General features: G+C 36.9%; 7 protein-coding genes across 11 annotated transcripts in view; 6 read left to right on the top strand and 1 right to left on the bottom strand.

Moving 5' to 3' along the window:
* The window catches only part of RB195_020479 (uncharacterized protein), a gene marked incomplete at both ends in the record, with an annotated part of 8,633 nt that extends 734 nt beyond the window's left edge, over nucleotides 1-7,899 (top strand). The window contains 22 exons of one of the 2 annotated variants that reach the window (XM_064188791.1): nucleotides 676-798; nucleotides 949-1,122; nucleotides 1,205-1,300; nucleotides 1,359-1,379; nucleotides 2,860-3,014; nucleotides 3,096-3,207; nucleotides 3,440-3,552; nucleotides 3,648-3,799; nucleotides 3,863-3,951; nucleotides 4,048-4,129; nucleotides 4,187-4,281; nucleotides 4,403-4,484; nucleotides 4,632-4,747; nucleotides 5,037-5,148; nucleotides 5,218-5,331; nucleotides 5,467-5,673; nucleotides 6,315-6,488; nucleotides 6,542-6,699; nucleotides 7,002-7,161; nucleotides 7,272-7,357; nucleotides 7,449-7,698; nucleotides 7,763-7,899. In XM_064188791.1, the coding sequence (XP_064044672.1) occupies nucleotides 676-798; nucleotides 949-1,122; nucleotides 1,205-1,300; nucleotides 1,359-1,379; nucleotides 2,860-3,014; nucleotides 3,096-3,207; nucleotides 3,440-3,552; nucleotides 3,648-3,799; nucleotides 3,863-3,951; nucleotides 4,048-4,129; nucleotides 4,187-4,281; nucleotides 4,403-4,484; nucleotides 4,632-4,747; nucleotides 5,037-5,148; nucleotides 5,218-5,331; nucleotides 5,467-5,673; nucleotides 6,315-6,488; nucleotides 6,542-6,699; nucleotides 7,002-7,161; nucleotides 7,272-7,357; nucleotides 7,449-7,698; nucleotides 7,763-7,899 (2,808 nt within the window). The remainder of the gene's footprint in view (nucleotides 1-675; nucleotides 799-948; nucleotides 1,123-1,204; nucleotides 1,301-1,358; nucleotides 1,380-2,859; nucleotides 3,015-3,095; nucleotides 3,208-3,439; nucleotides 3,553-3,647; nucleotides 3,800-3,862; nucleotides 3,952-4,047; nucleotides 4,130-4,186; nucleotides 4,282-4,402; nucleotides 4,485-4,631; nucleotides 4,748-5,036; nucleotides 5,149-5,217; nucleotides 5,332-5,466; nucleotides 5,674-6,314; nucleotides 6,489-6,541; nucleotides 6,700-7,001; nucleotides 7,162-7,271; nucleotides 7,358-7,448; nucleotides 7,699-7,762) is intronic. The other variant, XM_064188790.1, reaches the window with a different exon arrangement.
* A 2,531-nt stretch (nucleotides 7,900-10,430) lies between these two features.
* RB195_020478 (uncharacterized protein) lies at nucleotides 10,431-14,600 on the bottom strand (the record flags this gene model as incomplete). 2 transcript variants are annotated; one of them, XM_064188789.1, is made up of 7 exons in its annotated part: nucleotides 10,431-10,547; nucleotides 10,635-10,712; nucleotides 10,774-10,917; nucleotides 11,923-12,033; nucleotides 12,343-12,464; nucleotides 14,366-14,445; nucleotides 14,518-14,600. In XM_064188789.1, 7 exons carry the CDS (start codon nucleotides 14,598-14,600, stop codon nucleotides 10,431-10,433), a joined length of 735 nt encoding a protein of 244 aa, XP_064044669.1. The 2 variants fall into 2 exon arrangements, with proteins under 2 accessions (XP_064044669.1, XP_064044670.1); XM_064188788.1 differs by having other exon boundaries at nucleotides 14,308-14,366.
* Nucleotides 14,601-15,326: 726 nt separating this feature from the next.
* Nucleotides 15,327-22,095, top strand: RB195_020477 (uncharacterized protein; the record flags this gene model as incomplete). Of its 3 annotated transcripts, none has more annotated exons than XM_064188785.1 (10): nucleotides 15,327-15,424; nucleotides 15,868-15,949; nucleotides 16,045-16,109; nucleotides 16,279-16,369; nucleotides 16,449-16,511; nucleotides 20,645-20,696; nucleotides 20,802-21,020; nucleotides 21,076-21,293; nucleotides 21,366-21,629; nucleotides 22,003-22,095. In XM_064188785.1, 10 exons carry the CDS (start codon nucleotides 15,327-15,329, stop codon nucleotides 22,093-22,095), a joined length of 1,245 nt encoding a protein of 414 aa, XP_064044666.1. The 3 variants fall into 3 exon arrangements, with proteins under 3 accessions (XP_064044666.1, XP_064044667.1, XP_064044668.1); XM_064188787.1 differs by having other exon boundaries at nucleotides 15,366-15,424; XM_064188786.1 differs by having other exon boundaries at nucleotides 15,366-15,424; nucleotides 21,988-22,095.
* Nucleotides 22,096-24,463: 2,368 nt separating this feature from the next.
* On the top strand, nucleotides 24,464-36,608 carry RB195_020476 (uncharacterized protein; the record flags this gene model as incomplete). Its single annotated transcript, XM_064188784.1, has 20 exons — nucleotides 24,464-24,526; nucleotides 24,580-24,653; nucleotides 24,827-24,997; nucleotides 25,075-25,156; nucleotides 25,365-25,499; nucleotides 25,581-25,703; nucleotides 25,805-25,927; nucleotides 26,588-26,722; nucleotides 26,848-26,944; nucleotides 27,401-27,496; nucleotides 27,717-27,864; nucleotides 28,231-28,344; nucleotides 28,426-28,505; nucleotides 28,601-28,806; nucleotides 32,471-32,641; nucleotides 35,057-35,176; nucleotides 35,396-35,495; nucleotides 35,627-35,733; nucleotides 36,168-36,244; nucleotides 36,359-36,608. The coding sequence occupies 20 exons, from the start codon at nucleotides 24,464-24,466 to the stop codon at nucleotides 36,606-36,608; spliced, it is 2,472 nt and encodes an 823-aa protein (XP_064044665.1).
* A 432-nt stretch (nucleotides 36,609-37,040) lies between these two features.
* RB195_020475 (uncharacterized protein) lies at nucleotides 37,041-43,923 on the top strand (the record flags this gene model as incomplete). The annotated part of the gene is made up of 24 exons (XM_013451408.2): nucleotides 37,041-37,079; nucleotides 37,995-38,135; nucleotides 38,210-38,366; nucleotides 38,432-38,532; nucleotides 38,711-38,835; nucleotides 38,959-39,073; nucleotides 39,177-39,287; nucleotides 39,413-39,574; nucleotides 39,671-39,772; nucleotides 39,853-39,901; nucleotides 39,967-40,076; nucleotides 40,281-40,408; nucleotides 40,471-40,558; nucleotides 40,612-40,761; nucleotides 40,845-40,985; nucleotides 41,433-41,521; nucleotides 41,688-41,769; nucleotides 41,875-41,991; nucleotides 42,052-42,139; nucleotides 42,209-42,291; nucleotides 42,390-42,501; nucleotides 42,618-42,793; nucleotides 42,889-42,963; nucleotides 43,816-43,923. 24 exons carry the CDS (start codon nucleotides 37,041-37,043, stop codon nucleotides 43,921-43,923), a joined length of 2,649 nt encoding a protein of 882 aa, XP_013306862.2.
* Nucleotides 43,924-64,034: 20,111 nt separating this feature from the next.
* Nucleotides 64,035-137,743, top strand: RB195_020474 (uncharacterized protein; the record flags this gene model as incomplete). Its single annotated transcript, XM_064188783.1, has 16 exons — nucleotides 64,035-64,117; nucleotides 77,631-77,682; nucleotides 128,818-128,921; nucleotides 129,090-129,190; nucleotides 130,573-130,652; nucleotides 130,735-130,772; nucleotides 130,843-130,912; nucleotides 131,729-131,848; nucleotides 132,392-132,485; nucleotides 133,097-133,239; nucleotides 133,663-133,789; nucleotides 134,622-134,725; nucleotides 134,885-135,024; nucleotides 135,095-135,134; nucleotides 137,182-137,346; nucleotides 137,579-137,743. 16 exons carry the CDS (start codon nucleotides 64,035-64,037, stop codon nucleotides 137,741-137,743), a joined length of 1,626 nt encoding a protein of 541 aa, XP_064044664.1.
* Nucleotides 137,744-138,796: 1,053 nt separating this feature from the next.
* On the top strand, nucleotides 138,797-143,709 carry RB195_020473 (uncharacterized protein; the record flags this gene model as incomplete). Its single annotated transcript, XM_064188782.1, has 8 exons — nucleotides 138,797-138,883; nucleotides 139,249-139,400; nucleotides 139,471-139,662; nucleotides 140,123-140,231; nucleotides 140,287-140,454; nucleotides 140,518-140,645; nucleotides 143,343-143,479; nucleotides 143,618-143,709. The coding sequence occupies 8 exons, from the start codon at nucleotides 138,797-138,799 to the stop codon at nucleotides 143,707-143,709; spliced, it is 1,065 nt and encodes a 354-aa protein (XP_064044663.1).
* Between the last annotated feature and the right edge of the window lie 470 nt (nucleotides 143,710-144,179).

Here is a 144,179-nt window from a genome sequence, read left to right as displayed (position 1 = left end):
GTATTTTCATTTAGCGCAAAGAATTTTTAAGTGTGGTAGAGTTCACAGGTTTGATCCCGTAACAATAATCGACAGGAACTTCCTTCTCTTTTACTCCTTTTTAATTTGAGAACGCTAGATTTTCAAATTCTCTTAATACAATTTGCCTTAACTAATCTTCTTTGTGGCTCTGCAAAAGAATGAAACTGTTAGCTCCCTAATATTACTTTTAAGCGACTACTAAAATCAAATTAATATCAAATTGATGCATATACTCATCAACAGAGTTGGTTGCGAAAATTCGCATGTTGTATCTGCAGGGGTGGGGTAGGGTGTGGCACAATCGGTTAGGCATCCGCTGTGGCCCCACGGTCGACGGTTCGAAACCGTCGCAGTACCACCCAAGCCCTTCATCCATTCGGGGTCAATAAATTGGTACCAGACTTGTCTGGGAGAATAAAAATACTAACTCGATCATCGGCTGATCTCCGTAATTCATTCTAAACGCCAACACGCTTTCCAAAAACCTCAACGATTCCGAGTTGCAGTAAATCTACTGGGGTCAGGGTTGTAATAGTTGTTTGTCCTTCTAAGTTGAATTGACACTTTAATGGTAGATCAGTCTAGAAATAGAATCGTTAAGTTATTGGAATACGTAGTAGTTTTGTGGTTTTCTCTACTGTCACATCACTTAAGGTACAAATCCAACAAATGGATATGATGATGATGGGTGATGGACCTGGTCGTCGACTGAGAAAGAATGTGGCTAACGTTCGGAGGCATGTCGATTACGTCGCCACTGTACTTAATCATGCGGAGGTGTGAACATGAGCTTATTTTTGCATTCTATTGTTTGTAATTGTTTTCTTGATGTTAACGAGTTCGTCATAATCTTACTTAATTACTATGGTACTTACTCTGGTCATGCCTTTGAGCGTAATAAAAAAATAAATAATTGTTGCTTTTTAGTCTCGACTTTGGCAATACAAACGGTGGCAACGACCGGTGCAACAGCCCGACGAATTGTACCAGAACACAGCATTACCTGCCAGGTGTACGCCAGAGACACCAGTCGACTGTATTCTTACAAAATTTGTTAGAGCAGCTATGAACAAAGTCAAATGTCCAGTCTACAGTTTATGTGTAAGTGGAGAAATTGGCTTCGAGTGTTTATTCGATGGTATACATTTGTTTTTGTTGATGAGTATTTACTTATCTTGTACAGTGGACTCCGGAGGGCAAACGTCTGATAACGGGTGCATCAACAGGCGAATTCACTCTTTGGAATGGCACAGCATTTAATTTCGAAACTATCCTGCAGGTACTGGAAGCGGTATTGTTTTGTCCGTATGTATTACTATTACTATATGCGTAATTAGACTGGCGCACCTTTAAAAACGGTGGCAGTTTTGCTGAGTTCGCTTCTCACTGATTGATGTCTGTTCATAAAGGACGTAGTGTTCATGTCGGAAGAGCGGTGAATAAAGTTTCACAAACATACCGCTGGTGAACATTCTACCCATTTCAATCGTTTAATTGTAAACGTAAAGTGGGTGAATAAAGGGATTCTTTTATGTCGTGTGTTTTTACATACGCAGAATAAAGTATCCCAAGGGAAAAGTTGGAAATATAACCTATAGCGGTAACTGGACAATATCTAACCTGTGGAATAGCTACGTCAATATATTTCGTGAAAAAGGAGTGCTCTTTCTAAGCAACTGTTCACCTAGCAGCACAGCTCACATGTTAGTAGGAGTAAATAATAATTGGGGATTTGCCGAACACTTCTTTCAAAGCGCCGACGTCCTCACTACATCGTCATAGGAATTTAATTCTCCTAAAAACGGATGGGTCTGGAGAAAACAAGTTGAAGTATCAACTACAGCCGCTAAAGATGAAAATGAATCTCACAAAGTCCTTAGCATCTCCAAAGAAATCATAATCCGCAGCAATGAGTCAAATTATCATCCTTGCTAGAATAGAAAAATCAGATGAGGAGAGAAGGAATCCAAACGTTCATTGATGTATAAACAAGGCTTCGAACAATTCCAGATATTTTTTGCACCGTACATCATCGTCGTCCAGAAGTCTTTGGTGTAGGAGATCATGGTTTTTGTTTTTCCCCCTTTCTTTGATAAGAAAAAACAACCGTGGTGTTATTGACTTCAAGCCATCAAATTTCTTTCTATTTTATACTTCTTGAGTAGTTGAGGAACGTATTGTTATTGATTGGTTATGATTTTGCTAGTTTCGTTTCCATCGAAAACCATTTGGTTTTTTTTTTCATGTATTCCATTCATCTTACTTTTTTTTTCCTTTTTAACATTTTCTTTTCACTATTTGTTTCATGCGCTTTCCAAGATAGCGAAGTTACAGGTATTTTTCTTCAAACTCCAGAGAGCCCTCAAAGCCGTTTACACGAGAACTACTCTCAATTTCTCATACTTAATTTTATCTATAAGCAATAAATGGCGTCAAGTGTGGCGTTTCGATAAGTTAGTGCTCAGAAATTGAACCTTTCTATTTTCTCGGTGTTTGTTCTGGTACAAAAAAAAAGAATCAAAGTGAAACAGAGTAGTTAGCATTTTTGAGGGATTTCTCACACACAATGCAATGAAACCACGAGAAGGATGCGCTGAAATAATGATGTAGATTACACTCTTCAAAATATGATTTTATGAAAACCGATGGTTGGCTCGGGAAAGGGTAGTTTTTATCAAATTTTAAATTTTAAAATTTCGGTGAGACTTTGTATGACATATCAGTGTTACGATGCTAAAGTGAAGCCAGTCTATTGTTGTTGCAGAACTGCCACTGTCACTCTGGGACCCTATTTCATTTGTCCTTTCGGCCTCGTAGGACTTAGCTGATTTGCTTCAGGCACATGATTCGGCAATTCGTGCAATGACATGGTCACATAATGAACAATGGCTGGTATCTGCAGATCATGAAGGATTCATAAAATATTGGCAACCAAATATGAATAATGTGCACATGTACCAAGCACACAAGGATGAACCTGTCCGCGGATTATCGTTCGTTTTATCCTATTTATGTGAAACAATTTCAGAATATTTGCGTAAATTAGTTCCACGTCCTCCATAACTTTGATTTAGTTTTGCACCAACGGATGTCAAATTAGCTTCTGCATCTGATGATGGGACAGTACGCATTTGGGATTTTGCTCGATGTATCGAAGAAAGAGCGATGCGAGGTCATGGATCCGAGGTAAGGGCACAGTTTAATCTACAAATATGTTCCGCACAAAGTACAAATCCTAAGAATTTCACAGCGTATTCAGTTGAAAATTCTGAAACCAAAAATCCCAGGTTTTGCACTGGAGGTTTCAAGTTAATCCAGAGAATGCCAGCTGAAACACCGCAATATACCGCCGGTTCAGATGAAGAAAAGAATTATTGAGCCTTTTTGTATGGCTGCATTACTTTACGTGTTATTTTAGGTGAGATGTGTGGGCTGGCATCCATCCAAAGGAATGATTGCCACTGGTTCAAGAGATTCACAACAACCTGTAAAGTTATGGGATCCAAGAACAGGCGATTGTCTGACAACACTGTAAGTTCGGGTTTTTTCTTTGAAACTGTAAAACTTGTTAATGGTTACTGACTGACACTGTATTATATCCTTTGAGATTTATGCTGCATATTCAGGCAAGATCACAAGAGTTCCGTTATGGCTGTGGACTGGAATCGCAATGGTAACTGGTTGTTAACAGCTGGTCGTGATCATCTTGTAAAACTCTACGACATCCGTTGTATGAAAGAAATGTTTTCATATAAGGGGCACAAGAAAGAAGTAACGGGTGAGTTAGCAGTTACGACGAGGTTGCGGTCCTGCATAAATTAATGCAATTTTTCGCTTCCAGCAATTGCTTGGCATCCAGTACACGAAGGATTATTTGTGTCTGGTGGAGGTGATGGTTCAATCGCGTACTGGCTAGTAGAAAATGAGAAGGTATGTGTTGGTCAGCTCCGCACATTTAAGAATTTCTTCTTTCATAAACCATTCCGCTTTTACATTCATATCTATCTAGCGAACTTTTACTTCTAGGAAGTGGCTTTCCTCGAACACGCTCATGACCAAGCTGTCTGGGCGATGAAATTCCACCCGATGGGGCATATTCTAGCTACAGGTAGACTTGAATATATATTTTTTTATATCTACTATTTATTTTAAAAATCATTCCCAGGATCAAACGACAACAACACCAAGTTCTGGGCGCGTAATCGACCAGGAGATACGCAAGAAGATATTTTTGGCTTGGCGTCCTTTACCACTAATATGGTAAGTCTTTCCTCTCTCAGAAATGTCAAAATTATACTATAACTCACTAACCTACATGGAAATATCTAGTAGGTCTTCTTTAACAACCATTATTCTTAAAATTCATTATGGGATTGCTTAGGTCGGTGCTTTGGATAAGGAACGCGAACCAAAGAGTGCTGCAATTCGCCTAGAAGATGAATATATGGCTCCAGTAATTCCAGGTTTGGTCTTTTTTCTGTGTAAGCATTCGATGTACCATAAATATAGAGGAGAAATTTGTGGATTCAAAGAAAATCCTAAAAGTTGAAGGGAACCATTCTTTGTAAGTCCCGAACAATTACAATGGTGTTTAGCCTATTCATTTTAAGGAATGGGTTTGGATGATGAAGTTGTCGAAAAAATGAACCGAGACATTACATCAAACCCAGCCACTGCTCATCATACTATGTTGCTTATGCCGGAGGATTTGAATGCACGACATCAGGTTTCTTCTTGTTATATGTTTTAGTTAAGACAACGAAATTCGAGTTAGGAATTACATATTGTCTTCGCTGACTGTATTCGATAAGGTAAGCGCGGCTCGACTGCTGCTGTGCAGGCGTTTTCGATGCTTGGCACACAGTACTTTTTCGCCCTATCCAGCCCTAATCGAATGCGCATTGCGCTCATCCGATTGAATACGTTCGGCACAGTAACCGATATTTTTTTTAAATTGCCGTTGCAATGGCCAAAAACTTTGTACATTTTCTGTTCATGATGTACTGTTTTCCTAGCATAATGCAAATATTGGAGCAAAGAAAACATTGATTAAACAACCACCACCGAAGAAAGCTCAACGTCAGTTCGAACGCATGTGGAATGTATCCAAACCTGGTGGCCCCGGATGTAAGTGGCTTCAACCAATATTTCTGAGAAAAAAAAAGCAGTACGAACCTAGTGATCAACTTATTTCAGTCGACGACTACGATGAGGAAGTTGAAGATGAGTTTTTCCAACAGCCACAACAGAAACCACGACAAGGACTTCTTGGACAAGCTCCACCTCCGATGACAATGCTTGCACAAACTGGTGAGTTTTGAAGAAAAAACTGACTAGTAGAGGTGTATAAGCCATCGTGTATGCAAAATCAATTATTATATTCGAAAATACATAGATGTGTTTGTGTTTCACGAAGTACTCTCTGTAATTCTTTGATATTTTCAGTCAAAGCCCAGTCTGCAGCGGCAATAGCTGCCGGATTTGCCGGAGGATTTGCAGGTGCCCAAAAACTCGGTCTATTACCTCCAGGAATGCCACCTGGATGGAAACCAGGGTCGACGCAGTCAAATGCGAATAGTGCAAGCTCCGACGATAAGTCAACACCTACAAAACCACCTTTGTCTAGTCAGCAACATCCACCGTCAGAACAAGGTTTGTGGGAAAACATCACTTTTTTGATTTGATCTGGAAATCTTACTACAGTATGCACGATTCTTACTGATTTTAACCTCGTCTTTTCTTTTTTTTTTAATTTATCATCAACACAAGCGCAGTTGTAGCTACAAACATTACCACATGTGTGCTATTAGTACTTGCAGTTACTAACGAGTCTGAATTTAAGGACGAGATTATGAACGTAAGCATATGTAACTCAGTTTTCGTTTTTTTTTCTCCCTAACAATTCATAGAATCATTTCCGAGCTTAGCTGAGACGGAATTTTAAATGGATCCCTAGCATAATGCAAAACATTAAAAAACACAAGAAACAGTTTTTTTAAATTGTAAATAAAAAGTTTTTAAATAGGTAAAAGGTAAGGAAATGGTGTGATTTCTCCGCTTTTCTCGCCAAACCTTGCTTTTCTAAGATTTTTACATTCTGTTATAAGATGGCAGAGACGGGACAGGACTACTTATGAACATATCCCTACTCATAAGTGCATCGGTGGGACACAACCGGTACCATTTATGTAGCATCTACAACTGCATAGAATGGTCTTGTAATTTTAGACTCGAATTCATGAGTTCCTAAAAATCTACTTCTTTCTGAGTCTAGTGAATATGTATATTTTTAGGACGACCTCCAATGCCTTCTCACCGACCTCCATTACTTCCAAATGCTCCGGGTCAACCCAATGCGGGACCACCGTCAACCCCACCCGGTGGCCAGAATCATTCCGGGGGACCTCCATCTAGAACTGCGTTACCGATGCCTCCGCAACGTCCTTCATTTCCTGGATTGCCTCCAAGTAAGTGTTGTCGACTTCCATTTTTACGCATTGTCTAAACAGCTGCTTTCCAGATATTCCTCCCGGTATGACTCCTCAGATGTTGGCGGCTGCTGGAGTTTGGCCTCCTGGAATACCTATGCCTCCTTCAATAGCTCAAAAGCAACAACAACAGCAGCAGCAACAACAACAATCAGTTACGCAAAACGTTGACTCGGAAGACATGGAAGAGGTGAATATATTCCTGATGTCATTGGAAGAAATGTAACAGACTTTTGCTCAATCCCACTTCTGAAACTCTGTTGAAATAGACCGACTTCTACGCATTTTACAATATTTCTGGCTTCAGAACCTTAGCTTTTGTAATGATTGAGTTACACTAAGTTATTCTAAGTCTATTCTATCAAATCCATTACAGTCTATCACATATTTACCTGATCTTGTTTAGATCTTATTTGGAAAAGGTGAAGAACATGCATGCACCACGAACACAGCATTGTTCCTATATTAATAAGTTCTCTCCGCTAATTCCAGGACCATGACTACCGAATGGCACCTAGTTCTCATTCATCTGGAGATGTTGATCTTAGAGCAAATCAGTCACGACCACAACCGAGAGGTCCACCTCCAGGTCATCGTCCAGCGGATAACAGAATGGGACCACCGTTAGACATGAGAAGACCACACAACGACAGTAAGTTGCCGAAAACAATTTGATGTCGTGTTTTGATCTGAAGATCTTGAAGGCTCATAAGCACAATAGTTGTAAAAAGAGTAATTTCTTTGTATGACTACTCATTTCAGTGAATCATTCTGCTGTTGATCAGGATCAAAGGATACGAAGCCAAGATGATGACATTCGCGATCCTCGACGAAGACCTTTACCTCAGGCGAGTAATTAACCTCCTTGTATAGTTAGAATTGGAGTCTTTTTTTTCCAAACATCGTCTGTTTTTACTCCAAATCTTGAACCATTTTCAGGAACCGCTCCCGCTGCCACCGCAGCACAGTGCCTCGATGCCAGCCCCACATGGCATGCCTATGCAGTCACATCCGCCCAATCTCCATAACCAACAAGGTCCAGCTCCACAGATGAGTGGTAGACCGTGGAATGCTCAACCACAAATACCACCATCTAACTCGCAGTACGATTCACAGTACGATTCGCAATACGAGGAGCCTCACGAGAAATACGACAACTGGAGGCATCCTTCGGGGTCTAGGCATCAAGGTCATCCAGCTTTGGATAAATTCTGCATAAGCTCTCTGCCATATTCACTGTTTCTTTATTTTAGGGAATGGATACTATGGTGGGAACAAACAAGAGTACGATCGTGACCGAGAATACGACCGAGATCGAGGTAGGGACGGCGGTGGACCGATGAGAGGCGGATCGAGGGGACGGGGAAGGGGTCGAGGAAGACCGTACTAGTCTATCTATTATGCACCTTTCAAGCGAAATTATCGGTTGTAAAATATTGCTTCAGTACACATTGATTTTTCGTGTTCGTCCTTTCATGTTCCGATGTGATTGATTTCGAAGAGCTGACGCAGAGTGGATGAACCTAATGTAAATTCGAATACGTATTACAGAATATAAGAGTGATGAGTGATTGTGTAAGACTGTTGTTGGATGGTTAACTCGTTAGTTGTAAAGTTTAACATTCCATTATTGGATCGATTTTTATAAAATCCATATCAATTGGCGTACATCTTGAAAGACAGGAAAATTCTCGTATTCTGCATGATATTTGTGGCGAAAAGATCAAAACTCTACTCTGACACAACTCGCCCCCATAAATATTATTATTTCAGATCCTAGGAAATAATTTAAACAAAATTCACACGTTTTTGAGAACGCATATGATTATGTAAACAAGTTTAGCTATATATGTTTCAGCTAGCAAATTGATACGTTGATGACGTGTCACTTTTCCAGTTCTTATTACAAAACCATATCACAATCGCGAATCACGTTGTATAACATTCGAATTTACTTAATTTACGGCAAAGTGCTTCCTTACAGAGATATTACCACTTTTATGTAGCTCAAACTACTTTTCGTTCAGCTGTGCTCCCGTTGTTCGTTGATTTGGGTTCCACAAATACTTCCAAATGTCTCGGTCGCGCGCAAAGGGTGTCCTATGGCATCTTTTCTTGCGAGAAATTTAAAGAACATCGTATTTTCCTTCAAATAACTTTGTAAAGAAGTTTTTGTTATAAAGGAACGGCATTAGTCAATCTCTCTTGGGGAATGCGCGTACTCGTTCAACATCAGTTAGAATCGTTTGGAGTTTACGAATGCGTGTCTAGCCTATACAGTGAGTTGCGGAGGCTATCCGGTATGTCATTGTTTTTATCCTCCCAGACAAGTCCAGCACCAATTTGTCGTCTTCGGAGGGATGAAAGACTAGATTGGAACTAGGGCTATTTCGAACCATCGATCGATCGTTCAGTCCCAGGCCGGTTTTCGTTATACCCAAGAAAAAGAAGTCACTCAAATTCCTATATAGTCGGATCAAAACGACATGAAGCATGGTGCAGTTGCGTAAACGGCACTATGGTGGAGAAAGTGATTGCTATGTCGAGTTGGAATCATCGCGAACTGCAGCAAAAATGCTGCTAGCGAGGGATCAAGCGTCCTTCATGTCATTTTCACTCTACTATAATTCAAGGCTACTGACGGATGATCATCATAAGTATGAGAGAAAAATCAAAGACCCAGAAGAGATGCTGAAAAAGACCCATCACTCTTATTCTGGAAGCTGACATAGAATCGAACGGTTAAATAGGAGGCCAAATGTGCAGCTCCGAAATTTCATGCGACGATTGGCACAGATATAAACATTGGACGAAAGGTCAAGTAGGACCAATTTAGTATTATCTTGGGAAGTTCAATGAAAAAAATGAGAAGGGTAGGTGGATCGTAGAGGAATTTCCCTGTATGTTCTGATCGCGTGGCGGCACGACTGTCAATAAAGCACTTTCTGGTCTAATTCTATCTGATCTGTTGTGATCTGGGAGTCAATCAATAAAATATGTCTTATTCCTGTCTAGGCATAGTAACGATTGTTCCCCTATCTTCTTCCTCTGCTATACTGCTCAGATTTTTCACTTACTCGATGTGTAGAGTAGAGTCAATGATATCATATTTTACATAACATACATTGTTCTAAGTAAAGAGGACGGTTTGGAACTTTCTTGGCCCTTTCTTCTTACCGTAGAGAAGCTCACACCAGGAAAGGATGATTGAGACGTGGGTGGAATCATAATCCTTAAGCTTCTTTTGGAAGTGATTTTTGCAGAAAAATGCACACTTTACCAATGTATAGCCAAGGAAACGTCTATTGAAGTAATATCGCGCCAATTACTCAAAAGATGTTTCCAAGGACCTAGAAATGTTTGTGCTCTATTTTTATGGAATTCTAACTACGAAACTAAAACTGCTAAAATGAGCTGACCTAGACTTTCCTCAATAGAATGTCAAGATTAAAGCAAAGTCTAAATACAACAGAATTTGACCAAGTCTTACTACGGTTTCATTAAATATAGTCGTAGCCTACTAACAGCGAAAGCAAGCCATGCCATTTCATATTCCCACACAACTCCCACTGAGTGCTGTATATTTTGAGCGAGTGTCAAACAAAGTGAAAATGTCACCGCAATTTCGCTCCTGATAACAAAACTGCTGAAAATACAGCAAACATAAGCAATCATTTGCTGGTCTGAAGGCGAATTTATTTGATAAGAGGAAATAAGCTCAACGAGCACGTAAAGAGTGCAAGCTTTCAGTACTGTCGAAGTCGTGTGTTTCCATCGGCTAATTATTTTGCCCTTCAATTGACAATGAGACTTGGACAATATTATTTGTCTCTTCAATATGTACAAAAAGAACTGTCAACAACAAAGTCACCGCTTAACAAAACATAAACCTATAAAAGTCAAATAAAATATAGAGATATCTTAGTACTCTGACGGATCCAATTTCCTCGGCTTATTTGTGTGATTCTCGGCTGGCCCCTTCGGGTACTGGGCGGGTTTTGGAAACGGTTCACCAAAGAGAGAGTCATCAAGATGGACCTGAGATGGGAAAACATAAAAAAGGAAAACATGAACATGACAAGACTGAGGCTTTGTTGAAATAAGTAATGCTGTTTCTGAATCAACCTCAAATTTGAATTCATCATCCGGTATTACAGGTCGGCCATCCTTAATTGCCATTTCTTTTGCTAGAGCGACAAGGCTCTGAAAACAAGAACAAATGTTTCGTTGTGATTAAAAAAGCATAATCAGATTTTAAATAAACCTGAAATGTTCTTGGTTCATAGATGGCCAACTGAGAAAGAACAACATTGTCGAGGAGAATATGTGCTTTATCCAGCATGTTGCGGAAGTGTTTGTATTCAAAGTGATGTTCAGCGAGTGCTGCATTCAGACGTTCCTCAGCATACTAAATGAAAAAAATAGAACATTTCACAAATAAATAATAAGCGAAGACTGCTGCGCTTACGGCAACTTCGACGGACTCTTGTTTAAGTCATCAAGATCCGAACGAGATCAATAATTTTTATCTGGTCAATTGGACGACTGGTTTTGGTCGCTATGTAAATTCGCAAAAAAAAAAACATCACTTTTAGCCAAAACACTCACCTCTGAAATAAGAAACTAACTGTACTTTTGGAAACTTTTTTCAATTGGAACCATTCTGTTTGGTAGTGTATTTGTGTATTTTAGGTGGGCTTTTTAGTGCATTCAGGTGATTTTATCGAACATTCAAAGTTGCAGTGGATTACAGTTCGATCAAAACGGCATGTAGCTCAGCGCAGTTGCGTAAGCGGCTGCGCTCGAAGCGGCACGCTGAAAGGCAGCGGTTGAGATCGAACAAGGAGCGTTTGCTAGCACCAATTATCGTCGCAGTTTCCCTCTCCTCGATCCACTGCGCCGGTTCGAGCGCAGCAGCTTTCGCGATTGCACCGAGCTCCTTATAGTTTTGATCCAACTACACAGCCAAATGGGGGAACCAGAATCTGGTGGTGCAAAAATGTCCAGAACAGAGAAGAAAGCTAATTAATACTAGCTGGAGTTAGTAACCCAAGTATATCCAACAACTAAATTGGATATTTTGCATCCATTAGAAGTCATATTCCTAAAAAAAAAAACTGCATAATGGTTTTGTCCTGCAGCTAAGGATGCATTTGTTGAAAATGATTTAAATTATCATGAAAAGGCCCAGTGGACGTATGAAAACCGGTGTTCTAGTGGCTGTACCTTCCACTGTCCTTCTCAACCCATTTGAAAGAGGGTATGACAAAAAGACATTGTGATGAAACACGAAAAAAAAACAAGATGAAACAGTAAGCACTAGTTATCCGAAAAGCATAATCACTTAAAACAAAACGAAATGTAAGCAGCATAACCAACCTAAAAACCATATATTTAATCACAAAGCACTTACGAATTTCTCGAGCTTGCTCTCGTCTCGACGTTTCATGTCGAGATAACAGAAAATCTTGTTCAATTTTATATTCCCATACTTGTACGTATCTCGACAAGCACCGTATTGCCACTGAAAAAAATAACATGAAAGGAAGCGAATGTTGTGGTATTTGCTAGTAAAGTCATCTACGGTTTAGAAAAACTGTAAATTTTTAGCAGCGATAACTTAGGTTAAGTTTTATAGAATCGATTTGAAACCAAAGGAACAAGAACTAATACTCCAGAAAACAAAAGTTCCTATCTCCAGTTTTTCAACTTTAGTAGTGAGGAGTAGGGATAGTGAAACTTTATCCTTTTGCTCGTTGCTTCGGGAATTCTTAGAACTTTAGTGAACAAAAAGGCTAGAATGATTGAAAGAGAAAAGATGTGCAAAACGAACCGCAGTGAAACGATCTTGTCGCTCTCGAACTTGCCATCTGTCAGGCTTAGGAATTACCTGAAAAGGATGATAATTGCTGTTGATGATCCTCCGTAGTCGAAGAGGAATGGATAACCGCATATCTGAAAAGAGAATATTTCAGGGCTGACACTGATGAACATGATGGGAAAACACGAAGGACGGAATACCCATACTCTAGTTAGAACAATCGCTTAGTGAGAAAAAAAGGGATTTCAAGAACGAAACGGCAGCTACAGTCTGAACGTTAAGAATGGTTTTTTTTCGAAATGTAGCTCATAAACACCGTTTTATAGACGTATTACCTCTCAAATATAAAAAAAGTAAAAATCTAAATTATATAATTGTCGATAGATCCAAAAAGTGCTAAAATCAACGTCATCGACAGATTCCAAAAAACAAAACATAAAATCGTGAGCATAAGAAATATTAACGTAATCAATAGCTTTTCAAAAGCAATACTTTTGAAATCCATTATTTATGCTACATCTGGTATTCTACCACAAATAATTTGCTAGAACATAAGATTATGGAAGAGAAATACATGTAAACAAATTCGAACCCTTTTTTTTTTATTAATTTCACTACTAATTTCTCACGGACGCCAAAACCAGCGACTTCTAGCGAAATCTGTTTAGCAACTAGAATACGTTTGCTAAGAGGTACTCGAGTTCGATTTTCTGGACAAATATTTACGAGGAATATGATAGACTAGGGATTCCGCTACCAATGTGTTCAAGTTAGAACTGAATAATTACAAAAAAAAAATCAACGAACAATTATGCAAAATCCCATTGAAATATATAAAAGTGCACAATTATATAGAAATTCCCTTCATGTACATTAAAATGGAGCACAACAAAACGGTTTGAAGTAGACGGAGGTATGGGGTCGTCCTCTCAATGATAATCTTCGTGCGATTCACAGGTGCACTTTTTTCTAATACGAACGCATAACAGATATGTGAACAGGTGAAAAAATGGCAAAATTCCTCCGTACATATGGGTTCGTCCCTCGAAGTCAGGGGAGTCGAGCTATGCGAATTTCAGGAAAGTTTGGTAATGACGTTGAAATGAAGCTTGTGAAATCGTTGAGACGGAAAGTGCAGAATCTATGCGCTTAGGAAATAGAAGCGGTGTCGCTTTTCCTGAGAATTTCATCGAAAGAAAAAAACCACAACTTTCCAATGGAAATACTTCTCAAAGAAAGCGAGCAAGCGATGAACTCAACAAACCGCAGAAACAACAATTTAGGAGCAAGTGCTGCAATGGAAAGTGGGAACGTAAATCCCTATCAATAAACGAAATACTGTTCGATATTTTAAAAACCATCAATTATTCAATCATTTCAAAATGAAGCAGATATATATATATATATATGTTATATAACTCGACTGAATATATGCCCGAATTTCCAAGCAGACAAAGGAACTTTCGCCTGCAACATCACCCTCCTGGATTGAAACTGAAATGGCTCTCACTTTAGATACGTTCTTTCCGAACAAATGTGGCGTCTAGCCCGATAAAACATGACCAAAAACACAAAAAAAAACATAGTAAATAAGTAAAAATAAAAGGATTCTGGAATACATTACAAAGTCATATTCCATTGTTGTTTGTTTCATTGTTGTGTATTGTGTATCATTGTGTGATTAAAAAACTACTCTTTTCACATATGTCATGGATACTATCCCAAGTTTTGAAGAATAAATGATAATCCTGCTAAGGATTCAGCGATGGAAATGTTGAATGGTATTGAAATCATTTTTGTTTTATGAAATTACACCCAAGGAGATCCCAGTAGACTTCTACATGACCTATCAACAATAGGAACCGAAAACTGCGATCTTTTTTTTCTAGGAATAACGATGTTTTGTCTGCAAAGAAATGAAAATCTCACGAAATTCGTCGGCGAAATGGAACAAATAATATGCTCAAATCGCAATACCTATTGGCGTAGGTCCAAATCTCGCCACCGTACCCGGGTTCGCTTTTCTGCGAGGGACCCTTTAATCCCAAGATGAGCATCGCAACGAATCGATACTCATTTGGACGACCGCCAACGATAATAAAATCGGGTTTTTTCCTGCAATGTGCCTAGACAATTCGCTCGTCGTGATGCCGATTCGTCGTCGTGGTTCGCGTTCCTATCGATTACCACGCATTACGATCGATTCCTCTCGTCATCGATTCTGGTGCTGTTGTTTTGTCTCCGAGCTGGACGCCGAACGGTGTTTCCATGCGTTCCCGATAAATACAATATGAATTTCACATTTTTGTTTTCTTTGCTTTTGCGCCTATGATTTTGACTTTTTAATCGTAAACATTACCGCCGATATGGGCCGTCATCAATAATTGCGTCGGTCTTGATGGCCGACTTTATGCAGTGCCTTTGTTTTCGGCTTTGTTGTTTTGTTTGTTTTTATGCATGAGATTCAAAGTACGCTCATTTTCACTACAACATTGTACGCGAAATGAGTGATGGTGGTCATTTCCTATTCTCATATCGACTCAATTGACTTTTGACTGAGTTCTAATTGAATGTGCAAATTCAACGCTGGATTATTTCTAATTTTCTCTAATTTTTGACCAATATTTTCTCATCTACTTATCTTCTCTACTTCAATACCTTATCTTTTGTTTTCTCTCACTTTCGCTGTTTTCGCCCTATTCCTTACATTAAAAATCGTCGTTTTTCTTTATCACGTCATTTAACAAACAAAGTTCACTTTGTTCCTGAATTGACAGTCTACGATATTCTGGTAACTGCAACATTTTGGATTATTCAGTCATGAATTTCAAGCTTTTCTTCCGGTCATATTACTTCGTTTGGTTGAATTTTGTTTGCTGAGTGGCACTGCTTTATTGTGATCCCATTACTGAATCGTTTTCCTGAAAAATTCCTAAATTTTCCTTAAAATCTTTAGCTCTGTTCTGCAATGGTCGTAATACAACTACAATAATCGAATGTTCAATCCGCAAGCTGCTCGCAGGCCGCCTGGCAGCATGCAGCCTAACCCCGTCGCTCCTGTTCAGAGCCAGAGTGACATTAATGCCAAAGAAAAGTAAGTTGTCTGTGTTTATACAGTAATTTACACGTTTCTCTTCTCATTTCAATATTAGATGTTTTTAAGTCGATATTTCTCCGACGCGGAGATCCGTGAATTCTTCACTTATTTTTTTTCTACCTTTGACGTTCCCGGTTGTACTATCAAAATTTCCGGATTTGGTTCTTTCAGAGCTTCCATATTTCTTATGTTCAGTTTTGTGATAATTTCTGAAAGTTACTATTTCTGATTATTTCGCTGACAATTAAATGACTTGCTATTATATTGCCAGATTTGAACTGCAGATCTCAAATCTACGTTGTATCGACATAGAAGAAAACATTCCACCTTTCTTCTCTTAGATAATTACCTTTGTTTTTGTCTGAGCTCTTTTTCCAAACATTTTTAGCTACTTACTATAGCAACAGTCATTTTTCAACATTTATGAATATAATATACAGACTTGCTGCATACGTGTACGAGTATCTGGTCATTTCTGGGGCAACGAAAACTGCCGAAGTGTTCAAGGAAGAAGTTTTAAGTGTAAGCGATAAGTTGCAGATATCTTTATTATTGTCTTAACTATTTTTCATTTCGTCTTCTATACGTGCATTCATTTATAACAATCCGTCATTTAGAATGTTCCGAACGGAGCTATCAAGCCCAGTGAAATCGGCCCAGGTTTCTTGCAGAATTGGTGGATGTTAGTCCATTTCAATTTCTTTTTTCTTTAGTTTCTAGGAACATTTATTTCGTCATTGTTTATTTCTTCTCTATTTTATTTTAAAGCACTATTTGACTGTCATGATATCTAATAAGTCTTCTCTCTGCCATTTTTGCATAATTTAAGTGCGAGTTGTTTCCTTCCTTAGGCTGTTCTGGGATTTGTATTGCGCAGCTCCTGAAAGAAGAGACGGTCCCGATGGCCAGTCAACGCAAGAAGCTAAGGCTTTCCACGATTTTGTAAGTGTTTCTCACTTTAGTGATATTAAATACCTTTTAGTTCATGAATGAAATGAATTAAATTTGTTTTGCTGTTTAGGGTTTTGTTCCTGGTGGCTTTGGTCCACCTGGTCCTATGATGAATGGCATGCATGCTCCAGGGGTGAGTTTTTTCTAGTTGAATATCGAATTGAATACAAACAAAATATTTTTGTTTGTGTTTAATCATTGCTTCCATGTTTTTCAAAACTTGCAAAATGGATTACGATTAACCCGGAAGCGATTTTATAGACAGAGAACCAAACGAGCTACGAATTTCTTTTATTGTTTTTGTTGAAGTAAAGTAATTCAGAACGTATTCCCGCTTTATTCGTATGACACAGTGTGAAAAATAATGAATGCGGATAATCCTCCTATGTTTTCCTAATTGCCTTATACTGTGGTTTTTTTTCTCTCGAAAGAAAACTCCCATAACATCTTTTTGTGTTTTGATCTCTGGGTTATCGTTTTCTTATTGCCATTTAAATCTTATGGAGCTTTGCGCGTTTTTCTGAACTTCTCACCAATGATTCCGCCATTTGTCCCAACATTTCACTCTGAATAACTTCTAGAAAGTCGAGTACTATTGTATTGTACATATTTTAGTCGTATTCCAAGCTTTCCCACGATCTCTGATATCTCTGCCGAAGATTGCCACTCTTTTTCTGCTCATTTAGCTGCCCGTTCACAAGTTTTCAGCGTTTTCTCTCCTCACTGTTTTTGTGGGCGTCTCGGCGCGGATTTGAGGAGCCGATAGGTTGCATCTCGGGGTAATAGACGCGCAATGCGACAATGGGCATGGTGAATAGCGGTGAGAGCGCCCGACGACAGAGTGGGACATCGCACAAGCGATGAGACGACGAGGAGGCGTGAGACGCAGCGCATGGTCAGTTGTGGTGGGTGCGAACGTTTCGAGTTCATTGTGGAAAACATAATACGAAGGAGGGGTGAAACGGATGGTATTGTGGCAGCGTTCTATCGCGCTGTGGCAGATGTTTGCGATAGACGCTATAAGTGCAAGGAACGAACACGATCTAACTGCACTTTTTCATTGAAGTAGCATACCGAAAGGCGCGCGTGAGAAGTACAGTTTTTACTTCTTGACAGGGCGCCAGAGGCGGAATCTTGTTATTAAGGACAGGTTGTTAAAGTGGGTGTGGAGCGCGTTTGCTTTTTTGAAGATGTTGTTATGAGAGGCTGAGGATACCAGATTCCGAGGTTTCTGATCGTAGCATGCGTAGGGATCTGACGGTTGATGAAAGATAGTGGCATTCCGCTGAAAAATTTAGTGTCTTACTTTGAGATGTAAGATTTTGTGGTTCACAAAATTGAGTTGGGTTAGTGTTAAAGGAAGAAGTAATCTTTTAATTGACGTGTTTACTCGCAGTCATCAGGCGTTTGTATATGTAAAATGAAGAACTGTGATAACCTAAGCGGATTCTTTGCTCGTCTCTTCGGTAGATGTCACATCTCTTCTTTCTAAGTTTAAAGTTGTGGCATTTTTTTAACTGAATGACTTCTCTTTAATTCTTCTTGCTTCTATTTAATTGGAAAGGAAAGGAACCACAGAAAACCATTTTTCCCGTCGTATGCGTATACTTTACTTTTTTTTTCTTCATAACATTTTTACACTTCCTCTCCTATTTGTTTTTACGAATTATGTAGTTAGTTCTAGTTCTCCTTCGAATAATATTTCCTAAAAAGTTCCTACTAATTCTGAAAATTGCTCTTTTCCGTTCCAAGATCGGCTATACACGAACAACTACATCTTTCAATCTGTCTCTGTGCGCTAGCGGGTGGATAGTCTGCGCCTTCGCCTTTTTTACCAACACGTAATATAGGTCGCAATTTCAATACTGGCGAATAAGGTCGTGACGGCGAGGACAGCGTTCAGACGATAAGTGAGCGAGAAAGAATTCGGGGCTTGAATATATCTGTGCTAATGTCAAAACTATGTGCAGCTGTCCTCAGATATTGAACACATATACTGTGTTTTTGCCTCATTTGTGCGCTATGACGTCATAAAACACGAACAGATGGTTCTCTGAAAGTGCATCGCCTGGTGACGTATTGCTTGGCATGTATGATGACAGGGACTTGTTCCCTGTGCTTATGAAATGCTAAAATTTTGATTTTTGTTTCCAGAGAGATCTATTCGGCGTGTTTATGAGATACGAGACGACAGTGAGAGCAGCTTTGTTATATAAGTAGATTGATAAGATCTATCGCGTGAATCTGAGCTTGCTAATAATAAAAAACTGCGAACAAAATGTCCTTTTTATAATATTAGCACAATACAATGTTTACATTTGCATTTTTTTTTTGGCGTTTCAAGAGAAGGGAACATGAAAATTGATTAACATCTATGATTTATGATATTTGAAACAATCTTCGCTTTGCGTCTTTTGACCATATTTGTTGTCCATACGATGCGGACACAACTGCAGTATGTTTTTCGCGAGAAGAAAAAAAACTTCTGTCTATTTACTTCATAGAATTTTTGTTGAGTAGTTCTTCTCTGTCAGATTTTCTTTTTGATGCGCTGGACTGATCTGTTTAGGTCCAATCATGAGAAATCATTGTGCCCGTATGTCAGTCTTAGGGACGAAAATGGGCTCGACTTCATGAATTACTGCTGAAAATGAGCACTTTCGATAAGTAAGCTAATAAGCTGTGCAAATAGGTTGTTGCGGAAATTGCTGCATTTCTCCGTTTAACCGATCAGCATATGTATCATTAGAGCTTTGTATGCCTACGCATACAGTTCTGGTGAATTGATTTGTTATTTTACAACTTTGCTGTAGCATACGTTTGTTTTCTGTTCTTTAAAGACTTACTGGTTCTCTCGCTCCATCTCTAGAGATGCTTGCCGGGCTTTTTTTTGCTGTGTCGAGCATATGAAAGAATAATAGTACCTCAAACTATGTAAGGCGCTATGCTTGATACAGCTGGCTGGAGTTTTTAACCAGGATATTTGACTAGTTGCTCATTTCTTCTTTATTCTTTTTTTTTTCTATTTATTAAGGGGATATTAAAACTACGCTAATATTGCAAATGATTCTATGCGAGATTCTTGATCTCTTGTTGAACCACTGTTTTCGGGGTTTGTATGGTGGTAGTTTTTTCGTGCATATGCGTCATTGTTGTGATTCTCGCAGTACGGAGGCGGCAATGGCGGCACGTAGCGTGGTAATCCATAGAGAGACTATTGAAGTGACGTATGGTTATTGATGAGAGCGTAGACGGCGAACGCGACGACTGGTGTGGGCGGCGCGAGTGCTGTGGACAGAGACACAGAGGAGATTGCAAGGGGTCCGCCCTAGGAGGCACGGAACAAACACTAGCATGTTTTCGAGACTTGCGCACTCCGAAGGCAAAGCCGGATTCGGAGAAAACAGGAACGCTTAGATGAGGCTATGTAAGGGGTCGAATTGATGAAGCGGAAAGGTACTGGTGTAGCAGGTGATGCAGATCAATTGAGTTATTGCACACTAGGCGTGCTAACGATTTGGAAGGAGATAGGAAATCGTACCTGATTGCATCAGAAAAGCGGTTCATGAGCTCGCTTCCCTACTTTTTCTTCCCTTATCCACTGTTTATTCTTGGATTCGCACCCATATTAAATGATAGGTTTTGAATTAACATCACAGAGTATATAATTAAAGGTGTAGTACATTGTAGTTTGAAGCGAAGCACCTCCATAAAATTTTGACCTACTCAACGGCTTTGGAATGCAAACTAATCCTCGGTCTTCAGCTGAAACTCACTCAAAAACGTCTTTGATGCGATTATTTCTTGGATATCGTTGCAAACTTAATGGAAGAGTACTTTTTCGGATGTTATAGAATCGCTCCCACGAGAATGGGTAGAGGAAAATGCTAGATATATTCTGTAGATTGTAAGGAACCAAGTCTTCTATCGTGTAGCAGTCGTATTTCTTGTTGCTAGAGATGCTATGGCTAGCCCTTAACCTGTTAAGTAGTGCACGGATTTTATGGATTTACATTTCTCTCACATGTTAGCGTGCTTTGCATGATCGTACGCAAACATCACGCGATATCTAAATCCTTCACTCATCCGTTCAGTTTTGAGAACCCAGTAAATTTTCATTTATTTTTTATATGATTTTAAACTAGTATCACTTTTTATATCAAACATAAGTGAAACTTCTGTCTCAGTATAAAACTCTTTACTATTTGTATTTATGTTCTGTTTACATTGTTCTATACTTTATATATAAAGTGTTCATATTTTCAGTTCCCTGGAGCTCCTGGAATGGGTATGCCTGGTCCGGAAGGGATGATGCCTGGTTAGAATTTTACAAATTCCTATTTTTTTTTGTTTTGTAATGAAGAATGTAGTGAAGGGATCTTTGCCAAACTGATCTTGAGAAGCTACAGAGTTTTTTTTACAGGTCACCCTGGAGCACCAGGATTTCCAGGTCGGTTCCCAGGTCGAGCCGGTTGTCCACCTGGTGCTATGCCACCAGCCGGCTTTGGTATGTTCCCTGGCGATCCACGTGCAATGCCTGGGCAACGGATGCCACCAAATGCTGCAATGCGTATGCCTCCTGCCTCGTTTGCGCCAGCAGGCATGAGACCTGGTGGTCCCGGAGCTCCTCCTGCCCCTCAAGGTAAGATGTACAATGCCCACTGCATCGAAATCACTTCTAAAATCTCTTGTCACAGGGATGAGATATGGCGCGCCACCTGGAGGTGCGTTTATGGACTCACCCGGTCAGGCTTTCCCTCCTGGTGCTGGTATGATGCCGAACGGAGGCGGTGTGATGTGTTCACAAGCTCCGGTCGCCATGTCCATGTCTTCTCCTGGAATGCCGCCAGCTGGAGCTGGTGATCCACATGGATTCATGATGACTGGCATGCCATCCAGCTCAACAGCTATGCCTGTAAGCACTAGTGTCTAACTATTTCCTCACTAGTACGTAATCTGGTGTGAAATACATTCGCTTCTGATTCAGTTCGGGATGGGAGACACATCAGTAACCATGGGCAATGGTATGGGGCCTGGACCTATGGGTGGAGCGAGTGCTCCAGTTCCTGAAGGAGGTCCGCTCACTGGATTACTGAACGGCGAGGAACTGAAGCAGTCACCGGCGTCGACTCCACGAGGTGGCGTGAATGGAGGTACACCAGCCCCGCCAGGATCGGCGCACAGCATGCAACCTGCCTCAGTGCCTGGAGTGCACGGAGGAGCGGATCTCATGGATCAGCAGAGCAGTAAGGTTAGTTTTTATGCGATGTTCCAACTGCTTTTCCGTTCGTAACGTTCTTGAAGTGCAAGGTTATGTTGCTGAAGTTGCTCTGTATTTCCACTGAGCTTCCATACGTAGCAGGATTTTGAAAGGATAGCTATTCTATTTGTTCTGTAGATGTCATGCCTGTTCCTTTCGTTGCGATGTATTCGCTGCTTACTTCGCCGGATGCTAGCATCTTCTGGTGTGTTTGTAGGAAACTGAGTGACATGCATACATAAACCTGTGCAGTACATCATGCAACGGATACACTTTCTTTTCATTGTTGCTGCTTTTATTCTTGATTTCGTTGTTGGTATTCCGATCAGCACAAATTATTCTCCTTTAGTGTCGGCATTTGCAGGACGATATTGAAGTGAGTAAGATCAAGCAAGGGTTACTGGATGACTTTGCGCCAAAAGAAGAGATATCATCTGGTGATCAGCCATATTTCTAAGTCCAAGCATGCATTGCTCGTCGTCGACTATCTCGTCAATGCACAATATTCGATATTTGTGAGTTGTGTAATCTCGCGGTGTTCAACTACATAATCGCGTTGTCGTCAGAGTTGAAGCAACGTGAATCTTCTCTTCTTTCTTTTTTTCTTTTGGCTATATTATTAACCATATATCTGATGTGATACTCTTTTTATTCTGTGCACGACAAACATTTGATGTCATCTGAACAATTGATCCAAAGTTACTTCGTTCAGTCTTGTGCATCCATAGCTAATGGCACACAGTACTAACCTTTTTTTCCACTCACCCTCACGCACAAACTCAAAATACCTTCCTAGGTTCCCCTCATATCACTTTTTGTCAAGTCCAGATCTTACATTGGTTTTTAGATCTTTTATTCTGGCGATCAGTGTCTAATTTTATGCTATTGTTGAGGCTATGTAACTGCGACGCAGCGCGTTCCATCTATTGTTCTTTTCTCCGCCTTCCAAAGTTTTCCTAACCACGTTTCAAAGCAGTCGTAGTCTTGGTTTTGGTTGAACTTTCTGATTTACAGTCAAGATAATTTTTTTGTGACAATGTTAGGGTTTCTAGCTATCTTTTTTTTTTGCTCGACAGAAAAAGAGTGCAACTCTTCTCAAAAAATGTCCTAGTGAAGCGTTTACCGGAAAGTTTTCTTTTCTTTACTATATTACTCAATCTTCAAAGTACTTTTGAAGCAGAATGTAGGTCAGAAGGCACAAAAAATCAAGACTGCCATGAATTTCTTGGGAAAAATTTAACACAGATCAAATTCATATACTAGTTTTTGATGCGCAATGCATTACATGGAGTCACTTGATTTTATTTTTTCGTCATGATGTCTGAGAGTATTTCTTCATCCTTTTTTTTCAAATCTTTGCATTCCTCCTTTCACAAATTCTCCTCATTGTGTAAATACGACCAGCTTTTGTATCAGCTAGCGACGACCTGCGTTCTCTTGATGATTTGTGCGATCCTCCTTGTTTGTTGATTCGTTGTAACGCTGGTCATAGTTGGAAACCATAAAAGTAAGAAATATGTTAAGAATGTATAAGTCATTATGGATGAAAATGGCGCGTTTCTGACATTTGATGGAATGAGATGAAATGGGAACAGCAGGCCGTTGTCGTGCTATTTGTTGTCGCGCTCCGATCCCTCAGCTCGTAGCATATTGCCAATGATTTATCCTATTTCCTGGATTTTCTCTTTGTTGAGTTGTTCCTACTCATTATCTATGATTGTGTGGTGATGTTTCGTCTACTTTCACACTTGAAAATCCCTCTAAGTTTGAAGTCTTTATTGACAGTTGAATGGCGGACGGGAGCAATATTTGCGAAGTTCTCCTTTCTGTTCTCGCCGTCTAGATTATCTCATTTGTAACTGCGATAACACTAACACTCTGTAGAGTAGAAATCTTGGAAATTTCATCTCTTCTGCTATTACATGAAACTATTCGAGTCTATGATTGGAGTTCCCTTCCGCATAGGTGGCTGCCCATATCTCCATTCAACTGTCATTTTTTTTTCTGAAGAATTTATATCCACTATCGATCGCAGTCGTATTCTGTATTTTTGCAACTGCGCCTCGAGGCCTTCCGAGAAGAAATCGAATAACGTTGATCGTATGTGAATTACTTGGTGCATTTATGTCTCTTAGAATTCTCAAGCATTGATAGCGCATCCCCGTCCTCTCCGTATTTCTGCTAAAGCATATTTCTAATTGATTGCTATATATTTGTCCATGTGTATTTCTGTCCTCTTTTGTCTTTTTTCCTTCTTTATTTATATATTGCTATAATTTAACATTATAAATCTGTGACCGTAAACTTACAGTAATCACGTTTATATTGCCCATCGCATGTCGAAGTTCTCTATCTCTGTTTCTCATCTTCTCATTCTCTCTTTTCTCACCGTGCACTGTCCCCTTTCGTTTTTCTTAGTTATTCTGTAAATCGGCGATCTACTATGAGACACGTAACTATTAAAGAAGTTCGTTCGATTCGAGCTGTGCTAAACATGGTTGTTCTTGTGGTCCTCACTAGTTACCGCTGATCTATGTGAAAATCGATGTCTACTCTTACAACTACTGCTGATGATGATTTTGCGTTGATTGTTTGATTATTAATTGATTGAGACTTGTAGATCAGACCACATCATTTTTACTTGTGCTGCGACACTTTATTCTCGTCGTAATGTTTCGGATTGTTCTTGTAAGGAGAATAAATGATATTTACCTCTTCTTGAGTGTTTTTGTGGCAACGTTGCTACACGATACCCCGTTGCAATTTCCTTATCAATGAGTATTCTAAACGAGAAGCCTGGTTATTGTTGATTCATCGATTGAAGGATGAAAAACAAGCCCACTGAAGGTTTTGTCAGTGATCCGTTGTTACTGCCTAGGATCAAAGAGGTTTGAAGTCTCTACTCGCCTGCCTTCCTTCTCTTCATGATATGATTTTTCAGCATTGTAGCAATTTTCCTGATCAAGCGTATTTTCGACCCGAGGAAGTGGCATTTGATCTGCAGAGAAAATTTCAGTAAGTGGATACATCTATTTTTTTCATTCTACGAAACTAGCTTACAATTGCACCATCCTTAATCAAATACGTCTCAGTTAATCTTTTTCGTTGTTTGATTTTTTTCTTAAAATATAAATATTAAAGATATTAAAAATATAAATATTAAAATATTAAAGTATTGTCTGTTCTAGTGAATATAGCCGGAAAAAGTTCAAACCGTTTGTATCGATAGTGAGAGAAGGACTCAACCGTCTAAATATCAAGGATAGGCCAGATCCTGAAGATGAAATAAGTGTTGTGAAAGAAGTGGTGGCAAAGTCAAGTGAATCATCTAAATGTGACAGGAAGAGGAAAGCCCAGAGGTATCTGTCCTCTCCATTGCTGCTTGCTTTCATTTTTTTTTGTTATGTCTTATAAGTTCCTATGATGTTTGTTCTAGCTCGGTTTCTTCGGCCCCGAAGGTTGAAGATGTTTGTATATCTAGCGATGAAGAAAACGATAGGAAGTTCGAGGAGATTAAGGTACTTTTGATTTCTTCGTTTGGCTTAGAATTATCACTTATCACTTCCTTTTGTGTTCTTAGTAATTATGTTTAGAATGATAATAAATGATAGAACAGAATATGATATACGATGATATAACAAATGATGTAATGATATTTATAACATATGATAAATTCCATAATTGATGTTTAATACCACTTCACTAGTTAATATTTTCAATTTCAAGTCAACAAATCGTGCTAATAAGGCCGTATTGAATCTCTACAGTAGCGGGAAGAAGCCGGAAGTGGGTTCTAGCGTAAATACTCCTACAACGGCCCCATTGAAAAAGAAACGATCTTCTGCCATTGCAAAAAGCGAGGTATTTTGAAATAAAACAACGTATTTCTTAAACCCTTATTCATTAAAAGTTATCCTTGTCCAACATAAACTCCATTTTCAGCCAACTGCTACCAATCTCTCCGGCGTTCCAAGAGGAATTGGTAGCGTACCCATATTTGCAGCAACACCTCGTCCCTCTACAGTCAAATTTGAGGATTTAGGCGGATGCGATAGGCAATTTCTGGTTAGCACTATACGGAAACTTGTTCACATTTGTCTTTAATGCTTGTGAACTATCTTAAGTGCTACTGTTCTTTTTCACTGCCATTTATTTTAGAATTTTAGGAGGTGTGCCGTCTTGCAATGCATATGAAACGACCTCATACGTACAGTATGTTGGGAGTGGAACCACCAAAAGGTTTCCTTGTGCATGGACCCCCTGGTTGCGGAAAAACGTTATTTGCACAGGTATTTTGGAAGTCTTTATAATAATTTACCAATTATGTTTCTGATATATACTTTTTGCTTCTTCTCCTTCTCTTACTTTTCTATAAAAGTTAAAAAGAGCAGTTTGTTTTATTCCTTATAACAATAAAACTCAGCTGTTTTGACTTCAGCATTGGAAATATCTTTCAATAAGACACCTTTGGCGTACTTTTGTTATGTGACATTTGTTTGGTGAATGCAGATTCGAAATCGCCTGTTACATCGATCATATCGTTTTCAACAAATGCGAATGTGTCATGCTGTTCTCCGCTGTTTGTACCTAACTTACGTCGCCAAAGTCACATTCAAAAGCGATTAAGAGAATCGGAACTTGGGCCTCTTTTGGAGGAACCCTTGAGCGATTGATACGACTGATGCTTTGACTTTGTTCCGAATTTTTTGCAAGATTTCGTTAGTATTTGACTATTCGAACCAGAAATCGGGAACCTTTGTTCAGAACTGCTTCGAATTAATGCGGACTCTTCACTACTTTCATAACTGCATCTTTAATCAAGGTCGAATGCTCGTGATGTATGGAGCAAAACTAAAAAAAGAAAATACTTGTAACTGTACTTTTATCTATTCATAACCAAGTCTGCTATTCACTTCATGAATCGTTTGCCTTTTTTTATTGAATTTCAGGCAGTAGCAGGGGAGTTTGATATACCAATGATACAACTAGCCGCCACTGAACTTGTTTCGGGAGTTTCTGGGGATACTGAGGAGAAAATTCGTCAGCTGTTCACCACAGCAAAACAAAGCGCTCCGTGCGTATTGGTGAGTTATCAATGAGGTGTGCAGTATTTACATTGGTATGCTCGTGCTAACTTGTCGTGCATTAAGAATGATTTCTTCCTCAATGTATTGTAGTTGGCATTTGACTGCAACCCAACAGAGTTTAGATTTTGGATGATATCGATGCGATTGCACCAAGGCGTGAAACAGCCACGAGAGAAATGGAAAGAAGGATTGTCAGTCAGCTGAGCAATTCTCTGGATGGTGAGTTTTTCGATCATGTTGATTTTTACTTCCTATGAGATTTCTAATTTGTTAGGCTAAGCATCATTTCTACGAATACACTTTTATGGCTCAAAACTAAATTCTCTATCAGCGGATTCCGATTCCTCGGAGGGTGACATGTTTTCGTGCGTATATATTCTTTATTGAATCACAAAATGTTTCCGAATACGTATTCGAATTTTTCGGACATAGAATATATTTATGATTCGTAGTTCTGTTTACTAATCAACAGTTCATTACTTAAGTGACTTCTGTTCTAGTCACACGTAGTTTCGCAGTCAAATTTAGAAAAATGTTTTTTCTTTGCAGACTCTCATATTGTTGAAAGTTTATTAACATTTTGAACTTCAATTAAAGCAGTCGTTTATTTCTTAAAACTATGAAATCATCACAGTCCTTGGGAAGTTATTTACCTTACAATTTTTCCCTTTACAGAACTTTTTGGGCCAACAAAACACCTATCTGTACGCGAACAGCTTCATATAAGCAATGATGGCGAAGTGACTCTCAACGATGACGAGTCAAAAAATGGTAGAGCTTATTCGCTTTTTTTTAAAAGTGTGAATATGAATTAAATCACATTACGCCTGTTAACCTCCGGTTGAAAAGTTTGTTTGTGTTTTTAATGTTCTTTTTTACTTTATTTATTAATATGATTCTAGTGACCTTTTCCATGTAAAGTTTATATGAACGCCGAATGGTGTTTTTTCCTACCGAAAATCCATTTGTCTACATCAACGAATTGTTCCAGAAACTGCTCATGTGCTGGTGATTGGCACCACCAGTCGACCGGACGCAGTCGATGGTGGTCTGAGACGTGCAGGACGATTCGACTGTGAAATTTCGCTGGGTATTCCTGATGAACAAGCTCGACAGAAAATTTTACAAACAGTATGCAAGTACGTTAATACTGTTGTTTTTTTAAATCATTCCTAACGAATACAGTTGACTCAAGAGTTATTCGAAACAGCATTATTTCAACGTTATATCACTAAAATAAGTTCTAATTTTTTCTCTTTTCTTGCTTTCCATTAAAACCTCCTTTCTTCCTTCTTTATCTATTTAGTGGACATTTTTTTTAAAAGCAAAATTGCCAACCGTACTATGCTGATCATGGGTCGTTCTTCACAAGAACATTTTTGAAGCAAAATTCTTGTATTTGTTTATTCTTACCTGATTTGACCAAAATTTAAGTTCCTAACCCGTCATACATGTTGGATATTGTGTTTAATGCTTGTAAGTCTTTGCTAAAAACATTTATTTAGACTGCCACTCGATGAAGATGTAAATATGAAAATGATTGCAAGGTTAACTCCAGGATACGTTGGAGCAGATCTCAACGCTTTGGTCAGAGAAGCAGCAAAATGTGCTGTTAGTAGGTCGGATATAGCTTATCACCCCCCTCTACTACTTTTTTCCAGTGTAAAACTGTTAATTTGATCGTACTCTATTTTTTTCAGGATATTTGACACGATTGTCAGCCGTAACTCTTCCAAGAGACAAATGACTAATGAGGAGGTGAAAGAGGAATTGAATAAAGGTATTTTTTGCTGTTATTTTTGGGTTCACCTGATTTACTGCCATATTTTTAAACATTTTTGATGTATCTATGTGTGGTAGTAATTTACTTCGTAGTACTCGCCTGGCTGCAATCTGATGACGATCCTGCTGTGCTGGAGAAGCTAGGTGGCTTCCATGTCAACATGTCTGATTTTGTGCGAGCCCTCGAAAATGTACAGCCGTCAGCAAAGCGAGAAGGTTTTGCTACGGTACCGGATGTGTCTTGGCAGGATATTGGTGCTCTCAGCGATATACGGCAAGAGTTGGAGTGGAATATATTGGTTCGTCTTTTTTTTTTCGATTTGTTGCTAATCTATAACTATATGCAACGAAATAAGACACTTTCCCACATTATCTGTTTGGAATTCCGGGCATAATTTCTGTCATGTTTAAGTTTTGAAACTATAAAAGCAACATTATTGCTTTCTTTTGAATCAATATGCGAAGGGGACTCCACATATTGAAGGAAGAGTACTGTAGAAACCAATTCTCAGGCCTCTTCATCAAAAAGAATTAGATATCATGTGTCGTGTGATATTCTACTCAGTACAGATTTCCGAGTGCACCAAAAGATTTTGTAGGTGTTTAAAGTTGGCGAGATAATCAGCACTAAAGTTTTTTTTTTCCTTTTTATTAAATGAGAAGCTTAATTTATCCAAATTCTAACAATCATTTCTTAGTGTTTTTGAATGTTGGTAATAAGTGTCCTTGACATCATGTGGTCATTACGCGGACGCCACCTACCACATTCAATTCCTATGACAGATGACAACTGATTGAGAGGAAAGACAGAAAAAGAAGACGAAAATGGTTTATTAGACTACCGTAGCAACGATCTATCCATCAGCGAAAGATTAGAGACATACAAAGATAGAAATTTCTCTTTCGAAGGACAAAAAGAATTATCTCAGAGAGCAGTTGTAGTTGAACATCGGAAAATTGAAATTCTACTAGTAAGCATAATTTTACATTCTTTTTCCTTTCCAAACCAAATTTTCATATGTTTAGATGGGTCATGCTTGGTTTACATTTCTTTTTTTTTGTATACCATTCTAGAATTTGAATTAAAACTCTCTCCATTCGAATGTAGTTTGCACTTTGCTTATTTATGACAAGAAAATGACGCTTCGCCTCTTTTTATGTGTCCGTTTGTTGGGATTAACTGTTGACAGGAGTTTCTTTTTTGAACATATTGGGGGTGGTTTGATGAGCTCTTAGAACCATAATAGTGTGCACATCTGTCGCTACTCATCGACGCAACGCGCGTACGCCCTGATTGGATTAGCCGTGGTGGTGGTAGACTTTCGACCCGTCCGATGGCTGGCTGAAACTCATGCTTAGCTGCTGTGTGGCGCTACGAAAGCGGGTCGCCGTCGTTCTCCACGGAACTCGTCCCCACCCCCCTCCACCACACCTCCCCCTACGTCTCTAACCAACACTACCGGCATGTTTGCCTCGATGTCTAACGTCTAATGTATTCGTCAACGTGCATTTATGAGGCTTGCCTAGTAAAGGGCAGATGCACTAGGGTCAAATGGCTGTGTGTCGCCGAATGTGCTGTGTTCGTTCGCGAACCGCTTCAGAACAATGAGAAGGGATCACCTCAAAGATTCGTTGGTAACGAGAGGAGGATTTAATGTGACAACTGCTAACAAAGTACAGAAACTAATAAGGTCAAGTGCAATAGGTGTCCTAGTTACTCCACTGGGAATTATTTTACGTATTGAGCAATGATTAAATGGTATATAGATGCAAACAGTTGTTATTTCTTATTATTCATAAGAGAATAAAGGCTGCGAAGGCTCCATCAATTGCAATCTATTTGGCGCGATTCACTTTTTGTGTGCATAGGCCGTGACGTAGATATTAAATTAAACATACGACCACGATAAGACACTCAAGGTCAATGGATTGATTTTGTTAATAATTTTTGTTATAACCACAGAGATTCTTTGTACAAAACTTGCTGCAGGTGGAAACGAAACAGGGGGAAAAGGATGAATGGATGAAAAAGATACACGGAAATATTAAAAAGAAAGTAGCAATTATTTCCTGCTCTTGCTAAAAACCAATATTTTCTATAATTCTTTCTTGGTGTTTTGATGGTGAAAACCCCATAAAAGTGATCAGGATCAAATACTGAGATATTTCGTATGTAATACTCGATTTGATAAGGAAGAAGTACTATAGTCGAAGAATTGGAATAAGTTTGAATTTGAATTCGAAATTGTAAAAGGTCATATTCACAGTAACAAAAGGGAATCAAACACAGAACACCGAACATGAAATGGAAGCTTTTGTTCATCGCGCTACGATCAAATGCGTAGTTAGCACATGTTTATGGACCTGCAGCAAAGCAATCCAAAACCATCCATTGTTGCGGTTTTGACGGTACATTGTTTATTTTATCGGTTATTTTCATCTAAAGCAGCGGTGAAAGATAATTGTAGAGGCCCTTAAAGCGTTCGAGCGTTCCGGCGCACCATTTTCTACAAGGAGTTCGATTGGAGTGCGCCAGAACGTTCGAAACCGTATCTTCCGAGCCGTTTTCACGGCAATTACTAAGAAATGGACGGAATCTCCCATAATCTACGATCCCGTATTTCCTAACCTAACATAACCTACGACCCCGTATAGGTATTACCAACCTGAAATTCGTACCACCTCAAATTCGTGGGGTGATGCCTTTAAGTCTTTTATGCCCTGCCTGGAAATGTTATTGCTCAAAAATTGACATATTTGAACTTGGTTAGTTTCGCAAGCAATAGCAGGAACTACATTTTCATCTTTTTTTTAGAATTTTGACTTTCACTTTCCCAAAAGTTCTTTTTTTATATTGATCCAGTTCTGTGTTTGATAAACAAGCTCCGACATGTTGTATTAATGGGAAATTATGGGATTATGGGAATTGTAGCAGTAACATTGTCGTTATGGTGTTGTTGAATTAGCGTTCATAGCATTGTTTTGCGTTGTTATGATGGTTTCTGTGTGAGGTTTGATTGAAAATAGAGCATTAGCTAGACAGAAAAGGGACTAAAGTTGACTACTGTTAAGTCACATTTCTGAATCGAGAAATACACTTGTTCGAGAAAAATTTGTATTACTAGATGTTTTGAAAATGTAAGCCTTTGGGTTTTGAAGATCCGTGGAGTGGAAGTGTGTTGTAAAAGGAAAAACTTGTCAACAATCAAAATATGATTCATTTTGAGGAAGATTGGTGTCATCTGTCTGCAATCGCTGTCTAAATGACTGTCACTGACTGTTTTAATGGAAGGCCCAGTATCAGACTCTCTCACCGCGGTGTTTTTATGGTTTTTTTCCCCTCAAATTTTGAAGAACTCCATGCGCTCCGTAATGGACATTTCTGTGAGAGAGTGATGAGTGATTTGTAAATTAAAAAGTTAGTATAAACAGAGCAAATACGTTCTTTTTTTCCCTGATTTGGAAGTTTAGCATGAGCTTGTAACTGAATTAACTTTAAACTGAATTCAGAATTAAATGTGGTCATTCCAGATACTTTTTTCTTCTTTGATTTTGCACTGGTAGTCACTAAGTTTTTCTGGTTTGCGGAACGATACAGTTCAATAGACCTCTTTTTTAAACAATTCATTCTATGGAAATTGCTAGTTTTATATACTGAAATTACAGCTCTCGTTTTCTTTCGTTCAAATTTTTAGGCCCTCATATTTTGTTCATACAAATTTTTCGAAGTCTGACAGTAGTCGCTTGGAAAATATCGTCTACAGATGGGAGAGACGTCTACAGACGTCTACAGAGCAAGATTATTTTGCTAGCTTTGTGTTGCACGTAGTGCCATATTTTTGGAACATATCATTTATGGGGCTCCCGCTAATTTACGATCATCCAGCAGATTTCCTGCCCAGATCTATAATTTAATAGCATGTACTCTTTAGGCAATTCATTAATTTTAATTTTACATTTCAGTTTCCTGTAAAGCGACCGGAGGACTTTGCTATGTTGGGTATCAGCGCAAAACCGCAGGGTATACTGTTGTGTGGACCACCCGGATGTGGAAAAACATTGCTGGCAAAAGCAGTAGCTAACGAGACTGGCATGAATTTCATTAGTGTGAAGGGTCCCGAACTCCTGAATATGGTTAGTTGCCTAATACTGTTTACTTTGATGAAGCATTAATGGATTCCTTCCATTTCATTCCTTCCCTTATCTATTATTTCATTCTTATTTTGCATCATTAATCTTTGGAATACTATGTCGGTATTCTTTCAATGGAAGATTATTGTTTTAATTTGACAGAAGTACCGAACTTTGTTTTTCAATGTTTTATTTTTCATATCGTCTGTTTGTTGTCTTTGTAGATGCACTTTTACGCGAAGCTGTGATTTGCCGTAGATTTTTCGTGTCTCTGGTTTGGAATTAGATTTTTATCGTCTTCATCCCGCATAAGAAGCCTAGAAGGCGGGGTGAGGGATTGAGGGGGGAGGCCCAGGCCGGCTATAATAGGGAAGAAGACAAGACTCGTAAACGCCAAGATATTGCGCATAAAAGGGATCGATATCAGCTGGCTGCTGCTCGGATTTTGCCGGAGTAAAGGTGCGTGGAGGGGCCATTGTGAGTGAAAAGCGGTACATACTAACATTTGAATGTTATTATACTCTGCATCTTAAAAATTGCCATCAGAAACGGTCGCTTTTTTTAATTTTTGAATAATGCATCTCGTATTTGACCAAGAGAAATTATTTGTCGCTTCGCCTCTTTTTGAAGTTTGAAGTAACAGTTGGAAATGTTTGGACCAGGGGAACATAGTTGTTTTTACCACTTTCTATTGATCTACTCAGGAACTCACAATGTTGCCTGAGGTTTGAAACAATTGAATGTTATGAGGAGGGTTGCTATAAATGAGTGTACTAAACATGAAACTCGAGGAGGAGGGTGTAACTTTAAAGTTACTTCGAATTTCAGTGATTCGTTCTCTTTTATAGCCAAATCTTAAAATTGTTTTTTGTTCAATGAGGACACAGTATCAGGTTTCGACAATGCGTGGCAAATTTCGACAATTGCAAGTATACTTTGATATATTGGTTGAAGTGCAACTTGTACTAGTAAATTACTTCCCCAAGATTGGATGAAAAGTAAAAGAACTTCTTTCGTTTCCATTTTCGTGCTTCACTCAAAGTGGTTTCAAGTTTTTGTTCAAATTGGTTCGTGGTGAAGCAATCGAAGGATGAGTGGTGCTCAAATCTGACCAATGTATGTGTGTGTTTTCAAGCTCATCTCTGTCTGTATTTAGATTTCGAGAAGGGTTATTTGTTTGTATTGACTCCCGTGTTCGAAACTCTGCAATGCGATTAAAAACTAGTCACTAAGTTCTCATCAACGACTTTTAGATGAAATTACATTATTAGTTACGTCTAATTTATTCGGGAATTCTTTACGAAGTGGAAGTTAGTGCAGGTCGTAGGCGTGTGCTTGTGAAACGGCTAGATTTACACAGCCTCCTAAAACAGTATTGTTAGGGTATACTTATTTGCACTGTTTACGCTTATTTCTTTTGGCTAGTTCATTTAATAGCCGACTTTTAATTCTCTTCAAAAGAACATTTTATAATTCTTCTATGACAGGGATTTGTCTTTTCTTCTCTTCTCTTGCTTAAATCTATGATGGATTTCCATCATGTATTCTTCGATTCAAGGTTCGAATCCGCCTCGGTGCCAACCTTTCAAGTCTTTCATCCTTCCGGGGTCAATAAATTAGTACCAGACTTGTCTGGGAGGATAAAAACACTGACTTGGCACCGGCTAGCCTCCGCAAGTCATCGTATAGGCCAGTTACATGTTCGTAAACCTCAAACGATTCTGAATTGAAGTGAACGTGGTGGCGCATCCCAAACGGATTGATTCGCCAGACACTTTATCCTTTTTATCCTTTTATGGACAATTTTACGCTTTTGGTTTTCTTTCCGTTATCGGTTATCATCGATGATCACGGTTAACATATGATTTGTCTCAAAGAATTGACAAAAACAAGAACTGAATGTAGTTCTTGTTTTTTCTGCATTCGAAACGTACTGATATAAAACATATACCGTATACATACCCTTGCAGTTACAATGGGACTAGTTTTTTGCACAACATATTGCGTTTTTGTTCTTGTATTCGTTCAACTCCAAGGCAAGTCGAGTGAATGACGTCAAGCAAAACACACTTTCCAAAAGTTATGTGGAGATGGTGATGCTTCAAAAAAACCTTCTCGATGCAATTTGAAGAATGCATGTCAATTCGAGATCTGCATCACTATACATTCAGTTTCATAACATAATTTATCGCATGGCAGGGACTAATGCACATTGTTAGTGTTTTGGCTCATGCAGCTATGTGGCTTCTGTTTTAGATTCGATTTCACCTCAAAACTGCAAAAATGATTCTTTTCTTTTTCCATCCTCTTATTGTTAATAATATAACTTTGGTTGACCGGTTTGGGATGAACGTTCTGTCAATGGTGGATAATATTTATGTCACGGTTCCATAACTGCGCAATCATTTTTAATTTCAGTATGTTGGAGAGAGCGAACGTGCTGTGCGCACTGTGTTTCAAAGAGCGCGAGACTCATCACCATGTGTCATATTCTTCGATGAAATAGACGCGTTGTGTCCGAAAAGATCACAGAATGAGGTGTGTTCTTTTTTTTCGAACGTAAATGAAATGGGCTTAAAAGAGAATTTGAAATTTTGACGTTGATGATGCTGGATGTTTTCGATTATGATGTTCTCAATTCAAAATTTAAATTGAATTGTAGAATGATTCAATGATAATTATTGACATATGTAGTGTGACGAGTATGCCATCACTTCAATTATGCTTGTGCATGTTGCCTACGCCGATTTATTGCAGTCATCCGGTGGCGCTCGACTTGTGAATCAACTACTCACAGAAATGGATGGTGTTGAGGTACGAAAGCAGGTTTTCCTCATCGGCGCCACGAACAGACCAGGTGAGCGCGCTTATTTTCTGGAACTTCTTTGAATTGAATTCGCTCGACTGTTCTAATACCTCGTGCAAATATTTCTGTTAGCGGGTGATATTTGACTAAAGTATGTGGTTATTTAAATGTATGTTTTTTAGACATTGTCGATCCAGCAATTTTACGCCCAGGACGTTTGGACAAGATATTATTTGTCGACTTCCCATCTCCGAATGATCGTGCGGATATTCTGAGGAAGACTACCAAGGTGATTCCGTCCTGCTCCTTAATTTTTTCTTCCTTAACCTTTTTTCCTGTAACAGTTTGGGAGTAGTAAGGTTCTCTATAGTGAGTAAATAGCTAATAAAGATCCTTGAACAGTCTTAGAGGAGGTTTATCCTCACTTTACATGTTGGGAAACGAAATTAGAATGACATCTTTTATTCGTATCTGGTTTTGACGTCGTGTTGTATTCTAACGAAACGAACTAATAGGTACAATTCAATTTTTTTTTTCTTTAAGAATTATACAGAAAACGAAGAGTAGGACGAGAGTGCACAGTTTTTAATCTGCTCTACGCGCATGTAAGCAAGCTTCAGTTTTGTGTATAGCCTACCCTTGAACTGTGCACTGTCTCTGTCCCACAGTAACAAAGGATATTTTGAATATGTTGTTTTATATACGGAATAAAATACTTTATAGAATGGGACGCATCCGAAGCTTAAAGACGATGTAGACTTCGACAAACTGGCTCATCTTCCAGAACTTGATGGATTTACGTAAGTTCCATACTTTCATTCTTTATTGTACTTAGCTTTTCGAACCTATGGCTGGGAATCTTTATTAGAAATTTGTAGAAATTTTCATTTTAGTGAAAATTTTACTTTTTTTAGCGGAGCCGATCTTGCTGCTCTAGTGCACGAGGCGTCGATTATTGCCCTGAAGGCGCGATTATTCGCCAATGATGTCAGCATTGACGCAGTTGGCATGGAACACTTCCTGAAAGCTATCCAGAATATCCGCCCTTCTGTCACAGACACCGATAGAAAAAAGTACATGAGAATGAAGGCCGTGTATGGAGTGAAAGGGCGCACGCATGAGCAGGTCAGCGCAACCAGCGACTCACAAAATATGGAGTGTTAAGAATTTGAGTTTGTACATTTACTGAATGAAAGATTGTTTTTAATTTTAAAGAATGCACATTTGGAGAAAATTCTCCTCTGTTTTATTTTCATGAAGATCATTTCGTGTATTTGTTATAAGAAACTTCATAGAAGTTACTATTTACCGGTGATTTTTTTCTTATGTTGTATTGTTGAAATTCTTTATTCTCGTTGTTTTAGTTGGAGTTACTTGTTGATTTGTTAATGTTTTATTTTTGAAATAAATAATAAAGCCAAGAAATCAATGTAATATCAAGATGCAGTGGGTGCGATATGCCGTATTAATGTATCTGTGTTCTGTTCGTGAGATGTGTGCGTTGAGTGGCTGACGAACGTTTTGTGGCTTTTCCGACTTTGATTGTTTTGTGGTTTGTTTCAGGACGATCAGCGTCCACCATATGCATACTGAGTCATGACATCATGGCAGCCAAATCAGGAAGAACTAACGCAGGTAGAGTGGCTAGGTTTTTATGTAAAAATGTTGAGGAATGGAGGGTGTATTTTTTTGTCCGTTTGCATGCCGTGTTGATGGGGCTTTTAGGGGGTGGGGGATCCTAAAGTAGTATCGTAACTAGAATATAAGAGAAGAAGTTATTCTCTGCGTAATAGGGATTGATGCGTATCTAGTGATGTCAAAGTGTCGATGTCTTGGATCTAGAATCCCTCTAGTATGAGATAATGGATTTTTGGGCGAATGCGATTGTGACGAATGCTCCACGTTTAATGTTAGTTTCGCCTTAGCGGTCCTTAGTAAGCTAATGTTTTTAACAAAAGTGCATCAATTGATGCAGGTGGGACATGAAAATGTGTTTTATACGCCCGAAAACCAGTAAAGTGATATCTGTAACTCACCCATATAGTATGAACGATTCATCAACTCTTCCTTTTCATATTGACGTGAACGAATGCGATGCCCCTTCTCGTCCGTTTCATGTTCTGTTTTTCGTGTTTTCTGCATGTTTGGAAGGACAATGGAAAGAAAGCAGTTTAGGCCTTTATGGTCATAAATTGGCATGCTTTTTTCCCTCCGTCGCGATGGGGAAATGGTCACCGTTGTAAAATATTGACGGTAGTGCACTGCAAACTTTACAAAAAAAAGCACTGGAGTTGTCACCATTGGTATCGCCACTCTGATGTTACCATTTCAATGTCAGGATACTGGAAAACTAACAACAACGCTCATACATGAAATTTTTCACGAATTACATTTCATGAATTACCTATTACAACATAGTATATAATCCTATAATAGTGAGAAGTAAAATCTTACAGTTGCAAACGATTGCTGATTGGATTTAGATTAAGGAATAAATAGAAGAATCACTCCACTCTGTAATTTGAGGTTTTTCTAATAGCTGAAGTTGAGGTTCTCCATCTGCTCCATCACTCGCAGTCTACAGACACCGTAGTCCAACGCAATGTTCAGCAGCAACTCGATATGCTCAATGGCCATCAATCGTTCTGCTGTTATCTTGTACATATCCTCAGTGGGATGAAAGAAGAGCAAGTATGTAATGGATTTCAAGTGTTTTAGAACATCCTGATTCAACGAGTGTTGTAATAAAATGTTTTCGGCTTCAGGAAGCAAGTCGTTCACTAGCTGGATTGATATTAAAGAATAATGTACGGTCACAATGGGCGAAATATCCGAATGATGTGCGAGAATTTGTAAAAACAAACACATTAGCCAGCATTGCAGATCCAAGTCCATTGATTCGTGCTACTGTTGGAATTATTAGTATGTTTGAGCAGTTGTTGACATTTTGTATCGACATGTATCACATTTGATTATGATCATTTTAGTTACCACAATAGTTGTTGAAGAAAATGGTGTTGGACATTGGCCTACGCTCTTACCATATTTGGGTCACCTCTTAGATCAGCCGGATCCAAATATGCAGGAGGTAATTGATTGATTTATTCCCTAATTTCGGGGGTATAGTCATTCTTTCCCGTTTGTTGTTTGTTTTTCTATCAGTAAGAAGAAGTGGTCAACGGAACTGCTGAAAAGAAGGTCGTTGTTTTCTTTGAATAGAAAACTTTTTGATTTTTTTAATGACGAAGTAGAAGCCCTGTCTCCAGGGTTCGATGGGTGCTATCCAGAAGATTTTCGAAGACTCCGGAGATCGTCTGGATACCGAACAACATGTGCATCCGCTAATGCCAAAAATTTTGTCATTCTTCAGCTCGGAAAGTGCAAAGATGAGGTTGGAAAAGGATTAACTTTTTTTTGCAAAATACTAATCTCTCAATAATCGTGTGACCTTTAAAAATGTTTTTGTCCATGCATTGTTGCACAACGCAGAGTCATTATAATAGCTGTTTTACAGAGGACTATCCATGAATTCCGTGAACAGCATTTTGATGATCAATAATGATCCGATAAGTGCGGTGATTGACGATTTTCTACAGCAACTATTTGGCCGTGCGCACGATCAGGACCCGGTAAGTCAATTTTGTCTCGTTTAGTAACAGAGGTATTGGAAACTTTTTTATTACGAGATTGCCAGATTCATCTAATCAGCTTTCACCACTACCACCTTTTCAGGAAGTTCAAAAACAGCTGTGCCGGTCATTGACGCTTTTGCTTGATAGTCATTTTGAAAAATTGGCTCCTCATCTGCCGAATGTCATCGACTATATCATTATGAAAACTCAGGTGCAGTCAGATAATTATTATTTATGTCTAGAAGACGTTAAAGAAAATCTTTTGTTAATAGAATTTCACTTTTTTCACACAAGTTTGAGGTACTATTAATATATTAGCAGCTAGTGTTGTTTTAGGATCCTAATGAGAGCATTGCGGTAGAAGCTTGTGAGTTCTGGCTATCTCTTGCTGAAAACTCGGATGTTTGCAAAGAATTACTATCTCCATTCCTTGGAAAGTTAGTACCAGTTCTTGTTAAATGTATGCGATACTCAGAGAGTGATATAATCGCATTAAAGGTAAATTGAATGGGATCCTTGTCTTTTCTTTTTCTTTTTTTTTTTTCGCAAAAGTGTGAAGGAAGCTATGATTCCCTCATGTGCCTTTGCTTTCAGGGGAACTGTGACGAAGAGGATGCTATGATTCCCGACCGTGATGAGGATATCAAACCACGTTTTCATAAGTCGAAAGTTGCCGCAGGACAGGTTAATGGCGAAGTGAGTTCCGACGATTTTGCCAATTTTCGATCTTAGATTCTTTTTTTGATTTACTTACCTTTACTACTTTATTCTTCCAGGACCCTGATGACGACGGAAGCGACGAAACTTATGCAGAATGGAATATCCGTAAGTTTTTCTTCGTACTGCACAATTTTTTCTCTCACTTTTTTTTCGAATTGATTATTATTTAGGACGGTGCTCTGCGGCTTCTTTGGATGTTCTAGCATCAATATTTAAACAAGAGTTACTCCCGATATTACTACCCATTCTTAAAGAGGCGCTGTGTCATCCAGAGTGGGAGGTAATTTTAGAGGCATCCGTTTTTTTTTGTTTTGAAATTTTAGTAAAAGTTTAACATGAGATGAGTCTTCGCGTAAATTTGTCTTAGATTCGCGGAAAGGTTATCAAAACAGCTATGATGGCTTTTTCTACAGTTGTTTGTTCAGTTTTTTCTGTCCCAACTATGCAGATTGCCTAGTTTGGGCATACATACGTTCTTTTTTAGGTGAAAGAATCAGGAATCCTTGCCCTTGGTGCAGTAGCGGAAGGTTGCATGAATGGAATAACTCCTCACCTTCATGAGCTTATTCCTTTCCTTCTGAACATGCTAGATGACAAGAAACCTCTTGTGCGGTGAGGTTTTGCGATGGAATTATGATATTCTGACTATTCTATAGAATAAGTATAGTCTTCAGTTCGATTACATGTTGGACCCTTTCACGATACTGTTCTTGGGTTGTGGATGAAGCACGGGAGCAATATTTCGAGCTCACATTGAAAGGGGTAACTGATAAATATTGCGAAATATATTGGAACTTCAAAAATTGAAATTGCAGTTACTTGTTCGAGTTTTGGATGGAAATAAGCGAGTACAGGAGGCTGCATGCAGTGCCTTCGCTACTGTTGAAGAAGAGGGAGGAGATTTCATAGCTCCATATCTATCTGATATTTTGCAGACGCTTGTACAGGCATTTGGTATATATCAGGTAATTCCGAATTCGTCCATATTATCATTAGGTCTTTTTTTCGCATTGAATTGTATTTCTTCCTTCGAATCGGTGGTTTTTAGGCGAAAAACCTTCTAATCTTATACGATGCCGTGGGAACTCTCGCAAATTCGGTGGGAAACGCATTGAGTCAGCCAATGTATGTTCAAGTGCTTATGCCACCTCTTATGGAGAAGTGGCAAAGACTTGGCAATGATGATAAGGTGAGATTCAGCTCTGACATATATGTTATTCATTTCTCACGTCATATTTGAATAGTTAGGTAAACTTCTTGAATATTCTATATCCGTGTATTCTCGTAAGGCAAAGGAATGTTGTTGTCGGGAAATTTCTTGCTGTTTTACTAGTTTCTTAATGGAATTTAAGTTGCGTTTTTAATTGACAGCGCTGAGGGGCGTGGGCGAAGACACTGCTACTTAATCTTTGGGGTTTTCTGTATAAGATTCTGATTTTATTGGTAAACTAGATTCCGTCTATTCAAATTATGCGTCTTGAACATAATTGAAAAAAACCAACTTATTGTGTTTTTTTTCCCAGAATATAGTGTCATCTGTTATTTTCCAGACTAAAATTTCCGAGTTCATTTTCATCTTGAAATTTATGCCAGAAATTTGGTTCTGGAACCAAAAGTTCGGTAGATTTTGTTTTAGGAACTGTTCCCTCTACTCGAATGCGTCTCATCAGTCGCATCAGCAATGGGGATTGCATTTTTGCCTTACTGTGAGCCTGTTTACACTAGGTTTGTCAGTTTATCATTTGTATTTATCATTCGTTACCTTGTTTTGCCTTCTTAATATAGCATTCTCCCCTTATTTAGTTAGAATATAGTCGAGTCGTCGTATTAACACGTATAGAGCTTGAAGAATATTCCCAATAAGAATTCTTTTCAATCATTTAACGTTCAGATGCATCACGCTTATAACTCAATCACTCCATCAGTCAGTGGAAGCACAACAACGGCCTAATGAAGTAGAAATGCCAGACAAGGTTAGTGAAACTGCAAGGTCATGATATATTTTTTCTAAGAATATTACCGTTGAGCAATCTTAGACGTCCTCAGAAATAGTTACTGGTGGTATACGTTTTTTTAAGGACTATCTCATCGTTGCCTTGGATTTGTTGTCTGGTCTCGCCGAAAGCTTGGGAGCTCATATTGAACCGTTAGTTGGTCGCAACGAAGTGTTGCAGCTATTGTCCTTATGTGCAGTGGTCTGTTTAGAATCTTTTTTTTAATCGTATAAGTTTTGGATTAGCAATACATCCGCCTAGGATCCCACACCGGAGGTGCGACAAAGCAGCTTTGCCTTGCTTGGAGATCTCACCAAAGCTTGCTGGCACCATATAAAGCCATATACTCGTGAGTTCGAATTTAGTTTCTGGATATATTGTTTATAGTTGCTCGAAATTTCTATGAAATCACCTTCAGAAACGTTTATTCCAATCTTGGCCATGAACTTTGATCCATCCCATATTTCTGTTTGCAACAACGCTATTTGGGCTTTCGGTGAAGTGAGACATTCGCGTTATTTGTTTTTCTTTTTTGTCAATTTGTTTGTCATCAAATTTGTTCATCTCCTCTCAGAAAAATATACGATATTTTGTTCTAGATGTCATTAAAAATGGGAGCAGAGATGAAACAGTATGTGCTATCAATTTTGCCTCACCTCATACGGGTTATGAATCAGAAAGATGGTCAGCGAACGTTGCTGGAAAATACCGGTGAGTTCGATTAGCTTTACTTTCAATTCCTTGTGGCTGAAAGTAATTTTGATAATTTCGTCGTCATGGTGCAACATGATTACTACTAATTTTTCACTAGTGATCGTATATTACAGCTATCACGATCGGACGGCTTGGAACGTACTGCGCTGAAGAGGTGGCGCCGCATTTGGTAACATTCATTCGACCGGCCTGCTTCAGCCTTCGCAATATCAGAGACAATGCAGAAAAGGAGAGCGCTTTTCGCGGAATATGCTATATGATCAATTTGAATCCATCAGGAGTTGTTAATGTTAGTAATGTTGTCCGGTGTTATCCTTCGGTTTTTTTTTTAATTTATTTGAAACACTGAAGCATTCATGGTTGTGTAATTTTTCTTTGGTTTAGGATTTTGTTTTTCTCTGTGACGCTATTGCTTCATGGTCAACACCGAAACCTGAGCTGAAGGAGATGTTTTCTCGAGTAAGCCACCCTATTTTTTAGTTTTTACGATCCTTTTTAAGGCGGTGGTAAGGCTCTGTGTCCAGATTTAATTAGAATTTTTTGTTATGAAACTGAGAAGGGAGGAACCAATCATATATTGGATTGGTTAATGAATAGCTTCGGTTCTGTTTTTCATATATTTATCGTGGTTGTGACATGTTGAGCTTCATTACTAACTCTCTCGTTGTTTAACGAGGATTTTGTTCCCATACTTCACAATATCCTCATCGAGCTCTGAAGGATGGCAAATCAATTTCTAACTGCCCGATCGGTTCCTTTCACCGTACACACTGCGCATTTTTTGAGCCATAGTCACCTTATCATTACCTTGTTTAAATTCCCAAAGCATCACTTGTCGTAAGCGTATTTTTTGATCTCCGTTTTTAAGGTGAACAAAAAAATTAAACGTATCGTGCACAGCACCGAACTCCTGTCTAAAGGCGAGCCGAAGTTTTGCCTATGTAGCAGTAACAGGAAACCCTTGTTTGGGTAACTTATTGTAAGCATAAACAATAACAGTAACGTCGTGTACTTGAGCGGAAGTAACTCATGACTCATCCTGAAAAATATTCGCTATTTTTCACTTTCCAGTGCAGCAAAATGCTGCTTGAATTTCTCTAGTTTTTTTCTTTAAATCTTAAACAACAACATCTATCGGGGAAAGAATTTTGTATATTTTAACTGTTGAGATGCAGTTTACTTTCGCATATCTCACCAAACGCATCCAGACTTACAAAGTCTTTCTTCTCCTTTTTGAATTTTTTTTTTACCTGCAAATAGATTTGTAATGGATGTCTCTACCTTTGTAGATGCAAAAACAAAATCTTCCAGATCCTCAACGGTTTCCGTAATCAAGTAGGGATCGAGAATTGGACAGCATTCACAGCTCAGTTTCCACCACCACTTCGGGAACGCCTTGCTGCCCAATACAACGTCTGATGCGTATTTAAACGAGTTCACATCGTAATATATCGCGTAATTTTTGCTTCTTACGTTTAATTTGTTTATATAGTGTGCCTTCTTAGTGTTTATATGTATGCTTTCTATTCTTCGTATATGTCCCCGTCCACACTTACTTACCTATTATTGCATGTTTTAGAAATAGATAAGGGGTTTCTGGCATGCTGCCATATACATTTTCAATAGGGGTAATTACAGCCAGTGGTTTTCGTTCACCTTTGATTATATCCTATTTGAGCTACTTTTTTTTTGTCTAGAGTCAAAGATTGACGTCCCGAACGTGGTATCCGGTATACTAAACAAGTTTTATGTCTATGTTTCTGTACATCTGTGTTGTTTGTTGCCAGTCCCTTGTTCGGTGTGGATACGCGCTTAGGTGACTGGTATGCACTTTTCCTTCTTTTTTTTTTTTTTTGCCCAAATATACCAAATTTCTCTTTTACTCATGTTGGTTTGCCCTTTAAATGACATAATTTTCGTCTCCGATCTAGTCATACCCGATCCTCGCGGCGTATCCATCGTGGTGTTGTTATCATTGTCCTTGTTGCATGTTTGTAGTTTATAATATATAGTTTACAAATTTGGTTCGGATCCACCTGGATGTGGATTCTGGTTGTTGTCTCTGTCCAGTCTGTAGGGTTGTGATCCTGTTCGCTCCTCGTACGAGTTACTGGTCGCTAACGCGCATGTGAACGGGTGCGTTTCAAGGGGAAGCGAATGGAACCTCACTTAGGATTTTTGATAATGGATAATCGTTGAGTTCTCTCGTGTGTGTGTGTGTGTGTGTACAGTAATGTTTCACTACCGTTCGCTTACCCACGTGCGCGTAACACCACCACTGCTTGGTGTTTTTCTTCTTAGCATACTATAGTTGTAGCTTTTTTCATGTTGTTAGTGTGTCCTTCGTCCCTTGTCTTCGTGTATTGCCTTTAACGTACGTCCCTCGAATGTCCTTCGTCCCAGTCTGATGTGTGCATGTGCGTCCGTCCGTACGTCCGATCTCTGGTGCTCTCTCCCTCTTGATCCATCATCTTTCACTTGTTCTCGTCTCGCTATATTCTTCAAATAGTGTGCTCTTCTCATCATCTGTATTCGTCTCATCATTGATTCATACTGTATTTTTTTAAAAGATGACGTCTAAGAAGGAAATCTAACGATATAGTTTCCGTGATTGACGTGAACTCGTTTCTATTTCGGGTAGAGTACCTGTGTTTCTGTCCTCGAGAAATCTGTGATTAGCGCTCTGTGCCCGAGATGATCGGCGAGGTGATTAGACGATGTGCCTGTAGCCGACCGATCATTAAGGGTGTTTCTACGTAAATAACTTGTTTATATGTCTGGGTTTCGCGAGGCTATAATTGCCTGTGGGTCGATTTGTTGCTCTGAATGAAAAATAAATGTTTATAGTGTCTAAATACATATTTTATTCCAACACAAGATGTCTAATCTTCACCACCTTCTAGAAAGTGCTAGAAGTCCATAATTTAGTCGATAATTACACCGTCTGTGGCCATTTGTTCCCTATAAGTCCCCTTTTGTGGCAGTCATACAAAATACGACACTGGTACCAAGCATTAGAACATTACGGAAAGAGAAGATCAGTGAAATCGCATGAATCATCGTGAAAAATGCGAAGGGAACTGATACGGTGAAGAAGAAGCAAGTCTTCAACTATTTTCGCTACTGATTTCTGCAAAGAAAGAAATGAAAAGAAATGTTGTCCTGAAGTAAGCATTTTCCGAGGATATTTATATTTGCTTGGGAAACTGTCGAGCGAACGTGTGAAGTAGGGGAGTTCGTGAATTGCTGCGGAAGCGCTGCGGTCTCCACGGTGCACATGTGTACTGACTACTATAGATTGTGCACTAAACGCTTCGATAATAAAAAAAAGTTTTTTTTTATCTGGATTCTCCAGATAAAAAGAGTTAAGCTGGGGTCACTGTGACGGTTTGCGTTTGGGAACCTCAGAGATCCAAAAAAAATCCTAAGGACAGAACTATCAAAAGAAAATACTTCTATTCTACAACCTCCCCTCTCCAAAAAAAAAAGTTAATTTGATAAAAACCGTTTCTACTACGGGGAACATCTGAAGATTTTTTTTAGCTAATTAGCATTTAAAAAAAAGACAAGAAATTTACTACGTGTCCAAAAAAGCGAGACACGCTTCATCAGTAGATAAGTTAAAAAGGATAAGGTCTGGTGTGCCTGGCCTGCAATCCGCTCGGGATCTACATTCGACTGGTATAGAGAATCGTTGGGATTTTATAAACGACAGTTTGTCTTTACGGATTCAATCGATGTGCCAAGTGGGCACTCCTTGGGAAAAAAAGGGTTGGTTGGCACCGGTGCAGTTTCGAACCATTGAGCGTTCGTGCAGTCAGAACCGAACGCCTCATATCGGCTACGCCGCACCCGCTCGTAGATAAATTAATTTTATAACGTAGAATGAAAATAAGAGTAAAAATAAAAGAAAAATATAGAGCTCATAGTTAATGGAATTGTAAATGTTTGAAAAGGAGGGATGTTGTATTTATAGTGTTTCTAAACATAGTATTGTGTAAACATGCGTCACATTCATTCTCATATTGGCTTTAATGACGCTAATGACGTTTCAAATGAGAATCAAACAAACACTTCGTTACGTCCACATGATTTTCGCGGCATCTTCATCAACCAAAATGAGGTCGTATGTATGCGATGTGGGGAGGTCGGTCCTCTCTCGATTCCTCCGTCTCTCCCTCCTCTCGTTTCACATTAAATTAAACATTCCTGTTGTTGGTGTTTCGTTGCCAACAACGTGCGCTCCATCGGTCACCGTGACGTCCTTCAACACTCGTCGTAGCGCACGCTCGCCGGGTTGTACCGCAGCGGACTCGGCCGAGTTCCTTCCACTGCGGAGGTCAAGAACAACGGTAAGCGTTCATACAAACTTACACAGTACTTCTCTAATCTTTTCCGCAGAGCATACTGTAGCAGCTATAATAGGATGAAAAAAGTTTGATAAGGAAGGAAATGAGGAATAAAGTAGGATTCGAAGGAAACTTTTACCACTCTGCTTTGGCGTATAAAAATAATAAATAACAAATGAAATATAGATGAGTAATAAAGATAAAATAAATACATGTAAAATAAATATAAACGATCAAATATAAAAAAAAAACATAACCAGAAACAAACATATAGTACAAAAATGTGTTTAAAAAACGCAAAAAAAAAAAACGAAATGGAAATAAAATGGTGACTCTCAATCAATTCAATCAATTTTATCAATTAATGGTGACGTCATCTGACCTCATCCGTGATTAATCGTGAATTTTTTTATAGTAAAGACTGAGAATATAGAACCGAATACACATTTCAGATGGTCCGTATCCGTAGAAGCTGAAACTAACCCCATAGTCCAAGTGAAATGACAGTAGAATTCTTGGATGATTTTTTCCTTACTTTTTTCCTTTATTCTCCAGAATTCAAACCGTTGAGACTCGCTTAGAACTTTCTACAGTTTGCTTCGTCAATTCGATTGTGGACGAATGTGTTCCTGCACTTTTTTTTCTAGAAAAAAAACAACTTCTAATTTTTCTGCATGGGCATACTTTGAAACGTGTCTGTGAAATAAATGTGTTTCTGTGCAGCTCGCGATTTTCTTTTCATATTCCCAAGTTAAAGCAATCAATTGATTCTTCTGTTCCTTCTCCTGCTTTTTCTGTTCATCTTTTCATTCTCCTTAGATAGAGGATCATAGCAGATGTTTTGGAACACATCACAATCTAGCTTTACAAATCCGCTCTTCTACAAATAACTGACTTTTTTTTTCTGGGTTTTGCTTAGATGTTTCGTGGGAAAATGTGATGGTCGATCACTGCAGAGCAGTGCTCTGGAGACCTCATCCGTTCGGTTCACTTATAATTACACACATTTTTCTTGAGCCAAAAAATTCTTATCGTATCCAACACTTACGGTACGATGAAATGCTCAGACTAACTATTCCCAATCGATCAATCAATTAGTATCAAGAAGATTACGTTGGATCAATGCGATTAGGATTAAGAAGATCAGATCAAGTTGGAAGATCACATTTTGTATATAGTTCTCATTTACGGTAAGAAAGATACGCTGAGAAAAACTATGACAGGTGTTATTTTGAAGAGCTATGGAAAACGCAATGAATAATGTAAATGCTTTTTTTTGGAAAAAGAAAAAAAAAAGAAACCATTTACAAGTTAAATAGTCCCACTGTCACCATTGTTGTCACCATAGTGACAATAATAATTGTTATTACTTCAAGGAGTTATTTTCTACATAGAGTGGAAGTGTATTAAGTTGTTTGCTTTGTTTGAAACACATTTTATATATATATATTTCATAAATTTTTCAACAAATGTTATTGTATCTCATCCTTTCTCTTCACAAAAGATCTGCAAAAGAAAACTCTTACTCGAATTAGGACTACATTCAAATAAAAATTATTCGTAAATTTATCTCTTTTTTCAAAAATTCCACTTCAAAGTCTGTTGAGCTTATTCAACCATAAATTAAAATTGAAATTGTTGGGAATTCTAAAAGTTTTTTTTCTTAAAGTTTATAAATTTAAATTTAGACTGGAAGTTAGCATTTTTCTACCAGATTCCTGTTGTTTTCAGTAGAGACAGCAGAAAAAATGGTAAATTTTCGTAGTACAGTTTATAAAGTTTGAAAATTACATCGTACTACTAAGCGATTTCTCGTAAATGGAAATCAACGACTGCGCGATAACTTCAATTCCTTATTATTAGCATAATACATTGATTTCACTTAAATTTTATTATATTTAATATTATTTATAATTAATTTTGTAAATTCATATATTCACATATTAATATAATTTATAATTAATTTTGTAAATTCATAACGTGTGAAATTAAAAGTGTTGTATGAACCGAAATGCAGAGATGATGAATGCTTTGCTTTTATTTTTTGAATTTATTTTTTAAATTTAAACTTTTTCCTGGCTTTTATTCGTGTTATTGAATACGTATTTGCTAAAGCTACATAGGTTAGTTTGAAAAAATTCAACGAAATTAGACATTTTTCTTTTTCACGATTTATAAATAAGATTAGGAATAATGTTTTGTATTGTAAGGGTAAATTGCTATAATTGAGATCTAGTTATTACTTTCAACAAGCTTTGGGGAAAAAAAAACATGGTAATGCCTTTAAGAAATTTTGGTGATCTTCTAGAAATAAAAGAAATGTATGCTAATCCTTTTGTTCTATTTTTTCAGTTTTTTGACTTTTTTTTGAGGGGGGGGGGGGGGGTAGGTAGAAGTTTCTCCTCTCACTCCACTAATTTCTTACTTATCATTAATGAATTGTTCGGTTTTTTTTTCTCACAATGTTCGCAATTCCCCCCCCCCCCTCCCTCCCCTCATTAATTCAATTCGAGTTTAGGAAGTCCTTAAATCAATCACTTAGCGAAATTTCTTCTTCTCTACATTTTTTATCGCTCAGCTTTGAGGAAATTTTAAACCCTCATTCTTTTTCTACAAACCTCTCATGTTTTTTAACTGCTGTAATCCATAACGTAGTGAAACATATGACAAGCTCATTAGTATTTATTTCTTCAATATTTATTTCTATTAATTAATTGATATTTTATTTATATTGTAACGCTGATGTTCCTTAATTAACATTTTATTTATATTATAACACTGATAATTTTTAAGGATTCATCGGAAATCATTTATTTCATTTCATTTTGTTCGATTCTTCCGCACTTTTTATTGGTTGAAGAACTTCTACACTTTGAACTCTTGTCTGTACGTGGATCGCTGCGTCCTCCAATGTTTACTCTGGCATCTTTCATCAGATCCAAATGAGAGCAATTTCCTCTGCTCGTCTTAGATCGAATCTAAGAAAAAGAATCATCGAGAGTGTGTATACATATATGATGGTTCTTCTTCCGGGGTTCGCTTTCAAGCACAAAAATTGAATTCTTGGTGGATTTCTCTAGTTCTCCGCACAATTTTTTTTCTCACATACATGCAATTTTTCCCTGTTTATACCTCTCAATTAGGAAGAAGACACTACGAACAACACCATAAGGAATGAAGAAGAGGAAACGATTTTCGTGACGAATAGCACTCAAAATCCATTTAAGAATTAATTTATATTATTCAGAATTAGAATTATTTCAATTTTTTCTAAGAATCGAACAAAGAATAAAATAATTTTCTTCCAAGTCTTGGAGATCCAATAACTTCAATTAGTGCTCGTTTTTAAATTGAATTGAATTTTTTTTTGCTGTTGAGAAAAGCAGAGGGGGAAAAACTTAGTTTCCTTTTCCTAGTTTTCGAATTCCTTCTTAGCCGTTTCATTTCTTCCATGTAACCATATCAATACGAGCGATTGACGTCAACAGTAACCTACTTGTAAAAATAATTAAATAAAGTTATAAACAAGGTTTGGTGCCTTTTTTTTCCCGGGCAACGATAACTTGTTTTATCCTCGAAACGTCTTTATAGATTTTTGCAACGACGCCAAAGATGGAAAGTGCATTTGTTTGAAGTAGTTAGGCAGAAACGTTTGAACGTCAAAAAGAGTTTTTTGTAGTTGGCGAATTGATGTGCGCACGAATCGTCAATACATACATAGTTGTGCATTTTGTTGTTGGCTTTACATGTCTGATTTTATCTCCACGAGTTCCACCAACACACATCGAATGCTCAATTGGTTCGAGTTCCGAATACTCGAGTTCCAAATGACTCTAACATTCGGACAGGATTTGCTGAAATCTAACTTGATCAAGGACTATGTACGTTCCGTAAGTTACAAAACAGGATTAAGCGATCGGTTTCACTCGAAATTCGAATTCGAATTATTTCGGGTAGATCTACAGTCTTAATTTTGATTTGTACTCTGAGAATTTCAATCAGAAATTTTTCCGTAAATTAATTTTGCATCTTGCAGGCAACTACAGTAATTAGTACTGTCCAGATGGCGCACGGAATAATTTTGTTCGTAATTTTGTTTTTTTTCAGCCATAATATTTTGCTTTGTACTCGTAGAAGTTATTTCTGAGGAATACTATCTTAATTTTTTTTTTACAGAGTTTTTGCAGTTGAACACATTCAAAAAATTATCGATAATGAATAGTTGCACAAACTATTTTATTATTATTATTGGATTAATAGTTAATGAATCCTTTGAAAAAAATAAGAAGGAAAAAGATTAAAATAAAACAAAAAAAATAAGAAAAATAGTTTGGTCACATAGAACAGCACAGTTCTTAAGCTGAGATTTCTCCATACTATATCAATACTTATAAAACACTTGTAAGATCAATATAATATAGATATAGATTTCTTATAAGATCAATACCTATATTCAATGCTCCAGAAAAACTCAATTGAATTTTTCGTTTTGTGGAAAATGATTATTCTTGAGAGATTGGAAAATTGGAAACTGATAATTCTTGAGATAATGAGCTTTCTCCACACTATAACAGTACTTGTAAGACACTTATAAGACTAAAACAATAATATTGATTACTTATAAGATCAATACTTATGTTTACCGCTCTGAGAAAAAAAAGATTAGATTTTTGGTTTTGTGGAAACATTGATAAACGATCAATACATGTTCTTGGTTACAGCTGAAGCAAATCAATTCAAGAAAATAATAGCGTTCTCCAAAAATCTCGTGGTTTTCCCTAAACGCGGAAGAAAAAAAAGAGGAAAAGAATTCGAAAAGATGCAAAGTTTCAGGATGCATCAGAAAGCTTATTAGTCGTTCATTCGCTGGCAATTATTCGCTTGGGAGCTTGCGCCCCAAATCTCATTGAAGCGGTGGTTCACGTAACGAGATTACACTACAAAGCATCTAGACGAAGGAGAGACAGATAGATTAATTGCGCTAGCGATTTCTACGCAACCACCGCTCCAAACGTCGTTTATCCGTGGAATACGCTTTCCAGACGGTTACTTCCAAATGTACTTTCCAAAAGTTTCCCGGGGAAATGTTTTTTTTTCTTGGAAAAATATCGCAGAAAATGTGATCAGCCGATGAAAATACCGTAAATCCTACAGATAACTGTCCTTATTTTTCTAATACCGTGCCGTATTATAAATCTATATTATATAGTAAGCTCAACGTACACAATCAGCTGATCGAAATACCGTAATCACTTCAGACAATTGTCCTCAATTCTATACTCACTTTGACAAAATGGAGTCTTTCATTTTCAATAATTTCATATTTAATTTACTAATGTATTTAATATTATATTATTATTATTATTTGTTATTATTATTTTATTATTATGTATTTAATATTTTTAAAAATAATGCTTAGCTTAGACTTAGGTTTTTTGACGAGTTATCTCGATTGGAAACGTATTTCATGCATGAAATAGGTTTGACTATTTCAGATTACTGCAATTAATTGAACTGTCCATGTAAATTCACAAACAGGATTACCGTTTCCTACCGTAACTCCAATAGGAAATGAATCAAAATGAATCGAAGTTATGAAATGAAATGAGCTCGCGTAAGAATAATCAAGTCTTGTGATTATTGGTTTCACCTACGCATAGTTCATGTTGTTCAAATGTTTATGTTGTTGTTTACACCGCTTTCGTTAGTGATGTAAACACGTTTCAGTCTTATTTTTGCTTACAAAACACAAATACAATCCTGTTTATAATCCCTGAGATACTTTAAGGATGATTTCAAGGTTAAAGGGATTCCTCTTGCCACGAGATATTTTCGGATATTTCTTGCGATCCAGAAACTAATTTTCCATGGGCCATCGCTTCCTCTTTTTTCCACTTATTCTGTGATATATTATCGTTCCTGTCATAGTCAGAAAGAATTAATTCTTCTTCGGTTGTCAGTTGATACATAATGGAATTCAAATTAAATTATATTTGCGGAAAATTTCATTCTGACGAATGATTGTGGCCGTGGAGGAAATTTTCTGGAAGAATTCATTCTGTCCGTTGGTCGTCGCAGGCCACCGCCGCATGTAGATCAAAATCTGCGGTCGGTGATCTGTGGGGATTCACGCAAGTGTTCCCGACTTTTCTTGGCATCCGTCGGTGTTTTCGAACGATTCGCTGCAAACCTCATTTGAAGCGCCGTTATTGAAAATTGTGGATATTTCTTTAGGATTTGAATTTGGCTGATAAAGTGGCTTGTCGTTTAAAGACATTAATTTTTCGTTTCTCTTTCTTTTTCGTTTTTTTCTTTCTCATATAGGGATTCGGAGGAAATTCCGAAGAGAAACTACTATTAGGTCTTTGATCACAGCTCACACCGATTCCTCATGTGATCTATTTTCTTTCTCGAGTCCTATTCAATCATTCGGCCCCTAATCACAACAGCCGCTCCTGTTTATGTCCTTTTCATGTGGTCTTCATGTCGTTGTTGATCGTACGTATACGTATCCTCGTACGTATATACGTAACCTTGCTTTTTGTCCACTGAATTAAAGATAATCAACGACCGGACAAAATAATAGCCATAGATACAGGCCTAGGAGCTCGCTAAACCTCCTAGGTCCGTATCTATCACAAATAAATTCTCTTTCGCAGATAAATTCACCTGGATCAGATAAATTGTTAATGTTAATTGACTTAAGATTAATTAATTAATTGTTAATTGTTAATGTAAATGTTACTGTTAATTTATTTGTCAAATTTTTTTTCTATTTTGGAAAATTTGAATAAATGCATCATACAACCAGAATTTAGCAAAAAACTTTACGCTAGCGTTTTCGAATAGAATTTATTTTTTAAAAGTAATTTTATCTAGTTTTTAATAATTTTATTTTATTAATGGATTTTGTTTTTGATGATTACCTTAACTTTTAAATTCAACTTTAAATTATTTCACTATAAACACTTATCTAAAAATTGAATCTTGGACGTTATTTGTACCATTGGATTTTTTTTCTGAAAATGGTTTTGTCACTTTTTTCCGTTACTTGATCATTCCTTATTCCCAACCGATCCCATCTAGGTACCATGGATTCTGGGAATTCCCTAAGAGCACACTGAAATTGTCGTCTATAATTAGTGACCAATTAATGTGGAGCAATTATAACACGCGCTCTATCAAGCAACTTGCAAACGTAGATCATTAAGAACGCGTACTCCCATCATTCCACAGTACGTTGAGGTCGTGTAGAATCGAGGAAGATGGTGAAATTTGCGAACTTATGTCTAATAAGCAACATTCTACCTCTTAAATAAATTTCAGAAGATTTTCGTTCTACTAAAATTTTCATGAAATTATTGGAGGATTGAATCGATTCGCTATTTGCGTTCGTTTTTTAGTAGGTTTATTCTCGCCAATATCTCTTAATTTTTCGCTGTAATTCTTTGCTTGTCTAATTTTTAATTCTAATTTTTTCACTGTTAAGTTTTCGAGTGTTAGGACCTTTTCCCTGCCCTCTGCTTCGATTTCCAATTTTTCTTCGTTCTCTCCTGACGTATATAAAAATTCTATAGCCGTCGATGGTACGTATTTATGTTTAGTTCTTTGCCTGCAATTCGTTTGCAACTGATAGCTTTCCCTAACCTCTTTAGCGCTCCATGACGTGAATACGTCATTGAGTGCACTTTTTGTACAGTCATTCGCTGCTTACGATGTATGAAATTGATTACATTATAAAATTAACGACGTTGGGATTTTTCCGTGGATAAATAGAGGTAGGTAGTCCTGGACAATGAGTGTGATTTACGTTGAATTCCCTCTCCCTCATTGGTACAGAAATAGGCGTGAGAAACAGCGCAGTGTGATCCCGTCTCACTAACGATGCAACTGATTACGCGCTAGAATACGAACAATCCTGTCGTCGTTCAACGTTCCGAATCCAACTAGTATAACTCAAATTTATAGCAGTAGCTGTCACAGCTGTGCAGTCGCTTACGCATTGCGGTTGGCTTTCCTTTTATTAGCCGTAATAAGTTGCATCGTTGGGCGTAAGAGATCACCAATGTTGTTTTTCACACGTTTTTCTCTGAATGACTAAGGGAATTTGATCGTTATCACTTTCATACTCGTAAATTACACTCAATTCTTCTATCCATTTCTGGGAAGATCAGGAAGTTACGTGATGCCGCTAACTTTAATGTTACGATATGAGCACCACTATTCTGATTGTGCCAGAAAATGGAGTTGATCCAGAGTGAGCGGCACAAAGGAACATTCATTGTTCCAGAAGGCTTCCCCAACACCTGTTCCTCGTGAAGTATTCAAATTTTTGCGGCTTGCCTTCGACGCCCATTTCGTCGCCCTTTCTTCTAATCTTTGACTTTTCCGAAACTCACATAAAACCTTTGTAATAGTCTTAGGTTGAAACAAAAATCCTTTCAGTACTGTATTTTCTCTTTTTTATTTTTCTTATTCGGCATACAATGGAAACCGATCAACAATACAATCGCCATTGTCAGCCACTACATTGATCTACCCAATGGGCAGATCAGCTATCCCTTTCTCCCAGAATTGCGGAAGTTGGAAGTTGTAGAATTTTGCGACCGAATGGTTAATGTCATCAAAGTTGATGGAATTTTACTTAGCCAAGAAAGCCTCAACGGGTTGGAATAAGTGATGATCAGAGGAGGCTATGTCAGGAAGGAGTAAGGGGAATGGACTACTGTGTCCCAGTCTAGCTCTTCAGTTTTTTTTGATGGGTTTCCTTAGCTATGTGGGTTCACGCGTCATCATGAATAAGATGCACCAAAGCTCGTCTCAGCCGCTTTTTTCTCGAACAGCTTCCGCCAGCTTCTGGAGCTGAGTTGCGTGGGTGACAGCGGTGACCGTGCGTTCTCGCGGAAGCACCTCATAGCAGAGCACCACCTTTCAGTCACGGAAGCAGCAAAGGATTGGATACCTTCTCGAGCTTTCTAATGTGGATGTCTTATTTTGCTTTCCTGGACGGTTCTTTCCCTCAAGAGAACCACACATCACGCTCTGGATTAGAATCGTAGAGTACCCAACACTAATCTCTAGTATTTAGGAACTCTAGAAACTCCTTTCGATGCGGGCGGAGAAGGAGAGACATCCTGATGGGCACCCGGGCGTATCGCGTGCCATCCGTCAAGGTGTGAAGGATCCATCGAGTCAGCGCTTTTCTGTAGTTGAAGGTCTGAATGCAGTTAAGGACGTTTGGTTGGCTAGTTTGGCTACCCACCAATAGTCCTCCACCGAGTCTCGCAATACTGCGGGGGCTAACTCCGGATCCTCTTTGACAGCAACGAGAATAGCGGAACTTTCAACAATGTGGGGACGTACCGTTTGGGACATATCTTCGAAGATCGTGTTCTCTCTTGCGGAACGAGCGAAAAAGCGCTGCGCAGTCCTGATGGTTGTGGTTCCACCACACCCTTCCGGGATGATCTTTGGACTGTTTCATCGTTCCCTTATTGCCGCGCCTTTCACATAAGTTGATGGCTCCACACTCCTATCGTGAAGTTGACATCGCTTTTAAATTTAAGGGTACCCTGCTATAGGGGGTATTAAAAAAGTCTCGTCAGGGTGTAGTGTAGCGGTTAGAGGTTCCGCTGCCTGCACGATCGATCGATCGGAGGTTCGAATCTGCCCCACTGCCCACCAAGCCTTTCATCCCTTCGCAGTCGATAAATTGGTACCAGACTTGTCCGAGAGAACGAAAACACTGACTTGACACATTGGCTGGCCCCCGCAAGTCACTGTATAGACCAGTCACACGTTCGCACAAACCTCTAACGATTCTGAATTGAAGTGAACGTGGTGGCGCATCCCAAGCGGATCGACTAACGCCAGGCACTTTATCCTTTATTTTATCCCTTTACCCTTCTATATAAACCTTCTGCGAAGAAACTTCGAGAATGTTCCACAACTGTCCCATGATACATCACGAGTATCGATCTAGAATCGAAATTTCTGCACTTTTCAAGAAAAAAAAACCATGACAAGACTTTTTTCTATCAACCTTATAGTAATTTGTACTCTACACCCTAACTACACAACCACTTAAAGAATCCCCTATATTCTATGTAATAGAATCTGCTGTCCTCTTGTTATTTACCGACGAGGGTTTCTCAACGCGAGGCCAGTGACGCTTTCTTTCTTTCTTTCTTTCGCCTCTGTGTTCGTCTTTGCAAACTTTTAGAATTTTAAAACGAATTTCCTTGGAATCGTGAATTATGTAAACTGGAGCTTTCCTCTCTATATAAGCGCAGCGTTCATCAAGAATAAAGAATTTTTATGTTCAAAAAAAAAAAGATTATGAAAGGTTCAAGCATGTAAAATGAGATGTGAATTTTAATGTAGAATATTTCTGAGTTTCTAAAGTCTCATATAATTGGGGATTGTACAATTTTCACAACGTACTGACCTTCTTAAAGCGAAGTGTGAATGTAAATAAAAAGATATAGTGGTAAAATTCCTACGTTTTGCTCTGTTCCTACGTTTTTATGTTCTAAAAAAAAGATTATGAAATATCCAAGGATTCGTATGTGCTTTATCCTAGAACTTTGTTTACTCCTTAGTGAATCGTAATTTTAAACATTGAAAACTTCACATGGATGATGGGGAGTTTTACGCGTTAATATCTTCTCTTCGTCGCTCTGTCCTCACTACAATCAATAGTTAGGAAAGTTCATGAAGACTTTTGTAACCATTTGGCGTTGCGAATTTGAAGAGATTAATGTCTATGTTTTCTTTTCTTTTCTTAATTAAATTAACTAATTAATTAATTAGAAAGGTAATATTATATTTTAATTAATATCATTAATTTATTTTACTATACTAATTAATTAATTCAATTACTACAAGCATAAATTATTACTATATAAATTATACAAATTAATTTAATTAAAGAGAATGTGTCAGCTGTATTCGAAAAGTATACCTATTCACTTACTTTGCTTCTTATTCAGTTTCATCACATTAATGTAATTTTTTTTTATTTCCTTCAACGTGATTTTTTTTCATTTCCCTCAGAAATGGAGGAATATGTCAGAGAGATTTGATTCATATATTAGTGGTTCTAGGTGCTTTTATCCTATCCAGAAATTCATGTGGAAAAATATGCACCAATTCTGCATGAATTTCCCGTAACAACAACTTCACATTTTCATCTTTTTTTTTCTAAAATTTATTATTTCGCACTTAATATATTCGTTTTTCTCGCTCAAAAACCACCCGGTTAGCCGTTAAATAAACAAACGGGTTTCAAATTTCCAAATAGCATAATGAATAGGGGAAAGACGAGCGTGAGGACATCGGGTGGTCTTTTCCCGTTGGCACACACATAGTAAATTCACTAAAAATGGTTTTTTGTGGGATTTTTTAAATTGAGCTTATTTGTTAATTTTTTGGGCGATCGCGAGGATGGAGATTTTGAATTTATCTGAAATCTCGTTCGCTAACAGTTTTTCTTTCGTGGAACTTTTTTATTTATCCACTCGTCATGGAATTTTCTTTCATAATTTTTCCATTCACTTTTTTCTGGCTTATCCGCTGCTGATTTGGAAGAGAAACGTTGGATAGCGGTTAGCACGGACCCCTTTCGAGAATTGCATAATTTTGAAGATTCTATGGTGATTTTTGTTTTCAGTGCGTGATTTTTTGTCGTTCTGAAGAAATATTCGCGCTCTTTGTAGTTTTTTGTAAGGACTCTGGTGTTTTTTTCTCCAACTGTTGTCATCCCAGGATTCTAGCATCCGCCATGGAATCGCAACCCTAATTGCTCTTTGTGTGTGTGTGTGTGTGGAAGTTGAGTTCAGTGGAGGCCTGATTTACTTAACAATCCTTTGCTTCGGTGCTATTTTTGTCTGCTGCTTATTGCTTTTAGTCCTCCAGGAATATTTTTGCGAATACCATTTTCTTTGGAAATTCTCCCACATATTTTTGCATTAAAAATAGCATACAGCGAGCGATTTGACGTGGTTAGGGAACCCTAGGGAAATGCCTACAGATGATGTTGTAGATAACGGAATCCAGGATGGTTCTGGTAAAACCAATGAGAGTGCTAGTAATAGGACATAGAGGTGCGTTCTAACGCATTTCGTAGGGAGTAAAATGGTTCCCACGCCATGTTTTTTTTACGACGATTATGGAAAGATGAGCGGAACCACCCCAGATAACCCGTAATCTACAACCTCATCTCTAGTTTCTGCCGTGGATTCTCTCACCACGCCAGACTCGCCCTCACGCTGCCTTTAATGTCCAGTCAAAAATTTGAAACTAAAATTTTTGAAGTGTTTGTGATACCCCATTCCGTAGGTTTTTTTCAAGGAAGAAAAAAAACCGACTTTTGTTCTGAACATATTTAAAAAAAAGTCGATTGCTAGAGGAAAAGAATAAGCTCTTTGATATTAATTTGAATTGATCAGATCCAAATTTGCTCAGATTTATTTACTGTAACTATTATGGAGGGGTGAACGGAACCGCCCCCAAGCTAACGTACGTTAATTGACTTACTTGACTTAAATGACGGACGGATGTTATGGCCTAACGCTGCTTATCCGCATCTTCGCCGGGCTGAGTCGTCCTTGGACACACATCCGAACTCATCCTCGCCGGTCTTCCGTTACGGCTCGCATAGAGTCTGTCCATCCGTTGCTCTGTTTGTGTATTCTGCGAAACGTACGCGTCTCGCCTGAATTTCTTGTCAATGCCTTCATTTTCTTCAGATATTCCTCCATGTGACTTTTTTTCTTTGTTCTGCGTCCGGAACTTTCTTTCACATCCACGGAGCCTGTGTTAGTTTAAGTCAGCGCAGTTTAAGTCTGGGAGCATCCCCAACGCGAACTTGGACAAGGCGATCTAATTGTATCCTTGAAATGTGACCAAGAAATTTTGTGCGACTATTTTCGAGGCGGAGGAGGGGAGGATGCTGGTGTTTTCCTGGTGTAAAATAAATTAATGTTAGTAATACTCAATAGCAAATTGACAATTAAAAAATATTAACTTCAACTACTTTCGCTGATCCTCAATTCAAAAAAAAAAGCCCTAGCCTGGCTCCAAATCAAATAGAAGTGCTTCGCTCGGCTGCAGCTATGTTGTAGGAATTTTTTTTTCATTTTTTTCACTAACTTTTCTCAGAACAGCAAAATGGAAGGAAAAATATGAATGGAATCAGTTTTAAATTTTTTTCTCTGACGGAAATTCCTATTTTCTACTAGATTTCCTCAAATTATTAATAAATAATGTTGACTTTTTCTTTTTCTTTATCCTCCATCTTTCAATCCTTAATATTCTTTGGTTCCACATATTCGGACTGAGGAATTGAGCGCAGAAATGGCCGGGATTAGCCAGCCTACCAAATGCTCTCTAATCCATGCGGTTCTACGGGATGTCCTACGCGTCGAGGTCAAAGATCTCACCAACAGCAGAAGCACTTTTGTATTTTGGCTAAAAAAAACCTTTTTTTTTACCTTTTCCCTTTTTCTAATTTCTCTCTTCTTCAATTCGCTAAAAAATTCCCAATTAATTTTTTTTCTTTTCTTTTTTCAGATTTTCTATGCTATAGGTGAAAAATTCTTTTCTTTCAAGGATTTTCCTTTTTTCCGTTATTCGATTCCACTTCTCACAGATATACATGAATTTCTATCCATTTTATTCCTTCTGTCTTTTCTTGTTTTTTTTTTTCAAATGATGGTGTTGATCTTGTTCTCCTATAGTATAGATAATTTAGGAAAGGAAGAAAAATAATTTGTTTTTTTTTGTTGAAAAGAAGATCTCCCTGATAAATGGGAGATCTTCTGGGAAACGGAACATGCTTGAGCATGCCGTGCTAATACTAATGCCGTGAATTTTATGTAGCTCTTTTTTATATGTTTAAAGTTTGGAAAAATATTTTTGATGGTATTCTTCTTTGGAGAAAAAAGTCATATTCATAAAATCATCATTGAAAAATCATGAAATATCAAAATCAGGTCTTTTTTGCAAGGATAAGTCCTTGTTTTTGGCTCCTTGAGTGGTTTTTTCCTCTGCTTTCATTCAAAATTCTTCTTATAACAATCAATATTCAAAGGTTAATCAATATTCAAAGGTTTAGCAATTAATATCCAAACTATTCCGCGATAAAAGGATGATAATAAAAAGATAAATAAAAAGATAAATAAATATGTGAAAAAGATAATAAAAAGCGCATTTTTTTGGTTGTGGCATCTCTTCTTTTCTTTCATCTTTTATTTCTTACTTCATTACTTTTTATTTTACTTTATTTTTTATTTTTTACCTGTTCACGACGTGAGCTAAGGGTGACGTGAGGGTGTGAGCTTAGCACCGCGTAAATTTTCCAGTAATACCACGAATAAATCCAAGATTTAATCTACAATTTACAGCTACGTGTGTGCCTTTTTCAGTCATCCCTCAGGCCATTCATGGCACGCATCTCGTGTCGGCGGTTTTCACTGTACACGTTTCTTACTGTATATTACCGTAATACCTTTTTGACCACAGATTCGAAAATATTGTTGTCCTTAACATTAATGAGACAAAAAAATCAATTAATTAAAATAAGTAAAATAAGAATTATAATATTAGATATTGGGAAATATCACACATATTTAACACATACCGCTACCAGAAACGATTTAAAATGTGGTTTTATCTGGAAAAAAAGAAATTTGAAGGCATCTTGAATTTTCTAGTTCTTTTCGTCTCCGACTCAAAGATAGACGTAGTTTTTGATAATGAAAGAAATAGAACTAGTAAATAAATAATTTATTTAAAAAAAGAGAAAAGTGAAGAAGAAGAAAAAAAAAGAGAACCTATTCCTAAGACTTCTTGAGCGGTCATGATTGTACTAATTTATTTTACGTTTGTAATGATTTTAAAAGCTAATAGAACTAGTATTCGTTTATATTTTAAAGTGTATAGAAAATAAACCTTAAGAAATCCTGAAATTACGCTTTTCCATTAAATTCTTACTGGCTGTGACTGATTTTAAAACACAATAGAACGACTAATTAACTTCTGCCTAATGTTTTTTGTTGACCATTAACCAGAGCCCTTCAATTTTTCTCCGGAGTTAATTTTTCTTCCTAATTTTTTTTTGGAGGAGGGGGCACGCATCTGAAAAACGCGCTTCAAAGTGCAGGCGATGCATTTATCACTGTCCGCTTCGGCTAATCGAAATAAGCAAGTATTCATTGGTTTTTCTTCGCAAATATTCAACACATATTCATTGGAATTTTTCCTGTTCTGGTGCGTTCCGGATAAGGATCCATCAGTTCGGAAGAGCTGGAGCGAAATAGACATAGCCCTAGAAATAGAGACATTTAACCTTTCAGAGCTGAAATATACAAAAAAAAATACAAAATGCACAAGGAAAATCATCGAATCTAACGGGAGAAAAGTGTGGCGGCCGTCACTGTGAAAAAGACTGTGAAGCCAGCCAATAGTAGCTCAGTTGCACCGCCTACTTTTCCAGCACATGGCTCTGGTTAAAGATTACTTCTCCTATTCCCACTCTTTTACACTGATTTTTTAAAAATTGAAATAGAGTTCTAAAGTCTCATTATTGTTTTTCTACGCGTTTTTTTTTCAATTTGCAAACATTTTCAAATGTTTTTTTTGAAGTCTCATTATCGTTTCTCTACGTATGTTTTTTTTTAAATTTGCTAATATTTTCGAGTGTTTTTTGAAGTCTCGTTATCGATCTTCTACGATTTTTTTTTCCGAATATTCTCGAATGTTTTTTGGAGGGGTCTATCTATTACGAACTGTACGTTAATGGAGAAAAATTTTTTGCAAAAGATGAAACAAAATATCTAAGCACACTTGGTTGCCGTCAAACGTCACAAACTGGCCTTATGTGAGTGGATTTCGTTAAACCGGTGTCTACTTTTAACTTCGAGGGCAAATGCTGCTCATTTAGTTCCAGAATGTTCTTTTTGTTTCCCTCACCGCCTTTCTCTCGTCTTCCTCTTCCTTCTCTCCTCCCACGCAGCTGCACTTTCATTAAACTTTCATTATAGTTTAGTAGTTTACTCATATTTACTTATTATCTATTTATTTTATTTATTTATTCAAATTCCGGAGTAGGATCAGCTAGGATCCTCTCTTCGGAATCAGCTCAAATGACGATATCGACGATAAGTCATCTGACCACATAGATCCGACGTCATCTGACGCATCACGCCCGCCCGCCAAATTTAGTTCACGAAAGAAATTGTGCGACGACGTGCTGCCGTTGACGAGGTTTATATGTTTGTCCTCTTTGTTCAATAGAAGAATGTGGACGTCATCGGAATCCTTGGAATCCTATGTGCGTCTCTGGCAAAATTGGCACAAAGTTGCCCAATTTGTTTTGTCGTGGTGGTGGTGGTGGTGGTGGAGACTTGGCTCAGATCTCGCGTCTACTCTTATCTTTTCAGATGACAGCATGACCATTCTTGCAGAAGAAAAATGTTCCTCATCCTTTTTTTCCTCACCGAATATCCATTCTGTGCAAAAATATGTCCTTGAACGTAGCTTGGTGTAGCCTCAAGGCTCCTAATACCATTTCCGAGCTTGATATCTTTGGAATTTATGGATTATTAACGTTTCTAGCGTTGATATTTTCAGAATTTATGGATTCTCTGCCTAATTATATTATTACTGTAACAGGCCTAATTCTTCGAAAAATATTTTCTTGCTCTGGATATCAGTCACATTTTTTTTGAGGAGAACCAAATCTTTTAAAATCTTGCATCGTAAAGACCAAAATTAATCTATTTGCACACAGTTCTCATACAGTATCCAGATGGATATAGATATGACGTTTTTAGTATGAGCAAAACCTGTTTTCATGTCACTAATGGTATGAGATACCGTAAATGGGTAATTATTAGATTTTTTTGTTGAAAAAATTGTCATGTGATGGGCCGGTAATCTCAGAGCTTTTTGCTTTGTTTGTATAAATTAACGTTCGTTCGTAAACGGCTTGAAAATTTGAAAGTTCTTTTCAGTTAGAATTATTTCCCCTATTTTAACGATTTTTCTGGTTTAATGTTTTTAATTTAATTTTTTTTTATTTTTTTTTTAAATTTTAATTTGTTTTTCCGTTATTTTTCTCGCGCGTACGAAGGAGTGATATTCGACATTGCGATTAAAAATATTTCCTCATAATTTCAGATGGATTACCTCTCGATTCATGAGGATGACACGTCAATTTCATCGGATAAGACTGATCGTGGTGGACGTTGGGCGAGAAAAAGGTACGGCTGATGAATTTTTTGAAGGATTTTCTGCTCAGGACCCCGGACCTTTTTCGTTTCTTCGCTAATTCTAGAATATTCTCTCTAGAATATTCGGAATGAATATTCGTGTATTCACCCCTTCTTCAGAAATACTTCTTGAGATTAATTTTTTTTTATTGAGGATTCCGAAATTGAAATCTTCTCCTGTTGGTTATTATTTATTTGTGTTTTAGAGATTACTACTTTGGAGGATTTGTTTATTTATTTGTTTCGCCTATTTGTTTATTTATATCTCTGGAAAGGCTCCTAACAGAAAGTTAAGTAAATTCACTTCAAATTCCCAAAAATAAAGCACTTTCTTTTCTTTAAAAAAATCACGGAATTTGATAGATAGGATAGTATTTTTCCCACATCCAGGAAAAGCCAGCAAATCCCCTCGTTGTTTTCCAATCTTTGCGCCATCTGGAGTGAGCTTAAATTCTCTGGCGTATGAGATTAATGCGGTGAGTTGTACTCATTTTTCATGAGTCCGTTCCGGCTACGGAGGCTTAGTGCTGCTCATTCGTGGATTTCCAGACCCACATCCACCCTCGTTTCTTATGTGCCGCCTCCTGATTCGTTCACAAAATTTTTTCCTAGGTTTTTTTTTGCGGTATTTTATGGATGTAATGGTACATAAGCACCACATCCTAAACGATGGCCACTCTTCAATTTAATCTCAGCTTAATTACATTCATTTCCTTTATTTTTGGCTCGATCCAGTGTCAATTTCCTGGACCGCCACTATTTCCTGGACCCTGATCACAACATCTGTCTGCTCCTTAATAGATATTTGTGCGTGTGTACGCCGGCAGCGATTCGGTATTTGCTGAGGTGAAATCACGTGAAATCGGTAGAGATCCATCGTGAAAGAATCGTGCACATTTCATGCCAACATCGTGCAACATGATGAATCGGTTTATGTACAATACATAGAATAGGAATTTTCATGAACAGAAGATTCTACCACTTGAAATTTTCAAGGATTCTAAGTGAAAAAAAATCGATTTGTTGATTTTTCTAGTATAAGTTGTTTTATCTAAATCTTAATGAAAAGTTGTGGTTAAGCGGAAAAAATAATAAAGTGCTACCTGGAAAAATTTGGATTTAAATTTTTTCCTACATACAGATGCTCTTAAAAAATTACTCAAAAAACTTCTTAGTGCACTGTATTGATGGAGATTAAAGGAACTCAACTGAATATTTGAAAAACCTAAGAAAAAAGAAAAATGGAAAAAAGAAAAGAAAAAAGAAAAGAAAACCTATGAAAAGTGAGAAAAATGGAAAAAAGAAAAGAAAAAGAAAAGAAACCTATGAAAAGTGCAGTATGAAATTAATGTGTGTCCTACAGACGAGAAAAGGATTGGGCCAGTACAGTACACTGCAGTACGCTGTATGTTCCTCAAATTACTGTAACTGAAATTGACTCAAACGAATACGGTCACGATTTTAGAAAAAAAAAGATGTTCATACTACTTTGGGACTTTTCTTATTTTTTTCTATAATTACTCAGCTAGCATCATTCAATTTTATTTTAGAGAACTTCTACAGGTTTTTATTTTCCCTTTATTTTTTTATTTTTCCAAATTCTTAGGCTTTTTCTTATATTTGAAGTGAACCTTGAGAAGAAAATCTTTAGGGAATGTTTAGGGATTAGGGAAATGCTAAGAAAAATTTATTTTTGTTGCAAAAATTTTGTTACATCCTAAAATTGAGATTCAATTTTCTGATATGAGTAGATTTATGGTGTATAATTTATCATGAAAGATTCCCCTGATGGCGAGTTTTAAAAGTTCCAGGGATTATGGGGGATTAAAGCATTGCGCCGTTTTAATCTAAGCCGAGTACACAAGCTGGTCACGCTACTATTACCGTAATACGTAAGGTCGAATTGGGACCTCTATGAACTGTTTTTTTTCTTGTAGGTAATGTAATCTAGTTATGGTTACTGTCAGGGCGGGTGGAGCGATGTATGTGCACGATCGATCGAACGTTCGAATCCGTCCTAGTGCCAACCACACCTTTCATCTCTCCGGAGTCGATAAATTAGCCACAGACTCGTCTGGGAGGATAAAAACACTGATTTGACCCATTCGTTGCCCCCGCAAGACATTGTAGGGCCAGTTACACGTTCGTAAACCGCAAACTGTTCAGGATAACCGCGAACGCGTTGGCGCATCCCAAGCGAGTTGATTGACTCCGGATATTTTGCCTTATTATCTTTATTATTTTCTCTTAATTATTATTTATTTTGTTCTATCCTTTATTTTTACTGTTTAGCCTATAGGGAGTCCTTTCAGATTTTGATCAGCCAATGATAGTCACGCTTCTTCAAGTCTCAAGATATCAGGGTTCCATATTTTGCAAAATTTGCATTGAAATCGACTCCGCAACATTTCTAGCAAAAAATTAGAATCATGTAAATGCGAAGCTCTCTGATCCTGTACTCGGAGGCAAGCCCGTGCAAAAATTTGAGAAAAAAAAAACGCAATTGGAGTTCGCCTGCAGTTTTTAGGTGGTTTCGTGGGAGTTTTCATGTTTATATAAAGTACTCATGTTCATAATCACATAGAAATTCAAGAAGTTCGGAAACGCAGGCGAACGTCCCACCGAACAACTCCTAATGAGGGATGCGAGCACTTTTTTTGGTACCTAAAGAAAAATCAATGAATTCTAGAAATAATTGAATAATTTTTGATGTTCACGTATTAGCTGAGCTCAAGTATAATATTTAGTAGTACATAGTATAATATTTGGACATATTTATTTATTATCTATTTTATTTATTTGGTAAATTTAGAACATAGTATAATATTTATTTCAACAAAAAATTGCCCAACTGAAGATGTTTTTCATCTTCATCTACAAATCACGAGCAATGTTTTTATCTTTTTCATGTTTCTTATGATTAATTTTTTTCTTGACTCAGTTTTTTTAAATGCTAATACTGAAAGAAAAAGAAAACCAGAATAGAATTCAATCAGAGTAATTTTGAAATTTTGCAATTTTCTTTGAAAAATCTGGGGAAAAAACTAAAAATAAAAAGGAGCATTACTTTGGAAGTGTTTGGAGGGCAAAGTATAGCTGATATAAGCTTCAAATCCCAATTCTTTTTTTCCGACAGAAGAGAAAAGCTTCAATGCAGACAGTAGAAAAAAAAAACTTATAATGACCCCCAAACAACGCAAAATTTCCTGGTTTACTGCGTTTTTCAATAATTTTATATTCAAATCGCTGAAGGGAGATTAAGATTAAAAATATTGTTTTCGGTTTTTTTTTTGCTCACGAAGCTTTCCTGGATCAAAGTAGTTTCCCAGGGCTTCTTAGCGCTAAACGCATGCGAGTTATTTACGGGTTTAACGTTCTGTCTATCCTGACGTTGTTTTAAATTTGTTATATGGTTTTTGCAACGAATTTTCCGAGTTTACAGCAATTCAACGAAAATTTAAGAGTTTTTTTTCTGTTTTTTTTTCATGAGAGAGATTATTCTATAATATTTAAAAATCGACTTTTCATAACTGTTGTGTAATTTATGCTATGGAAACGGAAATGGTTGAAAGTCACGGATTTAAAGTTTCGACAAAAAGATTTAAAGTCACGAAAAAATCATCACACGAATCCTTTCCGGTACTGTTTTTCGCATCTTTAAATTTACCGGGTTAACCAAACATTGGCGGCACAAAGCGGGAGGCAGCTGTTCATCCAACACACACTTAATTTTTAAGATTTATTGAGTATCGTGAAGAACTATGGCGGATTTCTTTTCCAGAGAAACAAAAAAACTCCACAGGCCCACTTTTCTTAAACACAGCTTTGCTCACAACTATAATAAAATGACAATTTTAAATTTACTGTAATCTTTTTTCATTTTAAATGAAATTAGCGACATGGTAATAGAATTTAAGTCATGAGGGCTGAGTCTAAGCGGGCAGAATCATTTAAACTCTTTTTTTAATTGTTGCATCGATTTTCAGAAACTGTAATGAAATCTTCGGATGGTCCCCGGAAACCAGCACCTCAGCACCTTTTTCGAACTGTGATATCCAGTATTATTTGATCTTAATGTAATGTCGTTTCGTTCCGGGACCTAGTTGTTTCTTGGGTGAAAATTTTCGAGGCTAATACTTTAGAATGGGCAGAAATTTTTTTATATTTTCATTGTTATTTATTATTATATGATATCATTATTAATTGTTATGTATATTTATAATATCTCTTATTCTATTTCTTATTATATATTTGTTTTTGCAATCCATTTATTCGTTGGGAAATTATAATTTTATTTTCATTTTTATTCATCTAACATAAAAAAACAAGTTTTTTTTTTTTAAATTTGATTTTTATTTGTTAGTAATGTATCCCTACCTGGGGCTATTCATCCTTTTAAGATCACATTTATCGAATTGGAAAAATGACGTTGGACGACGGATCCAGAAAAGAAACCGTTTGTGGGGCTACCATTCATACAATTTTCTTCAAATTTTCCGCAATCACCTTACAGGGAGAGAAAAAAAAAGATTTCTATTTTTTTAATGTTATTTCTAAGAAGAGATTTTTGATCGCCGATCTGAATTCTGATCCGTTAAGGATCACGATTATCAATGACAGTCCGTGACAATCATCACTCTGCAACGGGATTTCGTGACAATAAATCTTATCCGAACAAAGTATGGAATTGCTCCGATAACGTGTTATTTCCCCCGGAAAATTTCGTGTAAATATTTCATGACACGTGCGTGTCGATAGCGTTTCTCATCCGCATTCATAAATTAAAAAATCAATTGGTTGGGCAATATATTGAAGTCATCATTCATCAAATTGGGATTGTTGGTGGCGTATGTCGGGTGCTGTGCTCGGACGCGCCGACATTTACGATTTCGTTTCAATCCACGACGCCGACCGATTATGATCGCGTTAACGAGAAATTTTAGCGCTAATTGTTCCCGTGTACCTATGTTGCGCTTTTCTCGTACACAAGGAATCATTTGTTGCTATTGTTGTTGTTGTTGTTTATTGTTTTCTAATTTTTCCTCCTTATACACAAACAATAGACAATGCACATTTCGTTTGTAAACTACATCAACAAATAAATACATGCGATTTGTCCCCCGTTGTTCTTGCAATGGCACCGGAGACCTTTCTGAGGGTGGCGAAGGAAGCTCGTCAAAAACGGACTCGTCGCCTACACTCTGTAAATATATTTTAACCAATTTTTAAAGTTCGTTTAAATTCACTTTAACTTAGTTAAGACCAAATATTGCTTTTAAATTTCAATTTAATTTTTTTTAGATATTACTGACTAGACGACATTTTTTGCTGTTTGTTAATAGTAGACCATTATGCCTCAAGTTCTTCTTCTGAAAAAGGACTGAAGCTGCATTTATACTTTGTCGCATCCCGTTCTTTACGATTGGGTCCGGTTTCGCCAGGTGTGGTTTGTTGTTAAAGTACAAAGTTATTAAAGTAGAATTAAAACAAAGTTTGATATTATGTTAAGTTAGTTATTTTACTTTTACAATATATTAAGTAAAATTAGAAGAAGCTACCAGAAAATCGCAACCGTATCCAATACATTTTTCCTTTGAGAGGGCAAGTAGGACCAAAATGAAACCATCGGCACCTTCTTTTTCCACTCACGCAATAAAATATTAATATTTGGCGCAGTCGGTGAGGAGGTCCGCTGTGCGCTGCCTGGACGATCGATTGAAGGTTCGAATCCGCCCCGGTGCCAACCAAGCCGTTTATCGCTCCGGAGTCGATAAATTGGTACCAGACTTGTTTGGGAGGATAAAAACACCGACTTGACTTATCGGTTAGCCCCGCAAGTCATTGTATGGGTCAGTTACACGTTCGTGAACCTCAAACGATTCTGAATTGAGCTGGATGCAGTGGCGGATCCCAAACAGATTGATTAACGTCAGACAATTTATCCTTTATCCGTTATTTCCTGGCTATTTATTTACCGCTGCGTGTCTATCCAACGGCCTAAACGATAACGCATTCAGAGCCCCCATGAAAGAATGGCTAATTGGCGCTGCTTATGGATTTTTTAAACTATATCGGGAATTTTACTGAATCTTATAAGTGGAATAAACCCGGAGGCTCTCCAGAAAACGTACGTAACTGGAACTGAACTGGTTGATGCTAGCGGTGTAGATGAAAGATGCGAACCTCTTGAGAACCAACCGTTATTTTTCGATTCCAACGCTGAGCAGAATTCCACAAACCTCTAAGCGCTTCTGGATGAATCAACTGGGATCATCGGCTGCCGTTAACAGAAGCACATGATCGCATAATGTGAAGAAGAGGAATGAGGTAAAGCATGAATAATGATGCTAATTTGAGCTAAAAGCTTTTTTTTCCTCTCTCTGCTACTGTGATGCGTTTGGTGCTTGTTTGCGTGTGCCAGTCTGTTCAGAGAAACCTAACCTAGAACCTGATCCGACGGTGTAACTGATTATTTGGGACCCTTACGTGTCTCTGCGGAACCACTGGAACCAGCCGAGGTCCCAACTCGACTCCTTTTTTCCCGACCATTCCGGTTCTTTTTCACGTGTTTTTTCACGAGGAAAGAAAAAAGTTTTCACCTGTTTTGACTCAACTATTCCGACCGAGCAGCTGATTATTTGGGACCCTTACGTGTCTCCACGGATCCACTGGAACTAGCCGGGGTCCCAACTCAGTTCTTTTTTTCCTGGCCGTTCCTGTTCTCTTTTTTTTGTTTTCTTTTCAAGAAAAGATTCCTGTTCTCTTTTATTTGCTTTTTTTCAAGGAAAGAGAAAAGCTTTTACCTGTTTTGACTCGACTATATTCCCAGCACTAGCAGGTACTGTAGCGGGTGCAGTGTACTACTGTACTGTGTACTGTCTGACGAAAAACTGAGTCCTTCAATTGCGACTGGATATTTTTGGATCAAACTCTTCTACGTTTACTTCGTGGATAAGTCGACTTCTAATTAAAACTCAGAAAATTGTGTTTTGATTCCATTCCCCGATGTCGTTGAGGACTCAAAGACGACAATAATACTTTTTTTTGCAATTGTCTATTGTTTTTTTTTTCAAGAAAAGGGGAAAAAAAGAATTGAAAGTTATGAATGGGGTCAGCGACGCTAAAAAACAATATTTCTTATGCACGTTGTTTGCGATTTAAGACACCTTTTCCCTATTTTCCGGAAGAAATCCTTCATAAATTATATATGTATTTGTGAAAAAAGTGATTCTAAATCCTACGAGCCTTGGGCGAGTTCCCATGATCCTACGGATGCAAAAAAAAAATAAAATAAAATATCAGCTCTTTTAAATGATTTCTTTTATAATTTTCTTTTTTTATGGCTATTCGATTTAGAAAAAAAAAACATTTTCGCCCTTTCTTTCACAAATTTGAATAACTCAATAGAATTTTTTTTCACTTCCAGCTTTCGTGGAAAATTTCTGTATTTTTTCGGGGAAATTATTAATAATAACCAATGTTTTCGTTTTATACGTTCGTTCAACTCCTTATGACTTCTTAGACTATACAATTTTTTATTTGTATTTTATTCATAATTTTACTACTTCTAATTTCTTTTCAGTCCGTAATTTTCCAAGAGTTCTTTCCTGGTTTCGGTTTTTCTGTCTCGAAATCTTTTTCTGTTTTTTCCCCTGAAAGTTCTTTTTCTGTTTATTTGATTTTTTGTGGTCACATCTTTTAATTTCTTCTCCTCATGTCAATTTGACATTCCCTATTTGGTAGAAATATTTTAAATTAATAATTAATATTAAAAATTATAAATATCAAACTTATTAAATTTAATTGATATTAAAAATACTTTTTTCTTTTTTTCTCTGCGCTAATAGCGATAAGCCCAATTTTTTGAGTCTTTAATGTTGTTTTTTTTTATGAAAAAACGTCTCTAGAACCTTTACGCCTCCGCAATCCACTGAAAAGAAGTCTGAGTTGAATAACAAGCCATAAGTGGTCACATCTAGCGCTTAGTCATTCCGTCCTGTCCGTGGATGTTTATCTGTTCTGTGGATTTTCCGTTTAATTTCCTGCCCCGCTGCTCTGTCCATTTATCTGTGAGGAAAACAGTAGCTCGGCATCAATTCATCATCTCTCTCTCTCATCTGCTTCTCTCTCATCTTTTTTTTTCCTACGCAAAGTTTTCCTAGAAATTCCTACTAAATTTTGCGGCCGCTATCATTTTGTCAGCTTATCCATCACTTCGTCGATGTTCCTCATTTATCTTAAAGGAGTCGGCGAAGGTTCCTAAGGATACTCTTCTTAGTAACTTCTTATTCTCGCCTTTGTAAGAAAATTTTTTCTGGATCCCTGCCGCAGTTGTTATCAGCGTGATTTGTTGTCTTTTGCTGAATTTCCACACTCTTACACCTTCGGAATGCGGAATTTTACGAATGTAAAATTTTTATCGGCATTTCTTTTTCGGAAATTCGCCTCTTAGGGATATTCCATTAATTTTTATTTCCAAAAATTCTCTTATATAACCCATAGACAGCAGTGATAGGAATACTGAGGCTGCCTTGCAAAGATAGAAGTTCAGAAAGGACATCGTGCGTGGGAACTGATCCATGGTTCTCTCGGAATCTTTTCAAAATCTCCTTTAGGAAAAATAAGCTGCAGTAGTGCTTGGGATTTCACACTAGAGACAGGGTTAGATCGAATGGGACCCACGCGGACACCACCGGTATTTTGATTTGTGATCTTTATTCGGACCAAAGAGGGTATATCGAAGTCAAAACAACCTGAAGCTTGGGACCGGTGAGTAAAAACAGCTTCGCTCGAGGCGGCACGTTTGCAATGCTGGCGAATTGGACTGCGGGTGGAGTTAGCAAGGGTCCCAAACCATTTGATCAACCACTTACGCGCTTCAGACCCCATATTTAGAATATTTGTCTTTGAGAGGACAAGCACGATGGAAACGAAGCAAAGCATCGGTGACTTGTTTTTCGAGACTGGTACCCAATATTGTTTGTTTACTTTACTGACACAAACTTGTTATAACAGCACTTCGCTGTGGGACCTATCGTTCATTGCAGAAATACAGTGCTGAAGGAGTGGATATGTATGTCCTTTGGGTCATGAGGTTGTCCACAGACACATTTCTATTGGACAGGAATGTATCCAACCACGAAGACAGATTTTTCCACCACAGTGCGTTTATCCAACTGGAAAAATTTAGCCAGATATGGGCTCTCTTGGCTTCGAGCCAACTTTGGACTGCGAGAATATGCGTGAATTTGTAAACTTTTCTTGAAGCATTTTCTCTTCCTCATTTTACTAGGATTTGTAGAATCGGACACGGGAGCCAACTGGTTTGTACCTAGCTTAGCTACAAACTTCGCTCAACAGATTTTTCCTTGAAACTACGCACAGAATTTTATCAGAGTCTGTGAAATGCGCGTGCTCCCGAGTATAAACGTCGGCGCAAAGAACGAATGACTTTCAACCTCTGATGGGAACTTTCCGGGTAAACCTAGGATAGAATACCGGAAAAGCGAAGCTCTGCTGTTGACCACTTGGCCCATCCGTGTGTCGGCAGCTGCGAACTCTTCCTTTTTCGATTGCGGTGTCCAAATCTGCGATCCCACAGCGCTCGATCGATAATCACCGATTGGAAGTGGGAGCGCGCGTTCTACCACCGCTGATGGAGATCTGCGGGGACCCTTACGCTCTATGGGCGGTTTTTCACATTTTACTACTCTCTAGAAATGTCTGCGATGATGTTCTTGGCTTTAACAGAAGAGTAGGAGAAAACAGAACTATTAAAGTCAATGAATATACTTTTTTACGGGTACGGTACTACAAAACCTATTCTTAGGGCAGAGTATCACAAAAAATTTACGGTTGGGGGCTTCGTACGAGTAGGAGATGGTAAAAGTGTAGTTTGTGAGTAGTACAATATTGATATAAAAATTGACATAAATTAAATTAGCAGTAAAAACAACCGAAAACACTATGTTGCAGAGAAAGAAGCGCTCTTAGAAAAACGTTACACAGCGCTACAGTTTTCTTTTTCTGTGCGGGAGCTTCAGTTAAAAGAAAAGCGAAATTGCTTAGGCAGCAACTTAATAGTACTAGTATGAAAAGAATCATGCTGAATTCCAAACCATAATGCCAGAAAAATTCCTTTATAGAAGCCCTTCGTGGTTTTGCTCGCTACAACGATACAACTTATTACCGGCGATAGAATGTAAGCTACTCGCAACGTGTCTATGATTTGCGATCGGAGCTGGAGTAGACTGTGCTGCTTATTCATCTTATATCAAATAGATCACGCCCGGACAATTGGAAGAATGGAAAAAATTCCACGAATAATTCGCATACTTGTAGAAGAAGTATTATAAATAAAAATTTTTAAATAAATATAAATAAAATAAAAATAAATAATATAATATAAATAAATTGTAAATAATATAAAAAAGAAATGTATTTCATACAGATAAATTTTTCGATCAAATTAAATTTTTTCTAGAATCTGATTTAATTTAATTAGGTTCTCATGATTGAGACTTATCGAAGATTCGCGTAGTCGTCAAGTCGTCTGAATGAATTTTTTCTTAACGTTTTTGTGTGTGTGTCCGTCCGTCCACGCGTTAGCGTTGCAAAATCTAGAATTCTATGGAAATTTCCATTCTATAAATGAGTAGAGGCTTTCCGCCGACTTTCTTCAGAGTGATTAAATGTGTGCGCGACGAGCGTCATACCTCATTTATTTAAGTGCAACTTTGTTGATATACGTACATAGTTTCGCGTTTGCAGCAGGCGTATTCGTTTCATGTTCGGCTAATGTTGTCTCGGGCGTATCCAAACAAGATTCGCTACCAGTAAAACATTACGAGTAGTAAATATTAGTAAGTACAACTAGTACAGAAATAGTCACTGTAAGATTAGTAAGTACCAATATTACGATTAGTAAGTGGTACTATTATTACTATTACTATTATTATTACTATTATTATTATTATTATTATTATTATTATTATCACTATTATTATGATTATGATTATTATTACCATTACTATTATTATTATCACTATTATTATTTCGAATGTTCTCTTGCCTTGAAACCTCGGCATATTCTGTCTATGTTTTGTGATGGTGTGCCTGCGAAGTTTTTGGATGGAACCTTTATTTGCCTGACATTTCGGCCTTTTCGCCGTCTTCAGAGGCCTAAATCGAGGATGACCGGAGCAGTGCTACGTTTATCCGGTCAAGTGCCACACTACCCTGGGTCAGTGTTTCGATAATCGTTCAGAGTAGTGAAAACAGAAAACCCTCTACATTGAAAATGGTCTTACGTTTTGCTCCACCGGATGTGGCGCAGCTGGTTCCACGCACTTGTCACTCAGTGTACCAGCCAGTGAGTATTGCTGCCGGTAGATCACCAGCGACGACATAGATGATCGATTGATTTTGATCTACACACAGAATATCAGGCGGTTACAGGTCACAGAGCGGTACAAGTGGCAAGAACTCATTCGTTATCGACAAGCATTCACTCCTATTATTCATTGAAGGGTTTCTTTTAAGAACCCAAAAACGCCTCCAACGTCTTCCTTGCCGATATTTCTGTTTCTGAAAAAGCCGAAACGCCAGGCGAATAAAGAGTTCCATCCAAAAACCTCGCAGGCACACATTCACAAGACACTATTATTATTATTATTGTTATTATTATTATTATTATTATTATTATTATTATTATTATTATTATTATTATTATTATTATTATTATTATTAGTATTAGTATTATTATTATCACTATCATTTTATCGGGCCAATAAAATGTTTTACCTAAACCTCGTTGGCGTAAAAAGAAAACATAAATATCACTATTATTATTATTATTATTATTATTATTATTATTATTATTATTATTATTATTATTATTATTATTATTATTATTATTATTATTGTTATTATTATGATTATGATTATGACTATAATTATGATTATTATTATTATTATTATTATTATTATTATTATTATTATTATTATTATTATTATTATTATTATTATTATTATTATTATTATTATTATTATTATTATTATTATTATTATTATTATTATTATTATTATGATTATGATTATGATTATGATTATGATTATTATTATTATTACTATTATTATTATTATTATTACTATTACTATTATTATTATTATTATTATTATTATTATTATTATTATTATTATTGTTATTATTATGATTATGATTATGACTATGATTATGATTATTATTATTATTATTATTATTATTATTATTATTATTATTATTATTATTATTATTATTATTATCGTTATGATCATTATTTTGATTGTTATTATTGCTAATATTATTATTATCATTATTATTATGATTATTATTATTATGATTGCTATTATTATTATTATTATTATTATTATTATTACGATTGAGGGTTACTAAGATTAGTAAAATTCGGAGCATCCGTTATCATCATGAGATTTTAATGCATCTCACTCTATCTTTACCATAAGAATAAAGTATTAAAAGAAAATTCTGAAATTATGTTTGTTTGTTTTTCGTTTTTTCTCAACATTTTCAAAATTGTACAAATGTGAGAGAAATGTTTCAAAAGAAATAATTGAAAGAAGCGATCATTATCCGGGAAATTCCCCGTGAGTGATATCTGATAGGAAAGCAGCTTATTTTGAAATAATGGGAAAGAACATACATTTCTTTTTCAGAATTTCTTTCTCAAAGAATTTCTCTGTTTCTTTTTTCTCAAAAAAAACAATTTTTTCGAAAATCTCCCAGATCCACACAATTCCTCAAATACGTCCAAAGAGCACGTGGTTTAAGATCAGACACAATTTTTGTAGCGTTGCTCTTATGACGGAAATAAAGAGTATCTGAAAATTTCAGGACAAAAAGCAAATTCTCCTGAAAATTCAAATTAATTTTATGGATGTATTAACTTGTAATGAACCGTTCTTGAGATATTGTATAAACCTATTATTATAGCAAATTATTATTTTTATTGTATGAAATTAATGCGACCCATATCGCACGAAAATGGAACAAATGGTTGCTGGCAGTACGAAACTGCATAAATGAACAATTTTTTTTCTCATATTATTTTAATTTTAAGGGATATTTGCATTTATTTGGATGTTAATTTTGAGGCGTATTTGCATTCTTTTGATTTTTACTTCGTATCCATAAATTAACGTTGACGTCCACGTTGAAGTGTGTGATGTCAAATTTCCTGCAAATATTTGTTTTACACTTTTTTTTTCCTCTCCGTTTTGTTTTGAGTTAGAAAGTTAGTCCTTTCAAAGATAATTCATGCAATTTTTTTATTAGGTCTTTAAAAACAATAACAATAACAAAAAAAAAAAGAAACAGATTTCTTTAGTTCTATTTTCTTTCGTGTTTTCTACCAGAACATTGCTCATCTCCGTACTTTTTTTCGATCGCCTTTTTTTGAGGATTTTGAAAAGATGACGAGAAATTGCTAATTTTATTGTTGTTTAGATCGTCGATCAGGATGTTCTACGACGAAAATACGCTTGGAGATCGAAAAACTGTGAGTCGTTATGGAATTGAATTGATTTTTGTTGTGAATTTGATCGTCTCCTTCTTTTCGCTCTTCCGATAGCCGCTTTTCCCGTTTCTTTTTTTTTTCGGCTTCCTTTGAATTCCTCATTCTTTTTTGTCTCGCAAAACCCATCAATTCACATCCGGTAATTTTCATAAATTGAAGTCTCTTTTTACTACAATCATATATCCATAAACGGCGTATCCTGGTTAGATTGACATCATTCGTCATTTCATGTTCATCGCTTTTTCCCCTCTTTGGGCGTTGACGCGAATGTTCGACAGAGGTAATTGAGGTCTTGACGAGAATATGGCACGGTGCCGCTTTGCCTGACAATTATAATCGACTCCACGTCTGTCAACGTGGCTGCTGCCGGCATCGTCAATCGCGTACTGATATAAATACCTCTTTCTATTCGAAGCGAACTCGAATATTCACTCATCGATCTCCTTTTACTCTTTTCTGAACACCGTAATCGACACCGTCACCGACTCTCGTCCTTTAAAGGCATCACCCCACGAATCTGAGGTGGTGCGGGTTTCAGGTGGAGTATTCGTATACGGGATCGTAGATTATGGAAAGCAGGGTGATTCAGTCCATTTCTTCCTAATCCGCGTAAAAAAATGGCCCGGAGATGCGGCTCCGAGCGTTCCAGGGCGCTATTTTCCCGAACGAGTTCGATTGGAGCGCGCCAGCCTTGTGCACGCTCCGCGTCTTTTGAGCCGTTTTTTACGGCAATTAGGAAAAAATGGACGGAATCACTCCTCTCTCTACAATCTACTATGCCTTATACGAATAATCCACCTGAAATCCGTACCACCTCAGATTCGTGGGGTGATGCCTTCAAGAAAAAAAATCATTGAAAATTTAAAATTGGCAGAGAGAGTGACGATGAAGTTGGGAGCGAAGAATTATATAGAATTTCATAGACACTACATTTTCATCTTTGGCACTATTTTATATTAGTTTTATATTATACTGAATTATAAGAATCGGGATATTAATTAAAGAATAGATAGGTTACTTTCATATCCCAACTCTCTTGAGCACTTTTCAGGATTATCTACACCTACAAAAACCTAGAAAGGTGTAAAATTTTCTTTCTATCATTATCACCGATGATTTTTGCTCTAATTCAGGATTACCTTTGATTTCTGTGGCAGAACTAATCACAATCATTTTTAGCGCTTCTTATTTTCTTGATCTATCTTTTTCTTGTGTCTGATCATTTAATTCCCATTTTCATCGTGCAGAAGTTTTGAAAATCTGACTAACGATCACAGAAACACTATAGGTTACAGTATAAACAGTATGATAGTGTAAATGTCGAACGTATACAGTAATCATGACCGTAATATAACCATCATCATTCTCCTATTAGCAGCCGGAGTTTGCTAATTCTCGTTTTCTTTTGTTTTGGCTTTGGAAACGGTAGGTTTGATGTTTGTGCGGATATGTAACGATTGCATTCAATTTTTTTCTTACTTCATGGGTCTCTAACGCTTCTTTTTCATGTTTCACGTTTAATTTCCCATCTACCAACTCTTTCCGATGGCGGAATGACATCCAAAAAAAAAGAAAAGAAGCGTCGATCTTTGTTTTTGATTTCTGATAAGAGATAAAATTTAAGAGTTTGAAAAGAAAATCGATGATGTAAGGTTTTTCTCTGCGATCTTTAGAATCTATACTTCGTTGTGAATGAATCCAGTTACTTCTACACCACCTACAGTAACACAAGTCGAATCCTCAATTAAGACATTCCTCAAACTGCTATAGACCCTAGGGTTAGATTCTCAGTTGGTTGAGCATGTTTTAATTAATTGTTGAGTTGAACCCCTCGATCTACTGAGTTGGTCTGATCTTCGTTAAAGAAAATCCTGATTTAGTCCATGATCGCAGAAATTCGCAAGAACACGAATCATGAAATTGTGGATTTGGAATTCCCCGGCTAATAAATGCGGTACAGGTGTAAATTTCACATATATGGTCGTGCTCGTTTGATAATCCAGAAAAAACTCGTGGAACAGCCTCCTGTGAACCCGTGCGCCTAACAATACAACTTATTACAGGTGAATGAGAATGAGGAGAATCCGTGATGTGTCGTGATCCGTCGATGATGGTGCAGATATAACAGCTTCTGCTGCTCACTTGAGTCGTATTAGCTCGTTCCTTGGACGACATTGAACGGCGTAGAGTTGCCCGCGTTCTACCGCGATATAAGTTGTATCGTTAGGCGAACCGGACCACACAAGGCTGTTTCGATTGCCGCTTTCTGGATTATCTGGGGAAATTGTGTGCGATCATGCTCATATTCGTTAATTATTTCTGCACTTATTATTTGTTTTTTTTTCGTCGAGAAAATTTGAGAAATCAACAATTTTGTGAAGCTCTGCGTTTTGTGGTGACGTTTACCGTATCCATAAACGTCTGCTGTCTTTTTTCCTTTTTTCCCCTCCAGGGCTTTCAACGTTTGCAGCTTTTCTTTCGGTTAAGGGCGAATTCCAAGCAATTGGTCTCATGTTACTAATTACGTAATGAAATAGTTTTTTAGAAGTGAATTCTTGGGGGAAAATGTCAATGAAAATAAGAAAACAGCAACAGAGGTTTAGGTTACCTTCGTACAGCTTTTAAAGGGCTGTACGGGAAAAATCCTGGAAAAAAAGTAGCTCGGAAGACTGCGAAAGCTTGGAAAATTTCTCTCTTGTATTTCATGGGGCTCACAAGGCGTCCTGAAGATGTCTAGAGACGAGTCTACGTTATTATTTACCATTTCATATTCATTTGTTTATTTGCTTAAATTTTTTGAAAATTTGAATTGTAAAGTTGTCCACAGACGAATTTACCTCATTATTCACCATCTTTATTTGTTTATTCACTTAAATTGTTTTAGAATCTAAATCGTAGAGATGTCCAGAGACGAATTTACCTTATTATTTAGCATATGTACTTGTTTGTTTACTTTAAATAATTTAGAATCGTATGAAAACTGCTCATTTAACCAGTAGAACAGCATTTTAATGCAGTTAAGCACCTCATCCCTAAAGAAATTTCATTGTCGCATAAATTCCGAGTATGAATTGTGCTGGTCTTGAAAGGAAAATTGTAGCACTCAGTGTTTTCCTTACGATAATATCCGCTTTTTTTTCCGGATCCTGGGAACAATTTTAGTATCTGGGAAGGCGGTTGTATGTAGTGCTCCACGTTAAATCCTTTGAGTGGAAATCCTGAAGTTCTTAAAGCGTGCGACTTTCGCATACGAAAGTACGCATTACGCGAAGTGTCGGCGAATATTTTAAACCTTAGGCCAAGAGTAAGAATAATTCTGAATGTTTTGTATGTATGTACATATTTATATATGTATTTATTATGTATGTATGTATGTATATATATTTATGTATATATTTTATATAATATTTTGAAATATAACAGTATTTATGAAATATTCACTTGTTATACGAGGGAGATATGGGGATTTTATGTCACTTGTTTTCATTTATTTTTATTTATCAGGTTTTCCAATTTTTTCGGAGCTATGAAACGTATACTTGCCCTGATGTGTTTCCAGATGTCCGCGTTTACCCTTAATTTTATGCAAACCTGTTAAATCTAGAGAAATTCCAGAAAATCCAGGAAAATCAAATGAGACCTTAGAATTTATCAGTTTTTCGATTAATTCTTACGGGAAATTTTTTTCGTGGGCAGAATTGTTGGTAGAGACTCCGGAAATTCATTCTAGTAGCTGTTCTAGTGTAAAAATCTTATTTTTTATGGTTTTTTTAAAGCTCTGAAACAATATTCGTTTTTCCTTTCCCCTTTATTGCTTTTCTAGCGTGTATATTTTAAAAAAAATAATTTAAATTTAGGCCCTATAGACTCTCACTGTGTAGTTGTCTTAGTGTATTGGTTTTTAGCTGTTTTTTTTTCAAAACTCTGATACAATATTCGCTTTTCTTCCCACGTTTTAATGCGTTTCTAGCGTATATATGAAAAAATTATTTAATTTAAACCCTGTAGACCTTTACGAGCACAGGTAATGCGAAGCTTGTTGGTGGTAGTCGTGGCATCGAAGTGAAAAGAGAGGGGTCCTGAAATTTGACACCATGTCACAACCACTCACTGCAGTCATCCTCAGCGCTTACATACATGAATTCAAGTCGGGTGGATCCATCCACACTATACTATGTTTACTGAGCTGGTTCTTTTTTTTCACCTCTTCACCTGAGAAATCTTGAAAATTCCCCTTGTTCGTCGCTATTCTGATTTCTAACATTTTTTTCTGGAATATGGGGAGGGATAAAGGATTGTACGACAGGATAGAATACAAATCTTGTGCCGGACGGATTTAAATGTGCTACAATTAATATGTAGCTACCTGTATACAATTTGTTCTAGAGTTTTTTTTTATGTCTTGAAACGAATTCATTTTTTTTCGGAAAGTTCCAGGTTACTTGAAACACTACTCTATGGTTAAGATTTTATTATTTATTTATTTATTTTAAAAAGTATAAGAACTATTTTATAGTATAATACTATTTTAAGTATTTTAAGAAGTATTCGTAGCTTAATTACGAATTTGAAGAGCTATTATACCCTAAGGATACTAGGAATTTTTTTTTCAAATGCTTCCTTCCTTTTTTCCCTTGTTAATTATTATTCTGAGTGATTCTCGCTTCGATTCCGATGCGAATCTGGATTTACAACTTTATATCAAGTTGTTGGTGGGAGTATGTACGTGTATTATCCTGGAAATAACTATAAATACTGTATTTAAAAGAAAAGAAAAATTAAAGCACTCTTAGCAGTTTTCCCTAGAAATTGAGCACATTTTTTTCCCCAAGAATTTCTTGGAAATTCTCATCGTTCCTTTTCATTTTGATTTCTGTTCTATTTTCTGGAATGTAGAGACGCATGGAGGACGGTTCGATAGGATAGAAGAGAAATCTTGGATTAGATGGGCACGTACATCTACATTTGGTTGCGGACAGTTTATTCCTAAGTTTTCAAAAAAAATTCTGAAAAAAAAAATCCTTCTGAAAGTTCCGCGTTATTCGGAAGAAAATAAGGAATTAAAGCAGTCATTAGAAGTTTCTCTAAAAACTAAGCTGTTTTTTCCCTTGAGATTTCTTAAGAATTTTCGTTGTTTTTTCTCGAATTTTTATTTCAAAGATTTTTTCTGGAAACATATTTTCTTTCTTTTTTTTTCTGGAAACATACTTTTCTACATGTTAATCTCTTCGGTATCAAAGTCTTTTCCTTATAAAAAAAAGAGAAAAAATTAAAGAGGTTTTCGGAGAAAGTGATTCTTTGCTGACTTATCTCCACGTTTGTGCCTTTATTTTGAATATTTTTCAAGCGACGTTTTATTTATTTTATTTATTATTCTTACAGATTATTTATTCTACTCTTTTTTATCTCTTGTCCTACTACTACCGTACTATATCAAATTTATGCCAGTACCCAAATTTTTTCCTGAATTTTGGACGGTTTTCTTCTCAGCTTCTGCCGATTTCATGACATAAATCATCGCATCTATTTGTTTGTTTGCTTGTTGTCAATGATAAACTGCTATGATTTTTCTTGTCCCATCCGCTTGTCCCATCATGCTTCAAAAATTCCCTAATTCCATGGAAGCACGGCGAAAACCCTTGAGATTTCGAGGATTTTTCAAGTGCACTCTCAACCAGTACTTTTGATTAAATCCGCTACGAGCTGAGCAAACTTTGCCGTATGGATGATGGATTTTTTACGACGACGAAAATGTCTCATAAAATACATTGAGAATTTTTTTTCTGGATTTTTTCTCAGTACTTTATTGGGATAGCTGGACATCGTTGGGGGAATTTATACTTCTTTGGTACAGTAATCTTGAAAAAAAAAGATATTTATTATTGTTCCCCGGGGTTTCCCGCAGTTTCCTACATCTCTATTCCTTTTCCTTTCCCTTCGATTCCTAAACAGTTTTCCTTTTTTCCGCTCTTAATCCATACCCCCTACTTGGTAATCCTGAAGTGTTTTTCTGTTCTTACTACTTCGAAGCTCTGCCCGACAAAAATTTTCTTTGAGGAAACATTTTTGAGGATTTCTTCCGAACGATCATCATCAATCACACTAGAAAAATGTCGCTTTATTGTCGCCGATGTTTTTATTTTGGATTTTTTCTGATTTTATTCTGAATGCAGCATCCATTATTGATTTATGGAAATTTTTTATTTGGAGCCTTAATAATTTAAAAGGGCATTCAGTTGGTCGCAACAAATACAAAAGCTTGTTGAACATGAAAGAGTTTCCCCAAGCCGAGCCGCTGCATTCATGCATAAGATGGGTATTGATCCGACCGTAGCAGTCCAGACGTCCCAAATCTATCCTTCTGAGATGGCAATGATATGTCATTTTTCGCCTTAAGTTCAAATTTTCTATTTTTTTCTTTTTCTTTTTTGAATTTTTCTTTTTTTTTCGAATTGTCTAAGGCTTAGTTTTCGAATTTGTTCCGCCCTCCGCTCTCTATTTTCTCATTTACAGAATCAAACTTTCGATTTCAACGTAGCCGTAGGTGAAAATACCCCTACCCACTACCGTAATCCAAGTATATCAAGCGCTGGCCTACGGCAACTAATCGATACCGTAACTGTCGATATAATACAACTATAATATATATTTATCTGAGCTATTGCACCAACCCGACGGAATCAAGGCAGACCCAGTAATTGGTGAGTGAGAAGCAAAGATCTCCTGCTCAAAGCTAGCAAGAAATAGAAAAAAGAAAAAAAAGAGAAAATAAATAATCGAATAAATAGAAAGGAAAAAGTTTCACTTTTAGCACTTCGTAGTAAAGTATAGGCACATTTGAGTTTAGAATAAGATTGAAATCACCAAATTGAAAATTGTTGATTTCCTAGCGGTCCAATACGTTCTTAGCACTTATGTCTATCCGGGTGACCGCGACGCCTCCAAAGCAACTCGCGCAGAGATTTTCTCCGCAACATCCATTCCCTACATTTCATAAATTTCCCTCATCGAAAGCGTATTGTGGTTATGTAAGAAAAGAACAGCGCCTACCGGTTCGGAGCCTTGTGGTGGCCTAGCTGCGTGCTAGTTGAAAGGCATCACCACACGAATCCGAGGTGGTACGGATTCCAGGTGGAGTATTCGTACAATGGATAGTAGATTATGGAGTAGGGTGTGATTTCTTCCAAACTGCCATAAAAAACGCCCCGGAAGATGCGGCGCATACATAAGGCTGGCGCGCTCCAATCGAACTCGTTGTAGAAAGTAGCGCGCCGGAACGCTCGAAGCCGCTTCCGGGCCGTTTCCTACGGCAAATAGCAAGAAATGATCGGAATCACCTTTCTTTCAATAATCTGCGATCCCGTGTACGAATACTCCACCGCAAATTCGTACCACTCCAGATTCGTGGGGTGATGATGCCTTTGAAAAAGTTTCTTTTTTGGGGGAAAGTGGGAGATGGGGTATTCTATTTGGTTGAATTGGTTATAAATCTTGTTCTAGGCGGAAAATTTACATAGAACTCCAGCAAATGGATCCTCGAGGTCTCAAATTAGAACTAAAATCTAAAGAAGGTTAAGGTCTCTCGTGTATCAATCCGTTTCGGACACGCCAACGCGTTTGGCTGCAATTCGCTATCGTTAGGGTTTCGGAACAGGTGTTGACCTATAGAATGACTTGCGTGGGTTACAAAAATCTAGCAAGTCGGTGTTTTTTATCTTACAGGCAAGTCTGGGACTAATTTATCGACTCCGGAGGGATGAAAGGCTTGGTTCGCTCTAGGGCGGATTTGAACCAGCGACCATGTGTCAGCATGGCCAACCTCTAACCGACTGCGCTATACCCACTCTGTAATCAACATATTTTTTATTAACTTTTTATATAATTTGAACTGGTTATTTCTTATAGGTTGGATTTTTTCTTTAAATTTTCTATTTTCTTATTCGAATGATTCGGTCAAATTTCTATCTCGTCGGCTACCAAACATTTCCCTTATTCTCGTAAATCAGGTGAAATCTAGTGATCTTCTGCAATGGGACCTCTGGGACCCTTGGAATTTCGTTCGTGAGACGATGATGCCATTTTGACGCCAATTTTCTGCCGTCGACGGCTGTCTGTCGGTTATCCGCCCGTCAATCTTTGCCACTGTCGTCTCTGTCGAAAAATACCTATACACATGTCAGCTCCCTCAGCTACTTATGTCAATGCATCCCACTCACTTACTACTCACTACATGTCTCATATGTGTGTTTTCTCCGGGCCGGCAAGTGCTGCTGCTGACTTTCATCAATCACATTCTAGGTAGATATTACGGATATTAATAACTCAACCGTTTCCCCGATCTTGTTGACTGAGCCGATAAATTTTTGTATTTACCTTGTTTGCATGCTATTCCTTCATACATAGATTCCAGAAAAAAACGTAGTTTTTAATTTTGAAAAAAAAAACGTGGACAATTTTTAAATGTAGATATCTTATCAGAATCTGTAAACCTGCTTATTCTCATTCTACTCTTTTCTCGTTGCTGGATTTTCTATTGTTTATTTGTATTCATTCCTTGCCTCTTACTCTGGGCACGCCTTTGAGCGTAATAAATAAATAAATAAATAAATAAATTGTGGGAGATTTTTGAGTACTCTTTGCTATGGATTATTCGACGTCCTCGTTTTCACTTAATCGGAGCGCAGATTCTGTTGCCTGAAGCGGTTGCGGCGCATCTTTTCCGATCCGTGTCGTCCTTCGGACACAGCTCTGCCGAACTTTCTCGATTTCCAGCACAAGCTAGCCCACAGAATCCAAACATTCCTCACCGTTCCACATTTTTTGAGAGTTGGCGCCTCGCGTGAACTGCCTGCCTATCGACACCGGATGATATCCGGGTACCCCGAGGTCAGCTGGGTCCGTCCAGCAGTTCAGCGTAACGACTCGGAGAGTTGTTACCGAAGATTCCACGCTCTGTCTCTCTCTATCTCTCCTCTCTCTATCTCTCTCTGGATATTCGACCTATTTTGAATTGGCTCTTTGGAAGTGTAGTGGACGAGGGGACCTTCTTCCATTATTTGGATAACTTTCGCCATATAACTGTGCAAGTCATAACGTGCCGCACGTGCCCGGAACATATGCTCACATATCTGATTGCATTTGGTAATAATAATGCGAGAAATAATATAATATACTAATAATGCGTAACATAATGATAATAATAAAGGATAAATAATAGGTATAATATGAAAATTCATAGTTTAATAATAACAATAATAGTAATAATCTCGAAGTTCTCTTTTCTTGAAACCTCAGCATTTTGATGTGGATTTATATTCTTATTATTTGAGGTTTGGCAAGGATAGAGGAGGAATTAGATGGGATATGCATGGCATCAAAAACCTACACAACCATTTTTAGGCTCTTGATAAAGGCGAAGATGTCCAAATAGATGTCAGGCCAATAATAAAATTTCACCAAAACTTCGTTTGCATAACAAGAAAGCATAAACAGTAATAATAATAATAATAATAATAATAATAATAATAATAATAATAATAATAATAATAATAATAATTATTATTATTATTATTATTATTATTATAATAATTATAATTATAATTATAATAATTATAATAATAATAATAATAATAATAATAATAATAATAATAATAATAATAATAATAGTAATAATAATAATAATAATAGTAATAATAATAATAATAATAATAATAATAACGGTAGCAGTAGCAGTAATAGTAATAGAAGCAGGACCACAGCAAGCAGACAGCAATCATACTCGTACACGTGGCCCTGCTGTGGTTTATTATTATTATTATTATTATTATTATTATTATTATTATTATTATTATTATTATTATTGTTATTATTTTATTATTATTATTATTTTGTTGTTATTATTATTCTATCATATTGATTTCAGTTTTTGTGAGAAAAAAAATACAATTATTCTCAGTTCTAAGCTTGTTGATATATGCTAAAAGCATGTTATGCCATTTTCCTCTGGAAGGATGCCACATTATCCTAAAAGCGTGGCGGTCGGTTTATTGCGTACTGAAAGTTTTTGCTTAATATAAAACCATCGTAATAAGTTGGTCAGCTACCATTTCTTCTGGACATTTAATTCATCACAAAAAAAGAACAAGACTTTATTAAAATATCGTGGAGATTTGGGACAGAATTTCCTCTGGATGAATGTATGATGTTTTTTTCTCATTTCATCATTTTTCGAACATTTTCTCATTTTTCTTTCGTCTGTGGACACAAAACTAGCGTTATCCTTGCTGACGTAATTTTTCTGTAGACGTATGAATGATGCATGCTCTATGCATGCTACATGCGTTTCTCCTCTACATATGGCTAAGCTCATGTCATAAAATTCTTTAAGAGATGTGAAGAAAATTTCTAGTCATGATTGATTGATGAATGCATCATGTTTGCATTGTGTTTGCAACGTGCATTTTTTTCTCTAATAAGGATAAGGATAAGGATAAAGTGTCTAGCGTTAGTGAATCCGCTTGGGATCCGCCACCACCTTCACCTCAGTTCAGAATCGTTTGAGGTTCACGAACGTGTAACTGGCATATGAAATGACTTGTGGCTCCCAGCCGATGTATTGAATCAGTGTTTTTCACCTCCCAGACAAGTCCGGGACCAATTTATCGACCCCGGGGGGATGAAAGGCTTGGTGAGCACTTGGGGGGAATCGAACCTCCGATTGATCGTGCGGGAAGCGAAACTTCTAACCGCTACACTAGTCCCCTTTCTTTCTAATATCGAGAAAGTCCTACAGAATTTTTGTCATTATTTTATGTATATTGAAACATTTATCTTCTTTATACGTTTATCTTCATTTATATAGTTCAGTTACAGTGCAAAATTTTACAATAATGATAAATTTTTGCCATTTTTTGTTTTGTAAAAAAAAGCATATTTTATTCACTTTCACTTTTATGTACGATTTTTTTGCCCGAAACACTATTTTACTTAATTATTTCCTTAACACTATTTCCGTCCCGTTCCGATTTCTCTTCGAGCTTAAATCGAAAGGGAAATCTGAAAAAATCTGACCTTGAGACTTCCGTCCTGCTTTTTTTCCATCGCTTCAATCGCTTCAGTTTCGTCAAGCATATGTTTTGAGTGACAGCTGTTAAGTTGAAATAAATTTTGAAAATCCGGTCGTACTTCGCTTATCCAACTTTTCATCTTTTCAACGACCAATATGTTTTTTTCCTTACATTTTGAAATGCTGAACTATGATGTAAGTGAAATTCAGGAAATCCAGAAATTCTGTTTCTACGTTGTGAAAAAACCAAATATATAGAAATGGTGCATAATTCATGTGAACATCATCCTATTTCTATTGAAACTACATATGGAGATTATTGATCGATTTCAATGGAACGGGCGATGCTTGCATGAATTATGCACCATTCCTACGTATTTTTACGTAGAAATAGAATTTTATGTAGAAATAGAATTTGTAGAATAAAACCACAAACAAATTTTGCGAAAAAATTGAATAAGTTTCCGAAAATGTTTCCTAAAAGAATTTCGGAGAAGAAAAATTTAACAAATTTCTGAAAATTTTAAGCTCTATAAGCTGTCACTAGAGATCATTTTCATATGCATTACTTTCAAGGAAAAAAGCGTTCTCATTTTGCTGGACACGTGAAATTTGCCGGTGTAATGTAGAACGCAATGAAAGCACGTACTTTTAATTAAATTTGTTAGGGACGATGCGGGAAAAAAAGCCCGAAATAATGTTGCTGTCAAACGCATCCGGAAAAGAGCGTGGCTCGCGGGGAGACGCCGACCGAATGCGCGCCGTATTCCTTGATGAGCTTTTATTTCCTGGTGAAAAAGTTAGATTACGTGCCCGAATCCGGCAACCCGCCCTGAGTTGAAATTTTCAGGAGAATGACTAACAAAACGATGTGCTTCCTTTTTTCCAACAATTTCCCATTGTAATTTTTTCGGCTTACAAAGGTAGCGTCTTCGAATCAAATTTTCATGGAAATCTCATAATTTTCATCATTGTAGACTTCTTTGCTACTGTTTTTAACAAAAAAAAATTTTTTTCTATACGAGTACTCGAATTTTTTTTAGTAGCTGAATTTTTTTTCTCTAAATGTTTTTCGTTTCATTATTTCTACTTCCGTGAAGCCAATGCTCTCAATTATTCAAGTTTTCTTTCGATTTGGTTTTTTTTTTCTCTCCACTAGAACTTCGAGGCTCTGGATAAAATTTTCTCTGAGGTTGTTTCCATGGTTTAAAACGTAATTTTCATGTAATTTTCCTTGAACTTGGTTCGGTTGCCATTAGCAACGAGAACTTCTCCTTCATTTGTTCCAATTTTTCGCATTTTTCTAATTTTTCAAAACACAGAAAGAGCAAAGTTTGCCGCTTTTTTTCCCGCTAAAACTTGAAACCGTGAACTCATGAACTCAAAGCGGAAGTAGTTTTGGGAACTAGTTCTCGCGCAATCATCATTTCTTCCTTCCTTACTTCACCGCTCATTGTTCTCGTTTCAACGTTTCAAAGGTTGTTTCTATGTGGTAAATATAACAATATAATATAAATATATAATATAAACATAAGAATATAATATAAATATAATAAGAATAATAAATAAGTAGTACGGTAGTATAATACTTAGCTGAATACATGTAATAATAACAAATACACGAATAATGTATTACGTGAAAAGTACAACAAACAAACAAATGAAGAAAGTGAAATAATAAAATAAATCAATAAAAATGAAACAATGATAAGATAAACAAACAAATACACGAAATATAATACTATATTAATTATGCTGTAAGTTCTACCGTCCAATGCCTTCCCTGTCCCTCTTTTTCCATTTTTTTCCCGGAACTACCTCTTAATTCTTTTCCAAAGGATTATCCATGGGATGTCCAGTAAATTTTAGGAGCTCTTTTTTTTCTCTTTTACAGAAGAACATAAACATAATACAAATATATAATATAAATATAATACTATAACATAAATATAATAACAATAATAAATAATTTGTATAATGAATATGAGAAAAATGTGAATAGTTATATTAAATCGTGTTTAAATCATCTGTAGATGCAAAATGAAGTGAAATTATTTTAAATTCTTTCGGTCATTGTACGAGTTTATGCGAACAAAACACAGAGCCATTCGCTAGGAAAAAGTGCTATTTTCCAGAAATTGGATGCACGTTGGTGCATAGCTGTCGGTAAAGTAATTTCTCCTAGAAATTGCCTTCAATGGTGGTGTCGAAGGTTTCGAGCAGCAGCAGCAGTTGTGCTGCTGCTTTGCTTGTTTTGTTCATGTGTTGTTTATTGTGGTGTGGTGTATGTCCAAAGAGAATTTCCGTTGAATTTTAATCTCTGGAGGTGATCGAAAATCTCCTTTCCACATACATCGCTGCTCGTTGAGCCGTGCCGGCTTGGCTTGGCTTGGCCGCCGCCGTCGTCGTCGTCTCGGCCGTCTTGGGTATAATCCCGGTGTCGAAGCACCGCTGCCGTCGCCGCCGCCGCCGCGTTTTCGTCCGCTTCGTTTCTGCGCCCGTTGCTTTCCGGCCAAAGCGCCGCTGAATTCCAAAAAACTGCCCTCCTTTCACATCCACACAGCTGCTGATCTCAATTCTTGGATGTGACTGGTCACGATGGAACGCTCAATGGTATGTCTGTTTATGTCATGATTTTCCGGAAAACCTCCCTTCATTTTGCTTTTTGCATTGTGGATTTAATGACATGCGGTACATAATGTGTACTTTTTTTCCTGCCATCCGTGCCATCATTAGAATTTATCGATTACTTCGGTTGCTCCTAGAGATTCGTTGTTTTTTTTTTCCTGAAATTCAGGTATAAATATATGTAGAAACCTTTTTTTAGTAAATTTTCACATCATTTTCTCTGTCGAATGCTAGCTCATGTGCACTAAACAAAGCTGAGATGATGCTATCTGATCTACTGCGGTAGTTCCGAATCTATCCTACTCTTAAACGTCGTACTTGTCTTGAAGTAATCGCTCCCAGCAATTCCCAGAAAAATATTCCACATGCATCCTCGCTCTCTGCCTCGATGCTTTGATTTTTGCCATTCGATTTGCATAAATGACCTCAAAACATACTCATACATATTCAGCATACGGTAGCCGAGTTATTGTGCATTAGAGAGTTAGAGAAAACAAGTTAATCATAGGTTATTCTTTGGATTCTAATGCTTTTCAAAGAGGTCCCATCGATTGCTCATTTCTTGGCCATCCGGTTCCAATCCTACTCCATTGATTTTTTTTCCTCCCGTCTGTTCCAGAAAATTTTCAAACGAATGCACTCTCTGTGGATTAGTTCTGTAATATAGAAAAAAACGTCATCTTATTTTTTCTCAACTAATTTTTTTTTGCGATAATGAGAATTTTTCTATTTACTCTTAATCTCCCTGCATTTTCAACAGTTTCCCTCTTGTGTCACTATTCATAAAAAATAATCGAAAACTGGTCCCTGCACGTATTAACTAAGTATTAACTACAATTCCTAGAAATTCTATAATTTTCCTCAATTTTTCCTTCGCTTTTATTTTCTGGCTTTATGTCATTCTCTTATTCATTCTGATGTAATATAAAGGAGCAAAAATAGTTACGATTACGAGAATGAAGGCAAGAGATTGTTAGGGACTAGTTTTCGCAATGTATGTAGATTAGATAATTTGAGGATTTAAGTTTTTTTTTTGATCGAATAAACGAAATAATCGTTTGGTTGAATTTAATTTAGCTCTTATTTTTTTGCAGTAACTGTAGAAACGTTTGGGATGTTCTGGAAATGTTTCACATAAATAAGAAAAAAGTAACAAAATAGTTACTAATTTCACATAATATCTTCAATTTTATGTTAAAAATGTTCTACGTAGAGGTATTCAAACATTTAGCACAGTTCTCAACGGGACCACATGGTTAGCCTCAGGGTAGAGCTGTTGCATTGTTCTAAGCGTTCCTTCTCTGCTGACAAACCCAACGTTCCCAAAATTACCGCCTTCGTTCGATGTCCAGAATTTTTGGGTGTGGGAAAATGAAGCGGCGGTGCATCGTTAAGATTTAAAATTTGCATAATGCTATGTACTGCTGAAAGAGCTGAGTTTTTACTTTTTGGTTGCAGAGATTCGTGGAAGTTTCGAGAATAGGACAGAATCACGTCTTTCTCTCTTTTCATTATTGTTACAGTATGCCAGTATTACTGTATTAATACTTTAGATACATAAGAGATAAAAGAAAGAAAGAAAAACAGTCATCAACAATTAATTGTTCAATTTTCTGTGTAGACTTTATGTTGATGGATCATATGACGATCACTGGATGTCGTGAGGTGCTTCCTAAGAAAATATGGATGGAATTAATGGGAGAAGTAGGGTAATTTCGGAGAAATACGAGAGAATCCGTCTCGAGTCTTGTTCCCGCCGAACGGAGCAGAATGTGAATGGGATCGTGAGTAAACGACCGACTCAGGAGGCTCATAAATAGAAACGAGTCGTTGTAGGAGATCGAAAAAAAAAACGTGAATGGATCAGAATGAGGGCATTTATACCTGGAGTCTTTTACGGAGGACCTTTTACTTCGGCAGACAAGCGTTTTACGCGAACGTGATCGATAAATTGCTCAGGGGAGGAGGAAGAAAGAAGGAGGATTGACTCCCAATCCTTCCTCGAAATAGAAAACGTTCAATCATTTCAATGCAGATGAAAAAAGGAGAAGAAAAGGAGAAACAAGGAGGAAAAGGATAGGAGGATTCGTTAACGCTGAGTATTTTATCTCCTACTCATTCTTGTTTGGCGGTGAGAGGGAAAAGTAGATAAAATTTATGCGGTTTACAAATTTATATGGCTAGAAGCTCTAATTTATGTTCTCTATTTGAAAAATCAATACATCAATCAATAATTACAAATACAAATTCTTCCCAATTCCTTCGTTTTTATTGTTAATCTATGAATATTTACGAAAAAGTGTATTCATTACGTAATAATATTATTTATTTTCTATTTTTTTTATTCATTATTGGAATAGTTCTCAATCATAAAATCTACACCGTAACTTTAAAGTACGAAAATAGTTTGACCGCGTTTTTCTAAGCGATTCTTTGAAATTTTCATGGGACTGACCGGATTTCTGAATTCTCCAAGAGTTTCCATGTGGACCATTTCTTCTTGTATGCCTTAGTATGGTATTCTTTATTGATTATCGATTAATTATGCTAATTCACAACAATCTTAAGAATTAAAAAAATGAGATTCAGAAAAATTCAAAAATATATAATACACGGAAAGTATTACCATTGGTGTATGTGACTGATTAAATAAATAAATAAAAATTACCTCAAAAAATGGATCGCCTGTGAGAAGAGGAAAAACAATCCACTTTTTTAAAAACGAATTTTATTCCCGGTTTCTGCTATTATTCTACTATTCAACATAAACTCACTTAATTTTTTTTTGCTTGAACTTATTTCAATTCTAAAAAAGAAAAAAGTTTCCAATGGATCTTCCAGCGTTGCGTTGCTGGCTCCTTCTTTGAGCTTGGAGGAATTTCTCCTCGTGGATTTTCCTCGAATATTATATTCGATGGTTGTTGAGATTGTGCTATGACGTAGCGCAGCGGACTTCCGGCCCCTTGGATATATAGGCACAGCACACACCAGCAATCATCGAATAAGGAGGGTGTTGAGGCGGAAAAAAACCAGCCAGAAATGAATCCTGGTAGGGTGATCCGCGGACGTTTAGCACACGTCCAGCGAGATCAGCTGGAGCGGTCAAATCTTTATCATAGGGATTTTTTTTTGCGCAATTTTTCAAAACCAATTAATTGTTTTCTGGCTATTGTTCAGGGGATTTCTCTGAATTTTCTTCCTTTTTTTCTTTCTCAGCATCCACAAAAATCATCCGTTCCCATAAAGATATATCATATCTATACAAACAAATTAAGTATAAAATATTTTTTTTCGCTATTTCACTGAATCCTGCCGGTGTTTATCAACTGCGCACAGAAACTACGCGAAAAATTTTCATTTATTTTATGTTATTATTTTATGTCGTTAATCTCTTGTTGTTCGTTTGTTTTCTTTTCAGAATTTTAATGATGCTCTACCATGAAAAGATGTTGAATTTCGATAGAATTTACATTGTGAAGAATTTGGTCCGTGATAAGGATTCTTGGCACGGAACAAATTCAGATATCGGATCCAAATAATCATTTAATAATGAAATTCTAGTGTTTATGTGTAAAATAAATAAATTAAATAAGGAAATGAAATTGAATAATAAACAATTAAATAATAATAATAATAATAATAATAATAATAATAATAATAATAATAATAATAGTGATAATAAATAAAATTTAATGATAGTAATTAAATAAAGAAATAAAACAATAATGAATAAATAGCATAATAAATCTATCCACATACTCATTACTACGTATTCACGTATTCCATCATTCTTATCCTCACTTTCGCAAAATATCCGAGCAAAATATTTAGGTAGATAAGTACGTAGATGTTCAAATGTGAATATTTAACCTCCTTTAATTACTACAGTGAACAAAAAAGTGAACAAAAATAAATACGAAAAAATTTCAGTTCTAACTTTAGCATGAGGCAAAACAAAATAAGCAATATATAAGTAGAAGGTAGGGGGGGGGGGGGGGGGGTAAGTAGGGCAGGGACCTGTGATGTGTAATACATAGGTCAAATAGTGATGACTATATCTAAAATAATAATTGATTAAAATAATAAATAACAACAAAATTATAATAACTAACACCTAAGTAGTATAATGTGTGATATTATGAATAATTTTGAGTAATTTATTCATGAATAAATCGGACATAAATCAGACTATTTCCAAGATATTCGGATAGAATTAGAATTAGATGAAATAAAAAAAATTCTAAATAATATTTCCTCCAATTTTAATGCCTTAAACATGTTTAAAGGATATCCAAAAAATTTATACGTGGTCTTTTCTTCTCGTTTCACTATTTTACTGATTTAAAAGAAATATCTGCTTCGTTTTATTAGTTTACAGATTCGTTCAAATATGTGGAAAGAGGTGACGCTATTAGCGCCACTGGTAGAGGAGGTGATGGAATGATAGCCGTAGCTGTATAACAGATGTGCTTCTGTTTCCTCCAAGAAGCTTATCTAATATTTATTACTTTTTCGTAACGAGAAATAATTTTATATGATGCAATATAATATGGAAATATAATGTAATTAATGGTGGTAATTTGAGCTACAAATGCATGTATATGCCCCGAGGCTAGTCGCCTTATATCATTCCTAAAGCGATCCTTAAAGGAGGGCGCGGTGTTATTTTCTGGATTCAACACCTACGTACCTTCCTTTCTTTTGTGTAAATTCCTCAACTCCTCAGGCGTTATTTCTTTGTGTTTTCCTTTTCGTCTCACGTTATTTTCTCTTCTGCCTTTGCTTTATGTCTTAAAAAGGTAGAATTTAGTTCTTTCCACGAATTTTTGTAGTGCTCTGGGAAAAATGGATGAAAAAATCCCATGGAAAAAGTCTTATTGGACTGAACTATAAACCATTTCTCTCCAGTAAAAACCTCTGGATTTTGGATACGTATCCAATGCCTTTTATCCACCTGGATAAATGTTACCATCCTATGAAACTTCGCCTACCAAATAAATCCATCGTTCAGTGGAAAAAGATGTCCACTCCGTCCTGGCACTGGAAATGTTTATCCAGCAATCGTCTGGGTCCCATCCCCGCAACAAATTACCATTTTCTACTAAGGTTTCGTAAGAAAATCAACTAAATATTGTTCTATAGGGGACGATTGAAGGAAAATACACGCCAATTGTTTCATTTTCAACGAATTTCTCCTATGAAGGACAAATATATTGGATACGGTAACACAATCAATGGGAATCGAAGGTGCAGTCTGCACAAGTATTATTATTACGTGCACGTAATTGTACGCCATGCCACATACAACCGCCTAGTGACCGTACCTTACAAGGAGGGTCCCATTTTAGCGCTAGATAATCAACAAAATGTTATCTGATTGAGAACTCAGCGATTGATTTATCCCAACTGTTTTTGAAACAAACAAAAAATCGATAGCAGCACCAAAGCAACAGCATCAAGAGTATGTCGTTGTAAACATGAGGGATATTCCTTTCCTCTACGGGCCCCAAAGTTACCGGAAGTGCCAGGTCCTGCAACGATCCTGGGTGGCAGCAGCACAAGGAAATCCATCACCATGTGGGCCTCTGTTCATCACATAATGGATGTGAAACGGTTTTTTTTTTCTGAAGAGACTGAAGGACCATTTGAAAAATAGTTATTGATTTTTTTGAAACACACTACTGTCAATGCAAGAAACTTATCTGCTTGAGAATTTGAAGGCTCTGCTGTTATTTTATCCTAAGATTTAGAGGTGACAACTGAAAAAAATTATAGAAACAGCAATTCTCTATAGATTCTGATGAAGAACGATACGAGAACTGGTCTTCATCAGTTTCTTAGCTCTTGAGAACTTTCCGGTGCGATTCTTTTCGACTATAGGATTGATGTTCTAGAGTGTTCTTCTTTGTTGACGCGTACACCTATATTTACGCCTAAAAGATTTAGAAATTCTTCTGCTAAGCGAACGACAATTGTGTTGTTAAGGCGTAGGGACCAGTTCTCGCACCATTTGTTATCTATTTTATTTACAAGAAAACAGTATACACGTATGTCATAGAGATGTGTTTTTGAGTTCTTCGTAGTTCAAATGTACATCTATATCTATTCCTGAAGATTTAGTAATTCTTAAAGTTTTAAATTTTACTCAAATTCGAAGGTGTTAGCAAACAATTCTTATGAGTTGCTAAGGCTGAGGGACCAGTTCTCGCTCAATGTATGAACTGTAGTACTCAAGAAAACAATCTATACATACGTCACGGACATTTTTCTTTCTTCTACGCCAAGCTCGATTTATTTATCGATTTTGTGAGCTTTTCTGTTTTATGTGCTGTAGAATATGTGTGCGCGTGGATTGATTAATGGCAGATCATAAATCTTCATTGCTCCCCCATTAAATGTTTTCTGTCCGCTGATGTGATCGATTTTTCACGGACTCAAACCTCTGAATGGTATTCGGAGAAAATTCTCACCTCTTTCACAAAATCCTCTATTCGAGTTGTAATCCTGCTGTCAGTCATGTCAAACGTCAAATGACATTTTAACGCGCGCCATGTGACAGTTGACGCGCGAGCGGCGCGCGTGAAAAATCTCACACCTCTGTCCGGTGCAATGTTGATGTTAATCGTGGGTGCGTGTGAAAATATCTAGCAGTCGTCTATCTTTGTTTTTTCTTCTGTAATTCTAAAAATAATTCTAATTTTTCGTTCAGCACTTTTCCTCACATTATCCATCTTCGCACTCTTCGTTTTATCGTCATTTTTACGATTTTACATCGGCTGTGCAGTGCAGCTGTACGAATTCCTCTGGAATTCCTCCTCTGCAATTCATTCCACGTTTATTTTTCTATTCCTCTTTTCTAGTTTCTCTCACTTTTTTTTCCATAACATCTTATTCCATTTTTTCCGACTTTTTTTTCGTCAAATATGACCGTGATCAAGGCTTAGCTCGGCGTAGGAATCCTAGAAAAGAATGGATCAGGTTCTGATGAAACACACGCAATCACTACGTTGTTCCTGACTCCTTCGCTGATTTATTTTCTACTCGTTTTTTTTTTTGCATCCTCCCTTATTCATGTAAGGATCATTATTTTCTGGGAATTTATACACGTTCTTTTACTAAAACTTTTGATTTGAAACCGAAATTTCTTCATTTTTGCTCTCTTTTTTTCCTTTTAGACCACTTTTACTTTTTTTCCAGCGAGGAAGTAATCACTGTGAGTTATTTAAGCTTCACTGACTTTATATGTTTTTCAAAAGCGATTGCTGGTACTATACAATCATTCTATTTTTTGAAAAAAAATGTCCGATTCTCTAAAAAATCAGGATATCACTAATCTCGGTCTCAGGATCTTAGCCCCATAGGCTTTTTTAAGCTTCGCTTCTTCCTTAATCGGCCTGTTTATTTCCTATTCTCTTCTTTTTCTGTATTTCCTTTCTACCGATCCTCTTTTTTTCCTCTAATTCCTATGTGGTTTCTATCAAGAGTATGTAAGACTTAATTTTCTGAAAAACAACTGGTCGTAAGCAGGTTTTTTTCACATTTTTCTTTCCGCTGAACACATGTTCATCGCTTTTTTCGATTTTAGTCCATCTTCTGTTCCCACTGAGCTGTTTCCAAGGGAATTTCTGCGGAGGAGATAATGAGAGCTGGGGATTTTGAATGAAAACATTAAGAGAAAATCCTGATTATCTTAAATGGACGCATTTTTCCTGAATTGTTGCTCAAATTCATCTATGAAGATAGCAAAATAGTTCCGCGTTTTTTTTTCCTGTGAATGCTGACTACTACATAGTTCGTCACTCTTCCGCTCGGGAACAAAGAGTGAACTCTTAAGCCTTGTGGGGCTTATACGACGTCTCAAGAGATATGTCCTTTAAGCGCGCTGCCAGACGTCTCAGTCCTTCTACCAAACAATCGTTGGACACAGAAAACTGGGGATTACGTTTCTGGAAAATTGATCGAAATAAATCCAGCCAAAAGTCCAGAAATTAAACTAGAATTTCTGAAATTTGAATAGAAAATTCGGTAACCCAGCGAGAGAGGCATAGATTAGTGAGAGAAATTATGAAATTATGAAATTATATCAATTTTGCAATTTTATGAGCGGTAGGAAAATAGAAAATTGTGGGGAAAAAACGAAGAATATTATCCTAAAAAAGCAAGTACTGTTGTGTTAGTTTTTATGGTTGCGGTCGTATGTTCGGATTTGTCGAAAGCACCCTGAAAAATCAATAATCATGAATTTCATAGATGTTTTCGTATGAGGAGGTCATAGAATGTCAGCAAATTGAAGTTGAATTGTATTGAAATGAGCTACCAGTCATCGTTCATTCCTGAATATCAGCTTTGAATGCGGAAAAAAACTGGTCACGTTATGATGCGCTCCACTCGCAAAACCTGACCTAATCAAATGCTAAGTTTTGATTTTTCTTCCCCCTCCGTTTTAAGCGAGAATTCTATATGAGGATTTTGCTGTTTTTTTTTTGTTTTAAAGGCGTTTTTCTTCCAATTTTGCATCTATAATCATTTTTATGGGCTTTTTATTTATTTCATTTTATTTTATTAAAATATTATTAATTGATTAAATGAATAATAACAAATAAATATTAATATTAAAATTTTTCATTTTTTTTACTAAAAAAGAGAATGGGACCCGAAATCCTACAGAACCAAATATAAAGACAATGCCGCAATTTTTTTCTTGTTTACTATGGTGGCCCAGTTAAATGGATAGAATCGCTAATAGAAATTTCTTCTTTTCATTTGGCACGAATTTAAATTCAGCTTTTTTTCCTATAATGGATCGCAATGGTTCTTCAATGACTTTCCTGGCTTTCCTAGGATATTTACCCTCAACAGTCTCCTCAATCTTCCAAGATGGCATCGCAAATGAAGAATTCCTTTGCCTCATTTATATTTTTACTGTCACCGCCCGCCGCACGTTTTCAATTGCATTTTTCTCGGCGAAAAACGGTTTTTGCACGAAAAATCATTCGTTGGGAATTTTTCTTCGATGCCACGTGAACTCTTACGATAAGATGTGTTTTCTTTCCATTTACTTTCCTAGACTCCTGGAACTCACGGACGCCGGTGAAAAAATCCAAGTTTGTCATTTGACAGAGTTTCAGTTCAGCATGTTGCACGCTCCATATCTGATCCCATCCGCTTTTAGCACACATGTTTTGGAAAAATTACTTATTATTATTCGGAAAATTTTTTCCTTTATAGATTTTCTCTAGATATAATTATTTCAGAGCAGAATAATCGTAGTTTTGTTCTACGCTTCTTTATCTCGTTAGTAATACCTGCCTCACATTTGGTAGGTATCGATTTTTGGTGGGGCTGTTGTGGTTGTGTTTTGCAGGTCCCTAAAAAAATTTTTTCCGATTTTTCTGTTACTTAGAAATTAAGGACGACGATTCTGTTGCTGATGTCCAGTAATTAGCTGCCAGTAAACTGATATTCGTAGATAAATTTTCTCGCTAGGATCCATTTCAGTTCCGTCGACGATTAAGTTGGGTAAAGTTGCAAGGAAAAATAAGGTCCCAGAACCTTTGGGTACTCCAGATTCTTGAATTTATAGATGGTGATCGGTATTTTTAAGATTTTACTTGCAAATTAGGTTCTGAATCCTACTTGGTGCTGCCGAGGACACACATCAGGGACCCATCTGGATGCTGCCTCTGTGAATTTTGAACATTTTTAATGAAATACTCTCTAAAACGTTAAATCCGGAAGAAAAAACAAATTAATTAAGCGGTACTGTCCCCGTCCCTCCGAAATGTCCTTTAATATCAGTGAATATTTAATATCGTATTGATCCCTTTACACTTACCACCCTTTCACCTCATCAATCGATAATCGACCCACAGGCTCTACCGAAGTCCCGGCAACGTCACGGGTGAATCACCGCCGGGCTCCAGTCCGGAACGTTTAATGTTGTGATGAAACTGGAATAATTCTGAATTACTGTGAAAAATTGTATTTTCCGTGAAATTTTTCTTTTCTGTGTGATTTCTCTCTGAAAAATGTATTGATACTGTGTTAAAAAATATGGATGCGACTAGCGAGCATTTTTTTAAAAAGTACTTGCCACAATTTTTTTCTAAAAAATAAGGTGGTAGAAAATTTGTAGAACACGTTTCTTGATCCATTCATCTTAGAATCCGTTAATTTTCCAAGCCGAAAAAAAGATTCTCTTATTTTATCAAGGCACAACAAGATTTATTCCTGCGACTCCAGCTGTCTTCACATAAGATTGATAGAACATGCACCGGGATTGTTTTCCACGTCTTTTTTTTTCTCCCTCATTCGATCAGCAGTCACTCTTTGAGGCTAAGGTGGATTTTGTGGTATACTTTCGATTATTCACGATGTTCTAATACCAATTATAGAAAAAAAATAGAAGATTAGTCTGATCGAAACACAATTAAATGGGCTGACATTGGATATTGCTGCGGTAGGACCGAATCAAGTAATCTCTGGTGATATTATTTTTTTTGGGAATTGTTCTCACATGATTGTGGAGGTCGTTCCGCTTATTTTCAAATTTCCACTCTTAGCAGTCGATAATGGTGGAGATTTTCAACTTTCTACTCTTAGCAGTCGATCGTAGTGTTGGAAAAGGTGCCATGAAAGTTTTTACATTGTCATCCATGAATGAGAAAATTTTCTTCCTGTTTTATTTATTTATTCATTATTTATTTGGATTTGTTTATTTTTTTTTATTCCTTCTAACTGCTACTTTCAATCTTTTCAAACGATATACATGCTATTTGATCCTCTCACCGTCTCGTTCCAAAGTTCGCTGATTATGTTTTCTGATCCCTTAAAATTTCCAGGATGTAAGCGTCCTCGTTCATTGGTGCCTTCTTTTTTCAAACGAACGAACGGGGAGTGGATTCGATAGTTTTGTTCCGTCATCATCTTCATCGCCGAAAATTTAATTAACTTTATGAGAAATTCTAGAACATTCGCCGACGTCTATGCTCATTTTAATCGGTGAAAAATCTGGATGGTGCCCGATGCGAGAGAAATCTCATCCATGCTATGATTCCCTTCTGTGTTTTTTGCAAAAGAGTTTCTCTTCTTTTACTCGGAAGTTTTTTCTCTCTTTTCTCTCTTTTTATCGTTTCTTTTAGCCTATTAGAGTTTTCCCACGGGACGACAAATCTGTTCGAGGACAGTAAAATAGTAGCAATAGAGTTCTGGATCGTTGATGTTTTCATCTCGGATCGTCTCCAATTTTATCAGGAAAAAAATATTTCAAAAAAAAAAATGTTTTGCTGCACGTTTTCCAGCAGTGAATATATTCTAATCACGCAATCATTTCGTGCTACACGAACACGGATACGAATATCCACTGATCTATTCCATAATTTGTGAATATATAAATGTAATAAATGGTGTAATATAAATAAATAAATAAATACGTATAACGTGATATAATATAAATATGTGAATATAATATGTAATTGAAATTTTTATGGATGTTGCTTTTGATTGTTCACTAATCCGTAATTCTCAGCACTTCTTTTTGTATTTAAATTAGGTGGGAATTTTCGATTTAATTTGGATTAAATTGCAAAACTTGTTGATTTTCATTAGCGTTTCGGAAAATCCGCTTCGCATTCGTAATGAACTAAGTTCGTTTTATGTTGTCGCGGTCGTGTTGACCACCTGTTTGTCGAAAAAACACCGTCAGAGAAAAGTGCTTTTCATTCTAGTATGCTGTACATTTGCGTCAAATCCATCATTCTTCTCTTCCGAATTCTGTTCTTTCTCTTCGGGACGCGTCTCTTTTTTTTCCCCGCGAAGACTTTTTGTAATCGCTTGTCAATTACCGACTCGCTAGTTTATCGCTCGTTTATGTATAGTCTCAAAAGCTTTAGCTCGTTACTTGTGTTTCTTTACCCGTATGAGGATGGATGAGGTCCCATCCTTCTCATTCACGTCCACAAGCACTACATACATTCATATGCAACAATCATTTCGGGACTACACGGAGGGGGGGGGGGGGGAACAATGTTCTGGATTATTCCCACTCTGGCTGAAAACTACAATTTCTAACGATACATCTTACAGAGGAAATTTTTCTTTACCCGTATGCGGATGGATGAGGTCCCATCCTTCTCATTCACGTCCACAAGCACTACATTCATATGCAACAATCATTTCGGGACTACACGGTGGGGGTTAGGGGGGGGGGGGGGAACGTTCTGGATTATTCCCATTCTGGTTGAAAACTACAATTTCTAACGATTTCTTTCTAATATCTTTCAGAAAAAATTTTCCTCTCGTTTTCGTATGAATTATCTTTTTTTCAGAATTCTTTCATTTTTTTTACTCCTTTTACTTCCTCGCATTTTCCTCATAATTTCACAAAGGTCTAGACATTCGGCGTCCCGCGGCCTACATATTTTGCACGTACTTCGGTCCACATAAGAATTTTCTGGATTCCACCGGATTATTTTTTCAAATTTTACCGTCTGAAATACAATTATAAACCGTAAATTATAGAGAAAATTTTCTTCTAGTTATCGTACGAGTCATACTCCTTTTCAAGATTCTTTTATTTTTCATATTTATTCGTCATTTCTGGATTCTGTCGGCATTTCTTCGATTATACACTCCAAAATACAATTGAAAATCATAATTCATAGAGAAAATTTTCTTCTCGTGGCCGTATGAATTATTCTCTTTTTCAGAATTCTTTCATTTCTTTATACTTCCTCGCATTTTCCTCATAATTTCACAAAGGTCACAGACATTCGGCGTCCCGCGGCCTATTTTGCACGTATTTTGGTCCACATAAGAGAATTTTCTGGATTTCACTGGATTTCTATTTGAAATTTACCGTCTGAAATACAATTGTAAACCATAATTCATAGAGAAAATTTCCTTCTGGTTGTCATACGAGTTATCCTGGTTTTCAAGATTCTTCTATTTTTCATACTTGTTCGTCATTTCTGGATTCTGTGAGGATTTCTTCGATTATACTCTCCGAAATACAATTGAAAATCATAATTCATAGAGAAAATTTTCTTCTCGTTGCCATATGAATTATTGTCTTTTTCAGAATTCTTTCATTTTTCGTTTTTGTTCTCATTTTCCTCAGAATTTCACAAGATTCTAGACGTTAGTTCCGCGGTCATCCGCACACATTTTTCTTCTTTTTTTTCTTTTCCTTTCTTTTTCTCCTTTTTCATTCTTTCTACTCCCTTACTTTCCTTTCAGGGCCTCCGATACAGTATGAACGTTTGCACTTGCCATTTCCTCTCATATTAATGCTGATTTTAAATTCTTAGTGGATTGAAAATTTGTCTTCCTAAGCGGAGACTTTTTTCATGGGAAAATTCTCGCATGCGTTATACTTCAGCGATATCATATTCGCTCAGATTTTTGAATAATTTCCAGGAATGAAGACGGGAATTTTGCTAACATCTCGTTATTTCCGTTCTCGTTAACTGCTAGCTATACTGTAGGAAAAAAAGTCAGCCAAGTTAACCAAGTCAATTTATAGAGAACTCTATGGAACATTCTAAAAGTTCGGGAATATCCCGGAAAATTCAACAACTTTCAGTGGTAACAAAAAGCTACTTTGAGAAATTTTCAATGGTATTTCAATTTGAGTGACGAGAATATGAAAAGTAGTCAAAATACCGTGAAAACGTTCTTTTCACGACAATGTGTTGTCAAATCTTATCATATATTATACATATATATCATATATATACATATATATCATAAATTTTAATTCCCAAAAGATAGGAAAGCAAACTTTGAGAATTGTGCAAAAAAATTCCTTCTAGGTATCTTGAAATAATTTTTGAATTCGAGTAACGAGACCAAATAAAGATCCCTCTCCTTTTTGTTCCATTTTTTGGCTATCTTTAAATTTTCATCTCCTATATAAATACTAAGAAAAGTTACTCGAAAATCACTTAAAGAAATCTGTAAATCTAGAACGTCAAAATTTCCCGAATTCATCGGGAAAAAAGATAAAAATGGAAAGTGAAAAAAGGTAATCAATAAACAAAATGAAGGTCAAAAAGAATTACTACGCAAAATACCAGGTGTATGTTTTTTTTTTGACTACATCATCTACATTTTTATTTTCTTTTTTTTTCTCATTTTTCTGTCTGAAAAATCTTTCGGTCCTTCGCTTTTTTTTCTGGATGTAATCCATCTCAACCTAAATCTATTTTCTTTTCCTTTTTCCCTACTTTACTTTAATTTGCATATCTCAAGTCTAATACGTTCCCTTTCTTTTCAATGCCAGTTACGAACATTTAAATTTTTTAAAGTTTATTTTTTTTGCTTTCCAGAATTCTAAAACGTTATTTGAGAAGGATATAAGTATACTACAAGTATACTTCTACGTTAAGTGTTTTAGGATACCATTAGGTTCTCGATTTACAGGATCTAGCTACGTATACCTATTTAAGAAAAAAACACCGCCACATTCGTTATCGTCAGGGAAATTTTGAAAACAAATATCAAGAGGTTCTATGAGTTTTCGTGGATTGTTCAGTCGTGAACGAAGCTGACCGTATTATTAACACGTATTTTTTTCGGAAAAAAATTTCTTTCGCTCTTTTTCAACTATGTATTCTATGGAATTTCTGTTTTCGAGCCTTCTTAACGTGGATTTTCGTCTACGGAGGCGGGAAGAGTGAGGAATCGGACCGCTGTATTTTTTTAAAAGAATAAATCACGTTAATGATCGACGTCCTGCTTCATTTCTGACTGAGAAAAACCCGGTGGATTTTTTTTGGAATTCTTCTCCCAGTTTCTCTTCTGGACCATATTTTTGCATATATTTTTTTTCGCAGTCTTTTACTTCTGGATCCCTTACTTCCGCTATTATACATAGTCGTAGAGCATAACAAGCAATTGCTGACGCACAACATATGTGTTCTGTTTCCTGATAGTTTTCTCTCTGGATTGTGCTGATTTTGTGGCGTTCATCCGCGAAAATGCACTTTGAACACGAGTTGTTGACCTCATTTCTTCCTCTTCACGCTCTGTTCACACTTTTTTTTGTCGCTTTTCTCTGAAAACTACTGGCACAATTTTCTAACACAGTGTCTCGAATTTCTTCTTTTCGACTCTCTAAACATCATAAGACCTTAAACAGCTGACCTTCTACTACGGTACTATTACTTTTGTGTACTTTGTGTATTTTTATGTGCTTCTTCTATTAGCCTCTGAAGTGAATGAAGGTGCTGGTCGTTTGCAGTAGCGGAACAATAGCACCATTGTCATTTGGCTGAACACCTTCTCTGTTTGTGTAAAGCCCTTAGTCTCTTTTTTTTCTCCCGGGATTTCTCTGTGAACTACGGCAATTAGAAACTTCTGGAAAAATCCTGATGATATCCCGTGTCGGCGGCTACGCTCAGTTTCTTGGAAAATTGAGAAATTCGTCGTTTTTTTTGCGCAATCTGATCTAATTAGGAAGTTTCTCGCTGACATAGCGAGTCATTTGATCCGTGGAAAATATAATTTTTACAGTTTTCAAATGAAATTTACGAAAAAATTTCCCAGATTTTCCCATTAGACTTGAATTTTTGTGTTCTTTTCTGCACACAATCTCACCTTCTTTTCGTCTCTTTTTTTCCAAGAATTTTTTTCTTTACACAGAGATTGATTACGAGCTCTATTCGTTGACTCACTTTACAAAAATTACTTTTCATTCTTCCTTTTTATCGTTTTTTGCTCAGACATAATTAGATTCCATTCACTAATGAAATCTTATAGCATTCTTAGCTTATTTTAGTTCAATGACGCAAAACCGAACCGAAATTTTACGACACTAACGTTAACGAGATCCGATGTCACTCAAGCAAATGAGTTCATAGGAAGAAAAGTTTGAAAAAAAAAGAGGAAGTTCGATATAATCCTTGTTCCCAGAAAGTTCTCGAGAAACCTCTCGGATCTTCTCTCGGAAGTATACTTTTCGTTTCTTTTTTTTTCTTCGAAAGGCTTCAACAGTGCTATAGAATTACCTTAGTAGTAAAAAAAAATTGAATAAAAATGATCGAGTCGCTAACGGCCCTAATATGATGTGATAGCTATGAATTGATGCGATAAAGAGGGAGAGAGGAGAGTTCCTCGAGGATCTGTGATCACCTGGCCGGGTGTAGCGCAGTCGGTAAGAGGTTCCGCTGCGACTGCACGATCAATCGATGTGGTTCGAAACCGCTCTACTGCCAACCAAGCCCTTCATCTCTCCGGGGTCGATAAAGGTACCACATTTCTCTCACTTGACACATCGGCTAGCCACCAGAAGTCATATTGTACAGGCCAGTCACACGTTCGTAAACCTCAAACGATTCTGAATTGAAATGAACGTAGTGGCGGAGGTCCCAAGCGGATTGACTAACGCTAGACACTTTATCCTTTATCCTTTTCATGATCACCCTAATCAGCGTGACTCCCATTGTTCCTCGAAATGGTCGATCAGACGTCAGTAATTCCTCGGTTCGTCAGGATTCCTGCATGAGTTGCTCAGTGGTTTCTTCGTTCCCGGAGGCACGAACAGCATCGAATTTTTCTGTGAAGTACTTTGCGAAAAATCTGACCATCGGATCGATGATCTTCCTGCGGTGCCTTCGATATCGCGTGGTGTCCAGTGGACGGCTTTGCCCCAACGGTTGTCATTGAAACGCATCACGTGTCCAGCCCACCTTAAGTTTGTTAGCGCCTCCAGGAATAAAATTAAAGGATCATTCCTTATGGTGATACGCCTACGCGTTCCACTTCAATTCTGAATCGTTTGAGGTTTACGAACGCATGTCCAGCCTATACAGTACCTTCCAGGGGCTAGCCAATGTGATAAGACAGTGTTATTATCCTCCCAGACAAGTCTGGCACCAATTTATCGACCCGGAGAGATGAAAGCTTTGGTTGACTCCGGAGCGATTTCGAACCATCGATCGATCGTACGGTCAGAACCTCTTACCGACTGCGCCACACTCGCCCTCTGCTAGGAATATTCATGTTAAGTCGTTAAAAATTATGGGCGGAGCTAGAGACACGACATCCCGACGCAATCTCCTTTTAATATGAATTTCTTTTAGTCCACTACTCAACACGAAACATTTTTCACTTTCGGAAATCCTTGCAAAATTGCTTCCCATTCTTTAATTAATAGTTTATTTACATTTATTTTGATGTAACCATAGTTGTGCAAGAATAAGGAAGAAAAGATTCACTAGAATTTCGCTTAAACTTTACAGAGCAATGTTGGCCTTTTTGAAAATTTGTGTACAAGATTTCGAGGTCTTTTTTTTGCTGGAAAAGATGAGAAATTGCCACAAGGGGTCTTTTTTCCGAGTTCAGAACACTGACGGAGAGCAAGGTTTCCCACGGTTCGGGTGACAACCTTAATCCAGAACGGACGAGTGCGTCAGGTGCCTGGGGCACGAAATGGTGGGGACCCCAAGCTGGAGCGCTGATCAACGTTTCCTATCCTTAAGGGGGTAAACAACACTAGGAGATCAGAAACCAAACATCACTACAAACTACAAACTATGGAATAATTTTCTTTTTTTTACGAAAAAAGCTATTTTTGAAAAAAAGAGCTTTCAACGGCGGAATCACAGCTAAATAGTGGTTTCCCTTTCCCGTTGGCTATTTTTGATGCTATAAAAGAAAAAAAAAGACAAAAAAAAGAAAGAGGGTAAATCCTAAACTAGAAAAAAACCACCAGGGATTAGCGGAATGGGTAGTGTGGCTTCGCTGCGAGAGACGTTGTTTGCTCATGGAATCTGAAGCAATGAAACGTTATACGCCTTACTCATTCCTAAAATAGTAAGAAATTCAATTTAAGTGGCCTATTTTTGAATTATCTTTGAGTTTACACTTGAGACATTTTCCGCAGGAAGTGAATTAACCCAACTCTCCAAAAAATGGAAATAAAAATAGATAAGAAGTGTTTTTGACCGAGTTTAGATTGATACAAATGCATTTTCTCGGAATTCTCGCTTAAAAAATCCATCAAGCTTGTCTCCTTTAAGCTTTCCTTTGATTCATGGAACACGAGCACCGAAACCACTAACTCTTTGACTACTCGTCTATTCTTCAAACCTATTTAAATTTTTAAACTTTTTAAAACCAAAATTTTAAAGTTTTTCCATCCATTCATCGATACTCTAATTTATTTACTATAATAATACTTAAAAACACCCAAGTATTTACTAATTTTCAAAACCACCCACGTCTCGGTACACTGTCCTACAAGTAAGGACTAGACAGAGTACAGTTCATTTGAGCATCGTCTGAGTTTTATGGAGCAAAGTTGACTTTTCTTTGCGGACTCTAAGCACATGCGCAAGAAGAATTTTCATTTAAAAAAAAGAACAATTATTTTGGAATTTTTCCTTAATCTAAAACTTCCCTTAGTCCCTCTTTGCTCTTCTTGAACAACAAAATAAAATGAGTAAGCTGAGTAAAAGTAGAATAAAATACTCAGCAAATAAATTAGTACTTTTTTTTTACTTGGACTTAGTTTATTTACTTTATTTGCTTGTTTATGAAGATCGAGGAGGAACGAAAGGAAGTTCCAGAATATTAACCACTGCTTAAATTATAATTAAGAAAAATAAATAGGAAAAAGTAGATGAATAAGTGAGTGGAACTTGAAATACATCATTTTTTTCCTGTTTTTCCCAACGACGTTAAAAGAAATTTTAAGAAAATAAAAAACTAAAATTGTACGATTAGGGAGGACCAATAAAATAATAACTGAGGAAAAAATAGATGGAAAAAATAATTGGGAAAAAAGTTGATGGAAAGTGAGTAGAACTTGGGGTACATTATTCTTCACGTTTCTTCCTACATAAAAATCCATCATTTTACAAGAAAGTCTCAAAAAATTGACGCTGAAAAAAATTTATAAAAAGAAAACCAAATTATAGAATAGGGAACACTTCTAAAATAATAATTAAAGAATATAAATAGGAAAAAATATATGAAAAAGTGAGTAGAACTTGAAATACTGAAATAACTTCATATGAGATCTTCATATAGGAAGAAATGTGAAATAATTTTTTCACATTTCTTCCTATATGAAGATCCATCATTTCACAAGAAAGTCTTAAGAATTGACGTTAGAAAAACTTTTAAGAAAAGAAAAGTAAAATCGTAAGAATAGGGAACACTTCTAAAATAATAATTAGGGAAATTTAATTGGAAAAAAAAATAGAAGGAAAAGTGAGTAGAATCCGAAATAGATTATTTTTCACATTTCTCCTCATAAATCCCCTCTAAATTTCCATTCTTTCATAAGAAACTTTTGAAAATCAGCGTTAAAAGAACTTTTTAAGGGAATCAAAATGTACAATATTGCAGTGCAAATGTCGTGCTTTCTGCGCATTCTTGTGAATCCATGAGAATGTGGGTTTTTTTCCCGTCGCTCTCTCTCTCGCTCCCTCTCTCTCTCTCTAGTAATCTCTATGCCGTTTGTGTGCTTCCCTAAGAGCTTCATTATTGCCCAATTTTGCACACCCTCGCCGTTCTCTTTGATGATTTATTAAGACATCGTCGACGAGACGATAAACAGCTGCATTCAGACGCATACATGTACATGTTTTAGTCGTATTATATTGTACAACTTAACGAATTCATATTTACCCTTTTTTGTTTGTTTATGGCCGTTCTTAATATTTGCTTAATTCGCAAAATTTCAATTATCAGCGGAGAATATTTCATGAATAAGTAAAAATCTTAAAACAAAACCAGAATTTCCTGAATTTTTCTTCTCAACTTTTAAGAAATGCTTCGGTTGTAAAGTTCTTATCACTCACAAAATTTCAATTATCAGCAGAGCTTTTATGAATTAATAAAAATCTCGAAAAAAGAACCAGTATTTTCTCAATTTTTCTTCTCAAATTTAAAGAAATGCTTCGCGAAAACGGATCCCGATAGGCTCACTTACATTTCTGGTACATCTTTTTTCCGAAGTATTTAATGATTTAGAAAGATTTCAGGATTTTTTCTTCCAAAAAAGAATTCAAGCATTTAAATACATTTTAGGATTTAAGGACTGTTAAATGAATTTGACTTTGATTTGTGCTTGGAATCTGGATTTTTGATTTAAGGATGGTTGAATGAATTCAAGGATTTAAGAATTGTTGTAGCTTTAGTGCACAAGGTAATTTTCACATTTTTTCTTCTGGAGAATCTAGTATAAATCCCTGTAAATCCACTTTCACATCCTTCCTGTATTGTAACAGACGTTTTCCATTCTCACTTCATTGAATACATGTTCTCTTCGAACGTACGAGAACGACTCAACAAATAGCATCCATATAAATTTCATGCGAAATCCATGAGATTTCCCATATTACTTGCTTTCCTCGTTCTAATGTCCCTCCCTCACCACCTCATGTGAAAATTTTTGGATGTCAGCCTAGAAAGAAAGAAAAAGACGAGGAATGCATGCACATTGTTTTACAGAGAAATAACACTTCAATTCCTGCTTTTGATTTAAAAATCCTTGTTTTCGATTTGAAAATAATTCATTCTTTCGACTAAAAAAATTCTTTGAAAAAAAAGCTTTAAATAAACTTGAGAATAACTTAAAACTTTAAAACAGACTTGAAAAAAAATTCTGTTTTTGACCAGAAAAATCCCTACTTGCGATTAAAAAATTTTTATTTTCGATTAGAGAATCCCTGTTTTCGGTCAAAAAAGACATGTCTAACTGGTTTCAGAGGAATACAGCACCAATCCCATTGGGACCGTGTTCTACTCCTGTCTTCTTTGTCTTTGTGTCAGTTGTCCAGGTTTTGTATGTAGTTGATGCCGTTGAGACAAAGGGAACCGTTTTTCCCGTTCCATATCCACCAAAAATGTCACATGCACATCAAATTTTGCTATCAAAAGGGTCCCACATCTATTTTAGAGCTCAGCGCTTTGATGGACACGCTGTCAAAGCCTTTGCGTTGTCAGTCAGTATTTAAATTGTATTGAAAATCCTATAAAACGACAACATCTGAAAAATGAGATTTGTAATCGAAATCTCGTCCGTTTCTTTCCTTTTTTGAATGTTTAATTTTAATCTAAAAATAAATAAAAAAAATTAAAAAAATGCATGTGAAACTTAAGAAAGAGTGAATGAAACGCAGTCTTAAAGGCGGTGGCAAAACGAAAGCCTATGCTACTCTGCTACAGTATACAACTATATTCCAAACTATCTTGTGTTCTGTTCTTCTATCAAAATATTAAACTACGATTAAAGATAGAAAAGGCCGAAAGAGGAAGGTGAAAAAGTGAGTGAGGGTAAAAATTTTTTCTCTTGGACACATAATCTTACATGATGATAGTGGTAGTAATCTATTATTTTGCCCTGGAATTCCTTCAAATCTCTCCCTCACCACCTCATGTGAAAATTTCTTGGATGTCAGCCTAGAAAGAAAGAAAAAGACGAGGAATGCATGCACATTGTTTTACAGAGAAATAACATAAAATAATCCAAAATTTCAATTTTTTCCGTATTATAATCCAGAAAAATAGTAGAATAAATCGCTATGAATAGGAAAAATTCAGTCACATCACTACGAATAAGAAAAAAAAACAAAAAGAAAAAAATATTATTAAAAGAGGAAGAGAAAAAGTGAGTGAGAGTAAAACTTTTTTCTCTTGGACACATAATCTTACATGATGATAGTGGGAGTAATCTAGTTTCCCCTAAAATTCCCCTCATAAAATAATCCAAAATTTCAATTTTTTCATCTTGTAATCCGATAAAAAAATAAAAAAATCGCTACGAGTTTGAAGAAAAGTCTTTGAAATAATTTTTTTTTTTAATCTTTTTTTTTTAAGTTGAACGTTGAACAGCGTTTCTCTTTCTTGAGATTTTTCTCCTGAAAACTTCTATTATATTCATGTAGATGATTATGACCAGACTATTTTTTGTTAGAAATGCTGTATTTTTCCTTATTTATTAATTCACTTATTTGTTTACATATTTATCTTGTTTAATTGCTTATTTATACGAGCGCAACAGAGAAAATGCTGTAAATAAAAGACGTAAATCAAAATAACCTAACTCCTAACTTCAACACCACCTTTTTCCAGCTTTTTCTTCACGGAACAACCAGATCCGTAAATTTTCACGTTGTTCTATTCCATTCTTTTAGCACGAAGAATAAAGCCCCCTCAGGATTCTCAGCTCCATTCCCTGTTCGTGTAAACTATTCATATTAGGGTTTTAGTGAACGATTCAGTTTTTGGCTGAAGAATTAGCACGTAACACCAAGGGAATTTTTTTTCTGTGGATCCGAACAGAAAAAAAAACGAACAGCTAATATTGTTATTTTTGATATTCAAAGGATAAAAAGGGTAAAGTCACTCGCGTATCAATCCGCCCCCGAGCGGTTTCGAACCATCGACCATGTGAACGCAGCGGCGGAACTTCTTACCGACTATGCTACGTACACCCAACTGGCCATTTTTACTATGCGTTTGAAACCATTGATTGATTTGAGAGCAAAGAATCCAGAACCTAAATGCGCTCCACAATTTTTTCCTATCGCCATCTGTTTCCTCTTATATTTGTTTTCTCTAACGTTTTCTAACAGATGGCAAGGAAAAATCTAGTATTAGTTCAGCTCGTTCGGTTCTCTCAGATTCTTTTGTCATTACAGAATTTCCCACCTAGAATTTTCTCGAAATTCACTCATTTTTTTCTTCTCAAAAAATAAAAAGTAATTTTAATAACATTCTAATTTTCTAATTTAATTTTAATTACATTCTAATAGATAAAAAATTGTTTGATTCCTATCCTAGCAAGGAAAAAAAGAAAAGAAAGCGAATAGGCACTCTTCCTGGTGCAAGTGCAAGAAACTGAGCGATTATCCTGGGATTAAAGGACACCTCGTTTCTTTTGCGGCTTATTGAGTCGAAAAGCACTGGAACTCTGTGTCCGCGCCATATAACACCACGAAAAATTCATATTTTTCTTTATATAAAAATTAGACAATTTTATCTGTCATTTCTGAGTGAAAACGTTTTCTTCCTACCATTTTTCTTACACGTGACTGTAGGCCAATCGGTAAGAGGTGTTGCTGTGATTGGACGATCGATAGGAGGTTCGACGCCTGTCTAATGTCAACCAAGCCTTTCATCCAATCAGGGTCGATAAATTCGTACTGGACTCCCCTGGAAGAATAAAAAACGCGGAAACATCCCATAGGGAATATCTCCATGATCAGCGCCATGTTTATTCGTTATCCTTATTTTTCCTACATTTTTCGTCCCTCGAAACTTTACTGGCAACTGGGCGTAAATTTTTCGTTTTTCTCATTTAAAATTCTCTGCCCAAATGTTCTTTTTTCGATTTTTTCCACTGAAACATTTTCTTTTCGCCGCACTTTCGTGCTTACTTAATTTATTTGCTTATTTATATTTATTTTTTCATCTGTTAATTATTGGCGCTCTAACCAACCGTACGAAATGAAGACATTTTTCTCCTCAAATTCCTAATGGCCTTAGATATAATTCAAGCGTTGTTATTTTTTTGTTTATGTTTTCTTTTATTGTTGTTGTTGATTTTAGGTTTCAATCAACTATCCATAAGAAAATTATTGAGTAGATCATCCGTTTAATCAAGGAAGAAACTGAAATGAAACACCTTCAACTATCTTTTTGTCTATTTCAAATTCAAAAAACAATAATAATAAAAATACAAATAAATGAACGAATAAATAAATAATGAGGAATCGAAAAAAAATCTGAATAAATCAAAGATGAGGCATCATTTAATAGTAGAACGGTGAGTGAAGCTGTGATAGAACTGTAATAAAATGTAATCTTATTTAAAGTAACTTTTTTTGTAAAAAAAAAAAATAAACGAATGTACATCGCCTATAGCCACACATGTTGCTCAATGGCACATGCAAATAGAACATTGAGCAAAAAAAAACCGCTATCCAGAATATGAAATTCCACAATATTTGCAACCAAATTTTGATAAAATGTTTTTTTTTCTCGGAAAAAAAAGAACGCTCCACTGGATTTTACATGGATGACAAATATATGTTTACTAGAGAAGTAAACGTATAACAAATAATAATTGTTAGTGGTAACTACTGTTTATAGACCCTTAATGAATCCAGGATAGCTTCTTTATCTCACTAAATAATTATTAGAGATATTAATTACTGTTTATAGATCCTAAATGGATCCAGGAGAGCTTCTTTATCTCACTATCACAGCTTTTAAGGTTCGTACGCATCAAATCGCGTAATAGACGAAATTTGTTTACACACGAAGCAGCTTTATTTATTTGTTTGTTATTTATTTTTATTGGATAACATACTGCGCGGAAAGAAGGGTAATACCATATCTCACAGATGTAATTTGATCGTAATCGCGTGAAAAAAAATCTATGGATCGACGGGTAATAAATAATTCTCTTTATGGTTAATTCTCTTTTGTGGATAACAAATCTTCGTTATTTTCCTATTACACCTTTTAATTTTAATTTCTCTTTGTAGAAAAAAAAAACATTAAACACAGTCCGGCCACCCTCCTCTCTTCCTCTACACATCTTCCTATCATCCGGGTTCAATGTCATGGATTTAAGAGGACATGTATGATGGGATTGGGATGTGGTGCTTACGTTCTTCTCCAATCACCTCTACACAATTTTCCCATGTTGCCCCTCTCCCCCGGAAAAATTCCGCATCACAAACTTCTCATTTCAAATTCTGTTTCGGATCATTTCAAATTCTATTTGCGAATGTTTTTTTTCTCCCATTTGCAAAATTTTCCATCGCTTCTAATCCCATCCGTGGTGTTCGGTTCGTCCTCGTTCCATCCGTGCCCTCCACCGCCAGACTCGTTCATCTTCGCCCTTGGGATAGGTTCGTATACATCAAATCGAGTAATAGACGAAATTTGTTTGCACACGAAGCAGCCTCATTTATTTGTTTGTTATTTATTTTTATTGGATGATATACTACGCCGAAAGAAGGCTAATACCATATCTCACAGATGTCATTTGATCGTAAAAGCGTGCGAAAAATTTCGAAAAAAAATCTATGGATCCTAGGGGTAATAAATAATATGGATGTCGAGCGCCTAACTAAATAAATATCTAAAACTAAACGAAAAATTCTTTCGGGAAAAAATTTTTCTTGAAAACGGATTTAAATAGGCTTGGTATGATATGAGGTATGAGGTTCGGTATAGGATTATTGAATAAGGTTCCTGAACCTTCTCACGCCCGACATTTTCCTGGATCATGTAATTTTTTCGTATATTTTCGGGAATTTTGCGCGATGACTTCAGCTGCCTCCCTCCCTCCGGCAAAGACATTTCGTTTCCGTTAACGACCACCACTAATCTTGACTATTTCTAATCACAACGCAGCTAAAGCACCTAATGAATTGGAGGATCGGATAAGTCGAGGAAGGAAAAGGAAAAGAAAGAGTTGAATGAATTGATTTCCAAAAATCCACTGCTTTAAGTGAACGTTTCTTAGGCGATTCACTACTATTCACTACTTTTTCTTTTTTTTTCCCTATATTTTCTCTCCCTCTTTCCTCATTTTCATTGTCTTCCAAGCCACGGACTCTATTATTCTGATGACGTTATGTGAACAATTAGAAAGCAAAAAAAACAACGAAAAATTGTCGCAATCCTGAAATGTTTCTACCATTATAGTAAAGAAATTTGTGGAAAATAGGATAATAAATAAAAACAATAGGTGATAACAATAGATGTGTAAAAAATAAGTGGAAAATAAAATAAAAATAAATAAATAAAAAGAATAGAAAATAAATAAAAACAATAGGTGATAACAATAGCTGCAATAGGATAAAAAGAATAATCAAAAACTAGGTTAAAAAAATCTAACTATTAATCAAAGTTAAATTAATTAACTAAATTATATTATCAAATAATCAATCAAATTATTGAATAATTTGGATCATTACATTGTTTTGTTACGTTCTTTTATATTTTCGCTGCGATCACAACGAAACAAATGATTTTATTTATTTATTTATTTATTTATTTATTTATTTATTTATTTATTGAACGGTATCACATTGATTTTATTCATTTATTCACTTATTCATTTATTTACTTATTGAACGATATCATAGTGTTACAATGTGTCGTTGCATGCTGAAAAATAAAAATAAAAATAAAATAATCACATAGAAAAGGTTGCTATGAAAAACAAGAAAACCGAAAATATGGAGAAATCCCAGAAATAATGCAGTTTTATTTCTTGATTGAAGGAGAATTTTTCTCAAAGAGAAGTGAATTTTTGAAATACGGCATTAAAATCATTGATTTGAAAAAAAAAAACATGGCTGAGGATTGGACAACATGGACGAGTGTATTTTGAACGTAAATAAATTTTGTTCATTTTATTTTTTTTTTTTGAAAAATAAGGGAGTTAAATAATATGTACCTCATGGCTAATGGACCTCTCAGTGTTATTAATTTCCTTTGATCGACAAGAATTAGTTAGAAATTTACTTGGTTTGCAATTCGGGGGCAGTAATATCCGTTACATCTCTTAATTTCCGCAAATTTCACTAAATTTTAGCAATAACGTTCCTTCATACCATATCATGGTATTTTTTTTTTGTTTTCAAACCCAATAAATTTTCCTTTTCAGCTTTTCTGAATATTTTTCTCCCTTTTTGACTGAACGAGGAATCTTTTCCTAAGAGTCCCACATTTTTTAGAGTCCAACTTTCCACGGTTTTTCTTTGGCGCTTCTTTTTTCTTATTTCCGGGCGGTTCGTTTTTTTACGGAAATGTCCACAGAAAGTTCAAAAACACCACAGAAACGCAGAGAAAATATACATAGTGATCTTTGTCAATGGTTTAATAAAGATTATGGAACTTTTTTATCTTTTTATTTGCTTTTTTTAAATTCACTTCTTCTTGACTTCCCCAATTTTATGTCCAAATATTTATTTATTAAATTTATTTATTTACTGCACTCAAAGTTACACCAAAACAACATTGACCAAAGAAGTGATTTCAGTTCTATTGTTGTTGTTGTTGTTTTTATCTATGTTTATGTAACCATGTTTATCTTTTATTTCTATCCTTGAAATTTGAAAATGGACTTGTTCTCCAGTGTAATTTTATGCTCATGAAATCCATTAGTTTCCCCTCTTCCGGCTCGCTCGTCCCGTTGAAGGAAGGAGTCACGCTATAGTGAAATATTACACTTATTATTACAGGTCGTTAGGTCCGCGATACATTTCCTCGTGGAATTTTCACGGAAAAAAAGAAATAGGTGACGAATAATATGATAATAAATAATAATAACAAATAATAATCAGTAATAAATAATTTTATAATAGGAAATAATTCCAAATAGTATCGTGTTCGTTCTTCTGGAAACCCCTAGGCGCCAATTCTGAAAGGATATTGATGAGGAATAAGAAATAATCACATAGAAAAGGTTGCTATAAAAACAACAAAGCTGAAAATACGGAGAGATCCTGGAAATAATGCAGTTTTTTCCCGATTGGAGGGAAATTTTCCCCAAGGAGAAGTGAATTTTTGAAATAAGACACTAAAATTTTTCAATTGAAAAAAGATAGGTGAGGATTGGAGAACATGAACGAGTGTATTTTAAATGTAAATAAATTTTGTTTATTTTACTTTTTTGAAAAATAAGGAAGTTATATGAATACCATATGAATTATGGGTTCATAAATAATGATGATATGTAAATGTGTGTGCTGCGGTAGAGCCGATGTCACTTTCTTGAAGCTACAGTTACTGGATTCAATCAGTCAATAAATGTTGAGAAAACAAGATCCTATTGGTCCAAAATAGATTTAGTAGAAGAAATAGTGTGGTAAATCTAGAGGTACAGACAATTCTCTAGTTCCTGATAGAGTGTAATATGATCGCCGTCCTCTGCAGCGGAGAACTACGAAGAAGAAGTGGTCAGTCCGTGTGTGCTGCGGTATTTGCGAACAATTACGTATCTAAACGTGCTCTTTTCAAGCGCGAATGCGTGATTTCAGCAGGGTTTTTATGACGGACTATAGAAAACTTTAGAAGAGGCTCTTCTGTTGCGTTGCAATGCAATTTTGCACTTATTCACATCTACCGTACTCTTCAAAAAAAACCGAAAGAGCAGAGTTCTCTCCAAGGATCTTTCTAAAATTTCTAGAATGTACCATTCAAGTAAAATTAAAATTAGAAAAAATAACAATTATTTTGGACTAGAGACGTCTCTCTACAATTATACTTCTAAAAAAACGCAAAATTACACAAATTCGAACCGCGTGCTGTGATACAACTGTATTCTCCGAATTACATTCATAATAATCGAATTGCTGAGGTACTACAGTTCACGAAAGGCGAGAAAGTCCGTAATTGCAGAATTATTGAGCTTGACTAGGTATCTAGCCATTATCCTAGCCGAATTTGAGAATAAGCTGGGATTTTGAAATATTACAGTAATTTTCTGAAATCTGTCCCAATTTTGATCGCCACCAGAGAATCCAGGTCTTGAAAACCCAACTTTTTCCAGCATTTCTTTTAGGGGCATTTCGTAGGTTTGCATATTTTCATCAAACAAAAAAAAAACTGATTTTTTCCTCAGTATTTTCTGAGATTTTTGAGATAATGAAAGAATGAAACCATACCTAACAACTCTCTCACTGTAATCTGCTTGTAAATTTATTTTTTTTTGTAATTCTGTTTTCCACAACTACGTGGAACTCGGTCTGGTGACTGTTCGACTAATTCGATCGAGTGCGCTTGTTTTTCGCTTTTTCCAGAATGAGATAATCGACGATAGCGTTCGAATGCGATGTTACGTATCATTAAGCGCTTCTAAGTGTTCTTAGATCTCTCACGGCTGTTCCCCAGTTCTTCCTGACTGGTTATTCTCAGAAGTCCCTCCTTCCATTTCTTGTTCTTCTTCCTATTTTTCTTCTTCACTTCTTCTTCTTGTTCTTCCTATTCTTCTTCTTATTTTTCTTGTTCTTCTTCTTCCTCTTCTTCTTCCTCTTTCACTTCTTTATCCTTCAATTCTTCTTCTTTCTCTCCTCTTGTTCATGTTCTTCTTCTTTTTCTCCTTCTTCCACCTCTTCTTCTTCCTTCTCTTCTTGTTCTTCCTCCTCCTCTGCTTCTTCCTCTCCTTCTTACTCTTCTTCCTCCTCTTCCTCTTCCTCTTCCTCTTCCTCTTCCTCTTCCTCTTCCTCTTCCTCTTCTTCTTCCTCCCCTCCTCCTCTTCTTCTTGTTCTTGTTCTTCTCTTCCTTCTTATTCTACTTCTTCCTCCTCTTGCTATTGTTCTTGTTATGGCCTTCCTGCTTTTTCTTCTACTTCTTCCTTCTCTTGTTATTGTTCTCTTTTTGGCCTTCCTTCTTCTTCTTCTTCTTCTTCTTCTTCTTCTTCTCCTTCTTCTTCTTCTTCCTTCTCTTCTTCTTCGTTCTCCTCTTCTTCCTCCTCTTATTCTTTCACCTCCTCTTATTCTTCCACCTCTTCTTCTTCCTCCTCCTCTTCTTCTTCTTCTTCCTCTCCTTCTTCTCCTTCTTCTTTCCTGCATTCCTCCAACAATTTGAAGAGATATGTACGAGATGTGTTGTCGAAAACAACTAATTAGCATGATTAAGTGGAAATTTTTCAGGCAAATTGTTCAAAATTAGCACCGCTTCGCGAAGGATAAGCATAAGTGTTTACAGGATTGAGGTGACGGTACCTGCAGGTTATGCGCTGATTTTTTAATGGATTATTTCAGCCTGTAGAGTAAATTACTTCATTCCCTCCGTGCATTCTCGACTTTTTCCGGAAAAAAAATCTATTGTACGAGATTTTTTATTCTAAACGGATTCATCGAACCTATTTTAACGCTGTTTTTATGCAAAATATTACAAAAATACTGCAAAAATGGTTTCTATCTAGTGATTTCTGAGAGGATTTGATTTGGAAATAGTTTCATAAGAGTAAAACTCATGCTATTCTTTCGTGATACTTTTTATGATATATTTCTATATTATTATTGTCATATTTGTGATTGTTATGATGTATTTTGTAGTTTTAGGGTTTTTAGGTGAAATATTGCAAAAATAGTGCAAAAAATAAGCAGTTTCGAGGAATCCCCGAGAGGACACTGATTTCTTCGTTTCTTTGCATGTTATTATATTTACCCGTAGCCTGAGGCGATCCTACGCTCCCACATAAAACTCCTGCCAACAACTCATAAGAAGCTTGGAAATTTGTTCGCTGAGGAAAAATTAAGCGACCAGCCAGCCACGCCCGCTCGAAGCAACGACTTCCGGTGAATAGCACCTTCGGCGCTCAATTGGTCCGCGCCATGAGGTTTTAAACGCATATCCTGGCATCACGCATATTCTTCACTTCTTACTCGTTTTTTCCCACAATTTCTTGGATTTACTAGTGACGCATAGGTTTTATTATTTATTTATTTATTTTTATTTTTTTCAACAAAATAACACTATAATAATAATAATAATAATAATAATAATAATAACAAAATTTTTCGCGAAAAAGAAAAGGTCACGGAGCAATTCATCTGCCTTACTTTTCGATTCTCCCATTCAGAAATCGCCTCGATTAGGTGTATGTACACCTCATTTGCACCCTGAACAGGTGCATATTCTCGTATTAAAATTAAAATGTACTATTCAAACATGAGCGGGGAAATTTAGCGGAATTTATTCAATTTGCTAAAGGGACTATGAATTCCAGCTGTTAGTTTGAATGCTGGACTTTTTCTTGTAAATAAATTTTGCAGATTAATAAACTTAAAGGGAAGAAAATCCACTCATACACATCAATTCTGTAATCTTAAACGGATTCGTGTCGAAATTCCAGTGGATTTCTTTTCTTTTTTTACTTTTATTTCTCTTGATTATTCGTCTGATTATTTCCCTTGATTTTTGTTTTTTCTACAAAAATGCACTATTTAAACATGAGCGGGAAAATTCAACGGAGTTACGTTGTTGTTTCCGGTGATTTCACTTTTTCCAATTTTTATAAGCTAGCTGCTTAGTACATCACAGTATTTAATAATTTTTTTTGTCAATTTCTACGATTTTTTCACCAATTTTTAGATCAACGCCACCGCGTTAAAGTAAAAATAAAAATTAGCAAACAATCATTATAAAAGTCACTGAATTTAATTTTTGAAAGCTAAGGACTCCATGAAACATGACTATTATAATGAAAAATTAAAAAAATTAAGAAAGTTAAGAATTAAATTAAGTTGCAGCAGGAGAACAACATCTTGAATTTTTGGAAAAACAAAGAATCATTAAGAAAAATCAACATAATAATAATATCATAGCAATAAAATAATAACTAATAATGATAAATAATAGTATGATATCTATCTTCAATTCGTTTTCCTTTCTAGATAGATATTTGCTTAGTTCAATTTTTAGCCCTTTTCTAATTTTATAAGAAATTTCTTTCTTCATGCATGAATGAACGTTGGGAAACGTTGTTCCCCTCATTCAAAATAATAAAAAAATCGTTAAAAATTGAAAACAAAAATTCGAAAATCTCAGAAATCCTCTCCACTTTTTGCATGTAATTTTCACCATATATTTCCATTGAAGTTGCTTTCTATATATCAATTTGTTTCGTCGTTACAACCCCGATATTTCCAGAGATTTCGGAACTATTTTCTCTATTCAGAAAATTCTATTGTGTCCTGAAATCTTTAGCAATTCTTTTCGTCTTCCACAACTTCCGGTACTTTCCGAATATCTTATAATTGGAACCATTGTGAAAAAACAAACGAGTGGTCGTTTTGAATGGATTCCATTGTTGTGGTTGTTGGTTTTTTTTCTCAGCTGAAACACACTTACTTAAACATAACAAAAGAGATTTGCCCCAAGGCGACGACGACGACGGCGGCGACGGCGAGGACGACGACGTAAGAGGTGGCGGAAATAAACGCGGCCGACACAACAACGGCTCTCGTCCATCGAGCGCGAACCGCAATTGCAATTCGTAAGGAGCGCCGGAGAGCGAACAGACGACATGGGGAGAGAAGACGACGAAGATGAGGACGAAGATGAGTTGAGCCGATGACGGGAGGAAAATTGAAATTGACGTATGTCTCGTCCAGTGTCGTCGCCAACACCCATACACCGGGACCGGGACCGGGACCGGGACAAATGATGCCGGCACTAATAACCTATCCCATTCAGATCATCAGATCCCTGTTCTCTTCCTGGATCCAGCGTATTTTCCCTGTGACATGGATTTTCTCATGCTAAGCCGCAGAAAATTTCGTGCATTTCGTGCCGTTCTTCAGACAAACTGCAACCTCCTCCTCGTCCTCCTCCTCGTCCTCATCCACCCAAACTAGTCGGCCAATAATTATGTGCCTCCACACTGCACTTAATTGCTCATTGTCCTCAAGTTTCCCCCCGTGCCCGGCCGCTATTGTTTATGCTGGTGATCTACGTGGTTGCTTTTGTATTCGTAAATATTCTCCATCTTCCATAGGGCCCCATAGGACGTTGTTGTTCTCGTGAGCGTTGCACAAATACTATTATGTAGATCAAATTTGATGACCATGTCAGCGTAGGATTTTTTCTCACGGATTTCTTTACCTCGGAGATTTTTTCATTCAGCTTTTTTCCCGATTCGAGAAATTTTTCAATAGTAGCTATTACTAGTTGACTTTTACGCACAGTATTTTGTCACTAACACCTTTCTACCGTGGACTAAACTAATTACGGTAATACCTAAGTAAATCAATTTAGTAGAAAGTAATAAAATAAGTAAATGTAACCAATAAGTAAATAGTAAACATGATGAATAATATAATAAATACGTATAATATAATGTAATTCGGCATAATAATATATAATAAGATAAAATAGTGACTAATAAATACAGTAATAATTCTAGCAGTAGGAGTAACTGTAGTATGTAGTGTTAATTTCTCAATTGATTCTTCTATAAGATAATATTTACTATAAATAACTGTTATTTTGTTTATTTTTTGCAACTGTAATTTTGTCTTGTAATAAATAAATAAACAATTTAAATATTAAATTTAAAATTTTGTAATTTTGTAATTTAATTGTAAATAATTCGGTAATTGCTTTCCTATTGAAAATAATTAAAGAAAAAATTAAGAAAAAAAGTTTTTCGATCTAGAATCCCTTCTGAATCAACCAAAACACAAACCAATGTTCTACTCAGGACTCAGACCTGCTCATAGGAGGAAAATATCGCTGAACCACAAGTGTTTTCCAGTGTCAAACATCATTAAGCACAAACATCGCTTAAATTAGATTCACTAGCACGGGCTATTCAACACAAATTTCTCTTCATTCGGATCAATACGTATAAATTGTGTTCTGCCTCACATAACATACTCTCAATCAAATAATGAATATATGCTAAGAAATTAGCGGGAAAATGTTTTTATCCAGGAAGCCTATAGGTTGCGTAATTAAGAGCGGGAATCTCTTGAAAAAAACAAAACAAGTGGACATACCAGGCTTATCACTTTCTTAAAGGAATAAATTTCAAAATTAATGGATTTTCTTAACTCGGGGCTGAGTGCTCAGTGCCTAAATCATCGGTTTCGAATGGATGAAGCGGCTAACCAACGTCATCGATGTGCCGTTGAAAAGAGCGGAGAAAAAAATCAAAGAAATTGTGTTCTGCGAGAAAATCAAATGGAATATGTTTAAAGTATTTTCTATTTTTGTTAATTTTTTTTGCTCTTTTTGCTGTTATTGTTTACAATTTATTGCTGTTTATGTTTTATAGTTTCATATTTGATTGACCTGCAGAAGTAAGTTGTGGCGTTGACTGTGTTTGTTCTGCTATTTCACGGTTTCTCTCTTTCTTTAGTTATTTTTCTACTATCCTTATTATTTTACTATTACTTTTTTTCCCTTTTTTACTTACTTTTCTATAACTATTATTAAAGAATTTTTCTTTCTCATTCATTTATTCTCTTAGATCTCATTCATTCAAATTTTTTTCTCATTCTCAATTATTATTTAAGATTCTACGACCTAGAACTCTTGAAAAACTCTTGAAAACCCTTGAAAAAACTCTTGAAAATAGAAAAAACAGAAAAAAAATAGAACATTTCATTTCATTTCACGATTTCAAAGAAAGTTTTCTACTTATGGGAGCGCCACAGTAAAATCACTATGGATTCCTTATTACTACACAGTTTTTACTAATACGAATAGAAGAACTGGAATAGAGTTTTTTATCGAAGATAAAATTAATTACCACGTAAATTAGTTCCGTTTAAAATTTATAAAAAAATATACTATTCGAATGACAGCGATAGCAACGAAGTTTTTTATAGTAAAAACTATAAATAATAAAGCTACTTTTTCAAAAACTAAATTAGCTTTAAAAGCTGGTAACAGTGTTCGCCATAGTAAAAAAAATATAATAATAAAAAATAAAAATAGTGCAGTAATACTATAATAATAGTAATAATAACAATAGTAATAATAATAATAATAATAATAATAATAATACCGCAATAAAAACACAAGAAGACGTTTCAAAAAAAAGATTCAAGAGATAAAGGATAAAAGGCTAAAGTTTCTGCCGTCAATCAATCCGCTTGGGATGCGCCCCCACGTTCACTTCAATCGTCAGAATCGTTTGAGGTTTGCGAACGTGTAACTGGCCTATACAATGACTTGCGGTCGCTAGCCGATGTGTCAAGTCAGTGTTTTTATTCTCCCAAACCCCGGAGGGATGAAAGGCTTGGTTGGCAGTAGGGGGGATTCGAACCTCCGATCTGAATCAGGATCAGAAATCGTGCAGGAAGCAGAACCTCTAACACTACACGCGTCTACAGATTCAAGAGAAAAGCTTCTTAATTCCCCCCCCACACACACACACACACACACACACACACACACACACACACACACACACACACACACACACACACACACACACACACACACACACACACACACACACACACACACACACACACACACACACACACACACACACACACACACACACACACACACACACACACACACACACACACACACACACACACACACACACACACACACACACACACACACACACACACACACACACACACACACACACACACACACACACACACACACACACACACACACACACACACACACACACACACACACACACACACACACACACACACACACACACACACACACACACACACACACACACACACACACACACACACACACACACACACACACACACACACACACACACACACACACACACACACACACACACACACACACACACACACACACACACACACACACACACACACACACACACACACACACACACACACACACACACACACACACACACACACACACACACACACACACACACACACACACACACACACACACACACACACACACACACACACACACACACACACACACACACACACACACACACACACACACACACACACACACACACACACACACACACACACACACACACACACACACACACACACACACACACACACACACACACACACACACACACACACACACACACACACACACACACACACACACACACACACACACACACACACACACACACACACACACACACACACACACACACACACACACACACACACACACACACACACACACACACACACACACACACACACACACACACACACACACACACACACACACACACACACACACACACACACACACACACACACACACACACACACACACACACACACACACACACACACACACACACACACACACACACACACACACACACACACACACACACACACACACACACACACACACACACACACACACACACACACACACACACACACACACACACACACACACACACACACACACACACACACACACACACACACACACACACACACACACACACACACACACACACACACACACACACACACACACACACACACACACACACACACACACACACACACACACACACACACACACACACACACACACACACACACACACACACACACACACACACACACACACACACACACACACACACACACACACACACACACACACACACACACACACACACACACACACACACACACACACACACACACACACACACACACACACACACACACACACACACACACACACACACACACACACACACACACACACACACACACACACACACACACACACACACACACACACACACACACACACACACACACACACACACACACACACACACACACACACACACACACACACACACACACACACACACACACACACACACACACACACACACATTTAGAATTCTTTTCCGCTATCGCTTAATCCACGTAAGAACGTTTCACAAGGCAATTACACATGGATTCGTTCGTGGAAGTGTGATAGCTGTTGCGACGACGAGGTACCACCGTTGCCCCGCCCACTCATGTGGTCATCGTAACCTTTAAAGTCTGCTTTGTAGGCTGGAGAAGCACAGCCTTCTCTTTTCAAATCATAATGGTAGTTGTTTATTCCCTTTGTGAATAATAATAATAACAATAATAATAATAGTAATAATAATAATAATAATAAAGTAAAAAGATAAAGTGTCTGGCGGTAATCAACCCGGCTGCGATGTGCCACCGCCTTCACTTCCATTTGGAACCACTTTAGGTTTACGAACGGAGCCTAGCCTATAGGATGAGGGTTTGCGATGGTTAGCCGATGTATCAAGTTAGTGTTTTTATTTTACAAAATAAGTCTGGTACCGATTTATCGACCCTGGAGAGACGAAATCCTTGGTTGGCACTAGGCCAGATTCGAACCTCCGATCATGCTAGGTACATCAAGAAACCTCTTCCCGACTGCGCTACACCACCCTATTAGTAATAATGGTAAAAATGATAATAATAATTATGAGTGGTGGTATTATAGCAAATTAATATGTAAATAATATTAATTGAGTAAATAACAGCATAAATAAACATTAACAAATAGTAGCAGATAAAAGTAATTTGGAGAGAGTTCAGAGTTAAAGCAAAGCCACGCCCACCTGGTCTGAGTTTTCTTGATTTTGCATGCTTACTCTGGCCTCTTCTGCAGTTTTTATGAGTTTTTTTTTTCATTAGCCAAAGGCTTTTTATGTTCGTTAACTATTTTCCATTATTCCTTAAGCGGACATAACTCAAACGAATTCCAAGGGAACGGGAAACAAGTTCATGTCCTTTTTTTTATTGTTCATCGTTTCCTTCACATCCTCAATACTATAGCTCAGCTCATTTAGTACCTATCCACGGTATTATCCTATCCCGCGTTCTTTTCCTTGTGTTTTTACATTTATGTATTTAGCTGTGTGATCTACCGCAACCAATCAATATTTTTAGTCGTGGATGGACACCGAGCATCGGGTAATTTTGAATGTGGGTGGTATTCGACACGAAACCTATACCCATGTGCTGAAAAAAATCCCTGCCACAAGGTTATCCAGGTGCGTTTAGAGGCTTCTTTTCTTTTTCTACGAGAAGAGAAAAATGAAATTAATTTTGATGACCTCTGCATTATTTGTGTTTAAGTTGTTTTTTTTTGGTAGACACTAACCAGGAAAAGGACCATGTGGTACCGCGTCTAATTCTTTCCGCTACCATTACGGCTTCAGGTTGACGCCAAATCTCGCCAACTATGATCCGGTGCTGAACGAGTACTTCTTTGATCGACATCCTGGAGTATTTTCAATGATTTTAAATTATTATAGGACAGGTAAGTAGAGTAGTGTAATTTCCGCTATGCACAGCGTTTCTTATTCACTTTATTGCCTACTTTTTCTGGAACATTCTCCAAATCATCGTAGAGAGTAAATAAAATTAAGTTTCTTTCCTCAAATTATGTTCACTACCAGTTGGATTTGTGGTTTTTTTGTAAACGTTTGTTTCAGACATCCTCAACATTCTGAAACTTTTTTTTATAATCAATTGTTTTTTAGTATGGTACAGAAATAAATAGGAAATTCGTACGCGTCAATTCTTCCAAAATGTCCACATCATTGAAGAAATTCACAGTAACCTGTTTTTTTAGAAATACTTTCACTTTTTATTATATTTTATTATTATATGCATTATATTTATTATATTAAATACGGTCATATATTTCACGCATCGTATTGTATTTATTATTTTATTGAACACGTAATATTTTATTATACTATATATATCCCTATGGTAGAGGTTCGGAGACCAAGAATATTTCTGAGAAAACGATCAACTCATTCAACTTATTTTCTAAATTATCTTGTATTTTTTTTTATTTTATCTCTATTTTCTGAATCATATTGTAATAAATAGGCCGCAGAACAAGTTAATACATCATTTCTGAGAAAGCCAATCCAACTTATTTTCTAGATCATTTTGTAATTTTTTATTTTTTGTTATTTTTTATTTTTCTATTTATTATTCTATTCTATTTTTCTATTTTATTACTCTATTCTATTTCTATTTTCTGAATCATCGTGTAATAAATAGGCCGCCGAAGAAGTCCCCTTTTCAATTTCTTTTTTGCGAGTTTTCGAGTTTTTCTCAAATCCACGAATACAAAAGAAATCCAGATATACCCTTTTGCACAAAATCTCTATTGTAGTCGAAAAAAAAGGGCGCAAATGCGAATCCGAAAGCTACAGTGTTCTAATTCACCCTTTATAAGGTCAACAACGTTAAAAAACGACGATCTGAACTGGGGCGCGACTTACAAATAGAGCATATTTTTGTGCTTTTTGTGTTTACCCATCAGAGGTGTGCTACAGTAAATTGTCGACAATTGACGAAAACAACTAAAAACAACGCAAAAATTATCCATAGTTCCTTTCAATGCACTTTTAATAGTCAGCTTTTAATAAACAGTATTTATGCACCGTAGTACAAACTATAGTACACGGTACGGTACTGTACTGTAGAACAACTAAAGTTGGTCTTATCCATCCCTTCAGTTTGAAAAAAAAAAGAAAATAAGAGAATGACTAGTATCCGCAGTTTTCGAAAGAATACTTTGGTCTTTTTTTCGTTTTCATGTGATCCAATAAATTTGCTGAAAGCTCCGCGCCAATCAATATCTATCTATTGTGCACTAATTTATTTCTCCGAAAATTTCAGGTAAACTTCATTATCCCACAAACGTTTGTGGTCCATTGTTCGAAGAAGAACTAGAATTTTGGGGATTAGATGCAAATCAGGTATTGTTCAATGTACCAACAACATGAAAAGAGCTGATCAATCAATCAATACTCATTTGAGCCGATTCATTTTAATTTTTAGGTTGAACCATGTTGTTGGATGACATACACGCAGCATAGGTGACCTTAACGAATTTTATTGGAAATTTTGAAATTATTTTTCTTAGATTTTTGGACGAATATAATTTAGGGACACGCAAGACACATTAGCTGTTATTGAATCTTTAGACCTTGATGGTGATCCTCCAACACAAGAGGAGGTAAGAATTTTTCACAGATTATATTTATTTCAAATTGATATTATTTGTAAAGTTCATGGTAAGTCATTAGTTTTGATATTTTTAAAATAAAGAAGTGAATTTTTTTTGAGTTCCTACTAAAATTTCAAATTTCAAACTTCAAAATTTGTTCGAAAACCCTGAGATCTCTGATTAGTCCTTTTTTGTAGCATTATAATTGTAATGAACTGACTTTTTCTAAAAATAATGGGTTCGAGAATGGATTAACGAAAATGAAAATAAATGCACTTCTTTAATTATCAAAGAAGACTATAGAGAATAATTTTATGTGACGGGAGTTAGTTTAAGAAACTTAAAAAACCGAAGAAAAATCGAAGAAACAAGAAACGAGAACTGTTCCCCATGTTTCGTCATCATCCTAGTAAACATAACTTTGGAGCGAAGTTATCGCTACTGCACATCACTAGAATACCGCGAAAATTCTACCATCTCGACCTTCTTTTTCTTTTTCTTTTTTTATTTTCCTTTTTGAATGTCATGTATTTCCCAAGCCCCCTTCTCTGCTACAATCGAACGCTCATTGCGGTCACTTGGATGAAAATATATAAATATCATCCGGCTACGTCATTACTTGCCTTGTGGAAAAAATGTTGAAATTTGCGTAAAAACTGAGTAGCAAAAATTACAAAATTAGGAAAAGAAAGGATTTGACGCAAATATCTTTTCCAAATAATTTCTTTTAACAAAATTTTCCGTAATGTCGTTGATAATTCTTTTGTCATTTATCTTATTTCTGCGTAAATTTTTCAAAGAAAAAACGTTTTATGAATCTTCCAGATAGCTAAGAAATTTGGCTGGGAGGATGACTACTACTCAGGAACGCTCTCAAAATGGCAACAAATCAAACCGAGGATATGGGCGTTGTTCGATGAACCATGGAGTTCACAGTATGCTAGGGTAACCCTGTTTGTCAAAATTATTGAAAAAAAAAAGAAATCGATAGAGTTTCCTATTTCAAACTCCTCGACCATCTAATATGGACGCGTACAGATCCCCGCCATTTACCACACAACACTGACTTCTTGACTAAGATGTCCACGTTCTACCGTATTCCTATCGTACATACATCTACCGTAACATTTCACCCTTCACTTCTCACGTTTCTCCCCCCTCGTTTTTCATCCCGCTTTAGCCTGCTGGCATGTGCATGTATTTCATGTTTTAGTGTGCTCTATTATGTGCTTTATAATGTTTTAATTTTTCCCCCAGCTTTAATTCTTTGCTTCTTTTCCCTCTACCCTCTTTTTCACGTGTTCACCTTTACACTCAGCCAGCAGCACTCGCATCGCCACAACTCTGTTTATACTCACATTTATTTTGACGGGAATTAGTATCACTGCAATGTAGTACTGTAGGCGGTGAAAATATGGTGATTCAGTGTTGCGTGGCCGACTATACGCGAGAAATCACTGACCAATATGCATTATCGATTGATTACAGATCATTTCGTGTTGTTCGGTGTTCTTCATACTCGCCTCAACGATATCGTTTATGCTCAAAACGCATCCATCGTTTCAAATTCCACAGATAACTGGTAAGTTACCAGATTTATCTACTTTGAGTGGAGAGTCCGTCTCGCTTTTTCATTCCGCTAATTTTTGGGGACCAGATTTCGCTCTCTGTTATTTTCAAGTCTGGTTGTTTCCGTTCGATTTTTTTCTGCTTTTCGAGTGCTAAGTGATATAAAAATTCCCTAAAAGATACGGAGAAAGAACTTTTCCTGCTACCGACTACAGTCCTGTAAATTCAGGGACCAGTTTGGTTTTAATACCTTCTAGAAATTTCAAATACACTTTCTCTTATGCTTCTCTGCCTTTTCCACTCTCGGAAAAAATAGAGATCCTCATGATGTTAAAAGGTTCAAAAAGCGAATTAAAAAATTAATAATTAAACACTGATAAAAGCAAAGTAATAATGGTGTAAAATAATCAGTAAATGATAAATGAGAATAAATAGTAAAAATAAAAATAAAATATGGATTGAGTAGATAAGTAAGTGCAAAAAAGGCCGGAAAATCGAAAACTCCGGAGACATTTTTCTTGTCTTCAGTAAATATTTTTCCATACTGCCACATGACCTTAACATTCCTAAATATAAGAAATTTGTATACAGAAATAGGTTACTATTTATTATCAGATGTTACAGTAGTCTATGGCCTACAAATATTCGATGGCGAAGGATTCTCGAATTTTGCCAAAGCGATCGGTACGCATAAGCCTTACACTGCTCCACATCCATATTTCTTCTACGTGGATCTCATATGCAATTGTTGGTTTACTCTTGAATTGGTGAGTTCGGAGAACTATATGTAGCGTTTATACTTGACGTATGCGACATGAATTTAGGCCATTTTGCGGTTAATTTTCTTTCAAAGGTTCTCTAGACCTTGGTTCTATTAGGCAAACGCACATCACCGAGCTCTTACGAGATATGGGACCCGCGTAGGAGCCTAAGGGTTGATCAATACCTATCCTAGAGGCGCCGCGAATTAGTTCCGCTTCAAGTGGTTGTCGCCAATAGGTTTCATTTCCCGTGGAACTGTAACGATCAATACCTATTTATTTGACATCCCCCCATCACTGAAGTCTCTCACTCGACGAATGAGTAGTTCCAGCCGTCAACTCACGTCCCATGGTCTCCATAGTTTCATACATAGTTTTTAGTCGATAATCAATCAATAATTGACTACACCTAAGATTTTCTTTTTCCAGTTGATTCGATTACTGTTTTGTCCGTCGATGCGACGTTTCCTTCGTTCACCGCTTACGATCATTGACGTCATATCGACGTCAGCATTCTATTTTGAATGGTTACTACACGCAATACTTATACAAACAGGTAATATAATCTCTAGTTCTCCAACTTTTCTCCAGTAATTTTCAATAGAATCTATTCCTAAATAATCTTTATTTTATTTACGAATATTTAATAGTTCTATTTAATATTTAATTGAGTTCTATTCCTAAAGTCTTAATCAGGAATATAAAATAAGTCGACAGTCTCAAAAACAAGTTTTTCATCTTCATCACTGTGAAAATGTGCAGACACGAGGCCTTTTTTCTCTCGGAACATTTTTAGAGCCTTTAAAGGACGGATTAGTGCGCAACTAGTTCATTTGTTCAGAATCCTCTTTCATTAAAGTTATAAAAGTTACGGTAAAAGTCACAGATTATAAAAGTTTGAATATGAAGTTGAGATATAAATGCGAGAAATGATCCCCATACAAGGTTTTTCGCGTTATCAAGAACTTATTCAAATCAAGAATACATGAGATTTTGTTTGCTTTGTTTGGTCCCATCTTCATCGTTTTCTACGCGTAGTCACGCTTATTTTGAGCTATTGGATTTTTTCGTGGAACACCAAGACTCATCCTTAGGTCCGCAATCAGTGAGCATATCGGCTAGACAAATGCTATGCAAATTTGAAATTTATGGTGATTTCCCTTGAGGGAACATTCCTTAAAAGTTCTAGTGATTTAGAAAAATGCTGCATCAGCACTTCTATACAACACTTGAACACAAATCTTATGTTATATTATGTTGAATTAAATAAAATCTAAATAAATAAGGTTAAATCCTAATGAAGTAGCCTAGTACCTGATTTTCTTCTGTTTTATTTCGTTTTTATTCCGTGAATATAGTTTCCGATGTGATCTACGCCATTTTTTCAGGTTCATTGGTGACTATCGATTTCTTGTCGATGATCTGCGTGTTACGTCTATTCAAACTCACTCAACACTTTTCTGGATTAAAAATATTGATTCAAACTTTTAAGGTATCATCTAGTTTTTCTAGTATAGGTTTATTTTTGTTGACTTCTCTTATTAAGTTGCTTCTTCTATGCCTTAATCGGCTATTCTTTGTTGAATTATTGATTAGTGACTATCGATTACTTGTGCTGATTCTCAACGATTTTTCAACGGGCCTTTTCCAGGCCTCAGCCGAAGAACTAGCGCTGCTGGTCTTTTTTGTCCTACTGGCCATAGTGATATTTGCTGCTCTCGTATATTATGCGGAACGGAGTCAACCAAATCCAGAAAATCAATTCACAAGTATACCTGCTGGATTGTGGTGGTATGTGTATTCGCCAGAAAACCTATTCTCTCTTCTTCCTGATAATTTCTCCTAATTTTTCCATTTTCAGGAGTCTCATCACAATTTCAACAGTTGGCTTCGGTGATATGGTGAGTCTTTTTCATGGATAACCTAACGAGAAGCGCTTTAGTGCGTTTATTGTAGTCTACCACTACACGGTTCCATTTACTACAGTATCCGAATAATCGGAAATTTTCTACTAATGAACACCTACATACGAACCTTTCACCAAAATTGTATTCTAGTCCCTGAAAGCATTCTATCTTTTTTTTCCGTTTTTTTGCATTTTTTCCAATACAAAAATATGGAAAAATAGGAAAATTGCAAATAAAAATAGAAAAAATAAAAATAAAAATAAAAAATGTAGAAAAGTATAGAAAAATTGGAAACAAAATTCTAACTCTAATCGTTCCTAGAAAAGAAAAAATTTTACACCGCTTGTGGCCGAGCAATAGAAAGTGTTTCACAGCTATTAGCCATCGTTTTAATCGTAATTCCATCTCGACACCTACCAGTAACTAAACAAGGTTACTTTGGTGTTTATTCTTGTTTTTTTCTCAACTTTGAATGGTTCAATGAATTCAGCTTTTTATTTAACTATCAGCAATTTCAGTTTCCGTGATCTCGTGTATTGATTGAAGGGTACATCTGAGGCGGAAATGGAAATAAACTGCTCCAATCACACTGCACTTAGAGCGCAAAAATTCTCCACAGGGCACGAAAACCGTTCTCATCTTTCAAACGTGGACTGCGAAGATGGCATCTTTCTGGCCATTATCAGATTTTATTTCGTTGAAATTATATATTATATATATTATTATATACTTATACTATATGATTAATGATTAGCTACCATTAACTACGACTAATAATCGTTTCCGGTAACCCGCCTCGGAGAATTTCGTTAAAGGCATCACCCCACGAATTTGGGGTGATGCGGGTTACAAGTGGGTTATGCCCCTACTTGGTCGTAGATTATGGGCAGAAAGGTGATTCCGCCCATTTCTCCTTGATTGCCGTAAAAAACGATCCAAAAGATGCGGCGCGTCCATAAGGCTGGCTCCAATCGAACTCGTTGTAGAAAATAGCTCACCGGAACGCTCGAAGCCGTATCTTCTGGGTCGTTTTTTACGGCAATTGGACGTAAGAAGTTAGAAGTGGACGGATTCACCCTTCTATCCATATTCTACGACTCCGTGTGAGCATAACCCTTCTAAAACCCGCACCACCCAGACTCGTGGGAGGAAGGGGTGGCTTTTAAGTGGGCCTTTAAGGGATTTTAAGTTAAAACATTAGCAGCTCCAGCTTTATCTTCCTTTTTTCCCTCAAGATATTTTCGGGAATTTTTTTTTCGTTGAAATTACTGCATTTTATGATTTGGCTATTCACCTCTAGTCTAAATCTGTTTGGAGAGTTTGGTAGAGTAAAAGTATTAGTATTTTCAGCTTTACCTTCGTTTTTTCATCTTAGTAGCTCCACCATAAATGTCATGGATTCTCCAGGACCTATGCTTAGTTTTAAAGGCATCACCCCACGAATCTGAGGTGGTGCAGATTTCAGGTGGAGTATTCGTATACGGGATGGGAGGCTACGGGGAGGGGGGTGATTCCGTCCATTTCTTCCTAATTGCCGTAAAAAACGGCCCGGAAGATACGGCTTCATTCGTTTTGGCGCACCATTTTGTACAAGAGGTTCGATTGGAGCGCGCCAGTCTCGTGCGGCGCCGCATCTTCCGGGCCGTTTTTTAGGAAGAAATGGACGGAATCACCCTCCACTCCGTAGTCTCCCATCCCGTATACGAATACTCCACCTGAAATCTGCACCACTTCAGATTCGTGGAGTGATGCCTTTAAAGGCCCCAAAGGAATTAGCTATTCACTTCCAGTGATAAAATGTCAGCTTAGAACTGACCAACTATGTGGTTCTCTAACGGGAAAACCATTGACAGTCAAGAACACTATTCGTGCTCTAGTGACGATTTTTGTGCTCTAATCGTAGTTCGATTAGAGCAGCTTGGAGTGCCCCTCCACCTAGCTGCGTTTTTGCCACATTCTGTGCTTTAGTTACCACAGAACAAACCAAATTTCACTTTAAAGTTGTGGCTTTCTTGAATTTTATTACGTATTACTATTTTAGGTTCCTCGCACCTATCTGGGTATGGTAGTGGGTTCATTGTGCGCACTGATGGGTGTTTTAACCATCGCCTTACCAGTTCCGGTCATTGTATCGAATTTCTCGAATCTCTATTCACATTCACAAGCACGCGCGAAGCTACCGAAAAAGAGACGACGAGTACTACAGGTAGGTTAGAGTGCAGACGACGAGAGTAGGGGCGTGTATTCGTAGGATCACACTTCATTCCTACGATCCTGAGCTGTCACCAGCTATATTGGTCTCTAAAAAAACGTTTGATTTTATCACGGAACAAAATGATTTTTTGAGATAACTACAATTGAGATAAAGAAAAAGTACATATAGTTTATATGTAATGTTTAAAATATTGGTAATGCCTCATAAAACTACCGTATTTCAGGCGCACGAAGTGAAACCGTCCATGTTAAACGTGAAACATCCACATACACATAAACATCGGAAGAAATCCTCTACCACAAATACGACGAACATGACACCAATGAACAATCTGGGACGAAATGGTGGACCGAACTATGATGGCGGACATCGAAAATTGATTTTTTAGCGTTGTTTTACGAGACGTAGTATGAATCTGATCGATATCGATTATTGGTCATTCAGTACTAAATACACTGATTGATGGTAGTTGACCATACACTATTTCTGCGAGCTCTGTAAAGTCACTGATCGACCAAAATCAATACCGATTGATTGCATTTTGCATGATTATTCCTAATATAGATCGGGTTTATTTGTCTATTAAAATTAATATGACGGGTAACTAGAAAGATTGTGCTATGTTTAACACACATCATGGAAAATTTTTTTCACAATCGTATTGATCGTTATGACTATTATTGATTCTATGATTACGTATAGTTTCAAAGTAATTTTTCTTGTCATCAATGGATACAGTACGTCAGTTCAAATTATTAGATGCTAATTTTTTTTCGTGTGTTTTATTTGTACAACATTATCCACCACATTTAGGTAGCTATAGATACCTCACATTGTAGATTACTGTAGGTTATTGTGTGTGAAGTGCGTAAATAACGTAACATTCTAATAATTAACTATAGTCAGGTCGAGACGACATGAATCATGAGTATAGTTGCGGTGCATTTGCGTACTCGCTCGAAACGGCGCGGTGGAGGCAGTAGTTGGGACCGTCCCACCGATGGGTGGTGCCAGAAGGGTTTCACCACGCTCCACCGAAGCGCCTCGGAAGAGGCCGCGTACGCAATTGCGTACGTGCTTCATGTCGTCTTGACCCTACTATACATTGATGAACTAGAACTCTTTTTTTTACGAGTGCTCGTTCCGAGAGTGTGCTCACTAATCGACAAATCAAAAATGTCCATATGGATATGCTAAATAAACATGACATTTCGTTAAAGTACACACACTTTTTTCTTTTCAGAATTTTGCTACAATTATCCTAAAGGAGGTTACGGTGAGTTGCATGTATATAATGTAGCGTGACATTCGCGCTAAACACACCATACACAGCTAACAACATCCTGACAAATAGAGTTCGTTATCGCAATCGATAGGATCAGCGTCTGGATTCTATCGATCTACCTCGTAACCGATCATTTGTCCTGTCCATCGCCTGTCCATGATCGCTTTTCCTTTGTTGCCAAGTCCCTCTATTGATCCGTATCCTCGTCCTCGTCCAGTGTATGGCAATCCAACATTACCCATTGTTGGTGTGAATGTTTTCGCTTCTCGTTTAATTCTCACTGATGCCTGCTACGTTCACGGTGAATGTCTCTAAAATTGTGCATTGTTCAGTAATGTGTAATCCTTGCACTTAAGTAAGTCTCGGATCACGATCGCTATTCCATGCGCGATTTTTGAGACTCACAGCTTCCGTTCTCGTTGCCCACCAGAGCATTTTCTGTCATCAAATCTATCAAATGGTTATAAATTGATCTACGAGTTCAATTCTGAGATCCTTCTCCATCTATCTCTAGTGTTCCTCTAAAAACGACCCTGAAGAGAATCCAAAATCTTAAAATTTCCTACAAGTTATCAAAAGTTTTCAACAATGTGTATTCTCTATTTCAGACAATTTCCCTGATCAATATCTGCTTCGTTGTGTTATCGATCGTTTGTTTCTGCCTAAAAACACATCCATACCTACGAATACCGGATATTGATGTCGGTCCTTTAAATGTCAGCCATCCTAGGACAGTTTACGTTGGAAAAACAGCAACTAGGTAGAAAATGTGACCTTTTCGATTTGTCCAGGAAGTCCTCCCGGTTCTCAAAAATGTTTTTCTTTTTCAGGCCTCATCCTTCTTTTTTCTACGTTGAATTGGTTTGTAACATGTGGTTCTCCGGTGAATTTCTAACACGGATGTTGTTTTGCCCGAAAGTCGGTCCATTTCTCAAGACTCCTGTGAACATTATCGATTTTATCGCCACGATATCGTTCTATATCGACTGGGGACTGGACAGCGCCCTGTCTGGCGCGAATAGGTGAGTAAAAAATCAATTACGATATAAACCTGTTATCAAAGCAACAGTGTAAAAATCGAGGTGAGGAAAAATGCAGTTAGGCGGGGGCGGGAGGAACCCAGTGGCCTCCTTATTTCAGGACGCTGTGTCTTACTTTTTTCTCCTAGTAACTTTAGCTTACATGTCATAGATCCTCTAATGCTAAAGCTCAGTTCTTAGGGACTCGTCTGATTTAGTTATTTACTTCCAGAAATAAGGGCGTCAGTGAGTGACCCTCTCCCCTAACTACATTTTACCCTCGAGATGTGGATGTAACTGTCAATGCCCATTGAGCATCCTTTTCGTGGATGCTACCTTTGATTAGACTGAATTCCCTTCTCATTTTTACTGTCGTTATAAGAAATTATCCAGAAAAGGCAGCTATCCACCCGTTCTGGAAGCTGACTGACACAATTCCTCCAATGAATGGATTTTATTTAAGGGATTCGGTAGAGTTCTTCTCGATCATTCGAATTCTTCGACTATTCAAACTCACACAACATTCTGTTGGTTTGAAAATTCTCATACAAACGTTTAAAGCGTCCGCGCAGGTGGGTTTGAATCAAACTCTCCATGAGTGATTGTTGCTCAAGGTGAGAATTTCAGGAATTATTTCTGCTTGTATTCTTCGTTCTTCTCGGAATAGTCATATTTGCTGCACTCGTATATTATGCAGAAAGAGTTGAAGATAATCCTGATAATCAATTTGATTCGATACCAGTCGGTTTGTGGTGGGCGGTGATAACAATATGTACAATTGGATTTGGTGATTTGGTGAGTGCGGAGCCGACGTATGGACGGTGAACCGCAACAATCCCTACAGGATGGTCATTTCAGGTGCCGAAGACCTATTTGGGTATGCTAGTCGGTTCGATATGTGCACTAATGGGTGTATTAACAATTGCCTTACCGGTTCCTGTTATTGTTTCAAATTTTGCTATGTTCTATTCACATGCACAAGCAAGGTGGGTTATCCGCATTACAAATTTGATTCGCTCAAATTCGCTCTATCTTACTCTTTCGCTCTTTTTTTCTGTTAGTAACTTTAGCTTACATCCCATAGATCCTCCAAGATTAATGCTTAGGTCTAAGGGTCCCGATTGATTTACTTTATTAGTTCCAGAAATAAAAACGTCACTGAGTGCCCCTCCTCCACCCAACTACATTTCACTCCAAATCTGTAGCTCTGGCTTCCAAGAACGTAGTGAATTTAAAGTTCCGGATGACACCAAGTAATGCGCTGTTCTGCACCACCTAACTTCTTTTAGAAAATTAATGTGGAACAGAAACGTGTAACAGAACCTGACTTGAATGAATGAAAAGAAAGAAGCAAAAATACGGTATGGAATAGCACAATAAGTGAAAAATAACATACAAATTGTCCCAATTCAGGGTAATAGGCCTTATTTCCAATGTCACTTTCAGCCCTTATCGTTTGTCGGTTTCCACGGCACTGTCATTAACGGATTCATATATCGGCCAGGGATCTGCGAGCACGTAGCTGGAGTTGAATCCTCACATAGATATGGTAGTCAGTCGGGCTTGCGTCAGAATTCTTACCTCGCCTTCCACCCATGCGATAGCTCCCTTAACATAGAGAACTCTATGGCTATCACCATCTCTTCGTATATTTTTCCTTTGTCTCACCATTCGCCAGATCTATCCCGAGTCTGTTACCTGCGCACGCCTGCGACACAGTGGCAGGAAGAAATTTGGGCTCGTCCTCCTCCTGGTTGCGATACATACGCGATAACGAGCACTCCCTAACGTTACTCTGAAATACATCCATTTACTCTGTACTTACACAATGACTGTATTCCCACTTTACCAGCTTGCAAAAATACATTTACAATAACATTTCCTGTGGATGGAGTCTAAAAAGACGAGCCTCCACGAGAGTAGCACGCAAAAACTTCTCCAAACGTATATATGGACCTTAAAGGCATCACCCCACGAATCTGGGGTGGTACGGATTTCAGGTTTTTTTAGAGTTTAAAAAAAATGAAAAAAGAAAATCTGCGACCCCGTATAGGAGAGTTCCTATACGGGATCGCAGATTATGGAGACGAGGGTGATTCCGTCCACTTCTTTCTAATTGCCGTAAGAAAACGGCCCAGAAGATGCGGCACGTGCAAAGGGTTGGCGCACTCCAATCGAACTCGTTGTAGAAATTGCCGCGCCGGAACGCTTGAAGCTGTATTTTCCGGGCCGTTTTTTACAGCAATTTGAAAGAAATGGATGGAATCACCCTTCTCTGCATAATCTACTACTCCGTATACGCATAATCCACCTGAAACCCGCACCACCCCGGATTCGTGCGGTGATGCCTTTAAAGGCAGCATACCACGAATCTGAAGTGGCTAGGGAATCAGAGAGAGAGGGGGAAGCTAGATATAGAGTTGTAGATTGTGAGATCATGGGTGATTCCGCTCATGCCTTCTTAATCGTTCAAGAAAACATTCTGTAAACCGCCCTAGTTTCTACGAACAACTTCAGAACGCTCCTATATGTATGCGTTCTGGTCCCCTCAGCAACCTATTCATTGGTTTCACTTGAATAGGCAATCGAGGAGAACTCAGTGGGTTTTGACCGCTGCGCAGCTAAACGCGGCGCATTTACAAGTGTGGAGCGTTGCAACTGAAATCATCGTGAGGAATGGATTTTCTGACGACGTTTTTTTTTTACAACGAATAGGGAGAGATGATCGGAACCCGCAATCTACAACACCATCTCTAGCTTTTCCAACGGTTTCTCCCAGTAGATCAGATTCAAGGTATGCTGCCTTCAATTAGCAACCTCAAGAACACCGGGTGCCTCTTCGTTCCTGGCCGCTTCTTCTCCTCGTCATCAGTTGTGGATGGTGAGCTTGAGAGTTGAGTAGTTGTTCTTGGCTGGTTCGACGCTGCTCCGTTCCTTCTCCATTTGACGACCAGTGACGAAGTGAGAACCCATTAGCACTCAAGGCACCACCTTTACAGGCACAAAGAGGGGAGAGTGCAGAGGAACGCCAGGACTTTGTCTCTCGAGCAACTAACTACCCTTTACAGTATGACCTTGAGGAAGACTCACGTAGTCAGCACACATATTACGACAAACAGGACCACTAAAAACTGCGCTTCTGGAATATTCTATCGAATCAAAACAAAGAGTACCCAAAGTAGTTCACCGTCAGGGCCTACATGAAATGTACCGAACTCTTAAAAACGTAAACATAGGTGGCAGATTTCGCAGCCTGAAGCATTGTTCGCGAGGGAAAGCGGACGTGCACGGGTCTCGAAGGGCGGGTCTGTGCGCGTAAGTTAGGGTGGCTCACGATAAATGGAATTTTATACCCAATAAAGCAAAGAGTGGTTCAGTCGAATGATTTATCGAAATGAAGATGAGCACACAGAAAATTGCCGGCGTTCTCCGGCTTATACAAAAGAGCAACTCGCTACGAGCGGGCCGCCTCCTTGCCTTGTGGTCCGACACGGGGAGAACAATATGGCAAAATAAGCATTACAAATCATTATGTTCCGAGCTCGGAACAGGCTCGACTTTTTCTAACTAAGGACTTTCACTGTGATAATTTACGGATCCACTGATTACACGATATTGGAAGATCCCTCGATTTCAGTTTTTAGTTTTAACCCTTTTTCACCAAAATGGTTCATATTTTTCAGATCTAAACTACCAAAAAAGAGAAGGCGTGTCCTACAACCACATGAAATCAAGCCAATAGTTGGACGATCAACTACGGCAGCGTTGTTGAACTCTCTAGGACCGAAGCCTTGCCCAACACACATAGGTGACGGACTAGGTGAGCGGTACCACTCATGAATTGAGAAAGCTCACGAGAATTGTTTTCTAGTATTACTTGACGTAAGTTTGATTTGCTATCTAGACAGACCAATCCATTTCCAGCTGGGATACCTCATTATACCGTCTTTGATTTCAGGAGCACTTGCGGCTACACCTCTTCTAGTGTGTCCGAGTCCAGGCGAGAACGTTCGCAAAGGCTCGGGGACAAAAGCAAACAAAGTGTTATAGCATCTACTTACAATAGCTTTATATCTGTGAACAACGTGGTTTTGCTTCATTTATCGCGATTTCTTGCCGGTCACACATGTTTTCTACACATATATTGCCGATGTCTTCATTTTAAATGTTTCGAGAATTTATTTGGAGATTTGTGATTCATTGATCACATCGAATTATTTGATCATGATCAATATGTCGTTCTTATTGTCTTATTGTGTTGAACATTTTTTCTTGCATTTATTCAGGCTATCTTGTAATCCTCGTCTTTAGGAAATTGAATCCTAAACAGTCCATTTCAATAATCTTGTCTTCTTCATTGTTTGAAAACAATCTCAACAAAGGGACTCTCCATTTCGCGACAGTTTTTGTAATTACTATCGCAAAAACCAGCTAAACAACTTCTGCGCAAGTCATTACTACCTGTGCACAGCTCAGTTGTAATCGGGTCAAAACCACATGAAGCACGACGCAGTTGCGTA

This window comes from Necator americanus, chromosome II, assembly GCF_031761385.1.
Source record: "Necator americanus strain Aroian chromosome II, whole genome shotgun sequence".
NCBI classification, from domain to species: domain Eukaryota; kingdom Metazoa; phylum Nematoda; class Chromadorea; order Rhabditida; family Ancylostomatidae; genus Necator; species Necator americanus.
This window is presented reverse-complemented; position numbering and strand designations above follow the sequence as displayed.